The sequence below is a fragment of the Paramisgurnus dabryanus genome, chromosome 6, assembly GCF_030506205.2.
Source record: "Paramisgurnus dabryanus chromosome 6, PD_genome_1.1, whole genome shotgun sequence".
Taxonomy (NCBI): Eukaryota; Metazoa; Chordata; class Actinopteri; order Cypriniformes; family Cobitidae; genus Paramisgurnus; species Paramisgurnus dabryanus.
In genome coordinates, this window is record NC_133342.1 from 32,326,202 (window position 1) to 32,470,380 (window position 144,179).

The following is a 144,179-nucleotide window of genomic DNA, read 5'->3' on the forward strand; positions in this document are numbered from 1 at the left end:
TCTTATGCTAAGAGAATATCTGTACAAGAGAAATACAATTTAAAATCATACATAAACTTCATTTTTCTCCGAACCGCAGACATTTTTTTATCGCCTACGTGTTTAAAAAGTAAAACACATTGCTAACAAGAAATTGTAGAATATTCTTTCCTTTGCTGTCAGAAAAAAATATTTTACTTAATTGGAATAATGATAAATCTCCATCACTTAAAGGTTGGCATAAAATATGTTTTTCCCTGGAGCGTCATGTGCGCCACAGGCCTGTTTTATAAAGTGTTGACTCTATACTGTATCTGGACTATATGGAACCTCATCTTTGTCCTATATTACTACAAGGAATATTGCAATTGTCTAGACATTTAACTTTTCTGCCCTATTCATATACTGTTTCCCATCTTTTCATAATACATTATGTATGGGATAGTCATGTTTTATTTAATAATCTGAGCTATGTGTTGTTGTTTTGTCACTACTTGCCACAGTCAAACTTGTGCTAGATGTTAATTTGTGTTTCAGAGCATCGTTTTGATCTGTAATGATGCTTTATCATACTGTAAAACTTGACTTACAGCTTGTGCATTAAAATTTTAAAGCAACATACTCACATTTTATGGAGTATAAGGGGAAAGATTAAAGCCGTGCCCTAGGTGGGCTCCTAACAGAACTGGCCTGATAATTCACTGTATTGAAACGGACCTGATCACCAACTAAAAGTACATGAAAATATGAACCCTCGGGCCATGTAAATGCTTCGTTCTCTTTTCAGTGCTTTCGGTTTCTGTACGCGGCTTGCCTAGGGTGAATTTGATGTAAGCAGGCAGAGTACACCACCCCCTAAATCACTGAACGCCGTAAAATAATCACTCTTGACATCAGAATAAGAGGTTAGGCTGCTGCCTGTACGAGGACTCCCTAATGCAGCACACGCAAATGAGAAAGCAAGTTCAACTCTCTGGAACGGTTTCAACAGAAGCACTTCAGCTACAATACAGTAGATGCAAATGTTGTGGAGAAACAGCAGAAATCAATAAACGGTAAGGTGCATTCATCAGTAGCACTCCAGCATGAGTAAAAGTGGTTTCTAATAGAAGTGAGATGTTTCAAATTGTAGAGTTTGTTTTACTGCTTTGTGACAGGTCAGCAGAAGTGAGAAATGAAACAAAACAGCTAGTACATTTACATTTAAAAGCATCTGCCAAATGCATAAATTTATTATTCATGGATGTGGCAAATGCTTTTATGCAAAGCAACTTACAGTGCATTTAAGGGCACACATTTTCCCAGTTCAGGTGGTATTTAGGAATTAAACCTACGAACTTGTCGTTGTCAGCCATGTTTTACTTAAAAGGTTACAGGATCCTGTATACTTTTAAATATGCACACTGTGTTAATTTTTAGTATATGAGTGATGTTTTTAATACGGATTGATCATCATTTAGATAAAGTACTGAATATGATAACCTGTTAAGTATTTTACTGTGTACTTACTATTAGAGAAGCATATTGAATTTTTCAGGGTAAGTTTAGGGTTTGGAATAGGGTCAAGAGTGTATCTACATGCAGATACTTTAAATGTACATACACAATCTGTATACATTTTTTTTAATGTAAGTACATGTAAGTTAAAGACACTGTGTACTTTTATGTTACTTGTCTTTAGACATTTTATTCAGAAAAAAAGATAAGTGAGTATGGCTAAATTTTATGGTATATTTAGGCTGCATTTCAAGAAGTGAACCAGCCGTAAAATGCTTTCTCTTTAAATGAGTAATGTCAATGTGTCATTGTGTCAAAAAATGTCAAAAAATGTGCCAAGTGCACTCATTCAAACTAAAATGGAAATACATTCATATCGCACTATTCTGTGACACACATCATTTGTTGGCAAGAGATTGCTGGATGTTTCTAGGGCACGCTTCGACATGAGGATACAAAAAGCTTTTCCATCGGCTAGTAGAAAAAACTCTTAGTTAAAAGGCTTTTCTGAGTTGTCCGGCCAGAATGAATGGCTTTGGGCGAAATTTCTCTATCAGCCTTCTTGCAATGGGCATGCTCCTGCTTTTGTCCTTTTGTCAAGATGTCACAACATACGGTCGGAAACCACAGAAGTGCCCTTTAGGGCTAGAAAGCCAATAATAAGTACAGGCCTGAGGACTTTTACTGTGCATTACTGAGACATGTTCGGTCTTTTGCTTGAATGTGGTCCAAGCAAGACTGTTCAGTACATTTTGATCACAATGGTGTTGTTAGATGGAAAAGTCTAAAACTTAAAAAATGTTAAATTGTCAGCATGTTTTGACGAGTAGTGAGTTGGCACTGAGTAAAGAAAGACTAAAAAAATCATTGTGCTTTAAAAAATTGAAAAGACACTGACCTTCCTCTGATCTGATAAAAATCCAAAATAAAGCAGGGAATTTTTGCTTATGTTCTCAAAGGTAGAAATACACATGCAAACAATGATCCATGATCCATGTGCTGCTTATATTACAACATTGATAAAATAGGCAAATGTGTCTACTACTACTGTGAGGTTCAATGTTATGAGAGGCATTGGTAAATAAGTTAAAGATCACCATCCGATTCACAATTTTTCATTTCCTTTGGTGTGTAAGTGTGTTAGTACATATTAACGATATGCAAAACTAAAAATCTCATAGTAAACAATGACGCGAGTTATTGAGTTAACGTAAATGGGTCAGTTACAAAAACGGTTTGGCAAGATGAGAAATTAAAAAATATTTAAAAAAAACTTTACAAATCTTTTAAAAAGCTTATTTTAAAAGCACATGTCACAGGTAGGGGTGGACCCAGATGTAAATAAGGTCACGCCCCTTTCTCCACCTCGAGGAGATTCCCAAAGCCACCCCAATGACCAGACACACAAGGTAAGCATAAACTAAAATATACTTTATTTAATTACTTAAAAATATTAAATAGGGAAGGGGAAAGGGGAACTTAAAATAACGGCCCCTCTAGGCTCTCTTCACAGCTCGGTTTCTCAGGGTTCACGCTGGCTCTCTCTCTTTCTCTTTCCACAGATGACTGCTGGGACACAAGGCACAATGAATCGATTTTCCAATGGTTCTCTCACCTCTGCGCTGACTACAGCGTTGGGTAGGTATGGCTCTCTGCACAGTTCAGTATCTCAGTGCTCACGCTGGCTCTTTCTCCCTCTCTCTCCACAGATGACTGCTGGGACACAAGGCACAATGAATCGATTTTCCAATGGTTCTCTCACCTCTGCGCTGACTACAGCTTTGGGTAGGTATGGCTCTCTGCACAGTTCAGTATCTCAGTGCTCACGCTGGCTCTCTCTCTCTCTCTCTCCGCAGATGACTGCTGACTACCGCTTCGAGGTAGGTATGGCTCTCTGCACAGCTCTCACATCACACTCCTCTTCCCTGTTGATTTGGCAGTTTTAACAGGTCATATGTTATTTTAACAGGGTGGCGGACTTACGGTAACTGGCTGCGCGGTGCGTCAGCTAGACAGTGTTTTCCTATGTGACGCCGGGGGCCAAAACCCTCTCGGCGAGCTCGTTGGTCTACAGAGGGGCGAGGACGTCACGCCGGCACACCGGGTCGAGCGCTGCCCTTTCCTCGAGACCCGTTGGTCAATCGAAAACTGGACCGGGGCGCCCTTTCGTCGAGACCTCGGGGCGGCGGATCTCCTTCGCCTCCAACTCTGTGATGATAAAAGGGCACAGGTAAGGTAGCAGTATAGAGGCAATACTCACACACCGTCAATAGCACAGTTCTTCACCGCCACTCCTAAACTCAAGTCCGCCGAGCGTTTTGGCTGGGAAAATACTTCGAGACGCCACTCCGTGATTTTTAGACTGGAACACACTCACAGCATATTTATATACAGGTCTTACTCTAAACCGTTCTTCCTCTTCGTCGTCTCAAGAACGAGTGACTGGAGGCGGGGGTACGTCAGACAAGACACAGCAATCTCACTGCAATACACAGCATTTCACAGCACCACTCCAAGTGAAAATTTCTACATCCAAGACTCACCCACCACGCTCAGTGCACACAATAGACGCCCGTCTTCCTTCACCTCACTCTGGACGAAGAATATGGAGATGGTAACTTGGCCTAGTGTTTGTTTTCGTCACTGGAGCTGTTTCAGCACAAAGACCCTTTGGCTCACCCACCGCGCTGGTTCAGGGGTAGGGCCACCCACTCTCTTCCAAAAACACTCAAAGAGATATACAGGTCAAATATATGTACAACACATCCATAAAAAGACTCCGTTACTCACAGCTGCTGTACTTTCTTCGTCCCACGCTCTCCAAGATTTATCTCACACTGCTAGGACTCTAGATGCATAGACCAAGTGGTTTTCAGCCACCAACACCACTTTTCCACAATCGTATCCTCACAATGATGCGTCTTTCCTTCCTTCGTTTCTTTCATCCAAGGTCAGTATTCGTTTAATTCCTCTACCTATAAGGTCTTCGGTATCTTCATCAATGTAAGGCACCAACAGGAATAATAAGCGATTTCGGGGTGCTCCTTTCTAAAAGATCCACCGCTTGCCTTCCTTTCACCCTCTGTGACTCTGTCCTCTTTCCGCCCGCTTCAGCGGTCGCCGGATCAACAGAGCTTCGGGCTCTTCAAAAGGTGCGTGTCTTTGTCTGCCTTTGGCAAAGGAGCTTCCCCGTGTCACTCGCCTCTCCTGTCTGAGTCTCTCGTGTGCCTCCCCCTTAAACTGTGGTTTAACTGCCCTGAAATACTCTCCCGAGTGTTGTCATCGTCCAATCCCCCGGCGCTCCTCTTAATGACTCTCAGCTGTACGTAATTTGGCTGATTTCAGCGTTCGCGACGCTACCGGATGTCCGGTGTTTTCCCTTACCGGTCCGGGCGGAAACACCAAATCTGTCACAGGTAGGGGTGGACCCAGGTGTAAATAAGGTCACGCCCCTTTCTCCACCTCGAGGAGATTCCCAAAGCCACCCCAATGACCAGACACACAAGGTAAGCATAAATTAAAATATACTTTATTTAATTTACTTAAAAATAATAAATAGGGAAGGGAAACAGGGGAACTTAAAATAACGGCCACTCTAGGCTCTCCTCCTTCGGCTCAATATCTCAGCGTTCACGTTGGCTCTCTTTCTCTCCACAGACGGCTGCTGGAATACAGGGACACAGTGAATCGTTCTCAAGACGTTTGATCACCTCTGCGCTGATTACAGCTTCCAGGTAGGTATGGCTCTCTCCAAAGCTCCATATCTCAGTGTTCACGTTGGCTCTCTTTCTCTCCACAGATGGCTGCTAGGATACAGGGACACAGTGAATCGTTCTCAAGTCGTTTGCTCACCTCTGCGCTGATTACAGCTCCCAGGTAGGTATGGCTCTCTCCAAAGCTCAATATCTCAGTGTTCACGTTGGCTCTCTTTCTCTCCACAGATGGCTGCTAGGATACAGGGACACAGTGAATCGTTCTCAAGTCGTTTGCTCACCTCTGCGCTGATTACAGCTTCCAGGTAGGTATGGCTCTCTCCAAAGCTCAACATCTCAGTGTTCACGTTGGCTCTCTTTCTCTCCACAGTTCAGTATCTCCGTGTTCACGTTGGCTCTCTTCAATGCAGCGATTTAGCAATGATTTGTAATGGGACGCCGGGGGCCGAGACCCTCTCGGCGAACTCGTTGATGGACAGAGGGGCGAGGAAGCCACGCCGGCACACCGGGTCGAGCGCTGCCCTTTCCTCGAGACCCGTTGGTCAATCGAAAACTGGACCGGGGCGCCCTTTCGTCGAGACCTCGGGCCAGCGGATCTCTCCTGCCTCTACTCGGTGATGATGAAAGAACACAGGTAAGTTAACAATAATAGGTACAGTACTCACACACACTGCTACTCGCACAGTTCTTCGCCGCCACTCTGTAATTCTGTGGAACTGAAAGCACACTACAGCAGTATTATACAGGGTTTTCTAGCGCCGTTCTTTCCTCTTCACCGTCCCGGGAAATATCCTTTATTAAATTACTTAAAAATATTAAATAAGGAAGGGGAAAAGGGGAACTTAAAATAATGGCCACTCTAGGCTCTCCTCCACCACCACTGTATCTTCACACGGCCCATTCTCCTCATGTTCATTATCGTTTTCCTTTCTCTCCACAGGCGGCCACTAAGACACAAAGACACTGTTACTGAGACTTCGAGTATTTCTCACCGGCTCTGCTGTTTACAGCTTTCTGGGTAGGTATCACGTTCTCGGTCTGTTCTTCGATTATTCACTCTCGTTCTTCTCTCCCTCCACAGGTGGCCGCTAGGATACAGGGACACAGTGAATCGTTCTCAAGTCGTTTGCTCACCTCTGCGCTGATTACAGCTTCTAGGTAGGTATGACTCTCTCCCAAGCTCAATATCTCAGTGTTCACGTTGTACCAGAAGGTCAATTTTCTTCCTGCTTTACCCCTTCAGTATTGGTTAGAACAAAGTTCCTTTTTACCCATAGGATTTTCCTGTTTACTCCAGCAGGTCCACAATAGAGACTACAACGAGAGAGAGAGAGAGAGGGAAACACAGACAGCCACCACGTCCAACAATGAGCACAGCTCCGTTTCTCAGCACACACTACGCACTGTCAGCACAATGCTCTCTTCGGGGTGCTCCTTTTCTCCTCCCACGTATCGCCTTTCTTTCACCCCAGGCAGCTCCTGTCTTCTTTCCGCGCGCTCCAAGCGCAGCCCGGATCAACAGAGCCTGCGGGCTCTTCAAAAGGTACGTAGTTGCTTCTTTCTGCACTAAGCAGAGGAGCTTTCCCCGTGTCAATCCCCCTCTCGTGCCCGAACTCCCGAACTGTGTTTTAACTGTGCTTTAAATACTCCTTCATGTACTCCAGTTGTCCAATTGCCCGGCGATCTCTTTAACTAGGCACAGCTGTGCTCAATCGGCTGATTACAGCCTTCGCGAAGCTGCCGGATGTCCGGTGTTTCCGTTCTTCGGTCTGGGCGGAAACATCCGGGCGGAACCAAAGTTTGGGAAGTTTTGGTTCCGCCCGGAAGTTTCCCCACCGGGCCGCATATGAAGATGGACCTTGTTACTTCCTGGTTTCCAGGGCGACGCTGTTAGGGCTTCACGAGCCACAGGTGTAAAGAGTTAAGCGAGTGAAGTGTGATTGGAGGCTGTGTGAGAGGGAGATGAATAAGTAGCTCTGCAAGAACACAAAGCAGGAGACTCAGACACGAGAGGCGAGTGACACGGGGAAGCTCCTTTGCCAATGGCAGACAAAGACACGCACCTTTTGAAGAGCCCGAAGCTCTGTTGATCCGGCGACCGCTGAAGCGGGCGGAAAGAGGACAGAGTCACAGAGGGTGAAAGGAAGGCAAGTCGTGGATCTTTTAAAAAGGAGCACCCCGAAATCGCTGATGTTATCCACTGATGTGTTGGTGTGTATTGTAGTGCTGAGTTGAGCTCGCCTAATACGCTATATTCGGATTGTTGTATTGCTCTCTCTCCACGTGTGGATTATAGATCGATGGAAATGAGGACATCGAAGACCTTAAAGGTGAAGTACTAGCCGGACACTGACATTGTTTGAGAGAAACGGAAGGAGAGGAAAACTTACCACTGTGAGTATATATCTGTGGGAAAAGTGGTGTTTGTGGCTGGAAAGCGCCCTGTCTAGCTGCCTGAGTTACTGTTGGCATGAAGACAACCTAGGACGAAGAAAGATAGAGATCGTGAGTAACCAAAACCCTTGAAGTGAATGTCGATATACATATTGGATTGATTCATTGTTTGAGTGTTCTTAAGAGAGAGATCGAGTGGCCCTACCCCTGGACCAGCGTGGTGGGTGAGCCGAAGGTTTCCGTGGGAAAGTAGCTACAGCAACGACAGCAAACAAACGCTAGGCCATTTACCATCTCCCTATTTCTCGCCCAGAGCGACGTGGAAGAGGACGGGTGTCTATTGTGTGCACTGAGCGTGGTGGGGTGAGTCTTTGGAAATTTTCACTTGAAGTGGTGCTGTGTAATGCCGTGCATTGCAGTGTGAGTGCTGTGTCTTGTTTGACGAAATCCCGTTCCCAGTCACTCGTCCCGGGACGGTGAAGAGGAAAGAACGGCGCTAGAAAACCCTGTATAATACTGCTGTAGTGTGCTTTCAGTTCCACAGAATTACAGAGTGGCGGCGAAGAACTGTGCGAGTAGCAGTGTGTGTGAGTACTGTACCTATTATTGTTAACTTATCTGTGTTCTTTCATCATCACAGAGTAGAGGCAGGAGAGATCCGCTGGCCCGAGGTCTCGACGAAAGGGCGCCCCGGTCCAGTTTTCGATTGACCAACGGGTCTCGAGGAAAGGGCAGCGCTCGACCCGGTGTGCCGGCGTGGCTTCCTCGCCCCTCTGTCCATCAACGAGTTCGCCGAGAGGGTCTCGGCCCCCGGCGTCCCATTACAAAGCATTGCTAAATCGCTGCATTGAAGGGAGCCAACGTGAACACGGAGATACTGAACTGTGGAGAGAAAGAGAGTCATACCTACCTAGAAGCTGTAATCAGCGCAGAGGTGAGCAAACGACTTGAGAACGATTCACTGTGTCCCTGTATCCTAGCAGCCATCTGTGGAGAGAAAGAGAGCCAACGTGAACACTGAGATATTGAGCTTTGGAGAGAGCCATACCTACCTGGAAGCTGTAATCAGCGCAGAGGTGAGCAAACGACTTGAGAACGATTCACTGTGTCCCTGTATCCTAGCAGCCATCTGTGGAGAGAAAGAGAGCCAACGTGAACACTGAGATATTGAGCTTGGGAGAGAGCCATACCTACCTGGAAGCTGTAACCAGCGCAGAGGTGAGCAAACGACTTGAGAACGATTCACTGTGTCCCTGTATCCTAGCAGCCATCTGTGGAGAGAAAGAGAGCCAACGTGAACACTGAGATATGGAGCTTTGGAGAGAGCCATACCTACCTGGAAGCTGTAATCAGCGAAGAGGTGATCAAACGTCTTGAGAACGATTCACTGTGTCCCTGTATTCCAGCAGCCGTCTGTGGAGAGAAAGAGAGCCAACGTGAACGCTGAGATATTGAGCCGAAGGAGGAGAGCCTAGAGTGGCCGTTATTTTAAGTTCCCCTGTTTCCCTTCCCTATTTATTATTTTTAAGTAAATTAAATAAAGTATATTTTAGTTTATGCTTACCTTGTGTGTCTGGTCATTGGGGTGGCTTTGGGAATCTCCTCGAGGTGGAGAAAGGGGCGTGACCTTATTTACATCTGGGTCCACCCCTACCTGTGACAGATTTGGCGTAGTCGGCAGTCCACCTCGGGTTGAGACCAAGGTCCCCCAATGGCCTACCACGTTTTTAAATAAAATACCCTTTTAAATTTGTAGCAGTCCCCATATTGACCCGTTCTCGGGACGAGAACGGATTGGCGGGGGAGGATGTCACAAGGTGACGATCTTTTAAGGGCGGAACCAAAGTTTGGGAAGTTTTGGTTCCGCCCGGAAGTTTCCCCACCGGGCCGCATATGAAGATGGACCTTGTTACTTCCTGGTTTCCAGGGCGACGCTGTTAGGGCTTCACGAGCCACAGGTGTAAAGAGTTAAGCGAGTGAAGTGTGATTGGAGGCTGTGTGAGAGGGAGATGAATAAGTAGCTCTGCAAGAACACAAAGCAGGAGACTCAGACACGAGAGGCGAGTGACACGGGGAAGCTCCTTTGCCAATGGCAGACAAAGACACGCACCTTTTGAAGAGCCCGAAGCTCTGTTGATCCGGCGACCGCTGAAGCGGGCGGAAAGAGGACAGAGTCACAGAGGGTGAAAGGAAGGCAAGTCGTGGATCTTTTAAAAAGGAGCACCCCGAAATCGCGGATGTTATCCACTGATGTGTTGGTGTGTATTGTAGTGCTGAGTTGAGCTCGCCTAATACACTATATTCGGATTGTTGTATTGCTCTCTCTCCACGTGTGGATTATAGATCGATGGAAATGAGGACATCGAAGACCTTAAAGGTGAAGTACTAGCCGGACACTGACATTGTTTGAGAGAAACGGAAGGAGAGGAAAACTTACCACTGTGAGTATATATCTGTGGGAAAAGTGGTGTTTGTGGCTGGAAAGCGCCCTGTCTAGCTGCCTGAGTTACTGTTGGCATGAAGACAACCTAGGACGAAGAAAGATAGAGATCGTGAGTAACCAAAACCCTTGAAGTGAATGTCGATATACATATTGGATTGATTCATTGTTTGAGTGTTCTTAAGAGAGAGATCGAGTGGCCCTACCCCTGGACCAGCGTGGTGGGTGAGCCGAAGGTTTCCATGGGAAAGTAGCTACAGCAACGACAGCAAACAAACGCTAGGCCATTTACCATCTCCCTATTTCTCGCCCAGAGCGACGTGGAAGAGGACGGGTGTCTATTGTGTGCACTGAGCGTGGTGGGGTGAGTCTTTGGAAATTTTCACTTGAAGTGGTGTTGTGTAATGCCGTGTATTGCAGTGTGAGTGCTGTGTCTTGTTTGACGAAATCCCGTTCCCAGTCACTCGTCCCGGGACGGTGAAGAGGAAAGAACGGCGCTAGAAAACCCTGTATAATACTGCTGTAGTGTGCTTTCAGTTCCACAGAATTACAGAGTGGCGGCGAAGAACTGTGCGAGTAGCAGTGTGTGTGAGTACTGTACCTATTATTGTTAACTTATCTGTGTTCTTTCATCATCACAGAGTAGAGGCAGGAGAGATCCGCTGGCCCGAGGTCTCGACGAAAGGGCGCCCCGGTCCAGTTTTCGATTGACCAACGGGTCTCGAGGAAAGGGCAGCGCTCGACCCGGTGTGCCGGCGTGGCTTCCTCGCCCCTCTGTCCATCAACGAGTTCGCCGAGAGGGTCTCGGCCCCCGGCGTCCCATTACAAAGCATTGCTAAATCGCTGCATTGAAGGGAGCCAACGTGAACACGGAGATACTGAACTGTGGAGAGAAAGAGAGTCATACCTACCTAGAAGCTGTAATCAGCGCAGAGGTGAGCAAACGACTTGAGAACGATTCACTGTGTCCCTGTATCCTAGCAGCCATCTGTGGAGAGAAAGAGAGCCAACGTGAACACTGAGATATTGAGCTTTGGAGAGAGCCATACCTACCTGGAAGCTGTAATCAGCGCAGAGGTGAGCAAACGACTTGAGAACGATTCACTGTGTCCCTGTATCCTAGCAGCCATCTGTGGAGAGAAAGAGAGCCAACGTGAACACTGAGATATTGAGCTTGGGAGAGAGCCATACCTACCTGGAAGCTGTAACCAGCGCAGAGGTGAGCAAACGACTTGAGAACGATTCACTGTGTCCCTGTATCCTAGCAGCCATCTGTGGAGAGAAAGAGAGCCAACGTGAACACTGAGATATGGAGCTTTGGAGAGAGCCATACCTACCTGGAAGCTGTAATCAGCGAAGAGGTGATCAAACGTCTTGAGAACGATTCACTGTGTCCCTGTATTCCAGCAGCCGTCTGTGGAGAGAAAGAGAGCCAACGTGAACGCTGAGATATTGAGCCGAAGGAGGAGAGCCTAGAGTGGCCGTTATTTTAAGTTCCCCTGTTTCCCTTCCCTATTTATTATTTTTAAGTAAATTAAATAAAGTATATTTAGTTTATGCTTACCTTGTGTGTCTGGTCATTGGGGTGGCTTTGGGAATCTCCTCGAGGTGGAGAAAGGGGCGTGACCTTATTTACATCTGGGTCCACCCCTACCTGTGACACACACATCAGGTTTATTTCAATGCACATTATTTTATGCAATCTATCATCTAATTTTATGCAATAAAAAATATTTTTGCACCATTTTAAGTAAGGGATAATGTAGAGGCAGCCGGTAGTTATCGGGAAATAAGCCCCGACAGTGTGATCAGGACCCGACGCAAAGCGGAGGGTCTTGTATCACACTGAAGGGGCTTATTTCCCGATAACTACCGGCTGCCTCTACATTATCCCGCTTATTACACGGCTACTTGCCACATAAGAAAAAAAACGGACATGAATATGAATTTGAAACATTTTATTGGCATATTTGTTTTAAATTAACATTTTTATCCTTCCGCGAAACTTTGCACATATGCATAAAATGATCGTAATACCTTATTAAGATCCTCTGCTTCATACTTGTCTGTCTCAATTTTTTCTCTTTTAGCCGGTCTTTAAAAAGTTTTAATGCCCATTCTGTATTTTTTGTGTGTTGGCTTCGTAGCTGTCATGCTCTATTTTGTCAAGTTCAGTCTCAGTAGCTGTCTGTGTCTTGTCGTGGTTGTCCAGTGTTTATAATAATAATAATAGATTTTATTTATAAAGCACTTTTCATTCCAAGGAATCTCAAAGTGCTACAGTTAAAAATTATATACCACAATGCAAATAAAGGCCAACAATTAAGTGCAACAATTAAAATTAGAACCACAATACAAGTAATAGAATAATCAACTTAAAAAAGCCTTTCTAAAAAGATATGTCTTCAGATCTGCTTTAAAAGAGTCCAGGCTCTGTACTGTTCTCAGTGCAATGGGGAGGTTGTTCCATAGCCGAGGCGCAGCTGTGCAGAAAGCTCTGTCCCCCATGGTTCGGAGCCTAGTAGTCGGAGTTTGAAGAAATTGGCACCCAGATGATCTGAGGGTGCGAGTAGAGGGTTTCACAGTGATAAGCTCTTGCAGATATAGTGGTGCTTGTCCGGTGATGCACTGATGTGTGAGCAGAAGAATTTTGTAATCGATCCGGGATGAAACAGGAAGCCAGTGGAGTGAGTATAGGATAGGGGTTATATGTTCATATTTACGGACTCTCATAAGGACTCTGGCAGCGCTGTTTTGAATGTATTGCAGCTTTTGGATGTTCCTGCCAGAAATCCCTGTGAGAAGTCCATTGCAGTAGTCCAGCCTTGAGGAGATAAAGGCATGGACAAGTTTCTCTGCATCCGGAAGGGTTAAAAGGGGACGGAGTTTTGAAATGTTACGAAGGTGATGAGAAGAAGTCTTACAGATGTATTTTACGTGGTCAGTAAAGGTTAGTTGTGGATCAAACCTGACACCTAGGTTTGTAATCGTGGAGGAAAGGGTAATGATCTGGCCATCAAAAGTGAACTGGGAGATAGGTGAAGAGCGGATCTGGTGTGAAGTACCAACAAGTAGTGCCTCTGTTTTACTGGGATTTAGCTGGAGGAAGTTGCTGTTCATCCATGACTTTATCTCCTCAAGGCACGTGGTGAGTCTTGACAAGGCTATGGAGGGACTTGGGGCAGTTTTAATGTAAAGTTGCGTGTCGTCAGCGTAGCAATGAAAGGACATTCCATGTCTGCTGATGACACGACCGAGGGGAAGCATGTAGAGGATAAATAAGATGGGGCCAAGAACCGACCCCTGTGGAACACCACATGTGACAGGGAGCCGTCTGGACTTGCATCCTCCCAGAACAACACTTTCAGTCCTGTCAGAAAGATAAGACTGGAACCACCGTAATGCTGTGCCCGATAATCCTGCGGTGTCTTGGAGGCGGCCAAGGAGGATGTTGTGGTCTACGGTGTCAAAGGCCGCTGTTAGGTCGAGAAAAATAAGCAGTGATGGTGATCCTGAATCAGCTGCCATCAAAAGGTCATTTACCACCTGGAGTAAAGCTGTTTCAGTACTGTGGCCTGAGCGGAAGCCTGATTGAAATGTCTCAAAAAGGTTGTTGTGTTTGAGATAGTTATTGAGCTGGGAGGCGGCTACCTTCTCCAGAACCTTTGACAGGAAGGTGAGGTTGGAGATTGGCCTGTAATTTGCAAGGACCTCCGGGTCAGAGGTTGGTTTCTTTATTACTGGGCAAATGATAGCAGATTTAAGGGCAGATGGGACATGACCAGTAGAGATGCAGCGATACCGATACTGGTATCGGGTATCGGCCTCGATACCACATTTTCTAAAGTACTCGTACTCGTTAAAAGTCCCCCGATACCAGGGATCGATACCACGGTCTGAGAAATGTCTCTGTTTGAGCGGCGTGTAAGGGGTTAATGCCTCTTGTGTTGTCCAAAGAGGCAGAGTTTACAACAAACTGGAAAACTAGTCCCTTGTTTTTTTGTTAAATTATATGACTAAAGCTGTTACCTGTAAATTTAAATCATGTTTTTTATTAAGTACTCGGTATCGGTATCGGCAAGTACTGAAATGCAAGTACTCGTACTCGTACTCGTATTCCAAAAAAGTGGTATCGGCGCATCCCTAATGACCAGTTTTAAAGGAGAGATTCACAAGGTTGGTGATGATTGGGCTAACAGCAGGAATAATTGACTTGAGTAGAACAGTTGGGATGGGATCTAAGGAGCAGGTAGATGGCTTCATTTTTCTTATGGTTTCCTCAATGTTACTCTGCTGAACCTCAGCGAAGTCTGTGAGGGATGGTAATCTCATTGGCGAAGAGTTTAAAACCAGAGGAGACAAGAGAGATGGGCCAGAAACTGAACAGCGTATGTTATTAACTTTGGATCTAAAAAAGTCCATAAAGCTATTGCATCGCTCCTCTGTGGGGTCAATGGATGAGGATGTTTGAGGTTTCAGAAGATGGTTTATTGTGGAAAAAAGCTGCTTTGAGTTACCAGAGTTTGTATTTATAAGATTGGAGTAGAATTTAGAGCGTGCATCCTTCAAAGACTTAAAACAAATCTTTTGATGATCACGGAATGCAAGCTTGTGGACAGTTAAACTGGACTGTTTACAGCGGCGTTCTAGGATACGGCCCTCAGTTTTCATTTTCCGTAAATCCTGTGTGAACCAGGGAGCAGAATGTTTAAAGTTGACTTCACGTGTCCTGATAGGGGCATGGAGGTCAAAGACACTACTCAGTGCTGTATTGTAGTATGTTGTCAGTTCATCTACATTTGCAGAGGCTGGGCAGCTGATTTGTTGAAGGTCTTCAATGATAGAAGTAGGATCAATTTGTTTCCAGTTCCTGAATGATATTTGGCGTTTGGGTCTGTTTGTTGGCAGCATACAAGATAAGGCCATAGAGACCGACTTGTGGTCAGATACACCCAGGTCATCTATCTCCAGATTGTTTATAGGGGCGTCAGAAATGACCAGATCTAGGGTGTGGCCCTTGGTGTGTGTGGGACCCTTAACATGTTGCTGGAGACCAAGGCAGTCAAGCAAGCTCAGGAACTCTGTTGCTAAGTGACAGGAAGGGTTGTCAATATGGATGTTAAAATCACCAAGTATGACAATTCTGGTTGACATAGAGCAAAATGATGTGAGTAAGTCATGTATTTCATGAAGAAATGAGGCGTGTGGTTTGGGGGGGCGGTATATGAGAAGCACTGTCATGGAGTATGGAGGTTTACATTTAAAGGCTAAACATTCCATGGAAGTGAGGTCAGGTAATGACAAAGGAGATAGTTTTAGTTCCGCCCGATGGATAACGGCCAAACCACCCCCGCGTCCAGTACTGCGGGCTTTCTCCATGTAGGTATAGCCCTGGGGGCAGGCTTCATTGAGGATTGAGTAGTCCCCAATTTTGTGCCAAGTTTCAACTAAACACATGAAATCTAGTTTTTTATTCAAAATGTGATCATGGATGAGAAAGGATTTATTGTTAAGAGATTGTGAATTAAATAATTCCATAGTAGCAGGAGACATAGCTGAAGTCTCTGGAAGTCTCTGTAAACTTCGTAATACACTGTGATCCACTCTATGTTTTACATTTCTCCCAGCACTAGAGGCTCTCAGGGGGTGGGGGAGGGATAGAGGGCAACTACATATTCCAGATCCGACAGTGTACTGATGACGTCGCAAGGATGCGACACGTGCAGGTGAAGAGCAGATGGTGGGAATGTTGATGGTGTCACTCGAGGAATAAACAAACTTTCTCCGTGTACTTCTGTGGATATAACGTGATCGACGCAGAAGTCCATACTGTCTGATGGTTGTAATACAAGGTGGAGTAGTGATCTTATTGAGACTCAGCAGTTGAGAGGTGGAATATTTCAACATCATGCCGGACACTTGTGACATTAGCGCGTTGCTAAGCGCGGCCAATCCTCCGACAATTTCAGGCAGCCTAAGCACACCAGTCGGTAGAAACAGTAGTAACTTTATATTCCAAGGCGTTGGCTCACAAACAGCGGGACAGAGATGATTTGCAGGCACTGGAAGCGATGACAGCAAGACGGCAGCAGACCGCAAACGGTAGGCAAGTTGCTAGGCTTCTATCAGAGGTTTAAAAACTAGTCTAATAATCTTTTGAATTGAGATCAAAAGATAAAAGTGTACACTATGTAAAAAGTTCATTTAAAACTTTTAAAATTTTAAAATGATAAGATCCGTGACGGAGAAGCGGCGAACAAACAGCGCCAGCGTCCTCTCCACCTCTCCAAATACCACCAAGATGGCGCCAAACAGTAATCTTTATTGATCTTTATTGGCGCGGAGCGATTTTACTCGTACAAGTAGTACCGGCTATGCGTTATTACTTTGTAGCGGTTATTATTTGAAAAGAACGAACCTGCAAATGTCTCAACTAACCAATCAGAATCAAGCATTCCAGAGAGCCGAGTAATAAGGAAGGTTAAGACTGAATGGACCTGAAAATGTCAAAAGCCAAAGAATGAGAAATATTAAATATTTTATCCACATTCATGGCATATAAGCATAATCATAAAAATAATTTTAAATTATAATGGTATTATTTATTTCTGAATGTAAATTTTTATGCGTTTTTCTAATATCTGTCCTGAAATATGCGGGAAACAGCTCTGTTTTCTAAATAATCGTTGACATATGATGTAAAAATTTATGTAAAAAAATCATCTTACACTAAACTAGATGCTAATATTTTATTCCACATTTTTTATGAATATATTTTAGGGTGACAATACGTTCCATTCTTCCCGGACGCATCCCGTCCAGGATTTTGTATTCTTCTTCCGGAAGTCGTATTTGTTGACCGCATACATCATAGAGGATTATTATTATTATTACAGAAAAGCAACGTTACATTTTAAGGTAAGAATGAAACTACGATTGTATCTTATGTTTTTAACTGAATGGCGTATGATGTCAACAAAAGACGCACCGAAATCCTGGACGGGATGCGTCCGGGAAGAATGGCACGTATGGTCACCCTAATATATTTATATTTTCCTTTAAAAAAAGTTACATCAATTGACACAGACCAGTTACACCACATTGACATTTTTGCAATTATCCCCCAAATATTCTTTCAAAATAAATAAAACCAGAAATGTTAGACTTGGTCCTCAAAAAAGTGAATGTATGCAAGTAATCTGCACATTTATTTTAAAATTTGAACCCTTTTACATTTCATTGAACCATACGGACACAAAATAATTAATGTCACGTCATTGACCCAAATCTCTTTTCTTGGATTATACAACAAACACACGGATTGTAGGCAACCATTTACTTCCTGACCCTGTTGACGTGGGCATGATGGTCATTATCATAATTCCTCCCGCTTCTGAAATACAGCCTGTAAGTAGTCATTCGTATTTAAAGAATTTACTACTGACTAAACCATGACTCAAAGCAAGTTATGAGCAATGCAGAGTGGCGCTTGTTGTTTGTCGTTTCAACGATCACAAATGCAGACATGGTTTTAATATTTTAGTATTCTTACCTTACCAAACTGTTACGTCCTGCTCAAGCCGTGCTGGTAAAGTTGATCGATCAGCTTGGTCACCTGCATTTTCTGGATCTGATTCGCTTGTATTTATAAGGTAGTAAAGACGATATTAACTCCTGTCAGTATTGCATTGGGATCTTACAAATACGGTAAGGAGCGCCCCCAATCAAAATGTACAGGTTAGCTGGCCAATCAGAGGACACAGCACTTTAGAGAACAATGACCTTTGTACAAAATCAACGTGTTTTAGGGAGGCAGGGCAAAGAGGAGCAACAATAATGTACGGCATGTGGAAAATAATGTGTTTTTTTAACCATAAACCATGCGAACACATTGTATTACACCAAATACACAAAATAACGTTGTTTTAAGTAACGTAATAGGTGCTCTTTAAGACATTACAATACAATATAGACTGTTGTACAAACAACTACTGTCGCTTATGCATACAGAATGTAGTGGCCATGTTTAAATAAAAACATATATGTTAAAGAATAAGTTATATCATTTAGCCAAGCACTGTCAGATATAATAAATAATATCCTATTTTCAGCTTTTCAATTGGTCCAAAAGGTCCAAAAAGTCCATCCATCCATCAAAAACTTATTCATACAGTTATTAAATGTCTTCTGAGGTGAAGCTGTTGGTTTTTGTGAGGAAACATTTATACTTTATAAACTACGGCTGTGCTTGTGTTCACAAGAAGGTTTAGGTCAGGTGAAAGGCTGACCTCTGACCCAACGTTACAAAAACCCATCGCTTCACCTCAGAAGAAATTTAATAACCGTAAGAATTAGTTTTTGATGGATGGATGCGTTCTTTGGAGCTTTAATAATAATAATAATAATAATAATAATACATTTTATTTAAAGGCGCCTTTCATGGCACTCAAGGACACCTTACAAAATCAATTAAAAAAGACATTAAACAGTAAAACCAGTACGATAACAAACATTAAATCACCTAAACATCACATAAAAGCCTACATAAAAGCCTGCCTAAACAGATACGTTTTAAGACGAGATTTAAAAACTGTAATACTAGAACTGTTACGAACATCTACAGGAAGAGAATTCCATAGATGGGGGGCACCATAGCTAAAAGCTCGTGATCCCATAGAAGCTGTCCGAGTGCGTGGCAGAACAAGTGTAAGTTCAGAAGCAGATCTTAGAGAGCGAGAAGGAGTGTATATTTGAATTAGATCTTGGAGATATGAAGGAGCCAGATTGTTAAGTGCTTTGTAAGTTAAAAGTAAAATTTTAAAATTTACACGAAATTTAACAGGAAGCCAGTGCAACGTCTGTAATACAGGAGAAATATGTTCAAAAGTGGGAGTTTTAGTAATGACTCGAGCTGCAGCATTTTGGACTAACTGTAATTTGTGCAGAGATTTAGAGGGGAGCCCAAAAAACAAAGCATTACAGTAGTCAATTCGCGATGTTACAAGAGCATGCACTAACACGGCAGTACTCTTGGGAGATAAGACAGGACGTAGACGATTAATATTACGAATATAAAAGAAAGCAGAACGGGTAACTTTATTTATGTGAGATTCAAACGAGAGCGTTGTGTCAAGAATGACACCCAGACTTTTAACCTGATTCGATAGAGCGACAGAGTCGTTATCCACAATGATAGAGGAGATATTTGACTTGGTTGTTGTATTTTTTGAACCGACAAGAAGAATTTCTGTTTTACTGCTATTCAATTTTAGAAAATTACTTGTAAACCAATTTTTTAATTCACATAAGCACTCACCAAGAGCAGAAAAAGGAGACTTAGAAGAAGGTTTAGAAGACATGTAAAGTTGAGTGTCGTCGGCATAGCAGTGAAATTGAATGTCATATTTTCTAAAAATGCTACCAATTGGTAGAAGATAAATAATAAACAGAAGGGGTCCTAAAACCGATCCCTGGGGAACACCAGTGACAACATTAGTAGGCTTTGATTTAAACTGTTTAAGTTGTACAAATTGAATACGATCAGTGAGATAAGAATGAAACCAGTTTAAAGCTGAACCAGTGATTCCAATAGATTCCAGTCTGTGCAAAAGTATTGGATGTGAAATGGTGTCAAATGCTGCGCTAAGGTCAAGAAGGATAAGTATAGTTAAAAGACCAGCATCAGCAGCCAGTAATAAATCATTTGAAATCTTGACAAGTGCAGTTTCAACACTGTGAAGAGCACGAAACCCTGATTGAAACTGCTCATACAAGTTATTAGAAGACAAATGTTCCTGGAGCTGTAGAGCCACAACTTTTTCTAGAATTTTTGACATAAATGGTAAGTTGGAAATAGGTCGAAAGTTATCAAAATTCTTTGTGTCTGTCCCAGGTTTCTTAAGAATAGGTGTTATAACAGCAGTTTTAAGTGCTGCATGGACAGTACCAGAAAGAAGGGATGAATGAATAATATTAGTAATTAATGAGGATAAAGATGATAAACCATCTTTAACCAATTTAGTCGGTAGGGGGTCCAGTTGACATGTGACGGGTTTAGATTTTTGTACAATGGAACAGATTTCCTCAACTGTTGGGATTTTAAAAACAGAAAATGATGATACGGGGAATGGCACAAAGCTAGAATGAACTATGCTGCAATCAGGGTTTGGTGGAGCCAATTGCTGGTGGATGTGTTCAATTTTCTTACTAAAAAAGAGCATAAATGCTTCACACAAATCTGTAGAGTCTATGTGCCCAGCAGAAGAAACAGGTGGCTTTAAAATGGTATTAACAACAGAAAATAGAGTTTTTTGATTTCCTGAACCAGATCCAATTAAGCCTGCATAGTATTCAGATTTAGCTGTGGAAAGTGCAGACTTATAGACTTGCATGTGTTCAGCATACAACTCTTTATGAACTACAAGTCCAGTCTTAGAATACAACCGTTCTAGTCGACGACCCTTGACCTTTAGTTTAAAAATGAGAAAAGAGCCAGTATATTGTTTAGTATTAGAAGAAGAAAGTCATATACACCTATGAGGCATTGAGGGTGTGTAAACTATGGGTGAGATAAAATTTTGGGGCGAAAAATTCCTTTAGGTTTACTTCTGATGTGTTTCTTTCATGTACAGTAGAATTTAAGATGATTAATTTAGTTTATTTTACAAGTTTGAACATCCAATCAAAGTAAAAAAAAACTGGACTACTGCACAGTATCAGTATTTTAAGTCTGTTTTTAAAAGCACACAGAGTTTTGTTTTTATAAATGCCCCATTAGTCCTTCACCCCTCACTGCATGTAAACTATAAATTGATCTCACAGTGCGAGGGTTTAATGTTGGGTGTGGAGTCAGAAAGTACAATTTCAAGGTTCGATACGAATTGATGCTTACTGAGAAAGTCAATGCAAACATTCGTCCTCACTAAAAAACAAGTGATTATAGAAAGTTGGTAGGGAAGGTCCATGTATGGCATAGTGAAGAAAAGCTCTCCGGTCCCTCCTCTTTGTTTTTATAATGTAGCACAGCTCTGATACATTTTATTAGAATGACTCATGAGCTACGGCAGGGGCTGCTTCGTAACGCTCTGGACTATATTTGGATTCAGAGGCAGCCTGCTTTATTTTTCATTAGTGGGGTTGCTCATAAACCAAACACCCTTGTGTTTCTCAAGAACATTGTGTGCATTGGGATCATGTGTAATGTGAAGCAACTGAAGGGTCCAATCAGAGGATATAACGTCAAACAGTGAGATGATGGAGGAGAGAGACTGTTGGAGAGAGATAAAATGAGTCTGCCCTCCTATGTTTTTCATAACACCATAGTCTTGCAATATCTTCTGGATCTTTAAGACTGAGTATGTACTAAGGAATCTCTGAAGCCCAAGGTTGCGTCCATACCTGAAAAAAATTTAATCCACACCCAGATTTTCATGTCATGACACGGCCTTATGTAGATAATGTATTACAGCATACACTCATAAACTTCTCTTTGGCAGAAATGAACTTCATTTTGCTGCAATCCTAATATCAGACGTTAGCAAATACACTAGCACATACAAATAAATATATTGTTAAATAAACATTATGTTTTTATTACCTATATGAGCCATTTCTATCTACATGGAAAGTTACCTTTTGGCGCTGCCATGTTCTTTACGGGTCAAAAGAAATGAACCACACCTGAAATTACCTGAATCACTTTATACCTGAACCTGACATGCATAAATATTTTTTTAAAGACCCGACCCAAGACAAATCCGAGAAAATTAAACCCAAGTCCGACCCCAACCAGTAGCAATTTTTTGTAACCCGACTGGACTCTATGTAAGGGTTGAGTTTTAAGTGTTTAAGTCTTTTATTATGAAGTCCTGTGTTTCATGTTCATGTCTTTTATTTTTAAATGTTCATTGTCATGGTTGTGTCTTGCTTCCCCATTCCCTGATGTTTCATGTTCTGATTGGTTCCCTGTCTTTATAAAAGCCCTCTTGTATGCATTGTCTTTGTCAAGCTTTGTTTATATGTATGTGTGTTTGCTATGGGTTTTGTTATGCCATGCCATGTTTCATGCTTATTCCTGTTTTGTTAAATAAACTGCACTTGGGTCTACCTTCGTTTCCTCTCAGTGGATACACGGTTACACCCAAATGTAAACGGCACTGATGTGTTTGCAGTCTGCAGAGCCACACGCAGCAGTCAGAAAGAAAGAAACTCCTGTGGCCATGCAACCAATTCGCGAGCTGCTCCGTTTGTTTCACTTTGTTGTCTGACAACGACACCAAGGTAACTGCTAAAAAGTACATTTAAAATTGACTGAGATGTCTGTCTCAACAAAAATTATTCTACCGCCAGCCACACAATGCCGCAAGCGCTCTTGGAGAGGAGGGGTTCGAAAAAGACAGTGACACACACCCGAGAGAGTTCGGGTCTTCGGATCCGTTCGGCAAAAACACATTAGTTTTAAATAAGCTAAGACCCGATGTTGCTATTATTATACACGACCCATGTCAGAGGCACACATGAAACTTTTACACCCACACTCGATCGGGTCTCAGGTCAGACCTCGGGTTTTCGGAACTAAGGGATCCATAAAAACCTCTATTCTACAGTAGCCCTAAACGGACAAAGCACTATCTTGTTGTATATGCAAAATGTTAGCTAAATTCACGGAATAAAACACTGACACAATGATAACAGTAATATTCGCCAAACCTGTTAACATTGGGATTTGAAAATAAGGGAAATTTACCAGGCAAAAACCCCTGTTTTACGGTCTACACGACAACACCACAACCAGCATTTTTAAAATACTCACCCTGGCAGGGGTTTTCAAAAATGTTCGGTTTCAGTGACGTGATACTGTGTCTCCATGTGGACGAACGGCTGAACCGCGTAAAAAAAGTCACGGTTATAAAAATACCCGTGTCCGTGTGGACAAGGCCTCAGACGACAACTTTTTATCCTGTGTCGGTCGCCACAATGCTTCTCTTTGTACTTCTAAACGGAGGGATGAGCAGTTTCATTTCTCAACCTCACCACTAGATGTCGCTATAATTTACACACTGTACCTTTAAAAGGTTCTTCACAGTGATAGCAAAGAATTTTTTTTAGTTCCGTTCAGTCAAAGGTTCTTACATAAATCATTTCTTATATACCTTTTATAATCTAAAGTACCCCTTTTCACTACAAAGAACCTTTTATGAAAAAGATGTTAAAGGTTCTTTAAGGCGGCCATTCCCAAACTGTGGTCCGCGGACCACTAGTGGTCCGTGAGGTTACTGCAGGTGGTCCGTGTAAAGGCAAAATAAGAATATGTATCTTTTAAGAATATGTATATAAATAATATTGATATAAGAATATTGATATAAATTTTAAATTAAATTGTCAAGTTATTGTGTGATTACTAAAATAGGCCAGTGGCGCTCGGCGGTAACATTCAAGTTCAGTGCCGTACAAAATGGATTGCTGTATGAATATGTGACAGCCGTTTTGTGCAGTAAACTTTCTTTTAACAAACCTGTTGTACTGATGTGATGACCAGTTATAGTTTTAGTGCTAAGACTATTTAGATGTGCAGATTAATTCAGGACTTTGTGTAGACATTTTATAATGAGTATTATGAGGTGGTCGCGAAAATTCTTGATTAGAAATAGTGGTCCACACACAAAAAGTTTGAAAACCCCTGCTTTAAGGAACCATTCAGCCAATGGTTCTTCTAAAGCAACATGAAGCACCTCTATTTTTAAGAGTGTACAGGTTAAGATAAGAATTCATGCTTAAAAACTTTTTATTAGCTATTGTGATTGGTAAAACAATTTGTTGCATGCAGTGAGATATTTCTGTTTTACTTGAATGACTAAGAGAAGGTCACCCATCAACTAAGACAAAAATAAACTTTCACTTCAGTTTTTCTCAGTTTTTTCCATGCCTGATAGGTTACAACATACACCTGTACTTCAATAATTGTGTATTTAGCTTTATTGGTACTGATAAGAGGGAAAAAAACATTTTAGTTAAAGTCTGTAAAGGATGCAGTTTTTAAATATTTAAAATATTTGATAGGACTTAATTAACTTGAATACAATTAGATACACCACTGACAGAGATCCGGTTAAAGCTACTTTATGTACCAGTTTACAAAAGTGTTGAAACAAACTATTTTCAAATGATTGTAAAGTTTACCATGGGTTTTTTTCTTTTCTTTTTTAAACAAATACTATTCACTGGCCTGTTTTGGCACATTGGCATTGAGTAAGAGTTACATCATGCACAATAAATCACTTCAACTACAATAATTTGAATTGTTACTTAGACACATTGTTTACTTGCATTCATCACAAAGTTCATATTATTCATTTGGACAATCTAAAACATGTTGGGTTGTTTTAACCCATGTTTGGGTAAATTATGAACAAAATTTGAATTACCCTTGGGTTGTAAATAAACCTATCCTGGGTTGCAACCCAAATGCTGGTGTGTTTAAAACCAATGGTTGGCTAACAACAACCCAGCTTAGGTTTGTTAAAACCCAACATTTGGGTTTGTCCATATTTTACCCAACCATGGGTTAAACAACCCAACATTTTGTAAGGGTGTTGCGTTATAAATAAATCTATGCTGGGATGTTTCAATCCAACTGCTACAGTAAGGTGTTTTAACACTCAACATTTTTGAGTTTATAATTTTCAATCAATTTCTTAGACTAAAACATTTGAGACTATTCTTTCCACCCATTTCTTAATTCTTTCTATACATCTAGTGTTGCTAAAAGCAGCGTTTGTGGCCAATATGTAAACATGTCTCACTCTAGCCACGCCCACTTTCCTCCCATGACATCACAGCGAAGTTGAGTGTATAAAGTAACCACAAGAATGCAGCGTGTCGGGCAAAGAAGTTTGAGAGCAGACAGAGAGCTCTTTCTTAAAGTGTACGGCACAGTGAGATTGAGAAACTGTGACTCAACTCCTCCTCTTGCATGCTGAGATCAGGTACAGCAGTGGATATGAGCCGTATGTGCTGTATGGGACTGCACAGTTGAACTGAGGGCTGTGTGATGACTGGAGAGAGACGTCTGGACTGTCCCTGATCTGAGCCGGTAAGATTTACTGCTGCTGTGCTGAAAATGATGGATTACTGGCTGGATGAGCATCTGTTTGTCACATGTGGTGTGGTTGAGAACAGTTAACTCGATGCAGACCATCTGCCCCCTTAACTTATGCATTCATCCGTCGCTGTGACTGACATTCTGTGTGATAGAGAAGCTTGTGGACATGTTTGAGAAATATATATATATATAGGCTATATATATATATATATATATATATATATATATATATATATATATATATATATATATATATATATTTGTAATATATTGCACATGTTAAAGACAGTGGACTTACTGTACGTCATTACTGTACTTCAGTATCTTTTTTTATTACTTTGTACTTTGACTAACATTAGCAACTTTTATTCTCTAAGTTTGCAGTATGTACTACACTACATTTGGGAAGACAACAACTATTTCTTGTTGCATTTCTCACCATATACATATAGTACAGTACATAGGGCTTGACTATATACGCACATTTCTTCGCCTCTTGAGCTTACATGCACACAAGAGGAGGTAAGTGAGCAAGATTTCCATAGTCTTAAAAATGCCAAGCTCAGTGACTTTTAAAATTCACACTACCGAGTGTTAAGGGCAAATGTATCCCGAGAGAAAATGTATCCCATCATGCATTATGTTCACGAATCGTGTGCCCCAAATTTGCAAGTTATCGCTAAAAACTTTCAAGTGTAAGTTAAATTACCTGTATATATTATACACTGTAAAAGTGACATTGAAGCAGTGTTGCAGTAAATTACAGTAATTTAAATACACCATTGTGGTGATCAGTGTTTTCTTTAATTGCCACTTCACACTTGACTTGCATTACTTTAATTCTGTATCATCAAGCAGCAGTGTTATAGTATGAACACTTCTGTGTTGAGAAACAAAAAGATTGAACAGCTAAAGTCGTCCTTCGGCTTTATGTAATAAGATAAAGAAATTGGTGTATAAAGCAATATGATTTACAGTAGCACCCCTTTAAATAAAAATAATACAGTACATGGCTAGGAACTCGGTTAACCGTTTTTCTGTAAATTATTCAAATATAAATTATTCAAATACAATATACGGTGTATACTTCTAATACAGTAATTTACTGCAAAACAAATTACCAGTGTTGTGTTGTAAATTTACAGGAATACAGGAATACATAATAAACCGTAATTCTAAATACATGAAAAAACTGTTAATAAAAACACAAACGGTACTTTGCAGGTGAAGCTGCTGCCAATTCAAATTCATAAAAATCTACAGTGAAACGTTTTACAGTTTACAGTACATATAATTTGGTTGTAAAACATTTTGCAACTGCTTTTTATCACTTATTTAGAAACACCACGATTATGTCGTCTGTTACACAGGGAGTGAAGTGTAAAAAGTTTCATGCCCAAAATGAAGATTTCTTTGTTTGTTTATCTCATTATTTAAAAGCTGTTAAATGTGTCTCATCTGGTTCTATGTACCGTAAACACTTGTGGTCTTCACGACCACTGGAACACTTAGGCCAAAAAGGGGAAATATGTCATATACTATAAGATGTGTGGTTATATTAATAGTCATTTAACTGTATTTGGACGAGCCCACAGACTCCACACTGACTACTATGGTCTGGTTTTAATACGTCAATGAGTCCGCCATAATGGGGAGAGCAAGTCTATCCTATTAACACATACAGAACAGAGAAGCTGTGGTTTTTCTGGATAAAAGCACAATGACTTTTACATTAACTGATTTTAATGGTTATGAACCACAGTATGTGGATTACAAAAATGCTACTTAAATTACTGATAGTTAGTTAGAAAATAGTTACCTAGTTACAAGGAATTAAGAAAACTCACACTTGTTTTTAATGAGTGATTTGTCTTGGGTTTTTTTTATTTTGTTAAATGTTGTGGAGATGTCTCTGATGTAATTTTTGTATCTAAAATGTACATGTTCACAACACAGCTTCACTGTAAAAAAAATTCTGTAAAAATTACAGTATTATTGGGTATTACAGGCAACTAGCTGCCAGTAACTTACTGTAGATTTTACATTTATGGTATTTATTGGCAACAGTTTGTTCAAAGTTAAATTAACATTTTCAGTCGTTATCTTCTACAGTATTTACTGGCAACCAGCTGCATAATTACAGCACATTTTTACAGTGTTGTATATTTTAAAATACTTAAAAAAAATAGAAAACAAAGAAGTGATTCATCCTAGGGACTCAAAAATATTTTGAATTGCTAAGATACCATTTTTACCACATTGCAAAATGTTTGACCTCTGTAAGGGTAATGTTTTACAATATCCATAAAAGTTTTTCTTTTAATTTTCTTTGTTACTGCGTTTTTATTGCAGAAAGCCTACTGACTGTAAGTGTTTCACGCTTTGATTTGTGTGAATGAGATGTGTTCAGACTTGCAACACAAGAAAAGCCATTTGAAAAAAATAAGCACATTATGCAAATTAGACTGCGCTGTCAGATAAAAGATACACAAGTTGTCACCGAGATGGTACCTTTTAAAGAGCACCTTTTTTGTTGCTGAAAACAAGGTTAATTTCTGTATTTGGTATAATGCAATGTGTTTGCGTGGTTTATGGTTAAAAAACACATTATTTTCCACATACCGTACATTTTTGTAGCTCTAGCTTGCACTTCTTCCTGAAATGCACGGATTTGAAAAGCTCTGTGTCCCCGATTGGCCAGCTAATCTGTACACTGTGATTGGCCTGAATTCCTCTGACGTCAGCCAGAAACGTGACCCTCCTTAACATGTTTGAAAGATTAACAGAAGTGAACTTACAGGCTGAGTCCGAAGCGGGAGGAATTATGATAATGTCGGGCTTGTTTACATCGCCAATCCCAGGAAGTAAACTGTTGCCTACAATCCGTGTGTTTGTTGTAGTCCAAAAAAAGAGATTTACGTTGGAGACAACGCTTTATAGTTTACTTTGGGGTTTGTACCTTTGCATATCGTTAACATGTACTAATACACAATTACACACCAAAGGAAATGTAAAAACGTGAATCGAACAATAGGGGCTTTTTAAAAATGCCAAGCTTAGTGACCTTAACACACACAAAATCCAAACTATCTCCGAGCATTATTTGAGGGAAAGTGTATCCCATCATCCCATCTTGCCGCAATTACAGCTTTGGGCCAATCATACGTTTTGATAAAGATGATGTGTTTACCCCCGCACTGTTTATGGACGTTTTTCACACACATGCTGCTTCAAAGTTCAGCACAACTGAAGTTAACATCCACACTTCTTCCCCAAAGTTGTTTAAAACAGCTTACTATCTATTTGCCAAATTGCCGACGTCCTTAGCACACCCTTTATGAAGCCTAATGTGCAAACGTAGACGTCAATGTTGTTTGGTCACGAGCAACTTCGCGACCATCAGCGTTTACCACAGATGTGAAAGTAACAAAAAATACAGGCCGTGGATATGAAGTCATAACCCGCTATTGCTTATAAATACAACACTGAGTCACAGGTAACTTCCGCTTTCTCTCTGAGTTTACCGGTATTTTGATACTAATGTGTTAATGATGTCTTACTGGTAAAAAGACAGAACGTCACTGCGTGTGTACACAGCACATTTTTGTATTTACTGGTAAATTCATTTTGGTAAATTAATGGTAATTTACCGTATTACTGTGTGAAAGAGGCTATTGAAGCAGTGTTGCGATACATTACAGTAAATTTACAGTTTTAAAAAGTCCTAATATGTACAATTTAGGTACAGATATGTATCTTTAATGTACTGTTCCAATATGTACCGTTACATGATTAATACTGTACCGTATGCACCCTTTAGGTACCAAGGTGTAGTTTTTAAAAGTGTACCACCATATTAACAGCTTTTTTAACCGTGTTTTTTTTTTAATGTGAGGTGTAGATCAGAAGTCACAGTGGGATTTAATGTTGTTTATCAGAGACTTTACTGAAGGACTTTTTTGAAAATATGGGTTGGGTTTAACTAAGACTTCAATCTGACCATGCTGTATTCAAGGATGTTTAAGAGTCTAAACAATGGCAACATTGAGCTGTTCAGTTTAATACGCAGTTGCTTTCTTTGCAAATCTTTTGGGTGGTGAGAACTGCATCTTTGAGCCCACATTCAATATGAGCTAAATACATCACTGCTGTTAAAATCAGATGCTTTAAAGCACGAAGTACTGAAAATCGGTCACTTGTAATATGTAAAAGAGTCATTTTCACAGTAAGGTATCTAAATTGATCTTTATGTTTCTAGCTAAAGTGGCAATTTAACTGTCGAAGATGAGAACGCATCTGGCTAAACTGCTTCTTGGATGTTCTTGGGTATTCCTTAAATAGCCGTTGACCTTTTCGATTTTCGATGACAAAACTCATTCTGTTTACATTGCAGCCCTGTTTCTTGCACTCTATTTTTAAATATGAAAAATGTGACTGTTTGACATCACCAAAATAGGAAAGCGAAAGATACAAATCATTCATGAATATAAACTGGGCACCATAAATAAAGGCCATGCTGAGGTTTATACCTCCTCTTTAAAGCTCTTCTGCTTTTGTAAATATTTCCATAACAGGTCTGGCAGCAAGCACGTGTTTGAATAGCATGCATATGTTGAAGCTTTGTTTAATGCAGAGTTTCCAACAGATGGATGCAGTTTTGTTTTATTAAACTAAGCACTTTTGAGAGCTACCGTAGATTAAACTCGAGCTTTCTGAGCAATGTTTGCTTTCTTTCTCTCAGAAACACCAAGAAAGTTCCCCGGGCGCCCAGCTTGCATTAAAACAATGTTCTCTCTTGTATAGTGAAAGGGTCGTGATGGTTCAATGTGAAATTTGGGCTGTGTGCCTTAAAATTTGAATCATTGATGTTTGATACAACAGCAAAATGAGCTTCTTGGTAAACATGAGGAGAATTTAAGTGAATTTGGATTGAGTGTTAAAAACAGTATATTTGTGCAGAGGATGTTGAGTGACATTTTGTGCTTCATCCTGGCTTTGTGTGAAGTCTTCCTGTTTACCATTCCTCTATAGATCAAAAGAGGATTAAAGAGATAGTTAATCTGTCATGATTAAGTTTCACATAAATTTATTTGTTCTGCTGAACACAAAGGAAGATATTTTGTGCAATGTTTGAAAACCGTTTTAGACGAAACATTAACTTTCATCGTTTTTCCTAGTATGGAAGTCGATGTTGTTTAAAAAAAAAGTTTTTTCTGCTAAAGTCAAAAATAGAGAAGGGCACTGCAGCACTCTCACTTCCCCGCATCTGAGAGGAAATGAGAAGACGAAGTCTTTAAAACAATAACTGCATCTGTAAATGTGCACTCGTTCTCTGGTCAACCACTGAAACCTCTTCATTATGTTGTGTTGCCTTTACTATCTTAACTATTATAAGGGTTGTCAGGTCTAAATGAGAGATGGAAATTTTGACAAATATCCATCTAAAACAAAAGTTAAGGGTTATTGACACACACAGAGAGAGAGAGAGAGAGAGAGAGAGAGAGAGAGAGAGAGAGAGAGAGGCAATGATGTGCTATGTGATATCCTGTTGTGAAATTGTCTACAGGAAGTTAGGCAAACTCATTGCACACATGGACCATGCACAGCCAATGCGGAGGCTTCAAAACGTTTGTGCAACATTTCAAAGCATGTGAATATGCTACGTGACAAAATACTGATGTGTATCACACCTTCAGCTGTGTGAAAAGCAATGCGTTTGTACTGTATGCATGTTGTAATTCTCAATACTGTTAAAAGGGGATTTTTCTTCGCTTAGCTTTTAACATCTCCATTATTGCAATGTGTTGATGTCTGTGTGTTTCCTGTGTTTTGCAATATTGTTATTATGTTTGTTTACAAAGTTAATACTATTTCAAAATAGTAACTCAAAAAAGAGTTAAATGAACAATCTGAGCAACAGTAAAATGTAAACCAAATCTAAAGTCAGATCACTTCACACTACGCTGTAAAAAAAAAAGATTTTTATGTTTCTTTAACTTGACAAATTAAGTTAAACAACTTCAACTTGTTTTTATAAGTGACATCAACTTATCACAAGTCAAATCGTAAAATAGTAGGTTAAACTGACTTGAAAAATGTTCTCTGAGAAGGGAACAGGACACTGCATCTCTCTAACGGTGCATTCACACAGGACAAAAGCGTTAACACTTGACGGAAGGCTTGTCTGAAACGTGGACAACAGCCAATCACAGTGGCCGCAACACATGCTCCAGTCTTCCATTAACATAATTGGCTGGCTCTGCTTAGGTTATTTGCATAAGGCGATCTGATTGGGCATTGCTGCTTGAAAAGTTGAGAAATGTTCAACTCCTGCTGTGAGCAACAGCACTGACACGGCACCGACGGATCCACAATTTAGTTCGGCATTGCATGACGTCACCCATTAAAAGTGAATGGGAAGCGTTAAGGCTTGTGTGACTCGGGTGTGCCTCATAAGTCTTGAAAAGTAAAGCCTCTGGCTCTTAGTTGTTATCACGCTGATATATGTTCAAATCTTAATTTTTGTGATATGTTTCATTTTAGCTAGTAATTTTAATGCTATAGAAATGGGGCGTGTCGTTATGATTGGCGTGGTTAAATTGGGCGCGCAAGCATTTGGGCGGAAGTTTGGTACCGTGGCTCCGCCTCTGGCTCCACGGAAGATTCCTTCTGCGCATGCAGGCTCCAAACTGACGTTTTTACTAGGGCCGGGACTTTAACGCGTTAATTAAGATTAATTAGTTACACAAAAAATAACGCGTTAAACATTTTTAACGCATTTTAATCGCACTTATTTTTGCACCGCGGAACATTTCTCATTGGATGAGTTTCGGCGGACCGATTATACTGGGGCACCAACTAGCGTTCATGACTTCAGACAACAACAAACCACAGTGAACATGAACGAAGAAGCTGATGAGATCGCTTTGGTTGGCCCCGTGGATGGGAATTTTTTTTATAAAAAACAAACGGATGGAAGCGTCGATAAGAGCATGGTTGTGTGTAAGCTATGCAACAAGGAGTTCACATATCACCGCAGCACATCGAGCCCCAAGTATCATCTCAATGCAAAACATATAGCAGCTAGCGTGGACATTAGCCCGACTCCGAGTACAACGACTTGGTTGAACAAAAATAAACAATATTTTGTTGCTTAAGCTTATGTATTCAGTCATTATTCATGGTATACTAAAAATCCATGTGAAAAAATAACTTCTCAATGTTCTCTGGTCAAATATTTATGTGATTAATTTCGATTAATTAATTACAAAGCCTCTAATTAATTAGATTAATTTTTTTAATCGAGTGCCGGCCCTAGTTTTTACATAACATGGCGGCGACCATGGTCATTTTTGGCCTTAATTCATTACAATGGAGGGAGGCGACGTCGCAACGTCCATCTTTTTTTTACAGTCTATGGTGTGAATGTACCGTAAGCCTCACTACGGTGACGAATCACATGGTTGCCTCGAAAGGGAACCAAGTAGTTTTAACTTCATTCTGCATTTTTACAGTGTAGGCAATTAATCTTTTTCTGAATCTATTTTTATATATCAAGCTGATTTTACTTTGTTCTGTTTATTTTGACTTGGTCTTGAAATATCAGTAAGATTCAAAGTAGATGAAGGTACACATGAATTAAAGCCAGTTCATTCAACTTCACCCCCATCTTATTCTCTCTCTCTCTCTCTCTTTCTCCAGAAATGTCATCATTGCATTACATCTGTGACAGCCAAGGCAGAAGGGATTAAAATAGAGTTGGTTCTCCAGTGGGACTGATGCTCAAAAATCCACCCCGTATAAACACAATCTACAGTCTCTGCAGTCCTCACAGACACAAGATATCAATCATCACAAGTCTGTGATTTCGAAAAGAATCATCTCATAAACAATACTTTGTTCTTAAGTCCCAAATGCAAGTCTTTTTTCATATAAGTGCAATAGTTTGGGATTAAAGAAATAACAACATCAAGGGTTTAAAAATCATCCATCCATCATTGACTGAAACTGGCTTGTGAGATCTCTTTTGCTCAGGATGAAACTTGTTACCACATCAGAGCATTCACCAGCTCCAAACTGAACTGAAACACTTCGAAAGATATTAAAAGTGGATCAAGTGGCCAAATTCTCAACCAATGATTTAATCTGATCTTTACATTCAACCACATTAGATCTGATCTCTTTAAAAACCCAAGAGGGATCTGAAGGACTCTCGCTGAATCATGGCGGAGGCGATTCTGCAATTCTTCAACGACATCTGTAACCTTGTGGTAGCCAAACACAACCAGAGCATCCACAACACGATCTGCCTGGTCGTTCTTCTGAGTCTACCGCTGGTTATCATCTTCACATCGCTGCTGGTTTGTTGTCATTGTTGTTGCTGTGGTCGTGCTGATGGATGCCGGTGTTGTTGCAAAGGTGGAGCCACAGTCACAAACCCACAACCGGAAAAGAAGAAGAGAAAAAAAAATGGCGACCAAAATGGTGAAGACTTGTGGATCTCTGTCAAAACTGATCCTCTGAACCATGATAGATTAGCACTGACTACAGTGTAATACATGAAATGTTTTGTATTTATTGATTTTTACCGTATGGTACATGTACAGATAGGTACCGAGGGGTTTACTTAACCATGCCTGAATGTAAAAAGGAGAATTTTAAAGGGTAATACAAATAATATAGCTCCAAAGAGACTCAAGAAATGAGCTTTTCCAAAGGTACTGCTTTGCAACAAATGATATCCTGCAACTGTGAAGACAAGGGGCCAGATTTACTTAACATGACAGATTAGCATGAAAGTGCAATTTCAAATAAGCACTGAAGATCATTTTTTGTGTTTAATTTACTTACATATCTTTTGTAAATCCTGACAGTAGTTTTTTAGGCAAAACATAGGCGTTTGCGCTGGCACAAGCTGTTAGTAAATCTGGCCCATGATTGACAAAGCTGATTTGACACAGTATGATCTTACACTTTTATCACTTGACTCCCAAACACCGTAATTCATAATCCAGTGAAAACAATTATAGTGAGCTCAGATCTCAGAGTTGGAAACTTCATGATCACAGCGGTGTGTAATTGGGGTGATAAACAAACCTTGAGCTTTTTGCACCTTGCAGATGCTGTTTTATTTCCCAGCGCTGTAATTAGATGTTTATGTGAAACTTCAACACTTGATTACGGGTGTCATGAACTTGTGATTTAAAACTCATCATTTCTTTTTACTTTCAATTCAACTGTCTCACATTTCCATAGTGTTCATTGTATAACTGCCATTGGATATTCATTGTGTGATCAGTGTGGTTGGTTGCAACAAACTTGTCCTCTTTAGTTTTGTTTGCTTGTTTGTTTCGGGTACAGTGGGATCAAAGGAAAACATCACTTTTTGTTTGTCCAACGAAGCCTATCTATAAGTTTCTTGTGTGATCGTCCAACATGTGTGATAGCAAAGCTTTACAGTCCAATTCTGCATGTCAATAGTTTTGAGAAACAATTTGTATGAATATACTGAAGCAACATTTCTTTGTTTCTTTTTTTATGCTGCTTGACTTTTTCAGTGTCTGTTTCTTATCTTGAACATGCAAAATGAATAAACTTTATTTTTTATATATCATAGTCATTTTTTCTGCCTCGCTCAGTCAATTTTAAATCACAAGTTCCTTGTTGCCTAAATCATTGGATTATCCATCAAATAAAAGTTCATTAGCAAGGAATAATCTACAGTACTATAATAGGGTTTAAAGCGATACTCCAGTCATATATCAAAATTACAACATGATTTACTCACCTTCAAGCAATTTGAGATACATACAGTACTGTGCAAAAGTCTTAGGCCACCATGCCAGAATTAGATTTGTTGTTTTTGCAATGTTATAGTGATCATAATATGATCATCATACTGTATATAATTGTTTCTCAGTCTCTTTAATAGAATACATCCAGAAAATATAGGAAATTTGTGTATATAGTATTAAAAACTGTATTGTAAACTGATGTGTCAGGTTTTTAGGGTAAACTCCCCTTCCACTTGAGCAATAGCAGGAAACTGCAGGATCTTTTAACCTAAATAAAATTAAATCCTAATTTCTAATTTTAAAGAAATTACTCTTTTTACTTCATTCTGCTTAAAAACACTCAAGATGTGTTTAGTGCCAAGAGAGGTCACATTAAACACCAATATTGCCTAAAGAAGACATTTAGTCTTGATTTTTTTACATAATATGTAAAAAAAATAAGGACAAAATGTCTTCTTAAAATACAAAGAGAAAATACTTTTCTCTTTGTATTTTAATAAAATAGATGTAAAAATAAATATGGATTGACATTAAAATTTCTAAAACAACAAGTCTGGTGGTGTTGGCCTAAGACTTTTGCACAGTATGTAAATTATCTTTCAGACGAACACATTTGGAGTTATTTTAGTAAATGTCCTTGCTCTTCCAAAGTTTATAATGTTAGAAAACAGGGATCAGGGAAAAACTTATGCCTTTAAACCCCCAAAAAGTGCATCCATCCTTCACAGGTCATCCACACGTCTCCAATGGGTTAATAAAGATCTTCTTGCGGGTAATGTGATTAGGTAAGCAAAAATCCATATTTCAAACTTTATAAACTGTAATAACTATAGCTTCCGGTTACAACGTCATCTTGGACTCGTTCATTGCCGTGGTTACATTGCGCAGTGACTCTCGTGAATCACATGAGTACAAGATGGCATTGTTACCAGAAGCTAGTTATTATAGTTTATACAGTTTAAAATATGGATATGCAGAGTTTGGTTCCAAAACACAATAAATCCATTTTGACTCATTTTGGGGAAAAAATTTTCTATACCAAGAAAGTGACGAGATGAAAAACACTATTTTCTGTTACAAACTTTACATAGCATCTTTAGGTTATAAAAATCCATAATTTGTTTTTATAATGAATCTTTGAAAATCAGATGTTTTTCTCTTTGCAGTTTTTATTTTCAAAATGCTATAAATCTATTGAATCAATATATAAATGTGCATTCATCTTTGCCATGTTATATTCATTTAGTTGACTAGTGTTATGCACTGATAAAAAAAAACATTAATGGCATTAATCAAAACACTTACTTTGCCATATTAAGATCACTGCCATTGCAGTTGTCGTCCTTGGGACGTCGTCACTAAACTTTTTTGACTTCGACTAAAACAATGGAAAGTTTTTTATAAGATCCTCTGGTGTCAATATGTTAGCATGACAGAAGCTTGATGCTGTCGGGAGAACAAGCAACAGACAACACTTTTCCTTCATCCAAGTGCCTCTCGCGTAAATTATTCGATGTTGATGGCTTACGTTTCTTCCCCATCACAGAAAACCACCACAGGTTTATCAATGCCATCAAAGTATTATTTTGTTTTTGTTTGTTTGTTGATCACAAAGTACAAAGTAGATGAGGAAAACTAGGATTGTGTGTGTATTCAACACGCCGCCATTGCGTAGAATTGTGCACTGTGATTGGTTAAGCGGATTTATGGCATTCGGAAGAGAAGGACTGTCGTTATTGAATTTTGGGAGAAAAGGGAGAAAAGATGACAGAATAACACGGCAAATATCGGATTTTGCGTAAAATGAAGAATTGACTTTTTAATACTGACCTGCTACAATACTGATTTTGGCAGAAACTAAGTAAGGAATAATTGACGACGGGCCATTGAATTATACGAAAATAATGCAAAGGACCGAGTCAATTATTCCTCTTATACCACGGTCACCACAAACATTGCTCTGGTTGTTAGGTGTGTTAGGTGTGCGGTTATCAGAAATGAATGCATACCCACAGAACATTTCTCAGCCAATCAGAATACAGCATTCAACAGACCCGTGGTATTATTTAAAAAAAAAATAAAAAAAATGATGGAATGTTGTAAGAAACACAAAAATAGTTTGGTTCCAAAACGCGATAAACAGCAATCACCCAAAGACCTTTATTAATCCATTAGAGCTGTGTGGATTACTTCTGTGAAGGTTTGATGGACTTTTTTGGGCTTTAAAGTCAGAAGTTGTTTCCTGATCCCAGTTTTATAAGCTTGGAAAACCAAGGATATTTACTAAAATAAATCCTGAATGATGATGGACTTATATATCTCTGATTGCTTGAGGGTGAGTAAATCATGGTGTGATTTAGATTTTTGGCTGGAGTATCGCTTTAAGAGAGATGTAACTTATCTTTTGTATCTTTCTATATAAAAAAAAACAGAATGACTAATTGAAGTCTTTCTTCTCTTGACACACCCTATTGCTGCAAGTTTCCATCACCTAACAGCTCATAGTGTTAGTAGGCAGAGCAAAGGGGGTGTAAGGGAAAATCACGCTCAGCTGATGGTGAGAACACAACCACAGTCCTGCTCTCTCCACCCAAACAGACCTTGTTTTGTCTCATGCTCCAACTCACAGTAATGTAGCAGGGGAGGGAGATGAGGAAATATAACAAACCCCATTGAAAACAGTGATTTAGCCATGGATGAAAGAGAAAAGAGACTGAGCTGCAGGCTAAACACATTGCAGTTTTGCAGAAAGTGATGTCCTATATGTTTTTGATGTGGTTTTGACCTAGGCCTACTGTTTTTTTTTTTTTTTTAAACATAAAGATAAAAACAAAGGATTTTTCTGTTGGTCCCAAATGAGTGTAACTCTGTCTATATGCTCGTATGTCATAGATTATAAAACGTATATAGGCTGGATTTCACAGACAGTCCCATGATGTGTCAAATAATGATGATTGTTTTAATAAATATTGATAAGATTGTCAGATCAAATCAAATTTTGTCATCGTATTACATACAGTACTGTAAAATCATGCATAAGAAAAATTTCACAGTTAATATCAACATAAATATGAGTTTAAAGAAGTTCTGTTGTGTTTTGTTGCTATTTATTGTTTTGGGAGAAAATCAAATCAAAAGGATGTTTTACCCTTGAAGGAGCCTTTAGCTTCCCTACATCTAAACCCCACCAAAAACATCACTTCTTTGGCATACAGTTTGCCCACAGGATATGCCAGTTTGGCTTTCAAAAAGACTTCGAGCCAGATGTCTGGAGACTTATATGATTCAATGGAGTACTGCTCCTGCTGAGTCTGTTATATCGTCTGATGTCAGTTTCCTCTTCAAGAACAGTTATTTTCTCTGCGTGATTCAATCTTTCATTTCTGCTTAATCTGAGAGAGGGGTGCTGTTAAAAATATTGAGCAACCTTTCTACGTCACTAAATATAATGCGATACAAAGAAGTGTAATTTTTCATAATTTCCCATCGAGAGAGATTTCAGCGTAAGAGCCAATCATCGATTTTAATGCGAAGAATTCAACTCAAGAAATGTTTTATTTCTGTGAAAATACGTGACACTTAATTTTGTGTCAGAGTCAGCAATTATAGTACAACTACACAAGTACACATCCAGAAAGAAGACTTTAACATATATTAAAACGTTTTTCTATGCGTGACATTACAATCCATTAAGATTGACAGCTGATGGATTAAAAGTGTAAAAATATTGAATTTATGAGAATACAGTACAAAGTCTTTTGGGTGCAAAACATTGTGTAATACAATAAAAAAATAAGTTCTGTGAAGATCACTATACATATCATCTTCACTTACATGTGGGTTCAAAATACCACTGCATTGCATTGTTTTTTGTATTCTTTATATTTATATATATATACTAAATTAAAAATGTCAGACACAAGAAATAATTCCACAGCATTGAATCTACAAAGTGGCTTCCCTGAATGGACACCAATTCCAAACCATTTTGTTATTTGATTGTTGACTTGAGTAATATTGTTTTTTACAACCTGTTTTACTTAGTAAAGTAGAGTGATTGTTAATACACAGATACCCTCCTCTTCAGAGATCTCTTATTTCTGCTTCCTGCTCCCACGGGCCGGATCTTTATTTCGGAGAAGTCAAGAGACTGCAGGTGACCCTTCCATGGTTCCCAGTTTACTCCCTAAATAAAAAGAATAGTAAGAAATGTTATTTTGAAAGAACATTAACATTTTTTTTGTGTCATTTTCAAATAATGCCTGTCAACCTTGCATTTTATTATTATTGTTATGTGTTGTGTGGTTTTTTTATATGAACATAAAAAAATGCGTTGGTCTCGAGGACTCGGACTGAAATTACGAGTCCTTCTGCTCCCACTGTGGTCCGAGACTTGAGTCAAGACCGAGTCTTTGAAGGAACAAGTCTGAGACGAGTCAGAGAAAGCAGAAATCGGTCTTGAGACCGGACTTGGACCAGAGTACTACATCACTAGTGTTTAGTTAACCTCACAGTCTGTTATCTGATAAGAAGCTTTAGTGCAGAATGAAGTCATAAACAGCAATGATGCTTTTTTAATGCTAAACTCTTCTAAATGTTGAATTTTGTTAATGTTTTGGAGCACACTAGTTTATAGTTTTATACATATATAATTATATATTATTATTATAATTATTATATCCTTAAAAGTCCCACCCGAACTTCCTGTTTCATTTACGCCAATGCATCATATGTTTCACATTTCAAGGTACTTTTTAATATTTGGGAACTATAATAATTGGTCTTTTATTAAAAAAAGCACATTACAAATTTAAAGGGAAAATTGGGCCAAAAATAAAATTTCTGTCATCAGTTACTAACCCTCATGATTTTCTGAACCTGTAGGAGTTTATTGACAGCAAAAGAAGATATTTTGGAAAATTATGGTAATTACACAGTTGACGTCGATATATTTTTGGAAATATCTTCTTTTGTGTTCGATAGAATAAATAAACTCATACGGGTTTAAAACAACATGAGGGTGATTAATTGATAACAGAATTTTCATTTTTGGGCAAACTATCCCTTTAATCTACAGTAGCAATTGAAAGACTGAGGTAAAAGAGAGGAAATTTAAATTGGTCTGAATGCACCAAAGTGTTAGAAGTTGAACCCCTTTAGTGTTTAATCAGTGTGCCTTATTTTGATTGGTTGATCGGCATTTTTATTGGTTTGAACCACAAAACATGTTATGACCATTCCAGTGGACGCAGGGTCTGAAGGTGTTAAAAAGCACATTTTCAGTCCTTCATGCTTTTCCACACAAAAAGAAACACCTTTACAAATACCTGCTAACCTCACAGATAGACAGATTCTAATGGAAACAGGAATCTCCAGCCAACCTGAAAGTATTGTCTAAATTGAGAAACTTATGAGATCTGATAGATTCAGGGCACAGCTTTTCTTTTGAAATATTGGGTTATTCCTCTTGTGGTTTGGCTTCGGCTTCTCTTCAGAGTTGCAATTTAAGATCTCCCTCTGCTGGTCTTTCCCTCTCATTACATCAAATAAACTTCACCGCATGAGATATCACCGTATGCTTACCATGCTGTGTCTGTTGTCCCCAAATTTGCCGTTCAGGTTGGCTAGATGGCAGTTTTTATACCACCAGGCTCCTTGGTGAGTCAAAGCACAGTTTCCAAGTGCGATGTCATTGTCTGAATCAACCGTGGAGAAAAGTCCTCCTTGGTGATAAGTCATAGCATCACCTGTACAGAATAAGTCAATATCATCACTTAAACCTGCTTATAAAATAACCTTAAACAGAATAATCGCATCACATAATCAAACCCACCAGCATTTCCTCTGTATTTGCCAATGGTTAGCTTAAATTTTTGTTTGGACGATGCCACTTTGAAGTTATCGTAGACTGCATAAACCCGATCGGATCCATAGCCGACGTCGAAACGCGCCTCGTACTGCGTGGTAGTGTTGGTCAGCTCGTGAATCTTTTCCAGGCCTGGCCAACGAAGAAATCATGACAGCTCAAATGAAGATTTGTGAGAGTGTTAAATGTTTCAATAAGCACATGTTTCGACATACCGAGCCAGAATTCCTCTGTCAGTTCTCCGAAGCCTTTCATATACTCTCTCCAACGTCTCATGAATTCTAATTTGCCCGTGTTTCTTCTCTGAAACACCTGTGGTTCATAAAAGCAATACGCTTTTAGAGATAATACTCATGTATTGTACAAATATAAAAAAAAACATCAGGAAGAATGATTTATATTGGAAACACTCGTGAGAGAAACTCCATTACTCTTTTTATAGCCAATAACACATCATCCATTATATATGAAGTCAATGAAACACATTGCCAGGAAAAAATGATGGCACACTCACAATCCAGCCGCCACCATCGGTCGTCATGTCACAGTACACCTGCATGGTTTTACTACGGTTGTTATTAACGTAGATCGTATACACTCCACTCTCCAGGTTTCCATTCTTCATAATCTGAGTGCAGTCCATGGGGAACGGGTAGGACAGACCAACTATAAATGATGAAAGTTATGATAAACAGATTTATTTTAATAAAGCATAGCAAAAAACAAAATCAACTGCTTAATTTCTTGCTCCTTGTTTCGGTTTTACACAAAGGTTGTATTTGTTAACATTAGTAAATGCATTAGCTAGCATAAAATAACAATGAACAATACTTCTACAGTATTATTAATCCTAGTTCATGTTTATTTCAGCATTTACTAATACAATATCAATAGTAAAAGTCGTAACTGTTAGCATTAGCAGAAACTGTTAGCAGAAACTTGATGTCCGACCCAAGCATGTTCCGGTCTAACAGTTTCACGTGTGCCTCGGATATATTAGTGACATCTTGTCTCGGGTAATTTATGAATATGTGTACAGTGGTGGCTTGTGACTGCTCATCCAAGGGGCGCAAATTCAAAATATGTGTTCGGAGTGTCACATTTATGATAAAAGAGGAGCTCACGTTTACAAAATACACGTAATGCCGAGTTCAGACTGCGTGATTTTCAAACTAGTCGGGTCACCTGTGGTTTCACACTGCGTGATTATCTGGGGTAGCATTCAGTCGCTGCTGTTTCAGACTGCATGATGGATTGGCGACAGGTGTTTTCATACTGCATGACTTTACCGAAAGAAGAATCGCCGATAACTTTGTCGCGGTCCGCAAACTACGTCTCACAACAAGTGACGTGAAGGAAACAACGCGAGGTCACGAGTGCAAGACCGGAGCTCTCACGTGAGACTGGGATTATTATTAAAAATAGTAGCTCGCAAGAAGCTTACCAAACAAATTGCATGTGCGCTCATTTGCAGCAGAAAGAAGAAGAAATAAAGATTATGAAGGAGGAAATGTTTTGAGAGACTCCTCCTCGAACTTCCAGCTGCCCTGTATGTTGGTCTCTTATTGGCTGTAGGTCCTCGCCGATGTTATTGTCAGTCAAAACACATTTCACACGGCATGATTTTGAATCGCCGACCGGTCCAGATATTTCGCATGCCAAATATCTCACGGGTGTCGGCGACTCATCGGCGATTCTCTCAGAGCGCGTCTTTTATCATTCACACTGTGTGATTGTCACTCGCGTGCAGGAGCATCGATTTGCCTGTGATTTCGGACATTTGTCGGCGATTTCTCAAAACCTGTCGGCGAGTCAAAATCAGGGCTAAAATCGTGCAGTCTGAACTCGGCATAAGACACTCACTTAACACTAAACATAACGCATTAGATTATGCGAGTATCTGGCACTGCAAGCGTTTTTTTTTTCACAAACCCTTTAGACGCATCTGCAGCAGGCACTTATTTTGACAAGACACATGATGCACATAGGATCACTCGATGGGCAGAAGACATATTTTGAAATGACGAACCACACACATGACGAGCTACATGATTTTTGTTTAGCCAGACCTGTCAATCAATTTTGAATGCACATTTTAGCGGTAACCTTTGTGTTGTCATCAGACAACAAATGAAAATATATGGAGCAGCCGGCCAAATTGGTTGTGAGGTCGCCAGGGTTTCTTTCTATCTGACTGGTGCATGCGGAGTGCAGACTGCACACATGTCAGTACCGTTTACATTCGGGTCAAAAAAATTGCCACTGGGTTGGGTCGGACTCTGGTCTAATTTTCTTGAGTTTGTCTGGGGTCATGACTTTTTTTTAAATAATTATTTATGCACCTGAGGTTTGGGTAAAAAGTGATTTTCGGTCATTTCTTTGGACCCGCAAAGACCTCTACTGTACATCACCGTAAATAATATTTTTTTTAATTTTAAATTTAATTATCTTGGATTTTCAAGTCATTTTAACTGTATTGGCTAGTAAATGAGATGCTGTAATTTATAAAATTAAGTAACTAAAGCAAATTCAACTTTATTTAAAAAGTTACAACAACTGATTGCTTGTCAAGATGAGTTGTAAATCCTAGTTGATTAAACTTTTTTGCTTATTTTTTTTACAGTGATGAACTCACATAAACAATTGTATTTGCATTACATAACATTAACAAAGATTAATAAATGCCAAAAAAAACTATATTGTTAATTTTTAGTTTGTGTTAGCTAATGCATTTCTAATGTTAAAGGAATAGTCTACCCTTTTGCCATATTAAACTATGTTATTACCTCAACCTAGACGAATTAATACATACCTATCTTTTTTCAATGTGTGCACTGTACAGCGCGTTGTGAATGTGTTAGCATTTAGCCTAGCCCCATTCATTCCTATGGTACCAAAAAAAGTTTTATTTTGTGGCACCATACTTACTGGTATAACTCGTCATGCAACAGTCTTTAAATAGGGAAAACACAGGATTTTTTTGGTGGCTTCCCTGTTTGGTACCATAGGAATGAATGGGGCTAGGCTAAATGCTAACACATTCACGACGCGCTGTACAGTGCACGCATTGAAAAAGATAGATATGTATTAAGTTGAGGTAATAACATAGTTTAATATGGCAAAAGGGTAGACTATTCCTTTAACAAATACAATCTTATAGTAAAGGGTTACCGCTTTTTCTAATCAAAGTGCATACTTTGTTAAGTGCACTTTGCTTTATAACGGTGTGAAAAGTAACACAAGCATATGAGCATACGTTACCTGTGCTAAATACTGTCTCCACTATTTTGCTCCCCTTTGAGCCCCTATAGGCAATAATGGTAACGCTGTACTTTTTGCCCATTGCAAGGCCAGAGAGAGCAAACCTAGTATCCCCTGCGGTCAACTTTCTCTCCACAGTCTAAAACACAAGGAATAGAAGCAAAGCAAAATGTCAAATGTCCTTCACACACTAACCAATGTAAAAGCTGCTGAATCACTATCTAAATGTTTCAGTTTGCAACTGTATCTGTATGTCTGTAAAATCAGGTTAGGATCATCAAAGTTTGATTTCACTCAATGATTTCACGTTGATTTCAATCTTGCTCAGTCAGTATTAAATATATCAAGGTTATATTATGAGTTTAACTGGGTTTTCACAGACTAGGGTGACATTTGTGCATGCAAAGCGAACCTGTGTGGTGCCATCCTCAGCCCTGTATGTCAGTATGTAGCCGTCGATTCTGGCTTGGGGAGCGTTCCATGTTATAGTGGACGTCTCCGTCTTAACATCAATGGCTTTGAGGTCCTTGGGTGCATCGATCTCTGAGGATAAGTAAACAGTCAGTCAATGGAGGCTGACATTATGCGCGCGTCTGGAAATGACTCTGATCATGAGAATTCAGCTCGTTCTTAATGACTCTCGAAAATATTAATGGATGAAAAATACCCATCCCTCACACAACCACGGGGGTTAGCATTGCAATTAATGTAGATAAATGATGGATTCGTGCACGTTCGGCATGAATACAGTTATCACTAGAGCTCAGCAAAGACTTTTGTCATGCTCCATCCGACATTTGGAGTCAAAGGAGAAAGCGTCGGCACGAGGCCAATGCTGTCTGCTTGAATCAGATAACCTGTTTCGGCTTGGGTTGTGGCTTTTCTGCTGGATCGAGAGCCTTTCACAGCCCAGACGTAGACTGTGTAGACAACTCCCGGCTTCAGACCAGTGAACCCGTAAGAGGTGGTGTCAGCGCCGACTCGAACTTCCTGACTGGATCCATCTGCAGAGCTGTAGCTTAACATGTAGCCGTCGATGTCAGCCTGGACCTTTTTCCACATCACCAACGCTGAGTCCTCGGTCACCTCTTTGGTTAAGAGGTTGGTAGGAGCGTCTATTTCTAAAAAAAAGCCACATGTATGCCAGGATAAAACATTTTATTTGTGTGCATAATAGGTTGAACAGCATTTGTGAGAAAATCTGTAAAAGCGAGACGAAAGACTCATAAATTAATGATTAGGAGCATCAAATTTTGTTTCACATTGATTTCAATCTTTGACATGATCTTACTCAGTCAATATTAAACATATCAAGATTATATTTAGCGGGTTTTCACAGACTGGTTCACATATTTCTTTTAGTCAGTCTCAATTGTACACTGAGATTAAGAGTTTATCAGTGAAGTAGCAGATATATAAAAAAAAAAATTTGTGTAGAAGCAAAAGATTTCAATAGACTTTTGAACCTGTAGAGGGTGCTGTTGACTTCTACTGCAGTCAATCAATAAAACCATAGCTTTGCTTGTAACCATAGATGTCTTTTACTTCATTTGGTTAAGAGGTTAGTAGGAGTTTGTATTGGTTTAAAGGTACAGCGTGTCATTTCTGCAGCAACAGTGACACCAAAAGGAATTACAGTGTGGGTTTCAAAGAGTGCTGACTAGATGAAACTTTGGAGCTCTCCAGCCAGATGTGTTGAAAATTGGTTAATTTCTCAATGCTTTAAATGTATGGTAATGACACCTGCTAGTCAGTGCAAAATAGTGCAGGAAAAATTCATCTACATGGTTCACAAAGGCTTCAATCCTGCTCACAGGGACCCACTGTCCTGCAAAGGTTCGTTCCAATTCAAGACATCTGCCTGTAGTTTTAAGTGATCCTGAAGACCTTCATTATTTTCTCTGGGTCCTCAGGAGCAGGGTTGAAAATAACATATACATACAAACATGTAAAAGAAAATATTTGCAGTACATAAGTTAATTTTATATTGTTAATAATTTAGTTACAGGACAGCATTTTTGTTGTGCGAATGAAAATGATGGGTTTAGTGGGTGCTTGTGTAGTTTAAGATGGGAAACCTTAATTATTTTTTGTTTAAAAACACTAATCATTCCACTGTCCAGTATTTATTCAACTTATAAACAATGTGTCCAGCCAAAAGCAAACCCCTTCTGAAACAGCGCACTGAAACAACACCTTCACTTCACTAAAGCAATACAAGCCTCAATGGACGGCTGATGGGACGTATCTGACATTCTCAATATACGCTTCGAAGTCCAGGTACCAGGCGTAACATTACTCATTCCCAAACATTGTCTTCTTTTTTTTGGCCAAAGCTTTAAAAAAGTTTACAAGCCATTCAGATACAAAGATTTACGAAATCTATAATGAATCAAATTTTGTTTCAATATTTAAAAGTCTGAGTATATAAGACAACACATATTAGTTTGCATGAGCAGAACTAGGAGGATACAATACAGAAACCTCCTTGTGCTTCTGAAGAGCCCTTGTAGTGTGAGTTTATAGTTAACAGCCCATGCATGTAATAAGTAGACAACATCTGAATTCAGATCAGTCAACCTGCAATAGATGCTGTCAATTCCCACTTAAGCCTCCTGAGCGGGACCATCATTACACTGTCAAAAATAAAGTTACAAAGCTGTCACTGGGGCAGTACCCTTTAAAAAGGTCCTAATATGTACCATTTGGGTACAGATATGTATCTTTGAACTGCCAGTATGTACTTTTGAAGTACTAATATGCAATCTTTGTGTACAAAGGTGTACTTTTTTGAAAGGGTACTGTCCCAATGACAACTTTTGTACCTTTATTTCTGAGAGCGTACCATATTAATTCCTCCCTGCACTTTGCCAGCTTAGTAGAAGCATCTATGTCTAAAAAAACAAACATTTGTTTGAAAGGTAATACACAATGGTTCAGGATCAAAGCCGTGTAGAACAGAGCAGCTGAGGAAATGTAAAGAAATGCATCACTGAACTGCAGTATGAAGGAAGATAGTTTATCCTGTTTGATAATGAGTCCAGCATCTCACATTAATACAATTACATAGCTATTTATCCAGGCAAATCCTATTTATTTCCCATCACGGTTCGGCAGAATTTCCCTGTTGGATCAATAAAGTATTTTTATTTGATGTAGATTGCCTCTTTCAAAAAGCTGGGCCAAAATTAATGACTTTAATTAATATAAATTTGGAAATGCTTTGTGCTTATGAGAAGTGCAATTTTCTCGAATTAGTCTACAACTTGATGAATGCAGCCAGTCGAAACCGAAGGAGCACTGCAATTCATCACCACACCACACACTGGCCTATAGTGCAGAGAAATAACTTGTGTGTTTCAAAGTATTCCTAAAAATCTTAAAATAAAAATAAGATGTAGTCTTAAAATACAAGAATTTCTTGCAATCACTCATTTTAAATAATGTTTATATAATATTTATAACTTTTATGATAGCTTTAACAAATCTTGTTTCACATACCATGATGAATAGTTTGACTATACTGACAATTGAGAGATAAGATTGAGTTTAGATTAAAAAACTAGTTGTCTACCCAGATTACTTGACATTGCTGTATAAATGTCTGCTGTAGTATGCTGCTTTGTGTTGTAATAAGTTGGCTTTAATGTTTCGCTGAATTCTCACAATTTAATATTTTAAATAGGTTATCTCACAAAGCTGGCACACTGAAAAAAATGATTAATTGAATTTAATCAATTTGTTTAAGGTAAGTGGTTGCAATCAATTTATTTAAGCTACATTTAAACAAAAAAGATTAGTAAAGTAAAATAAAATATAAAACTTTTGTTTAAATGTGGCTTAAATAAATTGATTGCAACCACTTACCTTAAAAAAATTGATTAAATTCAATTAATCATTTTTTTCAGTGCAAGCAAACATGTTTTGAGATGAGTCATGGGTTTATAACGCTGATGGTGTTATATAACAACTTATTATACAACACTTTGGAATGCTTGATTCTGATTGGCCAGTGGAAATATTGTTATCACTACATAAAATGAAATTACATAGCCCCAATCCGAGTTATCTTGACAATTTTGAAGTTTAATACATTCATTTAAATTTAGTACAAATTTGCATAATTAATGTAAGAATTTATTTATTTGTTTTTTGAAAGCGTCTTAGCTTACAGCTGCTAATAAACAAGTCCCTTGTTTTTTTTTTTCGGCAAAAGTTTGCATTGCTAAAAAAATATGTCAAATTAATATTCTGTGTATATTTTCTCATGTGGCATATAGCCATAATAAGTGGGATAATGTACATCCAACCATCTGTTATTGCAAGTAAATCCCATCCACTTCAAGTCCTGATCACCTTGCCAAGACTCATCTGGTAATAACAATCAACTGGCTATATGTTACCCCTACTTAAATTTTGTGTTGGTGCAATACACAGCATGTCTGCGGCTTATTGACTTTATTTACAAACAGTGTAAAACACTACGTACCTAATTTTACATTATGAGTCTCATGACGCCACTAACCTGGACATGTTCTAATAAATACTCTCATGCATGGAAAAGATGATCTAAAGCAGTTTTAAACCTGAAGTGTTTCATCTTTCTACAATGAAATTTGGCATCTGCTATAAATCCTGCACTTTTAATGATCACCAATCAACATTCTTCATATATAATGATCTCAGATGCAAATGCCGCTAAATGTCATCTCAATCAAAAATATATAGCCTATCCCTTGTGAGTACATGGAGCTGATTACAACCCGAATGTGGGTTTTGTAACTATTTAACTCTTTCCCCGCCATTGATGAGCTATCTCATCAATTAAGAAAAAAACATTTGCATAAAGTTTCTGAAGAAATTTTATGTTAATCTGCAATACCACGATTACTGGCAGTTACCCAATTTATGAAAATACTTAAAGGGGCCATGGCACAAGACTTTTTTAAGATGTCAAATAAATCTTTGGTGTCCCCAGAGCACATATGTGAAGTTTTAGCTCAAAATACCATATAGATAATTTATTATAACATGTTCAAATTGACACTTTGTAGGTGTGTGCAAAAATTTGGCGTTTTGGGTGTGTCCTTTAAAATGCAAATGAGCTGATGAAGTGCAAACACTGATCACAATGATGGTGGTTTGTTGCAATTGAAACTCAATTGTGCTGTGAATTCTTTTTTTCTCCCTCTTTTTCTCTGCACTAAATGGCAGTGTGGTGATTGGATGGTGCAGATTAAGGGGGCAGTATTTTTCTAATAAGAGCTCCTTATGACATCATAAAGAGGGCCAAATTTCAACAACCTATTTTTGTATGTGCTTGTAGAGAATGGTTTACCAAAACTAAGTTATTGGGTTGATCTTTTTCATATTTTCTAGGTTGATAGAAGCACTGGGGACCCAATTATAGCACTTAAACATGGAAAAAGTCTCATTTTAATGCCATGGCCCCTTTAAGCCAAAACGTTATTTACTAATTTTAAACTCTGTGTATGTTTTGATCATCATTCTGAATCTGATCTCTAACAAAATTCCTTCACAAAAATGTAATTATTTCAGCTTTTTGCTAAAAAAAATATATTTTTTAAGACAAATATCCATATTTAAGAGTTTATAAGCAGAGAAAAAACATAGATAGGATAAAAAGTTTTTCCCCATTTTGTTTGCTTGTTTGGAAGTAGAGGATCTGTTCTTTCATTTGATATATTTGTATGTTTATATATTTTCCTGGAAGGCATTTTGTGAAACTTCTGTGAATATAACAAAAAATGCTTGCAGGCAACTTTTACAAAAATGGCTGGAAGGGATTGAGTTAAAACTGCTTGTCCAAAGAAGTGGATTTCTTTTAGAAGTGGAGGTTTTTGCCAAAAAAGCATGTATACACTTAGTGGGTTTTGCAGCAAAAGCAATTTGTTTAAATACCAATGAAATGACAAGTGACATTTGTGAAAATGAGGCATTTTAGTTCCCTTTCAGTTGGTCACTTCAACGTCACGTTGATGTCCGACACATTAGGAACTTGCTAGAGAGACTACTTCGAGTGTAACTAGAGATGCAATGAATATTGGCATGCAGTATCTACTGGCCACGTCCCACCGGGAGAGTATAAATAAGCGACAAGTGCGCTTGTGACCCGGATATAAGGGCTATGTTTCGCAGGATGATTGGTTTCTCGAGTTGGCAACTGTGTCCACCGCACCTCGCCCTGATGCCTTTCTTTTCGGTATGCATAGGGAGCTTTTGCTCCAGCAAAACCTTGCCGAAAACGCAAGAATAGACGGCCTGAGGCGGGAGGTGGTGACCACACAACTGTGGGCCGCTGGAGAATCTATTGTTCAGTTAAATCTGTTCCACTGCTGGCTAAAATTTTCTCACAGCAGTTTCCTTAGGTCAGCATATCTTTAGGTCAGAAGAGAGCATTGAGAGCGATGGGCGGTGCAGAGCTGAACCATTCTCATCCTCCTCTTTTGCCAGCAGACACAATTGGACTGGAGAACAACGGATTAAGACTTGTTTTTTTTTTTTTATCTGCTTACTAATTTGGGTTTATATGTAATCAAATATCTGTATACGAACAGACATTTTTGTGCACCTTAGTTGGAATATTTAGGTATGTCACTAGAAATGAAAATACAAAAAATAATCATGCATCATCTTTTTGGAAGTGGCATTCAAAATCCATTCGGCTCCGAGGGTACAGATTTTTCTGGAGGATACGCATGGGTAGATTCGATTATATATCCAAGTGCTTCTGTTTGGGTTATGTTTCCTCACTATGTCTGTCAGCTGGTTTTGCACTTACACCATCTGGTTTACTGTCTCAAGCAGTAGCCAGTGAACAAATATCTTTCTCTTTTTCTGTTTAACACCGATTTATTATTACAGGGCTGGCATTGAATAAAAAATCCCCAGCCAACATCATCACTCCAGTTTCAAGTCTAATCGAATTAAAATGCATTGATCAAACACGCAGCGACTTTGATATTGTTCCTTGCCATGCATACCTTTCTCAGTTGCTGTAGCTCAACTGGTGCATGGTGCCAAGGTAATGGCTTTCAATTCCAAGGAACATGCATACTGAAATGTGCACCATGAAAGAACTCAATGCTTGAATTGATTTATCTCTCAAATGCCTAAAAAGTAATGTTTACTGCAACAAATGCATGCATTAACCTTACACTCTTTACAGATTATACTATTTTAGAACAAAGTAATAATAATAATAAGTCAATGTAAAAAGTATAACGACCATTACACTATAAAAAGTGAAAGTTGGATGAACTAAACAAAATAATTAAATTAGTAACACATAAAAAAGACTTTAAAGCAACACTAAAGAGTTTTTGCTCTTTGCTCCCCCTACAGGTTGGAAGCGGAATTGTCCATTACCACTGCCGTAAATAATTTAGCCTACTGCAGCAAAGCTGGCTCTGATTGAATTGTAGGTCTGCCATAAAGCAAGTTTTTGTAGTTTTCACTCGAGCTACAGGACCACGACTCGACGTTGGAAACTTCTTTAGTGCGATTTTGGCAGATAGATGGCTGCAAAGCGAATTTGAAAGTGTCGTTCACCCTGTTTCGAGTGGATGAACGACTGAAACTTTTTTGGAAAGGTTATTTTCAGGTAAAAAAAACTATTTGGTGTTGCTTTAAGTGAAAGTTGATAAAGATTTATTTTTAAAGTGTTACCAATTTTTTAAGTAGATCTAACTTTTACTTTTACAGTGTATTAGACATTTAAATTATGAAATCATTCTAGCTTCAAATTAAAATGGAAAATGTTAGTATTGCATGTATTTTTTTTTCTCTCCCGTTATTGGTGTACTGTATAGCCAGTTAGTGGTGCAAATAAGGCAGAAAGAAAGAACGAAAGAAAGAAAGAAGGAAAATCGTTTTATAATTGGTAACAAATTTTAGCTGTTTGCTTTACAAAATGCAATAAGATAAATGTTAAGTATATAAAAATATATGCTTTGTTCTAATGATAAATGAAAGATTAATGCCACTTATCAACTCATTTAGGGTTTAGAGAGATGAAAGTATTGTGAGTGGGACCCGAGGGTCCAACATCTTAACCCAGAAGGAGAAGCACTTACCCGTCTCAGCCTCAGTCGTACTCTTCCTGCTTGAGCGATAGCCCTTATATGCCCAGAGGAAAACCGTATACACGACTCCAGGCTTCAGAGATGTCAGCTGGTGAGAGGTAGCATCCGCTCTCACTTTAATTTCATTGCTGGTGCCCTCAGCAGAAGAATAGGTCAGAATGTAGCCATCAATATCTGCACGAACGGCATACCATGTCACAGTTGCCGAATTCTCTGTCACTTCCTTGGTTGCCAGATTGGTTGGAGCATCAATGTCTATAGGGAAAAATGTGTCATTTAGTCAAACTTATTTTGTTTTAACCCCTCATTACAAAGTCACATTTAAAAAAAAAGCACCATAAAGGATTTACAAAAGATTTCAAGAGAAAAGCATTGATCGTCATTTGGTGGACAAATTTTGAGGTCTTGTAACCGCGTAAATGATTCGCACATGAAATTACTAACTTAAGATTTTTTGCCTTTACTTGAAGCTTCACAAGGCACATAGACTATGTTTTAACTTAAAAAAACATATGGATTTGCAATTATCAAGACTTGTAGATCCGAGGATATGTGCAGGGTCATATAAGCAGCGCAGTATGCATTTGTGAGCAGCGCTTATGTAATGCATCGGAGGAAGCGAGAGGAAAAGCAATCATCATTTCAGCTGTCGTCCTGTGACCACAGCGGGGTCAGCCGAAAGTCACCTTGCTGATTCATGACTGCTAGAATCCACAGCTCTTGTTTTATGCTTTCTGATTGCCAAGGTCGGCTTATCATTTTTGACCTGGGTTTGAGACGTGGACCTGAATAAGAAACAACAGCTTAGCAGACAACCGCCAGAACTCGGTTTAGAAACACTTGATTGCAAAATTGGCTTGTCAATATCTCATCCCACAAACAATCAATCATGGACCAAACGTGCCGAGCAACTTCTGTGTCTTATTGCTTATACACATGTTGTCAAAAAAGGATCCAGGCCAGATTCTCTCTATTCTTCTCTATGTGCGGTCAGATTCATAATACCAGGGATTGAATTTCTCTGGACATTCAAGGAAAGAAAGATGAAGGATGCTTTTAGTTTTGCAGACTCCAGACACAACTTTTGGCTTTATCTTTATTTTATCCATCATATAAAAAAGTAAATATGGCAAATTAACCGAGGGCCTTTGCGGTTAGCAATATCCACTGCTCAAGAGAAACAAACACACCTGAATGTGAGAGATGGTTGGTCATATTGCCTTCACACACCCAAGATATTAAATTCCTGGTGGTAAAATAGGCTTTATACAAAAGTAATAAACGAAAAATAAAGCCTATGGCCTTGTATTGGCAGAACTATAGTTGATTGTTATGAAGCTGATTATGAGGGACTTAATTGTTGCAGAGCGAAACTAGGATATCAAAGTCTTTTATTGAGCTATTATAGAGAGTCTTTAAAATCATTTAAATTTGTGCGTTTATTGTTCAGACAAACTTAGACTCAACAGTACTGCTCGAGTCTTGCAAAATGCACACAATAAAATCTATACATTTCAACTTGGCTGTTTTGTAGGGAGGTTTTATGCAGTTAAGCACAAGGAAGTTAATTACTATATTTAGATGAACCTAAATGGTAGCACTTAGATTTAGTTGTTTTGCACAGGCACGAAGTGTGGTACGTCCAAGAGGAAATACCGAAAAAACATTTCCTGTTCACATAGTTAGGGAAAACGAAGTCTGTGAGCAACTGGTGCTGTAATTTATAAGTTGCTGAGTAGAAGAAAAACGCTGTTTATTGAAGTCTCTCTAATGGCTGCTTTAACTTATAGCTGGATGAGGTTATACCTTTAAATTTAAAGAAAGAGCCGAGTGTTAAATTATCACTTACTCATGCTGAAACTGTCAGGGTTTATAGTTTGTCTATGCATTTGTACAGTACGTGTGTGTGTGTCTCTACAGATATTTAGTTGATTTTTAATGTGTCTCCTGAAATTGAGAACACAGAGTGTTTGTGACACCAAATGATGACATTGACTGTGCATAGCAAAACCTCTTTTCTGGGAAGAAATGAGATCTTAAGGGCAAATATCGTGTCAGGTGTCATTTTCATCTTGACAAGGGTCAAATAAACAAGCACTGCAGTCCAGGTTAAAGCTCATTTAAAGTTGCCTCGAGGCTCAAAAGGATCATTAAAGTGAAGTGATAATGGGTACCTGGTCAAACTAAGACATCTGTAGACAGCCTAAACACAGATACCAATGCATCATTGTGGCATGTGGTGGACAGGTGAAGTGCTCTTGCTGAATTTTTTTAGTACAATGTTAAACCTTTTTTTTTCCCACATTGAAAAAAATAAAGGCTGTATTTACTTAAAAATATAGTGCATCATTTTTGCATCCATTTTTTAAAGCAAGTATTATATTTTTTTTACAGTGCAGGTTTAGAAGGATTTAAATGCTGTTTGCTATGGGAGGATATTTATGATTTGTTAAGATTAATTGTTATTATGGCAAACCAGCGCATTAAAAATGACACTTTCAAACAGAATGAAAGATATTGAATATATAATATATAGATATTTAGTAGTGTTAATTTCGTCAGACGAGACGAGACGAAATATGTTCGTCAACGACCTTTTTTTCCATGACTAAGACGAAACGATGACGAGACTACACACATATTCAAAAACGCTGACTAAGACTAAATTAACATGCATTTTTGTTGACGAAAAAAGACTAAAATGGTTTGCATAAAATAAAAACTAAGATAAAATCTCTCTTCATATTCATCTTCAATCGTCTCTACTACATTTTATGCAATGAGGTCATATTTAAATGTGAATTCATTCATAAAAAGACTGCATACTCTTATTATGAAACTGCGCGTCTGTCATAACTCCAGACAAGCTCGCGCTGCTGAAATCTCCATGCTAAGTGTTCACAATATAACATCCATTAGCAGTTAGTCAACAAACGTATTACATATGAGAAATATTGATATTCCGTTCCGTTGTTTCCATTGGATTTTGTATCAAATAATCTTCATATGGTTTTTCAACAATTGCACGCACACGCAGCGCGATTCTACTATTGAAAAGGCATACGCGATCAGGTCAGTAAGAGTCTCGTGTGTAAAATGAGCCCACACACATTATGATTAATATTTCACAAACAGCTAAAAAGTTTAGTGTTATGCAGCATTGTGTTGATGTTTTTGTGTCGTATTCTCGTGTTGTCTTCAGTAACTTAGACGGCTTGTCTTTCTGATCCAAATTCGCTATTTACCAACATTGTTGATTTACCTTATATTATTTAAGTATTCTGAATGAACAGTATATTTTGAGGACAAAAGCTTATTATTAGTAACTGATCGCTGTCTGGGTGCTTTCCTATTGCCCATCACTGAATGAATGGTGACGCAATTTACATGCAATAGAGATACGTCACCGCCATTAACAAAGTTGCATTCAACAAAAATCATTCAACAAGTGTAACCAGTATTTGAGATGTGTGTAACCGTTTTTGACTAAACTGGTTATCAGAAATAATCTCAGAAATAATTTATTTTTAAAAAGACAAAAATGTTTTAACTAAAACTTGACTAAGATATATTAAGTCTTCTTTTGACTAAAATTAGACTAATATAACAAGACTTTTAGTTGACTAAAACTAGACTAAAATGACGAGACTTTTAGTCGACTAAAACTTGACTAAGATACCTTGAGTTGTCTTTTGACTAAAACTAGACTAAAATGATGAGACTTTTAGTCGACTAAAACTTGACTAACAAAAAAAGATATGCACAAGACTAAGACTAAGACTAAATTAAAAATAGGTGACAAAATTAACACTAATATGTAGGAGTATGGAATTAAAGATGTTAAATGCACTGCATGTTAGTTTGCTTATTTTTGCTCAAGAGAATAACCCATGAATCCACTCATCAGACTATCAGACTAGCTCAGGGGTTTTCAAACATCATGAAATCTCATGAACTTTGTGAGGGACCCCCTATCTAAAATATATATCAACTTATGTATAACGAATATAATTGGCTACACTTAAGCCCTTTTCACACAGACATTCCGGAAAATACACGGAAAATGCATCCTGGATTTTTCCGGGATCATTAGATTTTTTTGTTCATTCACACTGCCATGATTTGCCGGCATCTGCAAGGGCCCGGAAAGACACGTGACCTGTAAAGTCCTGCCCTATCTTCTATGCAGTGTCTGAAGTTTGCATATTAATTATTCTTTCTCTCTCCAGAAACCACTCACGCGTGCATTTTTGTTTATGATAAGACTATAAAGGAGCGCGTGACGCGCCATTCTATGCTGGTGAAAGATTTCAGCTTCAGAGTGGATATTTGACAAGCTCCCTGATCGCTGCTTTAATCCAATTTTCAGACATTTCTCATCGTGATTGTTAATATTCATTTAAAACCCTCGTTTTAGGAGCTGGACGACATTGTTGGGATGAAGCGTGGGCATTTTTGTTTATTACAAGCTCAAATTAACATTTGACGTGATATTCTTTTATTCTTGTTCACACAGAGGGTTTTCCGGGTATCTTACTAGGTCCTCTTTCCAGCAACGATCTCAGAAGATTTACGGGACGCGTTTGGAAGATACAAGATACAAATTAAATATGTGAACCATCCTGGCAAATTGAGTCACAATCAACAAATTTTCAAAAAAGAGTTTTTGGTATCGTTACACTTGTTTGAAGTTGATAGAGTCGGCAAAGTCAATTTTGAGAAAAAACAAGGTAAATATTTTTGAAGGTTCCAAAACAAAACACGTGAATGCAAATTTTAGTTTTTTTCTGCCACACATTTCTTTTTTTAAGGATGTCGATCAGAATTGCTTTTGTAAAGCCTTCTTCGAAAGCATAATTTATCAAACCATAATTCTAATGTATCTGTATTCTAATGCACCGAGAAACCGCTATTAAACATGAAATATTACAGCCCATTAATATAAGACTATCAAGTTCAAAGCTAAAACATGACATATGATGTTACATTATCTAAGGGCCAAAGCAGGTTGACATTGTAATAGGTGGAATTACAGGCTGATCCATCAGAATATTTTACAACATTTCCAAAAGGCACAGACAAATCACGTTTTATATGTTCATTTTGCACTAATGCGACATTTACAAGACACAAAAAGTATAACTAATTTGTTCCTAAAGTAGCCTATTGGACAGGTTTAGTATAGTAAAAAAGATCTTCCATTACCAGACATAGCAGACTATCAGCTCTGAAAACTTTAATGCTTTATATCTGCAGCTCTGACCACTACAAAGTACAGAAACGACTGCCCGATGGTTCTCCGTGAATATTTGTTGGTTTTGGACATTTTTGTAGGGGTAGAAATGTTAGAGCTGCCACGTTTTAGTGGCCTAAATAATTTGTAAAAAAAAAAAATACAATTGTTGTTTTTTCAGTCAAGGAAGCAATTTAATTGATTTACGGTGACAAGGAAAATATCTCTCCTATGCTGTGGGTTGTAAAGTTTTTAACTAGAATAGTACACTGAACCCTTTCATGAGAAATATTGCTTAAGAGTAAAGCATAAAGTGAAAGCATTTAAGCAGTTTTCCTCCATTAAAATGTTGTTGTGGTAATGATTTCTTTCTTGGTATCATCAACATCAAAACATAATCTGATTTCCTCATCTATTCTATCTTAACCTTCCAAATAGTATTGTTTTCATAAATTCAGATGTTTTCATTAATTTATTTAACTGTGTGTATAGATCCGGTTTCACCCAAACCGGGAACTAAATTCCCCATGATGACAGCTGAACCTCAAATCATCTATAATGTTACTAAATATCATCTCAATGAAAGATAAAAATGCAGAAACTTTCTGTCAGGGTTAGAAATACAGCAGAGCAGAGTAAATGGAAAATCCTTGTGTGTGTGTGCGCATGTGTACACTTTATTTTCCACAGCCTGGAAACAGAGGAATATTACTGACCTGTGACTCCTGTGGCATTGGATGGTTTGCCTTCCATTTCACCTTTGATTGCTTGCACTGATATCTGATATTCTGTTCCTGGGTTTAGACCTGAAAACGCACACATTTGTGTTTGTCCTAGCTGCACAGACGCTATAAAAGACCTGTAACAACAAACCGTGCACATAGATGATGGAGGCAGCGGACCGACCTACAATGGTGTGCATGGTCCTGGCCTCCTGGCTCATTGCCACTTTCTCCAGTCCCTCCTGGCCATCTGGGCTTGCATGGATCAGTTTGAAGTGGTCCACTCCGACTGCAGGGTTCTCCCAGTCCACCTGGATTGAGTCTTCAGTCTGACCCAACACTTGGATCCCATCAACACCAGAGACATCTGAAAAGACAACCGGAGTGGTGGAAAATAATTTACGATAACAATAGAAGTTAAATATTGCTGGGCCGTACAGCAGTGGTGTTGGAATGAAATACTAGTATGGGTCAACATGAAGGCATTTAACACCATTGCCACTGTAGAAATGCCTCGTGATCCAATTTGTAAACCCAGCATTAAAGTCATTATTTGAGATGTAATACAATCATTTTACATAATGTAAAAACAGTCTGTGAAAATATAACCGTGATATTTTTACTACTGACTGGGTCATGTTGAAAACAAAGCAATGTGAAATCAATAATTAAAATCAAACTTTGATGCTCCTAATCGCATATTAGATTATGAGAATTTAGCCAGGAAAAAAGCCCAATAAATCTCTTTGCTATCTCTTTAAAGGTGGGGTGCATGATTTTTGAACACTTTGGAAAAGGAAGTTGGGCCGATTACCAAAACACCCTTGTAGCCAATCAGCAGTAAGTGGCGTGTCTACTAACCGACATCGCTGCCTGGGTTGAGTATGTGTGGGGCGGGTCTATCAAAAGAAGGTCCAGATTCTATTGGGGTAGGAGCGTGTTTGTTTAGGTGATTTCAAAGTCAACATTGGCTTTCAGAGATCATGCACCCCGCCTTTAATTTAAGACATGTAAGAACAAATGAGATTTGAAATGATCAGGGGTGCGTTTCCCGAACAACGACGTAACTCGCTGCTGAACCACCATAGTATGAAGCATTGTTGGAAAAACAAACTAGCTTGTCACGACTGTTTCCCGAAAGAATTGTAACTTTGTCGCACATTCGTCGTTTGAACCATGTTGGTGTCACGTGGGAGGTAAAATACTAATTAATCTATGCAAATCGATTTAATGTCAGATTATTGCTGTAAATAACATATATTGCATCGGATGGCTGATTTTGTTATCGTGATTTAGTTATCTGTTGTTTATTTTCAAGATATGTAATTTATGCCCAAGTTCCCTCTTATTTCACTCCTCCCAGGGATTCCCCAGGGTCTTAAAGATGTATGACTGTGCACATGTGCAGCTTTCAAATGCAGCGCTTTAATTCTGTTTACAAACTTAAAGACGTAAAATAAAATGTGAATATATTTAGAATGATGGATATAGAATGTACAACATGTTTTTTGCGTATTTTGTTCAAAAGCATGATCAACGTAAGTCCACATATTATAATAACAAGGACCTATGCTTCAAACGACAGATAAAGAGCTGTCGTTCAAACCACACAAGTTTGCGATGCAGCTTGCGAATGTTCGTTTGAACTATGGTTTCGGAAAAAAACACCAAATCGTTGAACTTTGTCAGTAACGACGAAACTTACGACAGTAGTTGGCTAACGATGCTTTCGGGAAACGCACCCCAGTCTGTGCCCATATTAGAATTGTGCAATGATATGTGACATTTGGGTTTCAATTTCAGTAAACAACCCTACCTCAAGGCATTTTGCGGTATAGTCACAAAATATTTGATTTATTTATTCGTGTTCAGGGACACGATTTTTCTTTCTTTTTTTCGCATCGTTGAGAACGAATGTGTTTTTTGTCAAATTTCTATAAATTGTTTTTCGTGTCCCTAGCACGACTTTCTTTTTTGTGTCATTTTATGTATTTACAACTATTTTTATTTGAGATTGGGGTTAGAGTTGGGGTGTAGGTTAGGATGTCTGAAATGTAACAGAAAGTCGTTCTAACCCCAAGCGACAGTGGTAAAAAAAAAGGCGAAAACAATAAAAAAAGAAAGTCATGCTACAGACATGTAAAACTATTTATAGTAATTTGTGCAGAGTGACACAAAAAAGCAGGAATCGTGTCTATGAACACAAATAAATAAATCTCATATTTCTTAGACTTGAGATTGGAATGTCAGTAAAATAAGCTCAAAATATTAACTGTTTTTTTCTTACAAATGTATTGTTTTGCTTTAGAGGTCGCGTCATTCGGATTACTTTAATGATGGATTTGTGTGCTGGACATACCGAAAGATTGATTTTTCTATGAAACATATCTTTTTGTTTTGTAAATTATGAGAACATTTTATTTCCGGGTGAAGATTTATTTTAATTTGTATATTTATAACTGGTCATGTGGATTGTGGATTCAACATAGCATCTCACCCTTATGTATAAGACCACCAAACCATAAAACCAATGCTTATATAATGAATAGTTTAATATGGGATGAATAATAGATTAAGTTATCCGATTTTTGTAATGTATTATGAATAATTCTGAATGATTAATATTCCTGTCAAACAATCTTACATCATCATTCTGTTACACAGATGATCGATATAAGTTACAGCCACTGCAGGCCTTTTTCTTTTGTTGGTAAAATGCTTAAAGCCATTTAAGGTCTTTGAACTGTTGACTGACAGCGATAATACATCTCGATCATAACACCCAGATGATCATTCGTTCTGTGCCTGCATGACTGACCGGTTCAAAATGCTTTAATGCTCATCTCAATGCTCTGTTATCATTAATTTTCATTAAATGTGTTTGGTTTGTTCTCATCTTCTCATTGAACTCTGCACATATGGTCACATTATAATGGTGAATACATAATACCATTCATTTTTTTGCTTTAACACAGATAAACTTAATTTCTTGGTTTACAGTTAATTATTCACGTCACGTCACAAGTAAATATAAGTATACAATTATAAGTGATTCATAGTGCTTACCAGTCGTGGCCACTATCTGGTCGGATTCACTCTTAATGCCCCTGATGACAGCATGCACCTGCACTATATATGTGACTCCGGGCTTGAGGCCTGTGATTAAGTAGGAGTTTTCCGTGTTTTCCACCTGGACCTCTTTAATGGCTCCCTGGTCTCCTTTAGGATAATAGGAGAGGATGTAGTACTCAGCTCCTCTGACAGACTCCCACTCCACCAACAGAGACACATCTGTGACTTTGATCAGACGGAGACCTTTTGGACCTAGAACTGAAGAATGAAGTGAGTTTATCAACAATATGTTACATCACTGAATGTTTTTTGGACGCTTGAGGTGTTTTATATTGTAAAAAAAGAATTTTCAGTATGTATCCAAATGTTTTTCCTAAATGGTTGGTTGGGACATAAACCCATCCCATTTAGGGAGATTTATATAGTTTGAATTTTCTAGTAAATGTATCTTGTTTAAGAAGATTTATATATTATATAAGGATATTAGCTTACATTTCTACAGTTTATCTTCACTAATCTTAGCTGAAACCATGCAGCTTATCGTGCGGTTCATTGAGCATTTGAGGTAGACTATTTTAGGGGATTATGCGCTTTTACTTTGGTTAGTTTATAGTGGTGAGCCTCCATCAATAACAGCAGTATGTATTTTAAATGCTGCACATCGGAGGATGTAATAGAGGGATGAGGTTCCAATCCATGAAGCCCTAGAGGCAAAAAAAGCAGGCCAGGAGTTTCCACTAACACATTATGCAGCCTTAGTAAAACAGAGGAGATGGTGGACTTAAGTAAATATTGCATAAGAGGGAAATCCACTGGGAGAAACGGGTGCTGCCGACTCCGAGACCACAGGAAAGAATGAACAGCAGGTTTGGATTCTTTCACATGGTGAGGGACAGGAAGTCCAATGTTTTCCTTCAGTCTTTCCATCCAGTGGTAATAAATACACCCCGTTTCTTCTGTTATCTCCAGGAATTGCCAGTAGCAATTCCTCTCATAAATAATGCCCCATCAAGACCAATGATCTACATCCCCAAACTGGAAAGAAAATGCCGGAAATTTGTTTTCACGCTGTGTGATTGTAATTGATTTGCTTTGGTTATCCCTTATAATTACAACAGAGTTATGGTTGGATTTTGACAAGCATTTAATCAATTGGTGCTTCTTTAAGAGAAATAATAATAAATTAAATTGTCTTCAAATTACTATAAATTAACATTTCATTTGGTTGGCCCACACTTTAGAATGAATTATATCAGAGAAGGCAAATATATCATCGAAGTTGCACCACTAGGCAGCCATGTTTACATACCTCTGGGCAGATATTTCAGTCATGCAGGACTAAACTCCTATCTACTTCAATAAGGAAAGACAAAAATCTCTAAAATTAAGCTAAATTCACAATTATACAACATGTTTTTGATTAACAATTAAACTAGACATCAACTGTACCACAACTTTTGGTTAGATCAGATGGGTTTTTTCGAAATCGTTTTAGCTACTGCGCATGTGCACAGGTTGTCAAGATCCTCACCCCAGAATCATTAGTCTTTATCGATTAATGATTGGATGTTTTAACTAGGAGGCAGGACTTCCAGTTAAAAAAAGTGTCTACATTGGACGTCCATATTGAGCATGGCATTTTACACCAGTTATACAGTCCTTCCAGAAAAACATGGAGTTTGTTTGTGATTGTTGCGGGCAAAAATCCTTGATCTTGCAGCACGTTTTCTTAAAAAATGCGATGAAATTGCGTGAACTTGCAAAAAGCTTTTGCAGCTTTTCATTGATGTTATTACGCCACTTCCTGACATTCCCATGACAACAGGGGTCATGGCAGCGCATATGTTAAGTAAACACAACATTTTTCAACTTTCTGCTAATATATATATATATATGACTTTTTGCTACGAAAATGCGGGGATTATGAAATCATGCAAGCCCCGCATATTTTGCAAGCAGAAATCTGCAATTTATGCATCTAAATTGGAAAACGCTGTTGTGCGATAGACTGTACTAACAGATTTAACAAAGAATTTGGAGCTATCGTTTTACAGACTGCCAAAAAAACACGAAAAGAGAAGTTAATGGATTGTCCATGCCAACGTCCACTGACCACAGGTGGGTTGACAAGTTGCTAGGGTCACTATCAAGTCCAACTAAATTACATTATACTGACACTTTCGTGGCCGCCACTCACAGCCAGCCATTTTGCTAAATGTTTTGCCACAACAGGGCAAGCTCCGGCGTGGTCACGTGGAAAAGTGACGTCAATGCATACCCTCTATTACACTAATTTTGTGTCTTGTAATTTCAAAATAAAAGTATTAAAGGTGGGACAGGAATTGACAGGATTAAAATGCATCAAAATGCATTATTAATGTTACTAAATAATATTACTAATATTATAATAGACCCTTGTCTAATCTGTTATAAATAAAGTTTATTCATGTCTGGCTCTGTATGCAGTGTCTAACACTGTGGGAGCAGCATTGTGTGCATGGTAGTTGAACTTAAAACCATTTTACTGTCACTGTTGCACAGGTGGACGTTCGGCATTACATATTTAAAACAATAATTCAAAAGTCAAAACGTAAGCCATTTTTGCGAAAAGAATGAGCTGTGATATTAATGAGTGCTAGTAAGAGTAATTTCTAAAATGTCACGGGCCAACAGGTGGGCCCAAGGTGTTATTACATATTTATTATTTTCTATAAATCTTCAAAAATCTTGACAACTATGTATCATTGGAAAGCTTTAAGAATGTAATTCAAAACCTTTTGCAGTAAAAGTAATGTAGTGACAGTAGTTTTTTGACAAGAGTATGCAGCAAACCGTTGACACCTATAGTATGGAGGACCACAAGAGACACGCAAAATGTAATACTTCAATATTTAATAACTACCTGGACAATAAAAATAGCAATTAATAGATTTGTTTAAAAATTCATTAATTAATCTATGTATAACAAAGTTACAAAAAAAATCCTTATGTAACATTTCATTAGGCAATAAAAAGTGAGATTATAAAAATTATGTAGAAATGAAATATTAATCCATAAATAAATAGTGCAAAGTAATATAACAATTTACAAAAAACAACATACAACACTCAATAAGTTCATCATTTTAAATTGCATTTATAAATTCTTAATTAAATAATGGAATTTCAATATGTTTTTCAAAAAGTGATTTAAAAAGAAAAATAAATAACTGGATTTATAAATTGAACTACAAATACAGGTTTAAATTAGACCATTTTAGCCTCTCTATTTAGCTTTTCCGTGACTCTTTGGGTCCTTGCAAATGGTCAAATGAGAAATGCAAATTAGATATGGCCAGGTGGATGTAACAAGCTCGCTGATTGGCTCTGATTGTACGTCATGCGCAGATTTATAGATCTCGGATGAGGACCCAAAGAGTCACGGAAAAGCTAAATAGAGAGGCTAAAACGAAAAGCAAATCGAATAGCGAAAAGAATAAGGAGAACCATTGGGAAAATGAAAACAGAAATGTTAAACGGAAATACCCTTTTAAATACCCAATTTAAACCTGTATTTGTAGTTCAATTTATAAATCCAGTTATTTATTTCTCTTTTTAAAGCAGACATATCATGCTTTTAAATCTGTCCTTTTTACATATAAATCATCTATTTGTGGTCTATATAAAGCTAAACTGCAATGCTTGGGTCTGAATTCCTCATTATTATAGCCCCACAGGCCCCCTTTCTACCCCTTTTCTGATGTGCATCTGAGAGCAACTCGTTTTGGTGCTGTCTTTTTAACCCTTGTGTGGTGTTCGGGTCTGTGGGACCCGTTTTGAATGTTTACTGAAAGAAAAATTATGCAATTAATTGTTCTTTCAACCTCAAATTCATTGGCCTTGGCTCATTTTCTATGAAGAACATAAAATTAAACAACTTTATAATTAATGTACACTGTACACCCCCCCTACACATTTATATTACATATGTGGTGTTCGGGTCCACTGGACCCGGGGTTAATAAAAGTGTAAAAATTGAATGTGCTATGTAACTTCACTCTGTTTTTCTCCTACCTGGGACTCATGTGAGTGCATGAGTGTGTTTGTATACATGTCTGTACATATGTGATGGATGCATGTCAGAGTTTTCTCCTTCTGCTTTTGCTGTAATGCCGCAAGGATACAACATGTTATATGCCGTGCATGAACATTTGTCTGTACCTACTGTCCCAAACACTTTACCTTCTGTCTAACAGGAACCATTCTACATTTTACCATTATAAAAAATCCATAGTTTTATTGTAGTAAAAGAGTAGTAATCATGGTTATTTGGTATATTGATTACCATTTGTAAAACCATGGGTTTACCACAAAACCTATGGTGTGTGTACCTGCTATTTATCACGTTGTGGGGACCAAATGTCCCACAAAGATGTGTGTGTGAGAGAGAGAGAGAGAGAGAGAGAGAGAGAGAGAGAGAGAGAGAGAGAGAGAGAATAATAGAGAAAGTAAAATATTATCCATGTATTTTCATCATTCTAAGTTGTGGCCAATAGCAACACATTGTACTTCAATGTGTGTGGACCAGATGGACACAGTATATGTGTATAAAATGCAAGAAATGCATATACAACACAGCTACACATTAAAAATTTGCTTCTTATGTGTTGTGTTGGCTGGCATGAACAGGTTATGTGTTTAGTGTGGATGATGTCTTATGATACGGCATCTGTTCAGTTTGAGGCCTGTGCTGTGTAGACTGACACAAATGTGTACAATTTCAAAAAGTTCAAATAATTAAACATCAACAGTGATGAAAAACTTTGTTTCATTTATACTTATTTAAGATAAATATGATTTCCCCCCCAATATCTGGATCAGAATAGAATTTTCTTCTTTTATTCCATATTACCACAAAAACGAATGGCACTTTAGTTTATAAATAGTCCTCTACCAGTGGTAAATGACCAATATTAACCATAAATTCTGTCTATATTACTTGCAATAAGGCTAAAGTTAACATCTGTAAACAATATTACATAAATTTGTATGAATGCATTGGTTTAAAATACTAATAATGCTCTGGGTCCACCAGACCCACAAACATCGTCTAAGTAACAAAAATACGAACACCACACAAGGGTTAAATGCACGTCATACCCTGTCCCCTCTCCAGGTTGCAGAGGTGACACTCGGTTAAACTCCACCCCGTTCGGCCATTTTTGTAGTTTTATAGCAGAGATATGATTATCTAGCGGCACAGAAACTTTTTATTTACTCGTTATTCACAAAATGTCGACAACGGAAGACTTGTCTATCCAGCCTTACATGTTCGCGCCAGAGTCGGAAATGGAGCGAGATGAAAATGAAGACGACGAACCTGCAGAACAACGTCTTCATATGGAGGTATCGCAATGGTGTGTTAATGCCGGCTGTCTTAATTCAGAATATTAACAATTATATAGTTGACTATCATTCTTAGTTAATTGTAAGTTGTTGTAATATGCTATAACTTAATCCCAGGGTTGATGACCACATGCGACATCCGCAGGCTGCAGCCTTCGGATTGAGAAACAGCACTGCTAAACCATGACAACCGTGTACTTTACTGTTTTTAAAGTTATTTACAGCTTACCGAAGTGCTCTGCTCGTCGTCTCCAAAGATAGAAGTAATTGACCCCTCAATCAGACGAAGTCTATCGGCAAATCCTACTTTATACTGGTGGAGGTTGATGAAATAGTTATTCTTAAAGTGCTTCGCGCACTAAAAAACGACATTTCCGTGAAAAATAAAACTCAACCAGGCACAGGTTCAACAACCGAACATTTTGATTTACTCTCTCGTAACTTCTGCATCCTTGAGCTTGGACTACAATATGGCGAAAATGGCGGATTGCTCGTAGTGTTGGGCTGGGAGTCGATGTCCTTATTTGGCAGTTCCGCTGCAAATACTGTGACGTAATTGTTCAAAAAATGTAATAGATAATAGAAAAATCAGAACAGGTTGGAAAATATGACCAAAACAGAATATAAAGATATCAACAAAGCACCTGAAGAGACTAATTTCAACTTTTATGTACTTCTAAACACTACAAATATACAACAAAATGCATTTAAGAGCTAAGAAAGTGGATTTAGCATGATATGTCTCCTTTAAATCGCTTTTTGAAATAAATTTTGAAATTTCATTATTTATTCAAGAATTTGTAAATGCAATTTAAAATGATGAACTTATTGAGTGTTTTATGTTGTTTTTTTAAATTGTTATATTTATTTGAACTATTTACTAATGGATTAATATTTCATTTCTACATTATTTTTATAATCTCACTTTTTATTGCCTAATAAAATGTTACATAGTGATTTTTTTTAACTTTGCCTATTTATTTATAGATTAATTAATGAATTTTTAAACAAATCTATTAATTTCTATTTTTATTGTCCATGTAGTAATTAAATATTGAAGTTCTCTTACATTTTGCATGACTCTTATGGTCCTCCATACAATGGTCTTTGTTGTAAAACCACTTGAAGTGTGACAGAAACCTATTTTTTGTGATTTTAACTTTGAATCAAAACTAGTTGACACTTGTGGCTTAATTTTGGGCGTAAAACAATTTCAATTTAATGTTAAAATGCATATTTGTTTAAAATACATTTTAACTACTAAATTTAATGCTACTATAACTATTTTGAATATTCACAAATTCAACTCCAAAAACTTTAGTGTCTTCTTTGAAAAGAGGCCAACAACATTTTGCTTCTAGACCAAAAATGCAAGAGTTATATTAATGTGAAGGTGCACTTCACCATTTTACCTCCACACAAGGAGAGGTTGACAGTACTTAATGTTTGACTTTGTATGCAGTGTCTAACACTGTGGGAGCAGCTTTTTGGGCATAGTAGTTGAACTTAATCCTCTACATCTGCTGTGAGCTGGCATTAAAAAAATCCAGACTCAATGTGGTTAGAACAAAGTTGGCATGCTGACCTTTTGATGATCAACCACATTTACGATGATGAATGTCCTATGCAAACACATCATGTTGTTTTCTCTCTCAATCTGTTTGGAATTTTTTATAATTTTCCAGTCAATGCTGCTTTTCATTTATTAATTTATAATGTTATTTTGTCCCGGAGATACTTTAGTAGTCCCTTGAAAGAAGTACTTCTGCTTATCCTTCCTAACCAATTAGTTTAAAGGTCCCGTTCTTCCTGTGTTTTTGAAGCTTTGATCTGTTTATAGTGCGCAATATAACATCTGTTCATGTTTCAAAAAAATGCATTATTTTTCACACAATTTACTTCTCTTTATAGCGCTGTTTTCACTGTCCTCAAAACAGGCTGATGTCTTCCTTGTTTTATGAAATCCCTCCTTCAGAAATACGTATTGAGTTCTGATTGTGTAGTTTGCTTAGTGTGTTGTGATTCGACAGCAGCTAAGCTTGCCGTTTGAGCTTATCTGACGACTGACGCATTCCTGTGGGCGGAGTTTAGTCAAAAACTTTTATATTGACGTCATTTAATCTGTAAGTAGAAGACTGTAGTCCAAACCGGCCGTTCACTGTAGGCTTTAAAAGGGGACTTCTGTTAAAGAAAATATATCGCCTGCAGTGAAGTTTGAGCTTTATCATCTTGTAGGTTTTATTTATGCTCTAACAGCAACATTACACACCAACTAAAGTTTGAGAAATGGGATCAGGAAAAATTGGACCTTTAACACATTACTTATACTCGTATTTACTGGGTTTTTATACCGTATGCATGAGCTATGGCCAAAATGGGTCTGTATTAAATAACATGTTTTGGATACTGTTTTGGAAACGTACTGGAGCATCAAAACTCTCTTAAATGTCTCTATATTACAGCCCAATATTTGTAAGTGCTTCTGGTGACCATGGTAAACCTACATATAAAGCAACATCCTAAAATCCCCAAAAGATTTTACAATCTAAGTCAGCCTTTCCCATTAAACACAGATGAATGTGATTTACTAGTCATTGCATTTCCCTATAGCTTTATATAAGGAAAATCTTTCAGCAAGGGGACAGACAGCTGAAACCCTCAAGGAAGTCAATTTGTGTCAAGATCATGAGGTTGAAACAGCTAAATTGATCTGTTTGGCTAGTTTGCAATGTTTGCCTCTACCTCCCCACTATTATCATTCTTGGACTCAATTACACTGTGCCCTAAATCCCCAAAGAGCTTATTTCAGAAGTGTTAACATAGATAATGTGGCTCTGGACAGGGCTAATATGTTTTGAAACTCTGATCATCTACCCGTGCATTCCAACACTGAAGCGTTCCACGTCTTTCTGAAGGTCTGGCCGGGTGGAACAGAAACCGTTTGATTAAAAAAAACAATTCCCTTGTGCTAATGAGGCCTATCTGTTACCGTTTTCTTCAGCAGGAGACTAAAAAACAAGAGAGTTAATGTAGATAAATGAACTACCGTAAAATGTGCAATTAGCTGTTATATAAGTGTTTATAGGAGAACAGTAAATTTACTTCGTAATGTTGAAACTCCAACTAGAACGGATGCCTCTTATTTTCTTTAAAAAAAAAAAAGTTTCTGGACACTCAAAAATGTATGAATAATCACACCAAGTGACTTTTGCAACCAGATGCTAAACTCTTTAGTCATTTTATAATATTTATCCAACTGGAGTCAAGGTGATTTTTAATGGTGGTATGATGTAATTTTCCCCTCATGAGCACACAAGTCCACGCAGACAAACCACATACGTTTATCTGATGATGTAAAACCTAACAAACTGCTTTATATTAATTGCTTGTTTAAACTATGTCGTGCCGTATTTATTTAAATTAAATAAAGGCTCTTTAAGGAGCCATTTAGCCAGTTCTTCTATGCCATCGTGAAGCACCTTTATTTTTTTCACAAGTTTCTCCGTAAACCTTTTGAACTGAAAATAAACGTACCCATGGAGCAGTCGTCTCCAAAAAATCCCTCATCGCAGATGCACTGGCCGTCCACGCAGCGTCCGTTTCCTACGCAGTTATTCAGACAGCTAGCAACACTGCAATCATCTCCGGAGAATCCACTGAAGCACACGCATTTGCCATCCACACAGTGGCCTTTATCGCTGCAGTCTCCAGGGCACGTGAGCAGGCTGCAGTCATGGCCGGTGTAGCCTTCGTGGCAGACGCAGCGTCCGTCCACACAGCGGCCGTTATCGTTGCATTCATCTGGACAGGATGAGATGGAGCAGTCTGGACCTTCCCAACCTGGATAACATTTACAGCTGCACAAATCGGGCTCGTAGGTGCCATGACCACTGCAGCTGGTGTCCACACCTGGCACAAGAAAACAGACTTTGTTAATCTGAGATGCTTTTTAATTCATGCAGAATGACCCTGTATTACAGATGTATGTACAGTATTTGAAGATAAGGCTCAGGTGGTTTGAAGCACAAGTACAATGAAGGTAATAGTGATAGCAACCCATTCCAGGGTATGCATCCAATGCATAATGCTCGATTTCAAAACCTAGTTTGCTTTCTCACTGTCTAGTGCCTAAATACTGTACTGTATCTAAAAATGAATGGAAATACTTGAAATACTTCACAGGCGATTACCAAGAAATTAAGTGAGTGGGGCTGGCAACCTAGGGACAGCAACCTTAAACCCGGTGGCATGACAACACCGGCCCTTGTGTCCAAAAAATCAGACCAGCCCACCCGGAATTCTCCTGGTCCTCCCTATGGCCAATCCGGGCCTGGTATCTTTATTGATACCTTGGCCTCTTCTTTTTGTCCTTTATCTTTGATGAATTGTTTTAACTGAGCATTCTGGGATTGCCTTCTTTACTGGTTTAATCAGGTATATTTGGTCCGCTGTGCAATGCTGACTATCTAGAGATTCGCCTTACATCCCAAATCACCTTCCACACTACATAGTATGCAAAAATCAGTTTGCGAAATAAGTAGTATGTCCAAACACTCAGCTGAGTCTGCTGCTTCTGCTGAGATTTCTTAGTATATGCACTGGATGGACACTATTTAATCCCATAAGGCTACAGCAGCTGAGAAGTAGCCAAATTTAAACAGTGAAGAATTTAAAAATTGTGGAGAACAGTTAGCGGGGCATCTCTTTTTAGGGTTAGGGGTCAATAGACGTATAGGTCGCATGACAATAAAACTTGGCAAATATAGTATGCACAGAATGTATTCCTGCTGCACCCACACATACCACTGTGTATAGAGCAGACAGATTTAGCGTTTGCTAAGTAGGTACTTTATTTAGTTCAGTACGGACTGTCTGCAAGACTGGTTTCTTTAAGTTATGCGAGTGACCTCTAGGTTAATACTAATACCCGAGCCTCCTTTGCAGCAGCCCTGAGCGCACTGGGTCTTCAGATAGGCGACCTCCTCTTCCAGGCCATTCACGCGATACAACAGAGATTTGAAGTCCTCTGAGTCTGCACACCCACAACTGCTTGACTTCAGGCGTATGTTGTGTTTGAAGACGATGTCATTCTCCCCATTTACTGTAAATGACTGTCCTTCTGAAGCTTGGTCCTGAGACAGCTGGCCCTCCTGGGAACCCTGCTTACAACCAGAGTCAATCCTGTAGACATGGCTGAACGTGACTCCTTTCTCTGCCCCGACCTCATCCTCAGAGAATGCGAGGCGGGACAGCATGAAGAGCATCCCCAAAAGGAAGAGACATCTCTTTGGCCGGTTAAATCTGATGATCATGGTTCCTGAAAGAAAGCAAAACACGTTGGCGGGTAATTGAACGTTTATGTTATGTTAATTGTGCGGTAAACTTTTAAGGAATATTTTTTGGGTCTCGAAATATCAAATTTTCCTCATGGTTTGCGGTTTCACCTTCCAGTAAGTAGCTCGATTTGCATGCTGCCCACATGATAAAATCACTGTGCAAGACATCACATTATGTTTAATGGAGCAAAATTTGTTTTACAAGGACAGTATTATAGATGTCTCATTCTACTGTAGGAACTACGTAGGCAGGACGGGTGCTTGCCAGACACATTCCACTCAACCCATTAATTGCACAGCCATGGCCACAAGGGCTCCTGGGAGCGCAGGACCCTTCTAACTACATGATGTAATCCCTCAGTGATGTCATTTAAACCTTTTTAATGCATCTCTATGTAAATATAGCATTATAAAAGAAAAGCGAACTGGGGTTTGTGGGTTTTAAGATGTAAATGTGCATAAAAAGTATCCAGTGTACATATTTGAATATATTTTATTAATTGTAAGTGTCTCAGCATGTGTGGTCTTGAAAAGTTAAATATGGAAATAATGAAATCACTGATCATGTAGGTCATTCAAAAGATGTCAAAGATGAATATAGAGGGTAAATGCATAGGGGAGAGCGGAGTAAGTTGTCACACTGTTCATATCTTCAACACTAGGGGCATCTCAAAAATCAAGCCACTTTATGTGACGAAGACTTCTTTAGTCAACTTCGTGTTCACATGTGGTCAAGTTCGCTCTAATTAACTTACCCCACTCTCCCCAACTATATTTTATAACACTGTAAAAAGTGAAAAGTTTGATCAACTTTTAAAAAATACTTCGATTGGTAACACCTAAAATAAAATAATTTTTCTTTTCAACTTATATGTTTAATTAAAAAATTATTGAAATATACCAATTAAAAAAAAAATTTAAGTTGATCCAACTTTTTATAGTATAATGTGAGAGCATAGTGTATATTAAATATAATAAATTAAATGGCTTTTCTTTGAAACACACTTACATATACACATAAATGTATATAACAGCATAGCTTTGACCATATAAGGCCAATAATTTTAAATTTTTTGCCATTATAATCATGTTTAGGCAATATGTGACCCAATCTTTGAAAACCCAGCAAGTCTGTTTTTTTTATTAAAGTTATTGTGCATAACATAAAGGACATTCTATGAAAATATAACCTTGAAATCTTGAATATTGACTGAGTACGGTCATGTCAAAGATTGAAATCAATGTGAAATCAAACTTTGATGCTCCAAATCTTATTAGATTATGAAACTGGATTTCACAGACAGGGTCACATGCAGTAAAATAAACTCTTAAATGTAAATAAAACACAAAACTTAAAGTATAACTTTAAGCATAGGCAAAAAAAATGCCTAAATTCATGCAAAACAAACAAAAGATATAAGCTTCTAGCCATTATGCAATGGTAAGGAGAAAGTCCCTGTGAGCCTACAGGACCTAAGTGACATTCATCTACTTTGCTTTTACTGACATTGCAGAACCAGTGAAAACAACACGTTGAAGTCCCCAGGCTGCTTTATGTCTTACGTTTTCTTAATTCTGGTAATAATTCACTTTAATAATCCGATACTGACAAAACAAAACAAAACAAATGACCTTACATTTCAGCACATGATTAAGTAACAGTGTCGGGGAAATCTTAATTTGTTTTACTTTTCACTCGTTCACGCCATATACTTGCACACGCGGCCAACTTAAACATAAACAGGAAACAACACGCATCAAAAAGCCCAGAAGCAGATGTGAAATGGCAGAAATGAAAGAAAGAGCACTCCCTAAGGACCAAGATAGAAATGTGCACAGAAGCACAGGAAGATTTGGAATTCATGCCACATTTGAATCAAGTAAATCCCTAAATCTTTTTTAATCCCTTTGCGGGGACTTGGAGAATTGTTTCATAGCATTACACTATAACTGCAAGACTAAATCTGAGAGATTAGATGCGTTTCCAGTACCCTTCAATTTGGGTAAATTGAAATAACGAGTTGAAAATGTGCCCAATAGAAACATGTCAATTTCACAAAAACTCCTAAAGGGCAGTCGCGGCCTAATGTGTAAATAGTCAGGCTTACGGTCAGCAGGTTGCGACTGAGGTTCCCTTGAGCAAGGCACCTGTCCCCTTTTGATGTGTTTGTTTGTTCAGACTTGTAGTGTGTGTTTAAACTCACTAAATGGGTTCATTAAATGCAGAGGTCACATTCCAAGTATGGGCTACCATGCATTGGTCATTTCATAACGCATATATCGCAAAAAAGTTGTTATACTCGGGTGTTTTCTCGTATTTATGAGTCACCTGATAATTCTTTTGGAGCGGTATAAATATGTAAAAAAAAATGTCGTTGTCCATAGTAACTTTGTGTATAAAAAGTTGGTCCTTTGCTCAATGTTTCTTTCAGCCAATAAGGAAACTACAGATCAGATTATACAACACTTTACAAAGAAACCCCAGTAATGGTGAAAAATCTTGAAGTTAAATGTTAGTTATTTGTTGTGTGGTAATGTAACAAGCTCAGCAGTGATGGAAAAACAACAGTGGCTTAAAGAAAGCCAGCAAAACAGTAATCCAGTACCCACATCAATTATTCATGCTGCAATGCATTCTGCGACTTCATAACCCTTAACAATTCAGCAACATTGCTGTTTTTATATAAAATTATTGTTTGTTTGTCTCAATGGACACTGATATATCAACTGAGCTAAAACTCAGGACACTGAAGACCAGTCCACAAGTTCTGGGCAGTAGTTTCAGATGAGCTCACTGGCTCTCTCATGATAATTTGATTGGATGTGGTGAGGTCTGTGACCGTCCTGCTGTATCCCACATCACAGGCCCAGACGCCACACACATACTGGAGCAGCAGGGTCTCATTTATTGCCTTCTGTCAGTGGCCTTTATTTCGTGTGTGCCGCTTTCCCTTTTATTTATCTTGGAGAGCATTTGCGAAAGATCTGCCAGTTCTCTCTCTCCATCCCTACTGAGTGGAGGTTTAGGTCTGCATGTGCATGCATAAACAAAGAGATGCTAGGACTCTGTTACAGATATTGAAGAGTTGAAGATGCTTATTGCTCAGCTCCTGCATGTAGGCAGCCAATGCATCAACTTAAAATTTTAAATATTTCATAATTTATATTTAAAGACAGCAATTCTTACATTTTCCAATGTGAATATCACAACATCATAACATTGAGCTTTGATCGAAAATGAAATTTACACACAATTCTATTAACCCTTATGTGTTGTTGTGGATGTTTTCATCCACTAGAGGTTTTTAACTCTTAATTTGGCCACAACTCTGTTTCAGCAAAATGAATGATTTTTTGAGACATATCTTATATTTACATATATTTTAAGAAAATGCTTTGAATTTCTTTTTAAACTCAATGATATACCGTGGGCAAATTTACTAACCTACCCACACACACACACACACGCACACGCACACACACACACACACACACACACACACACACACACACACACACACACACACACACACACACACACACACACACACACACACACACACACACACACACACACACAAACACACACATTCTGGTTTCCATGTTTTGTGGGGACATTCCATAGACGTAATGCATCATTTTGTTTGATTTATAAGCTTGTTTCCTCATGGGGACATCAAAATGTCCCCACAAGGTCACAAAAATACTGGTATTCCTATCTTTGTGGGGACAATTGGTCCCCACAATGTGACAATTACCAGGTATACACCAGTGGGGAACCTTCAGGGCCTTCTACGCCTTCAGAGAAGGCCTAAAAAAATTAATAAAAATATTTTTATTATAATAATACAAATAAATAATATTCAATAAAAATATGTTTTTACATTTTTAAATTTCTATTTAATTCAATTTAATACAATACATGTAATATATTTTCTCTCATCTATGTTCTAACGTTAAGTTTACTGTCAGGTTCATGTCATGAAAACATCTAATCCAATCAGAATCGTCTGTCTCTATTAAGGCCCGGTTATCTGGCTCATTCATTGGTTAGGACTTCGTGAATCCCAGGGAAGGCCAAGCTATGTGTTTTGGTGTGGAGAGTGACGGGCAAATCGACCAATCACGTTTTGATTTCAAGTGGGAGGGCAAAAAACAATACATTGTAAGCCTTCATGAAGTCCTAATCATGCAACAAACTGGATGCGAGCTGCCGTAAAACACCAAAGACGAAGATCATAGACCGTTAATATTAATACAGTCTAATGGCCCGAATCTCTGCGGTGAGAGTGGTTGAGGTAAATGGCGGAAAACGTGATTGACGTTGTAGCTATTTTGATAGGGCTGAGGTAAAAACGAAATTACTTAAGCGCGTACACGTGAAGAGCACAGCCGGGAGAAGCGCGTGCAGAGGAGCCTGTGCATATGACGCGAACACGAGATAAATAATGGGTTTAATTATACTTTTACTTCCTGACAGTTTCACTTGTTACGTGAGGATAGTAATGACTGACAGACGACGCCGAATTACATACAATATAATTTCCTAACTAAATCTGAGAGAATGCGAAAACATTCAAATATTTTTTACCTCGCTATACCCGATGGGCAGGGCGGAGACACATTTTGGTAGCCCGACAAGAATTCGTAATAGCCCCGGGACCTCGGGGCTCGGGCTAGAGATTTTGCGAGCCCTGGATATCTTATGACAACAGTTATAAGCCACAAGGAGGTGCACTGAGAACGCAGGGTGCTATATTTCCCCTTATGAAAAAGATTAATAAGGTATCCTACAGCTAAATATATATTTCCAAAAAATAAAAAACAAATTAAAGAACATAATTTAAGATGGTTAAATGCAAATTTACAGAGCCCCTGTCATTACAGAGCAGCAGAATCTGTATTTGTGTTTATCAGTTAGATTAAATTAATTTTAAACTTTAAAACTGCATTTAAAGGCAGACAATGCCCATTCTGTAATTCAACTTTGCGTGATCAGAATTTTTACACATTCACTGTATGATTTAACGAAATACGAATAGCCTAGTATTATGGATGGAGAGGCATTTGCACTTCATTGCATATTTTGAAGGCCCAGCTGAAGTACCCACGGTTCGCCACTGGTATACACACACACACACACACACACTAATATGCTTTTATTATGGAGTTATACTCCATATAATGCAACGTACAAGCCAGAAATTAAGCTTTGTTTTTGCACAGGGCTACTAAAGAGTTAATTGTGCCACATGGTGATTAACAGTAAAAATGACAAATTTGACCTCTTTGCAAAAGGAAAAAACACCAACATTCAAAAATGCATGATAAAAAGGTTTCATCGCTCTGCAATCAAAAAATGTGGTTATAATGGAAGTCAATGGGGCAAAAGCAGCCACAAACAATAAATGAGGGAGAAAAAAATTAAAATTGATGCTACACAAAAACAAAAAATGCTTCAAAGCCAATGTTTTTACCAATCTTTGACATGCCCAAGATTGTGAAAAAGGTTTTAAAAAATCCAGTTTACAATCACTTTTTATATTGAAAATTTGTCTTTTTGTGTGTGTTTTTCCCCAAATCAGTGACACCACTTATGAACTTGGCAATTAAATAGTTAAAATCATGAAATTTTTGTAAAGATTTGGTAGTTTTGATCAGTACTGAGGTTGATTAACATGGGGAAAAAATGAAAAAATATTAATCTGATACATTTTTATAGCCGTTGAATTTAGTGGATGTTTTCATCCAAAGGGTAGTAAATTGAACGATGCACAGGGGTTAAAAATTGGGACTAATACGGAATCTTGTTTAAGGGATTTCTATACTTTATTTGGTGTACTTTTTTCAGGAATTCTAAGGTTAAGGGATTTCTAAACTTTTTTTAAATAAAGGTGGTACTTGATACCACAGAAGAACCTTTTTTGGCTTGAATGGTTCCATAAAAAAACTTTAACAACCACAGCTGTGAAAGCTTTTTGTTTCACAAAAGTTAACAAAGAAATGGTTCTTTAAGGAAACTTTGACTAAAAGGTTCTTTGTGGATTCAAAAAGGATTACTTTGAACCTTTTGCACCATCTTTGTTTGTAAGAGAGTCTAGGCTTTTTTGGAAAAAATTTATAAAAATTATTTTTGCAGTGAAGCGCATCCAGGTATCCGGTATTCCCAAAATAATGCAAAATCCAGAATGGACTGTGATGTTTAAAAACATATTTTCCCCATGACCATATCAATTAGTCATGCCTAATGAAATCACTGCAACAGGAAATAGTAGAAAAGATGTTTAACAGAGCCTCCGGTTCAGCACAGAGAAGAAGAACAGCTAACTGGCCGATGGCTGTATTCAACTTAACAGTAACTCATGGACTTTAACTCATTCATGGCATTCGGGAACTATAAGACCTTCAAGCAATAAGACATACACAAACAGACCACATAAATCATAATCTGGGGGGACTAAATTGAGTGATGGGCAGGAAAACAGAAAGCCAGTGCCTTCTCCTCTCCTGAGACACATTAACCCAAAGACAAAGATGGTCTGTTCCTCTGCATTTAAAGCCTAGCCCCAGTTGCACCATTAGGAAGTGGACTCAAGGTTTACCAGTGCAGAAAGCGAAAGAGGTGGTGGAGTGCAAACCACGAAGCCTTTACTTTTCAACTATCAATTCATTTTAAGATTAGGCACAACCTCACTTAATATCCGTAGTAAAGAGGCTCTCTTAGGGACCCAAACCACAAAATCCTTGATAAGGTTACGGCAGCCAAAAAAAACTGACTGTGTTAGTCTTGTGTAATGCGCAGACAGAGTATAATAAACCTGCCCTTTACAACAGGCTGCAAGCAACATCTGCTGTTCATCTGATCTGGAGTGCTGATAATACCTGCAGCCAGAACAGTAGCATCTCCTCTGAAGGATGAAGCCTGTCTCTCAACGGCGTTCAAATTGGTTAAACGCCGTGCATATGTCTCAGAAATAAGTTAAAGTGACGGGGAAATGAAAAAGACGGAGAGATTGAGAAAGATGATAAAAAGGTTGAGTTGACAGCCATATTTGATCTGCTAGCAGATACTGCAGAAACCTTTCAAATGGTGATAGAGAAATGTACAATGCAGAAAGGAAAGAATCGGAATAAAATTTTATATAGATAAAGAACTTATTCAAAACAGTATAATATAGAAAATATAGAGATTATCATATTGAAAACACAGCTATAGTCATTTTTTAGTGTGATTTCCACATAAAATGATCCTAATAACATTCTGGGAAAATATAACTTATATTTAATATTGACTGAGAAAGATCGTGACAAAGATTCAAATCAATGTGAAATCAGTGATTTAAATCAAAATTTGATCAGATTGAGACTTTAACCTGGATTTCACAGATAGGTCACATCTTTTTATCATTTGTAATCAAAATATACTTATAACAATTTTGATAATAACTAAACAATGTAGATATGTTAGACAGTTTTTACTATAAAAAGTGAAATCATTCAGCTGTAAAGGCTCTGCTTTATGACCCTTAATAATTACTTTCTTAGGCATAACATAATGAAGTCAGATTGGTTTGATCCCATTTAATATTATTGACTTTTACCAAACGTTTTCATTTAGATGATATCACATTAAATTAATTTTTTGCTTGCCCCAACAATTATTTTACATTGTACATTAAAGTCAAAATCAGCACAGCAATTAATTTTACTTTTATTTTACAAATAACATGTCAAAGCACATTCTGAATCACTGCAACTAGTCAATCATTATCAAATAATTAATTTAATTTTAATTTCCATGCTCAGATAACAATGAAACTACAGCTGTCTTACCTCTGAGTTTTCTCTTCACAGTATCCCTGCTCTGCTTACCGAGCGCTTATTTTTGCAAGCACCTGTTTACAAGCTCGGACTGAGCGTTCAGGGCCCTTCTGACCAGCACTGTCCCGAGTCCTCCAGTCCTCTCTCCCTTCAAACACTTTAAATCTTCTCACTTCAGCCCTGAGCCAATGGCCAGCCTGGGTGTGGCTACCTCTAAAACTCAACCCTACACAACCAATCCAAGGGAGATAATTAAAGACTTTCTCTGTTTTACATTGTCTCAAGTTTATCTCATTAAACAACACTTTAACAAGAGTTGTACAGCATCCCGTGCCTATCACAGGTATCTTGATAAACGTTACACGGATTTTCCTACAGAAGTTGAGCACATAAATCTGTTTTCCAGCAAATGTGATACGTTTATATGACAAATAAAGCCAAAGTCAACACAGTCCTTAGCTTGATGTTATTAACCAAACTACAATGTTACAGTGGCAATATTTTTACTTTCCATTCGATTGGAAAAACTGTAACAATGTTATGAAAGGAAATTGAATCATAATCTAAATGATATCATTTAGCGCCTATAAGAAGAGCAACTTTATAAATGGGCTATTAATTTCTATCATAGTCTCTTGTTGTCTTGCAGTGAAGGTTTTGTGACAAGGTTTTAGAAAATCGCCTCAACCTTTTTTTAAATTACAGAAACAAAATGTATTTTTGTATTACGGAAAAATTCTGTAATTTATTGTGCACGTTATTTTATGGTATTTGTCCTGGCACCCCAGCTGCCGGAATTTTACCGTTTTTTTACAGATTTTTTTAGTGTTTGATTAACTCTTTGCCCGCCATTGACAATTATATCGTCAATTATGAGAAAACGCTTCTTTGCCAATGACAAGTATTTCCAACTTTCCGCAATACCGCTATTATCCGCAACGTATTCCACCCGAAAGAAACGCCTCACATAAAAGAGTAAGAACTTTGTGTATGTTTTGATGATTGCACTGAATCTGATCTCTATCAAAAGTCTTTCACAAAAAGAGCTTTTTTGCTCAAAATTTTGTGTTTTTGAAGAAATCTACCAATATTTGAGAGGTGATTACAAGAGAACTAATGAAGGTAGGATGAAACGGGTTTTTTGTTTGTTTGAAAACAGAGGGTCTGTTCTTTCATTTGATATACTGTATTGTTTGTTTATATATTTAAAGAAGAACTTTTTTCTGGAAGGCATTAAACTTTTGTGAAAATCATAAAAAATGCTGGCGCTGGCAACTTAAAAAAAAAAACGCTGGCGGTGAAAGAGTTAAAAATTTATGTGCACAAAATGTATGTGTAAATGATTATAATTTAGCTTAATTTTAATAGAAACAACAGTAGTACACTGTAAAAAGATATAAAATCAACAAATATTTTTATGTTACTTTAACTTAACAAATTAAGCTAAACAATTTCTTGTTTTTAAGTCAATTTTAAAAATAAGTTGTGGTAATATTTTTTTAAATAAAAACAAAATTTTCAGCATTTTGTGAAGAAGCATCTGTATAGTGCCTGTATTGCTCAGTGGTAGAGCATTGCGTGGGATCAAACCCAGGGAACACACATACAGTACAGTACTGATAAAAATGAGTAATGCACTGTAAGTCGCTTTGGATAAAAGCCTTTGCCAAGTGCATGAATGTAAATGAAAATGAAAGCAAAGCACAATTATCAGAAGTCATCACTAAATGTGTGTGGCTATAATTATCTGTTGATCTCTAAGTGTTGTGTTACACAGAGGTGAAATAGTTGTGCTGAAATTGGAGAGCAGGCCAGGTGTAATGGTTTAAAAAAGAGGCTGGGGTCCAACTTTATACATTATGTGGCCATATTTTCTCCCTTGGTCAGATAGGGACAACAGTGGCTTCCTGTTGGAACGCTTTCAGGGGATGCCGTCATCGCAAAAGCACAATTACAGGTTTAAAAAAACCTTCCCACGAGTCAGTAACTTAGACATACTCAATGTTTCATTTGTTAAGGGCCAAAAGTAGAACTTGCGCACTATAAAAACGTTTGGCACACCTGATTGTCTCCATAAATATTTGGATACTTTTGCATGTGGTTGGAATATGTAAGGAACAGGGAGAAACTGTTCTGTACTCAAAAAAAATGTCAAGATCTACACTATTCCTTGTGAAATAAAAACACTTTAAGGGTTTGAATTACATGCTGTTTGGCATTTGAATGATTTACAGGCCACCACTATAATTTTGCAACAATACCATAAACATCTAGATAAAATATGATTTAGCATTAGTAAGTAAGCATATTAGCTCAGATGCAGGGGTTTAAGCAAAATGTAGTGCTCCAGGGTAACAACGTTTGAAGTGCCCCCCACCCCCAAATATTTTAAAGGTCTAGTCAGGGCTCCAGACTTATTTTTTTACTAGAAGCACTTTAGCCCCTGACTGAAAATGGGCAAGCAGCAAATTTGGGGATCCAACTTAAATCTTAAAACTTAAATTTATCAGCCAGCAATGCAATATTCACATTTTCCTCCAAAATAACTGTATTACTGAACAAATACTTTGATAACAAATAGACTTAACTGTGTTTATATAAAATAATCACATAACCTATAGGCACAAGATACCCCAAAATAATTTACAACAAAAGATAGCCTACAACTTATCAGCAAAACATAGATGTCTTTTAAATTAGCCATTGAGATTCCCTATGCTGATTTTAGGTCAGCAGCTACAATAAGTTATATCCAGTGTTATCCAGTTTGCATATTTTAATGAGATGAGTGGCATGGCTATAGCCTATAAGCACATACTGTTATCCACGTTTCTTCAATCCAGTGTTCCTGACCTGATGTCTAAGAGCTTTTTGGTTTTTGGTGTTAAGTTCTCCCGCTCTATATCTTTTCTCTGCAATGTCTTGTGGTTCTGAGTGATGTGTTCTGTTCGACTTGACCCCTTGCGTAGACCCATCGGTAGACTAACTGACCGCATGCTGACATAAAAAGATTGACGCTTCATAAAATAAGAGGTAAAACCCCAGTCGCACATTCCATAAACGTCGCCAATGCCTAAATCTGCAACTCCACAGTGGTGGGCTCACAATCTCATCTTTCAACATGAAATAACAACTTTTTGCAGGTCACACGTGCCAGTACTTGTAAAAATGCTTGCGCTGTCTCAAATACTGGTCGCAAAATGTTACCATTTGGTCACAGTCTGGAGCCCTTGGTGCCCCCATAATGGACCCAATCCCGTCTATGCATAATCCGGCCCTGGGTTCAAATCAGACTAGTATATAATTCTAAATGTATATTTAATTATTACACCTTAACCCTAAACCAAATATCTACAAACTGATACGAGGGTATCAGTAAATTCTTAGGCATTAACTATGTTTCCGCCCGCACAATGCGTCTCATGCAATATCCAATCCTCGTCGCATGGTTGTAGTATGTTTTCACTAAATACGACAACAAATACTTCAAGTCCGACCACCAGAAGCTTTTGATATATTGAGCTTTCAACCCGGAGGTGTTTTAGGTTCACAGCAACTGTTTAAAAATTTGTGTCACATTCAACCGGAAAAGTAGGTGGAACAAAATATATATCTTTTATCTTGGTACTGAAACATGGTAATCTAAATCTATGGAGGAGATTGTATTTAAATAAATTGCGGAAATTTGAATATTACATTTCTGGTAATAGACTACAGTGAACGTCCTGCCAGAACGTCCACTGCAGGCATCGTTCTAAAAACCATGGTTACCAGGGGTCCGATGCCCATTCCAACTAAAGTCTGATGCCCATTCCGACTAAAACAGTAAATATTCATGATTTAATTCTACCTTTTGTTAAAATTTCATGCAAATATTTGATAAAATTGGAAAGTTACAACAAAAACATGTGAATAAGCAGCATTTTCGGTCACACACCTTCCATAGACATCCATATATAACTTTTTCCTCTGATTTCAAATATTAAAAATATCACAACTTTCTCAATCCTCAACGAATTTTTAAAATCCAGGTATCTTTGTAACTGGGAATGTCTGCTCATGTGAAAAATGAATGGGCGACGTCAAGCGTTGGCGAACTGAATTGTGGATCCGTCGGCGCCGCGTCACTGCCAATGCTCACGGCAGAAGTTGAACATTTCTCAACTTTCAAGCGGCAACGCGAGCGTCAGCCAATCAGATTGCCTTATGCAAATAACCTAGGCAGAGCCAGCCAATTACGTTTATGGAAGACCAGAGCTTTTGTTGCGGCCACAGTGATTGGCTGTTGGCCACGCTTCAGACAAGCCTTCCGTTAAGCGTTAACGCTTACGCCCCGTGTGAATGTACCGTAAGTAGCCTATAGACAGTTTCAGCAGTAACAACATAAACAAACGGCTTTTGTGGAACACTGGTATAACTTCCGGTAAACTCTGCAAAGACTCAATATCAACAGAGTCCTTTTAGAGTAGTTTATTTCTGATAACAAGCATAATAATCAGCAAGCAGATTACCTTAGTTCAAATCATATTTGTTCCAGAGTTCAGTTTAGACAGTAGTCAGACCATTAAACAAACAGAGACCGAAAGTTAAGTACGCGCAACTGCGACAACGCACGTGCGTCCGATGAAACCATCTATGTTACTAAAGAAAAACTTTTTTTACACCCTATTTTATACAAAATAATTCAAAAGTGAAAGTTGGATCAACTTAAATTTTCTCCTAAAGTGAAACTAAAGTGAAATTTTGTTAGGTGTTACCAACTGAAGTAATTTTATACGTTGATCAAACTTTTCACTTTTTAAAGTGTAGACACTTCATATCTATCATATAATTAGGTTAATGGTAATGTTTTGTATTTTTAAATGATTATTTGAATGTTTCCTACAAGTGTATTTTAAACATTTATGCGTGGTCATCTTTCTTCCCCACTTTACAGAAGCCAAAATAACTGTATAAATGTATAATTTACAATGATTTGTTTAAAGTAGAAGGATCTGACCACTGCATGTTTTACATTTTCCCCAGGTTGTAAATCATAATCTTTGAAAGATACGCATGTTCGAGGTGCAAACCAGTTTCTCTCTATTGAATTATAACCAGGGTGCGATTTGCTGGGGGGGATGCGTGGGATTTCCCCCTTTCTGGTCAATGTATCCCTGCCTCTGCTTAATTATTTTTATCCCCGGTGGGGATAAATTTATCCCCCCCTCAAAGTGATCAGTGCTACTACACTAGTGGCGAGACGGATCACAAAACTTATCACGGATCCGTGGTTTGAATAAAGTCAATTTTGTTTTAAAATGCGCTGCTTTGGCTGGCTCTGATACAGCTGCCGCGCAGCCTCTCTGTATTGCTCAATGTCCCGCCCACGGCGCTACCTGATTGGTTACAGACCCGGTTACACCTCACGAGTAAAAGCCTATCAACACATGCGAGATGGTTATGGAGCTGTGTGTCGAAACGATGGAAGGCAGCATGACCGCATATTAATAAAGCGAGAATAAACATCACAATCTGATAATCTGTTTATGATGACAAGCAGAGTAAGTGTCCCAGTCACACCACTGAGAATGGCAGAAGTGACACATGATAAATGCAGATGAGGCGTTTAGCGAGGCGCGGGCGCGTCCAGTTTGCGCAAATGAGGCTAATTGACATAATGCATCTGTCTTTTCTATCATTTCACTGTAGCTCAGCATTGCGGTGTAAAGTTAATGTTATTACTTTAAAAGCAGCAGTAAAGCTGTTTCTACTGTTATGGTTTAACTTTGCAATCAATACATTGTTCATATATGTTTAAGTTGACACTACGTTGTGCCATACAGTTTTGCCATTCAAGATTTAATTCTTGCGTGTTTTTTCGTTGTGCATGACCACAGTTCATATGTGTGGGGAAAGATAAACTATTAGTGTAAAAATATTGCGTTAGGCTGCTTCATGAGTTAAGAATTTTTTTACAATTCCTGCAAATGCAGTGATGAAGTTAATGTTCTCATGATTTATTTTTATGAATTAAAATGTTTTGAAATGTGCTGTGAACAGACGCATTATGTCAAGAATGATAAAAAATCGTCAATAAGCTCATAATTTGCGCTAAAATAGTCTAAATGTTTAGTTTAAAACCATTTTAAAAAGCTGGTTATTTTGATGTTTCTGCGCAAGTTCAGCAGACAGTGAGGTTCGGGTTTGTTCCGATCAGAGCTCGTGAGCGGAGAGCGCATTTCTGAATATTAGAAATATTTTAATTAGAAATATATATAAAAAAAATATATTATAATGGATTTTTGTTAGGTCGGACAATGATTACCAAATTTCTCTCTCATATTGCTCTTCATAACCACTGAAAACAGTCAAAAAAGTAAAAACTAGTGGTGGGTTCAAAATAACTCATGACGAAATATGGTGAGTACCCACCGTCGCCGAAATCGACGCCTCTGAAAACATCCCCCCCTCTGTTTTTTTCACAAATCGCACCCTGATTATAACTCACCTTTTCAAGATGAAACTTTTAAATGAAATGAGGTTGTCACCCATCATTCATTTTACAGAAGAGGATTTGTGTGATCTGAATAATGTGTTTGGCCGCCAACGTTGTGTACAAAAATGCAGTAGAAATGTGGCATAGCGCAGACTTATGGGTTTCACGATCCTTTTTATGAGTTGAAGGCACAGCGAGAGTCTGTGGGGAAGCTGGGACATATTTCAATAAGAGCCATGTGAGAGGTGAAGATCAGAGAGGTGATAGCGTTGTTGGAGGTTTGTGACAGTCGGTTAGCTATAACTTGCAACGAAATCCTTAACTTACATAGAAGTAAAACTTTACTGCGCTGCGATTGCTTAAAGACAGCATGGGAGTGAAGAGACCCGAGGCCATGCAACCATGCACGCTGGGAGTAAATCTATGTTGGAAAATTAAATCTCTTAACTTAAACATATTTTGTCGGAATGCTTCTGGGTTTTATTAGGTTTTTTTGAAGGTCATTTGACTTTGAAATCAAAGCCATAAGGTCTCAGGCTTTGCAAATTAACCTTCTGCAAGTTACATACGTGTGAGACTCCAGTTACGGGTTACGGTATCTATTCATCTATCTGTCTGTCTCCATACAGGAGTCATAATAAACCTCATAATCTTTCCAGATCAACTGTTGGCAGCAGGTCTCCAGGAAAGTCCAGAGGAACTAAACAATTCTTGTGCATTTAACCGAGACGTAGTTAGCCTTAACGATGGGGGAAAATATTACCCTATTAATATTAATGCCGTTTCCTATAAAGTTAACCGATGGTGCTAATCGCACAAACAGACTTAAGTAAGACTGCTGTTGTAACTCAGAGCAAGAATACGCATGACAATAAAAAACTGCAGCGTGTTTGTGACCTTTAAGTTCAACACAAAAGGGATTCTTCACATTCACAGCATCTCAGTGAATCAGACCTCTACGGTGCTGCTAATGGTTGTTAAAAAACATGACGGGACTCTCAGGGAAAATGTGCCACTGGGTTTCGTTAACGGAGCTTCAAGAACGCCATTCTTTTCATTGTTTTTAGTTTTTTGCTCCATCAAGGCTCATGGCTTTTGACAGCTTTCATCACAGATAAATTCAGATGAAGTTACTTGTAAGCATTCATATGTTAAAACAAATAAAAAAGTCAAAACTTATTGGTGCTCCTGTATAGATGAATGATTGCGGTAAAAGGTCCAAAGGTTATGGGTTTGAACCCAGGAAAAACATATAGTATACTGATTAAAATCTATACTGTAAGTTGCTTTGGATAAAAGCGCATGCCAAATGCATAGATGTAAATATAGGTTAGGCCAGCTTAGACAAATTTGCAACCAGAAAAAAATAGTTCACTAAAAATCAAACATAATTTTCTGTACTATAAAGCTAAAAGTATAGTCCCATTTTTATGCAAACGCGAAAGTCTAACTTTCAATGCGCGTGATGTCAATTCCGTCATCAAACTGCTTGATTTTTACTTTGTATGCGTATGTCATGCATGCTCTTACAGAAGAATGTAGTATGTAGCCCAGAAGATGCATTGCACATCTGTGTACACGTAAGAGGCAAATAAACTATATTTGCTTTGCAAGACATGAAAAACTATATAGACTATACTGCATGCTTTAGATTTATGAGACCAAACAGAGTCAATAAATACATTGTTTACTAAATCCACCAAAAAGCCTACTTTTCCCAGAAAGCAATGCTTGTCTTTTCTCACCTGTTTCTCATTGGCCACTGTTCTCTCTTCATGCGCTCACATACTGGATGTTTGACTTGAAGCATGCTGTTTCAGCCCGCATGGGTCTAAGATTGGAAAATACATTCTTTCTTTATAGGTATATAAAGGTCAAATCTTTGAGAAAAGTGTACCATATGGCACTTGAAGCTGCCAGGTATATTACATACCCAATAGCCAATGTGTAACTTATAGAGTCTGACAGTTTTGAAAAGTTATTCTTGGCTGAGAGCACCCAAATTCATACAGTTTCTAACACACTTCTTTGTGTGGATTTATGCAGATTTGGACATTTCCTGTATTTATATAGCCAGTCCTGTAACTGTTTTGCATACAAACAATAATAATCTTCCAAGTTGAGATTGATCCAACTGTGTCGGCTCGTGACTGCTCATACGAGGGGCGCTAATTCAAAATAAGTGTTCGGGGTGTCATGTGTGTGGTTCCCTTTTCCAAAATATGTGTTCTGTGTGAGAGATCCTGTGTGCATCACGTGTTTTGTCAAAATAAGTGCCTGCTGCAAACGCGTCAAAACCGTTTATGATAAAAGAGTTCACAAAATAGAGACAGAGCGCAACCCGTCATAACCTGAAAACCACGCCCACCGAGGGGAAAAGAATCCGTCTCCATTGACTTTGTATTGCGAGAGGCCGCCTCCTTGTCATCTCGGGCTTATAACAAAAAAAACAGAATAATGCCTAAAAGCTGCTGTGTGACAGGATGTACAGCTAAGCCAAAAAACCCAGAAATACGTTTTTATAAGCTGTCGACCCCCCAAAAAAACGAGCGTTTAAAACATAGACTGTAAAAAAAGATGGACGACGCCCGTTCGCTCTCTTCCATTGGTGAAAAGTGAAGCCGCCAGTGTCCCGATACGGCACTGACTTCTTGAGTCTTGAGTCTGCACAGTAGCGATTTCGGGACCAGTCCTGCGCAGTAGTGACCCGCCCTCAGTCTCGCAAAATGTGCATCTCACAGCTGTCAATCATGACGTGACACCACCGTTTTTATAGCATTAAATTACTAACTAAAAACAAACTTATTTTAAAAACATACACTTGAATTTACATCAGCGTAACTACAGTAATGACAGAAATCAGCTTCGGACAAAAGATAATTGAAGCAAATAAGTAAATAAATTGTTTAGTTGGTCTCAAGTCGCATTGAATAACATGGGGAAGGCGGGGTTTATGACCCATACTGGGACCAGTCACTGGGGGGCGATCGAGACGTTTTGGCTTCACTTTTCAGGGCTTGTGCGGCACGCTTGCTTTAAAAACACAAAAGTGGAAAAAGGTAACTTTTCATAGTACTACTATTAGTAGAACTGCACCCACTAGAGGGAAACGTAGTCGGCGATCCACTTTTGTGTCTTTAAATGCTCGTTTTTTGGGGTCGACAGCTTATAAAAACGTATTTCTTTTTTTGTAGCTTGTTAGCTGTACACCTCACACAGCCGCTTTCAGGCATTATTCTGTTTTTTGTTATAAGCCCGAAATGACAAGGAGGTGGCCTCTCACAATACAAAGTCAATGGAGTCGGATGGATTTTTTTTTTTTCAAATTAGCATAACCGCGTTCTGTCTTTATACACGCAAGACACTCCCTTAACAGTAAACTCTGATTACGCATGAGATTATGCGAGTGTCTGGCAAAAGCGAGCGTCTTTTTTATCATAAACCCTTCAGACGCGTTTGCAGCAGGCACTTATTTTGACAAGACACGTGATGCACACACGATCTCTCAAAGCGCAGAACACATATTTTGAAAAAAGGAACCACATACATGACGGACTACATACATGTTGTGACGAATTTCGCATCGAGTGCCCTCGAAAAAAAGAAGTCACCGGCCACCACTGCAACTGACGTACTTTGCTATCAGCTTTTGCTTGCCACACCCTCCATTGAAGCCAACCAAACATGTACATAAAATGATTTAAACATACACATGGGTGATTATATAATTGCAGGTACATTTGGTGTCATTAGCTAAGTTTCCATCCATTCGCAAAAAAGACTAGTTGGGTTTAGGGTAAGGGTGGGGTAAGAAGCTCCAAAATACCTTTAAAACCATAAATGTTTATAAAAACTATTTCTACATTAACAAATGCAGAAAAATAAAATGTGTATGTTTTAAAACATTCAAACATAACCACAGGTTGTATAAGCTACGGGCCACTAGAGGGCACTTATCCCTTACACGTACCTTGACGTCGTAATATGGTTCTTGCACAAACACACTATTAGGTCATTATTTTGAAGGATAGTCTCAATCGCACATATCAATATTTATCCAAACCATTATGATAAATTGTTAGTTTTAATCTTAAAGAGGTATATATTGTCAATGCTATGAAATGAGACCTAGCAAACATAAGGACATTTATGTATCAGCAGGTCCTCTCTGGACATTGTATAACATCTCAGCATAGCACGTGTTTCTCACTTAACATTAAAGGAAAAAATGAAAAATCTGTCATCACCCACATCTAAGGCAGACATGAATGGCCACTGCTGTCAAGTTTGATTTCAAAGATTATTTCTCAAAAAATGACTTAAGTTTCCATTAGGTTTCTCATTCAAGTTATTGTACGTGTCCAGAAGATTTGAAATATAGCACCAAGTCATATGGATTACATTTATGCTGCTTTTGTGGACCTTTTTCAATGGAATTTGACAGCCACTAGTCCCCATTCACTTTCATTGGATGCAGAAAAGCAGAAAGTGGATTTGGTCCATTTTAAGACCTGCAAGCTTGCACAAAAGTAAATTATAGCTACGATTGGTAGTTTACAAGATATTGTGTAAATGTTTCCAGAAAGGGATAACAATATCTAATCAAATAAAAAAACTAAAGCACTTTAGCAGTCTAAATTAGATATCCCCATCCTCCCACTCAGGTGGGTGCAGAAATATTATACTTCAGCTGACCAGAATTCAACATCCAAATAATGCAATGTACAGCTGAAAATAATAGATGGTGTCATCGGAAAATAAAGCAATCTATCATCTAATGGCAGCTTTCTCCAGAATTATTATTAAAAGTTGATGAATGGTGAGACGAAAACACCAACGCATGCTGACATTCGCCTCGATGTTATGTCCACCTGCATTATCGGACTCAATAGAAGAAGCTTTTCAGCTTTTACAGACTTGCTGCTTCAGAATATTTGTTCCCGCTCCGCTGAATGGAAAAGGGCAGAGGTTGCCCCAGAACGCACTTCCTGTTAACCCTGGTGGTCCGACTCTAAATGATTTCACAGATGGCGCTGCAAAAACGTCTGAAGAGACTTAATGTCCCTGTTATTGTTTTATTTTTCGTTTTGTAAGTCATCGTAAACGTCCTTGCGCTACGTTTGATGGGATTAACAGTTATGTTTGGAAAGCGGGATTGCGATGGTTGGCCGTGAGAGCTTTACTACCTCTGATGTCTCCATTTTTGATCTAATGTGAACAACAGAGATGAAACATTAATCAAATACCAGTCACGCTTATGCGTGGAGATTAGAGGGCAAACTTTCAATAAAACTGACACCGCCAGGAGTCATTCAGGGAGCTGTTGTTTACTCAAATAAAAGATCAACAGGACGTCAGGACAGATGTTCTCTTTTTCTACCGATGGCTTTTGGCATCTGTTGAACAGGAAAAGCCGATCGAAACATTCGCTGACCCAAGGAGAGACAGAGTAACAGGAACATCCGACAGAATACAGACTGTATAGCCTGTGGTGGTGGGGTTCATTGGTCCTCAGCTATTTGACTGACACGGTCCTGAGGGATCAATGCAACACATTCCAAAACTCATGAAGACCTTGACGTAGTCATAAAAGGACTTCACAGCAGGGTGGCTGCCTGTGAAGATAACAGGCTAAAAGCAAATGTGATATATGCAATGTAGAGTAATAAAATGTTAAAACAGAATTCAACAAAATTTGGCTGAAATCCAACAAGTCAAGTAGGAGGCAATAAATCGAAAAAATACATGATTAGTGGTGCTGTTTACTAACAACAACTTTGAGAACCAAGAATAAATAAGAACAGTTAAATACGTACAGTTAAATCAAAATGACAGAGGTAAACATAGTAAATACAGTAAGTCTTCAATAAGTAGATTATAAAATTATGGTGATGGTTAATTTGTTTCTTGGCTTTTCAATTAATTAATGCTTTAATACACATACACATACACACACACACACACACACACACACACACACACACACATGCACCCATCACCCTGTTAAAATGAACGAGGGGTGGTATTATCCCTTTCTGACATCACAAGAGGAGCCAAATTTCAATGACCTATTTTTTACCAAAATTAAGTGACGGTGTTGATCTTTTTCAGATTTTCTAGATTAATAAAAGAAATGCAAACCCAATTATATCACTTAAACATGTTAAAGTCAGATATTTATGATATGTCCCCTTTAAAGGTGCAGTGTGTAATTTTAGAAAGATCTCTTGACAGAAATGCAAAATAATATACAAAACTATATTATCAGGTGTGTATAAAGACCTTTTTATAATGAACCATTTTGTTTTTATTACCTTATAATGAGACGTTTTTATCTACATACAAGAGGGTCCCCTTACGTGGAAGTCGCTATTTTGTGCCGCCATGTTTCTTCAGAAGCCCTACATAGCTTCTCTAATGCCACTTTTCCATTGCATAGTACCCCATGGTTTCAGCTTACTTTTGGGAGCTTTTCCATTGGGTGCAGTACGTAGTACCTGCTACTTTTTTTCGTACCACCTCGGTTGGGGTTCCAAGCAACCGGAGCTGATACCAAACGTGACCCGAAAACACTGTAGATCACTGATTGGTCTGAGAAAATCGTCACTAAGCGTCAACACTATAATGTAAAAGATTAGTTTAACCTAGTGCTAGCTTGCGCTGTTTCGAGCAAACATGTTGTCATCTGTGCTCTGCTCTAAGTTCCCAAACTCCCTTTTAGCGATGAAAAACATCCACAGGTTGAGAATCAAGGACACCATAACAGTTTTTTCCAGACTTGCTTTTGTGGCGGAACATTCGCGACGAGCACGTCAGCATTATATGCTTAAATGCAACTTCAATGAGGCTCAGCGGAGTGCGTCAACTACTGACGCCACGGTTGTTTAAACCGAAACTTTCATGTGAGATAGAGGTAACGTTAGTGATAAACGCGATGTGCAAACATCTATTTGTGGTGGCCAATTTTAATTTTGTGGCGGACTGAGAAATAAATAAATGTATGGGAATGTATAAGGACGCTCTCAGCAGTAGGCAGCGCAAATGTAACGACACGCCTATAATCACTCCCACTGTGACATGATACCAAACTCGATGGAAAAGCTAACCACGCCAAAGTGAGGTGAGCTGACCCGACCCAAACTAAACTAAACAGCGGGGTACTATGCAATGGAAAAGCGCCATATGTGTTTCAAAAGTGAGGGGTGAGCAGTGGACTGAGCCGTTGGTTGCAATTCGCAACCTCACCACTAGATGCCGCTAAAATTTACACACTGCACCTTTAACTATACAATCAGGTTGATTTAAAGGTTCAGTGTGGGTTTTAGAGACATTTAGTGGTGAGATGGCGAATTGCAACCAACAGCTCAGTCCACAGCTCACCCCTCAATTTTGAAACGCATACACTCTCAGAAATAAAAGTACAGAAGTTGTCACTGGGACAGTACCCTTTCAAAAAGGTACCCCTTCGTACCCAACGAGTGCATATTAGTACTTCTAATCAAAGGTACATATTGGCAGTTTAAAGATACATGTTTGTACCTACTTGGTACATATTAGGACCTTTTTTAAAGGGTACTGCCCCAGTGACGGCTGTGTGCCTTTATTTTTGACAGTGTGTAGAAGCTACGGTAGCCACTACAGGGCAAACATGTCGTCGTCTGAGACAACGTAGTGATGAAACATGCTCTATAGAGCAGTTTGTCTGTTTACGGCTACTGTAGAAACATGACAGCGACTTCCATGTAAGGTGACCCGAGGTGTATGTTGATAAAAATGGCTCATTATAAGGTAATAAAAACGATACAGTTCATTATGAAGGTGTTTATAAAGTATATTGCATTTCTGTCAAGAGATCTAAAAGTCCTACATTATACCTTTAAATATAAATGTGTAAGGGAGTAAATTATTGGACACACAGCATTAATTTGAAATATTTAAGTATCATTTGTAAAAAAAAAAATGCAAACCTTCTTTGCCAAGACATGAAGTTCTGTCAAGATGAACATGGGGTCTTTATAAATCTTTTCTCATATAGGCCTATGTTATTAATCATTATATAATATTTATTTATAAGTATTAAACTGGACCTGTCAAGATGACTCACGGTACCCGGATGAGTCTGCGTTATTAGTTTCAGGCATTTCTGACCAATCAAAATCAAGCATTCCAGAGCACTGTGTAATGAATGGAATTAAATAATTATGGCTGTGAATAACATAGTGTGAAAGTTGATGATTGCAATGCTAAACCATGGAAACTGAACAATCATGAGGTTGTGTATGCAAATCACTTGTTACAACATATGGAAAAGAGTTCAGAGCAGCTCCACACGTGTGGAACATCTGAATCTCAAGTGTTGAAGGGAAATTTGTGGGAATTTACGAAAGAGAAATGGCTTAGAGAAACACTCTAATTCAATTTCGGCAGAATAATTCATCTGGCTTTCACAATGTTTCAAATTCTGCCTTTCAAGGCCTGATTTAGTGACGTTAGAATGAATGACCCACCCAAGTAGCTCATGCAAATCTAATAGGAACACAGTTTGATCCTAAATGATTTAAACCCTGGTTGCTGATACTGAACTGAAATAAGTCATTTATTTAAAGTTGATCATTTTTGATCACACAATCTTTTGCAAATGTTGATAAAGTACAAAGTGACCTGTTTGTTAATTGTTAGTTAATGTATTAATTACCAGGAATAGAACTGTGGTGAACATTATTCATTCTTGTAATGTCATGTTAATGATGCCTCTTCATTAATTTGTAATAAGTACATTTTACTTCACTTACACACAGCAAAATCATTTTATGTATAAAAATGTACACTGCTGGTTTACAGTATATATGAGTCTCTCCCTGTGCACAGAACACCGATGAGCGTTCTTTTATCAGTTATAGAAGATCTTGAAATTTTACCACTGACCAATAAGACACAAGTCCTCCAGAGATCTGTGTAATAATGCATAATTACAGTAGACATATTTAGCTTATTTACATTTACATTTAAGCATTTAGCAGACACTTTTATCCAAAGCGACTTAGGAGACGATAAAGCCATTTGTCATAGGAAGGCAATAATACAAAAAGTGCTTATACCAAGTTACAAGGTTTCACTCTTTTCAGAAACAATACCTGTTGAGAGAAAAAGAGAGTCTTAGTGGGTTTTTTTTTTAATAAAGATAGAAATGCAGTCAATATTTATATATCAAGTATTTTTTTGAATGTTGCAAGAGATGTGGCTGACTGGATTGCAACAGGAAGATCATTCCACCAGCAGGGAGAAATTAAGGAAAATGAGCGGGAACGTGCTAAACATAAGGGTCTGGATGGGGTGTAGGTAGGAATGTATGAAGGTGTAAAAGTATGCCGGTGCTGACCCAGTAAATGTTCTGTAAGGGAGAGAGGTAGTGACATCAATCAGTTGCCAATAGGCTTTATGCCCAGCTGCACTGTTTCATGTCTTCCATTATTGGACAAACTGATTAATCCAGGTGTGCCTGACCTCAGTAGTCACAAACAAACTGATTAATCCAGGTGTGCCTGACCTCAGTAGTCACAACAACAACAAAAATCAGACACACCTGGATTAATCAGTTTGTCCAATAATGGCAGACAGGAAACAAGGAGCTGGCTGAAGTTCAGGAAGTAGTGCAGCTGGACATAAAGCCTATTGAGAGAGATGAAGAACGGTGTTACATTTCAAACCTTTTGGGCTCCTGGAAGATTGAGATATATCCAGCTGCAGCCCCACAGTGCCCCACATTTCAGGCCATACAATCCAGGCCACCCATCTCAGGCTGGAAGTGATGTTCAACTAACCGTTTTTGTGGCGTTCTTTGTTTTCATGTAGTTAACTATGCAACATCATTGTAGGGTTTAAAAGTTTAATGTCAAACTTTATTTTTTAGAATTCAGATAAATCTTAACTAAGTGGAACTTTTATATGAACAAACATTTCAACACAAAAAACACAGGTAAAGTTTAATTTGAATGTATTATTAAAAGACAATAGGTTTAATGTTTAAAAATAAAATGTGACAGATGTTCACACAATCGGTACAAGTGGCTACTATAAAATCTTCACCTAATATATATATAGTGATTGTTCATGGCATAATAACAGAAAAATCTCAAGCAACTTAGCCTACCGTGTCTGTAATGTTTTAATAATTTCACGCATTCCAGCGTGTCTCATAAAAGGTCTGCTGCAGGCTCGCACATTACTGCCTGAGACGGAAGGCCTGAATCATGTGAATCGTGGGTGCTGCGGGGCTGCAGTTGGATACTATTAGGAAGATGAGACAAACTGTTGCATTCTGAACCAATGGAGTGGTTTAATAGACCATTGGAAGGCCAGGAGAGCTTGCAGTTCATGTTTCACAAAATTTTGTGAAGTACTTTGTGTTATAAACTAAATGTTCAATTCTATTGGCTTAAGGCATGTTTGGACTCTTAATCTGTCATGTGTTATAAGAATGTGTATATACTTAAGACACATATACTGTACATGTAGGCCTTCTGTGTCTAGACTCCTGACTGTTTCCTACTGAAATTTACACAGTGGATCTTCACTGTAAAGTTGTGTAATTTGACATATGTTAGTATTTTTCTGAGAACATCTCCTGGTATCTACTGATTGCTTGGGAAATTTTACAGGAATTTACTAGCACAGTTTTTATGAATGCCTCTAACCAATATCATGCAGAGAAAAGCACATAAGTGGATTGTTTGGTTGCTATTTTTGTTGTTGTCTGCCCTTTACATTGTTTTATGATTTGAATAAAGGGGATTTGTCTTGTAGTAATGATAGATGAGTAGCCTACAACAGATGACAATGCAGATGTCATGTAATGAAAGGGCAACAGTAAATTAAAAAGCAACAGAACGCAATTGGTAGAGTTCGATTGTGCCACATGCATAAACACAAGAAGCTGCTATTTAGCTGTGAAAAAAAATATTTTTTAAATGTGTGCCTCTTCTTATTAAGTCTCTCTATCTTTGAAAATATCTGCTGTTTAAATGCCTTATTTCCATCACGTACAGTATACAGTCAAACCCCTAGGTGGCAGTAATGATCTGCTGAACTCAATTCTCACCCTGCAGACGAGCGTCAAGGTTAATCGCGTGTCAACATGGCTGCGTGCAGGATCTTCAGCACGGGCATGGGCTTTCTGCAGTCATCATTGCCGTTTTGTAGACAGGTAAAAGCTCACTTTCACTGATTCTGTCACGATTTATATAGTGGTGTATTAGTATTTTGTCATTGCAGTGTTTTTATATCTGTGTGTGTGTGTGTGTGTTGATAGTGATCCCGTTAGGCTCTGTGTTGCACCAAGAGGAACAAGTGACATTTAATGTTCACGTCTAGTGAAAAGAAGTCTTACTGTTACAGAGATCTGTTTACGTGTTTGTAGACTAAAGTTATTGTTAGCTCACTGACAAAATATTGCATTCTCCCTTATTTGTTTGGGATAAAAGCGTCTGCTAAATGAATAAACGTAAACGACGTAGACTTTTGTCTTTTCAATGTTTTTGTCATAAGGTGAGTACCGATTTATATTAAGGCAAATGACGGGAACATTAGTGAGTCTAAACGCTCATTTATGCATTTGGCAAATGCTTTTATCCAAAGTGAATTACATTACATTCAAGCTATACAATTTATTAGTGCGCTGCTGCTGACACAGTGCTCTAGTTACTGAGCTGCAGACATTAGTTAAAGCATTAATCGTGTTGTTACTGCTCTTTACAGATTTTAAAGTTGTCATTTTTGTTGTTTTCAGGCCTACAGAAGTTCATTGGGAATAGTGGAGCAGTTCAGAGGTTATTATGTTGACTGGAGGATGTTAAGGGATGTGAAAAGGAGACAAATGGCATTTGAGTATGCAGATACAAGACTGCGTATTAATGCCATTAGAAAAAATACTATTTTGCCAAAAGAATTGCAGGTATGTTTGTAAATCTGTATTCTGTAGACTCAATTTTTTGTTACTTAACCCATGCTTTTATATATCTTTTATAAAACCAAACCAAAAGATAATTCACACAAACATTTGGACTAAATATTTTTTACTCCTATCTAGACCTATAATGTAATTTTGACCTAAATGCATATTCTGTCTCTTTTACAAAACCTTTTATTCTGCTTAACGATTAATCACATCTAATTGTTTGCAGAATAAAACTTTTTGTTTACATCAAATATATGTGTCTATTGTGTTTATTATGTATATATAAATACACACACATGCATGTATAAATTAAAGGAAAAAAAAAAATATATATATATATATATATATAAAATAGTATTCATACTTGTCTATATAATTTTATATTATATACATGTAAATATTTCTTATATGCACACACATATACGCATGTGTGTGTTTATAATATATTAAAAAAATATTATACACACACACCCACACACACATATTACCTAAACAAAGACTTTTATTCTGCAAACGATTAGTTGCGATTTATTTATCTATGGATATGGATTTTTTATTATTTGTATATGATCCTTTATTTCATATTTTGAGTTTAAGAGTCAATGTGAACTATTATTGTGTGTACACTGTAAATATAAAAAAAAATATACAGATTGTTTCCTTTTTCTATTTTTAATAGAGAAAATTTGGAACAGCTAATAGGGCGTACACACCAAACGCAAACTCGACGATTTGCAGGAGTAGATTACATACAAAGTCAATGCAAAAACCGCAACTAGTGAACTTGTGCGGGGTAATGCGAATGATACGAATTGGGCCGGCGCAATTGCTGCAAAACACACTATTCACCTCAAACGCGAAAATATATGAATAATTCACTAAATATATTAATGATTAATTTGCATGACACAAAGATAAATCCCATGAGTAATCTAGAACGAGGAACGCAATGCTTTGCATTTGGTGTGAACGCAGCTTAAGATTGTTCACTTAACTTTTCTTTTAAGAATTGCATGTTATAAACCCACAGTAGTATACTGTACACACAGTAGTTGTCCATTATCATCATATTTACTTAATGTTGTTAAAGTAATTGCTGAATTTCCATCTGCCATTGTAATCTAAACAGTACATCTTTTGAAGACTTGTATGCTTTAGGACTAATACTTTATTACTTGTACTACTGAAACCTATAAAAACACATTAAATATTTTCTATATATTAAATTACACTTTTTCCATGTTTAAGTGCTATAATTGACTCACCAGTGCTTCTATCAACCTAGAAAATGTGTAAAAATCAACCCAGTAACTTTTAGTTTTAGTTTTGGTAATCCACGGCACTGCCATTTTGTGCAGCGATCAGCTCATTTGCATATAAAAGGACACACCCAAAAACGGCACATTTTTGCTCACACCTACAAAGTGTCAATTTTAACATGCTATAATAAATGATCTGTATGATATTTTGAGCTGAAACTTCACACATGTACTCTGGGGACACCAAAGATTTATTTTACATCTTAAAAGTCTTGTGAAATGTCCTCTTTAAAAAATCCCAACTTGTAATACTCATTTTAACCTATTGAGTTCATTATGTTTTGTGTGGACCATGAAGAAATGAGTTTTTTGTCTTGTGTTATCTGATATGAATAATTTTAATTTCAATTTTTTTATAGGAAATAGCTGATAAAGAAATCGCTGCACTGCCTCGAGACAGTTGTCCAGTGCGCATTCGCAACAGGTGTGTGATGACATCACGTCCACGTGGAGTTAAACGCAGGTGGCGTCTTAGCCGAATTGTTTTTCGCCATTTAGCAGACCACAACCAGATGTCTGGGATACAGCGATCAATGTGGTAACACAATAACAACCCACTGGTTATATAATGGACATTACACCCTCAGAATAAACTGGACCTAGTTCTATCTTTTGAAAACAATACATTGTGATGTATAGTATTGACTTTAACACCACAACCAACAAACATCTTGTCACTTTTTTCGAACTAGATAAATTCTGCTTTTTGTATTCATATGGTTTGTTTAATGTGTTATAACATGAAGCATACAATAAATTATTATGTTGATGCAACTTTTGTGTTTCATGACTTTATTTGCTGTAGTTTAAGACTGGATTGATAGAAAAGTTCCTAAAACAAAAAATAAGTACATTTTTAAGATAAATTATAACTTTGTAAAGTGCAATTCTTGAGAATTACTTAAGTTGTCAAATATTTAAGTTGACAATACATTTACCACATCTGCACATTACGCACATCACATCAAATTACACACATTTAAAACATTTGACACAATAAAAATAAATCTCTGAGTAGATCTCAATCAAAAATAAAATAACAAGTAACCTCTACCAGAATCTCTCTTAATTAATGTTAAATATTGAAATATTTAGGTAATATTTCTTCAATGATATTTTAAAACCATGATAAGTATTTTGTTGTTTGATAGTATTTGGGAGAGAATTCCATTCACACATAGCTCTGTACCTAACTGAACTGTGAATTGATTTGGTTTTCACTATAGGCAAAATAAAATTACCTTCTATTGCATGCCTTTTTGGATAATGATGTGTATCAGTAGTACCGAATGATAATTTTGCATATAAGGTAGCAGGTGTTTTATTTGTTATAACTTTATATAAAAAAAACCATTAGTGAATACACAAATCTGTTTTTAACTTTAAACCATGAAAGGCTGTCATGCATTTTATTAACATTTGATCTAAACCCACAAGAAAGAGACACACGTTCTGCTTTATTCTGAATCACTTGTCATTTTTTTATATTAGTTGTTGAAGTACTAGACCAAACCACAGAGCAATAATCAAGGTGTGAAAAAACAAGCATTATACTCGTTTAATGGTCTGTGGTATAAAATATTTTGCACACCTTTTAATAACAGAAAAAGTGTTTCCCATTTTAATTAACAATTTCTGAACATGCATGCATATCCCAACATAATTTAATATCTCTCATTACTCCCAAAAGTTTAGCCTCTTTCTTCTCTTTGCTCTAGAGGTTTTTGGTCTATACTGAGTTTATGTTTTGGTTTAAGAATCAATTTGTTACTTCTAATCCAGTCCACCACTGACTGTTACTCTCTTTGTAATTTTGTATTTAAATTCCCAATATCAGTTCCTGCTAAATATATAGTAGAATCATCAGAAAACATTGATATGCTTGCTTTATCTAAAACAGATGGAAGATCATTGGTAAAGATTGTGTAAAGGAGCAGCCCAAGACAACTTCCTTGAGGTACGCCATGTTCTACAACCCATACTTTTGAAAAACTTCCAAAATAAACTAATTGTCTTCTGTCTGTCAAATAACTTTCCATCCATACCAATGCAGTTTGTGAAAAACCACGATATTCCATTTTTTTAACAGTAAGTCGTGGTCAGTCATATCAAATGCTGCAGTGAAATCAAGCATTTCAACACCTATTATTTTCCTCTCTTCTGTATCATTGAACCAGTGGTCCTTGAGTCAGAGCAGTGGCTGTCAAGTATTTTTCTCTATATGCATGCTGAGAATTTGTAATTAAATCATTATTTAAAAAGTAAGACTGAATCTATTCTGTTCATGAACTATTTTCTCCAGTATTTTACCAAGAATTGATAATAAACTTATTGGTTTACTATTTTATCCAGAGAAAGAAATTTTTTTAGGTATTGGTACAACTTTACATATTTTCCAAGATTGCAAACATATATTCTCCTTAAAACATATTAATTATATGATCAATAATAGGAGCAATGATTGTAATTATTGGTTTAAGCAATTTATATTCAAGATAGTCAACCCAAGGTGGTTTATCTTAACAATTCATCAAAAACAATTCAGCTTTAGAATCACTAACTTTCTTAAATATAAAGCTCCATGTTTTATTTCAGCATTTATTTTTTTTTGTAATAGGCCTCTAAATGTACAATATTTGACAGTCAGATTTGACTTTAGATGTAATTGAAACTCGTTAAGCTTGATCTCTTTCCTTTATAAGATCTTTTAATTCTTGATCCAACCACGGGGTGTTGACATTTCTAACAGTACATTTTTTATTGGTGCATGATTTTCTACAATTGTCATAAAAATTTGGTCAAAAAGCTGAAATGCTTAAAATCTCTGGATCCTTTTGTAGAATTACCTCTGACCAATTTGCAGTTCTAACATCATTTTCATCTTGTAATTAATTGACCTTTTCATTATTACTTTTGGACCCAATTTAGGAACTTTTCTTTTCCTTACAATTGCAATAAGATTATGGTCACTACAACCAATTTGCACAGATAGGCCATTTGAGCAAAGTTCTAATCTATTTATAAACATGTGATCAATACTGGAAGCTTATTTAGTGTTAACCCTTATAAGCTCCTAGGGGTCAATATGACCCAGTCAAATTTTCCTTAGTTAAAAAAAATGAATGGTTCTCTACGGCCCTCTGCTGGTCAAAGCAATTTCTTTCTTAAACTGTAATCATTTAGGTTTATCCGTAACCAGCAGATGGCAGAGTTCAACACCTAGATCAATATCCAGAAACAAAATTTTGATCATCATTTAAGTGATTTTTTTTGTCATAAAAATGTTGGGGAATTGTGTGGTTGATGGGTACAGAAGTACATATCTCACAAAACACAGCATTAATGTATAGAGGAAAAGTAAACAAAACGTGATACATATTTGTATAATTAAAAGTAATAATTTTATTAAATATATGCAATAAATTCAAAGACCCTTAGTGTAAAGTTGAAACTAGGGAGTTGTGAGGGTTAAATTACTTGTATGATCTGACAACTGTAACACGGTCCGTTATCACAATTTCTGTTTGTTATTATCATTCATTTAATTTTCAAGTGTTTTTTTTTTTTTTTTTTTTATTTTATTTTTAAGCTTTTAGAAAAAAAATTAAATGTTTTTTAAACACAAAATATTTGTTCTTTTTTATTTATTTATTTATTTGTTAAAAAACTCAAATTTCCTAAGTATCATATAGACGGCGTTAACTTAGCCACACATGCATTCCTACTTGTGAACATAGTTTTGTAAATGTTAAATGCTCTCTCGTTTGTTTTGGATGAGATAAAAAAGTCTGCTAAATGAGTCAAAGAAAATGTAATCAGAGAATACTGAAATACTTTTATTTTAACACTTGACTTTTATTTTGAAATGACGACCCGGAAATCAAGAATCTTTCTAGAAACGACGCTTCATGCAGTTCAGAGGGACGCGTAGTGTCAGTAGAGTTCACGTTCTTTAAATCAGTAAATACTTTATAAACAGTTTTCATACGATTTCTTTCGGATAAAGGCAGTGATGGATATCAATGAAGTGGTAAAATGCACTGTTTTTATGCTTCTTTCATGGTTAAGACCTTAAGTGCTTTGCAATGTCTCTGTTTTCATTGTAAGTTACTGCAGATCTCAAATGTTGTCATAAATAGCTTATCAGTTTGAATTTAAGTCTTCTTTCACGAGTCTGCTGATCAAGATCATGTTTTTATTTTGTAAAATAAAAATTCCTAAATTCCTCCTCTTACATAACTGTCAATGATGCTGGCTGGAAGATATCACTTGTGCTGTCTTGACGTTGGATCTTAACTTTTGTGTCTGTAGATCAGCGGTCTTGAGAGTGATGCTAAAGAGATCACGAGTTTGCTGGAGAAATGTGAACGACAGCGTGTGAAGGACGTGTTAATACAAGAGCAGAAGAAGATCGAGAAAGAGCTCACACACAAGAGACAAATAAAAGAGCAACAAGCCAAAAAAGACTCTGGAGAGACTAGAGATACAGCACTTAAGGGATACACCGTGAAAATTAATAACTACGGTGTGTGTTCATATCTGTAGACACTCATCTTTGATCTAAATGTAATGGTTCTTAAACTGGGGGGTGTGAAATTGTGCCAGGGGGACCCCAGTATTGGGACATTTTATAAAATGCATTAAAATATGCTCAAATCTGTGCTAATTTTAAGTTTTAGAATGTTTTATGTCATTGATTTCTTTGGCGGGGGGCACAAAGGGATGCACGCCGAAAAAGTTTGAGATGTGCATTAACTCTCCTATTAAGAGCCCGTTTAAATGTCATTGTTTTTCTTATTTAGGGTGGGACCAATCTGAAAAATTTGTCAAAATCTACATCACACTAAAAGGGGTACATACAATTCCAGCTGAAAATGTTGAGACCAGTTTCACAGAGAGGTACGTTGAATGAATTATAGCATTTTTGTCAATCATGGAAACATACAGTTCTGTGTCAACATCTGTATAATTATTTCTCAATCTCTTTATTAGAATACAACCTAAAAATACTGAAAATTTTATGTAGTAGTAAAAACACATTCAAGTTTAAGTGTGAAGTATTTAGTGTGACCTTTCCTTACACCTGAGCAATAGCAAGAACCTGCAGGCTCTATTAAACTTAATTCAATGAAATCCTTATTCTAAATCTATTGCAGTGATTTAAGGACTTTTAAAGAGTTCGAGATGTGTTTAGAGCCAAGAGAAGTCAGACTCAATACTGATGTTTGCCAGAAGAAGCCATTTTGTTCTGAAAATTGTGGAATTTTTACATTTTGTATACATATCTTTTGTTTGTATCGAGTAAAAACGAAATATGGATGGTCATTAAACCATCTATTCTAAAACATCAAAGGTGGTGGCAGCCTACAGTACTGTTATAATTGTTGTACTAGTTTGCTTTTTGCCTATGATTTCTGAAAAGTAAGTTGTGATTTATACTATGCCTTGCCTAGACCAAACCTCTCTGTCAATGTCAAGTTACACCTAATCTAAATTCTTATAGATTAAGCATATCTAACGCTCTACAATGTATATGGTATTCTCAATGCTAAAGTACACATTGCTCTTTTGTTTTTCCAGAGGTTTCATTGTTCTTGTCAAAGATCTGGATGGAAAGAACCATCAAATGACAGTCAACAACCTTTTATATCCCATCGTTGTAACAGAGAGCAGTAAAAAGGTTAGTCATCTCCTATATTATTGTTGTTTTATAATGTATTCGAATATTGATTGTTTTTTATGCATTTGGTAGATGAATAAAAACACTGTTGTGAATGGGTTTTGTTTACAGATTAAAACAGACATGGTTCTTATCATGTGCAAGAAGAAGTCAACAAAGAAATGGGACTGTCTGACACAAGTAGAAAAACAATCTAAAGAGAAAGAGTAAGTTAAGTAAGGGATAATGTAGAGGCAGCCGGTAGTTATTGGGAAATAAGCCCCGACAGTGTGATCAGGACCCGACGCGAAGCGGAGGGTCTTGTATCACACTGAAGGGGCTTATTTCCCAATAACTACCGGCTGCCTCTACATTATCCCGCTTATTACACGGCTACTTGCCACATAAGAAAAAAAACTGAACATGAATATGAATTTGAAACATTTTATTTGTATATTTGTTTTAAATTAACATTTTTATCCTTCCGCGAAACTTTGCACAGATGCATAAAATGATCGTAATACCTTATTAAGATGCTCTGCTTCATACTTGTCTGTCTCCATTTTTTTCTCTTTAACCAGTCTTTGAGAAGTTTTAATGCCCATTCTGTATTTTTTTGTGTGTTGGCTTCGTAGCTGTCATGCTCTATTTTGTCAAGTTCAGTCTCCGTAAGCTCTCCGTGTCTTGTCGTAGTTGTCGAGTGTTTGTCACAAGATGGCGCCAAACAGACAGTAATCTTTATTGATCTTTAGTGGCGCGGAGCGATTTTACTCGTGCAAGTAGTCCGGCTATGCGTTATTATTTTGGAGCGGTTATTATTTGAAAAGAACGAACCTGCAAATGTCTCAACTGACCAATCAGAATCAAGCATTCCAGAGAGCCGTGTAATAATAATTAATAATTGAACACAGGCCTAGTCTCTACTATGTCTTTATTTATTTTTTTAAAGTGTATAAAAGCTAGATTATAAGTTTACTTTTACAGAATTACTTGTACAAAGAAATTATATTTTTATATGTATATTAATATCTGGTACTAATTATGCACTACAAAACGGCAGAATGTATAAATTGTAAGATACATAAACAATTCTAGTATAATTTGTTGATTAAGACTTTTTTCATGCAAACTTGTCATGTTTATCTCAACATGTCAATAATGTAGTAGTTGTGTATGAGCACAAGCAGCTCAATAGTTTCTGTAGCTCACCTAAAGCATTACATTTGTAATGCAAAGGTCATGCATTTGATCCCAGAGAACACACATACAAAATATTCAATGCACTGTAAGTCGCCAAACGTCTGAATAAATGCATAAATGTAAAAGTAATATAATGATATCATGTGTACAATAACTGTAAAATGCATTGCCATCTGTAATGCTCCAGCTATCTTTCGACATTGTTTGCCAATAGAAATTTTGTATAATGTCAAAGTCTGAAAAGGTAATTGCATGGTGACTTGTCTTGCAGCAAACCTAATATGGATGAGAATGCTGATCCAAGTGCGGGGCTGATGAATGTGCTAAAGAAGATCTACACCGATGGAGATGATGAGATGAAGCGTACTATCAACAAGGCCTGGGTTGAGTCTCAGGAGAAGAAGGCTAAAGGAGATGAGTTTGACTTCTCGGCTTGAGTCGGCTCCCTCATATGCTTTAACAACGAGCACCTCAGCTCGACTGCAATGTACATGTTATTCCAATATTTTGAAGATTATTTTATGTATTTTTTTTTTACAATGTTTTGTTAATGAATGATATGATCAAATGTTTCCATTCCTGTAGTTGTTTAGACAGCTGACATAATTTGATGTTGTTACATTTGTAATAGAGTCAACAAATGTTCGGTTCATTTTCAATCTGTTGCAATATTGCACCTGCAAGGACTGTATGCCTTCACAATGTAAAATTAAAATAAATGAAAAAACGGAAAATTAATTTATCATCGCTGATTTTCATTGTGCCTATGCCTAATGACCCATAATTATATGAAATATTGCTGTTATATGAAATTAAGATGCATGAAAGATGAATTAAGTTATTAGATAGGAAACACTGCATCTAAAAACTCTGTAAAGCATATTGGACATTGAGGAAACTAGTGTTGGTTACATTCATTTTGATCATTTAAAACCTAAGATTAAATAATACTATTATAAAATATAATCTATATTTTAAAGATTGGCGTTTTATAAACTACCATAATAAAACAGACGCCTTTCTTTGTTGTTTGCTATCCGCCAGAGGGCGCATGAAACCGCGAGTTTATCTGTTCATCTTTCATTCAGACATGACGTCATTTTTCTTTATCCTTGCGATGTAAATACATTGTATGAGACCTTATGTTTATTTGTTTATTTATTTATTCTAAGTTTTTGCTTTTTATTTTTTTTCAATGATTGCCTTTCTATCCTTCTTTATACTTATTGTATCTATGTCATCCAAGATTGTTTGATACTGTATCAGTATTTTTGTGTTCTAATTGCATAAAAAAAATAATAATAAAAAAAATACATTGTGTGAGTAAAACAACAACAACAACAAAAAAACACAGTGTGTGTAATTTAATTTACATGTATTATCATGCTTTTCGTCTTCACACAAATTAGTATATTACTCTTCATGCCATTGTTACTGTATCATATTTGAGATGTGACATGTTTGTTTTATCCTGCAATAAAAAAAATGTAAGAGATTTTTTTTATGAGATTGAAAGTGTTTTATATGTCTGATAAACATCTGGATACTACTGTATGATGTAATACAGTATAAAACAAAACGCTCGCGCTGTGTCATGTCATCAGTGTGTCGTCTTTTTGCGCAGTATGAAGTGTGTTGTTGGCATAAAACATGAATCAACTCTTACGCAGTTTGTGCTTTGTATGACCCATAATAGATGGTGCAAAGCTGACTTGACGATGCTTACCAAGTATTCACATTTAAATCATTTCATAGGCTAGTATCTCCCTGTAAATGGATAATAGAAAATAAATACTGTAAATAAAGACACCATCATCATTCAATCACCGCTGACGCGATTATAAACCTCTGGATGACTTGCATTGAGGTTTTCATTCATTTTTCCAAGGCACTTCCATGCGAGTCTCTATGATCTTTGATTGCATCTCCACCAACCAACCACGTTCTTTTTTTTCTTCCGGCCCCGCCCTCCAGCCCGCCTGTGTCCGTGACGTCACGGACCGTTTATATACTGCGAGCATGCAGTTTCTGGGCATGTTTGACTCACAGGACTGGAGAATTTCGCCCGGCAGGTTTTAGGACTCATACAAAGGAGTTTCCAGGGCGAAGGGTCTCTTTTAATGAATGGATACTGATTGTTTTACCACAGCGCAGCGTTTTTCCTGTAAAATGATGAATCCGGATTTGTTCAAGCCGTCCCCGGACCGTCCTCAGGCGGCTCAACCAGCCGCCAAACCGAACCGGAGTAAAACCGAACACGTTAAGCCGGAGCTCGCGCAGGTGGTGGTGGACGCGAAAACCGGGAGATCGTACACTAAAGGAAAGCTTTTGGGAAAGGTATTTACACGTTCAATTGTGCTGACAAACACGTGTTTGTTTAACATGTTTGTTAATAAAGTGCTCGTTTTCATCACGTTCGTTGATATGCACAAACGTGGACGTTGCGCGGTGTGTCGGTCTCGTGCTTGTCTCGTGTGGGTTCGGATGCGCCTGAACCACTGGACCATTAACTCGCCCAGCCCGTGTGTTCTCGAACCTACCTGCTTGATGCGGATTCTGTTTTTTTATTTTATTTTATTTTTATTGCCAATAGCACACCTTTGCATTCAGAATCAAATGCACGTGGATGTATTTCATAAGATTTGTTTTTAAATATTAATTTTTTTTTTTGACACGAAAAGGTTAATGGATGAATTAAATGAATGGCAGGGATGCTGCAGTGCTCATGATCAAACCAGCCAATGAACAGACTGTTCACCATGATCAACCATGCAAAGCGATGCTCTTGTGTGTTTTCTTTATATGTTAAGTCTCGTATAAATGCCAGTGTTTAAATTGCTGCATCATTGTGTTGTAAGGAGGGGTTGCTCGAGTGGGATATCAAATACGTCATTCCTTTGTATATGTGCTGGAACACATTGGCCCTGTGTAAAAAAATGTGCCTGTCTAGACAGGGTTTTATGTTTTCAAACATAGACATCACCTGTAATCTTCCAGAATTATTGGCTTTAAGACGCATCAATTGTCGAAGCATCTGCAGCATCACCTTAAGACATAACTGCAGCATTTTGGCACGTTCTCATGGCTTCGTGCTTGCTTTTTTTTAGGGTGGGTTTGCACGCTGTTATGAAATGACGGACCTTGCCAGCAACAAGATGTATGCAGTCAAGGTTATCCCACAAAGCAGAGTTTCAAAGCCACACCAGAGAGAAAAGGTAACTACATAATGGCTCCTCACAGAAATGCGCACACAGATTTATGTGTCTATTAATGACCTAAATAATAATTATCTATTGCATTCGTCCAACAGATCATTAATGAAATCGAGCTTCACAAGAGCCTCCATCACAAGCACGTAGTGAAGTTTTCTCATCATTTTGAGGACCAAGACAACATTTATATCTTCCTTGAACTTTGCAGCAGAAAGGTAAGTTGCTTTCACACATTTCGTATACTGCATAATGAAAGTGACATTAAATCTAATGGCACGTTTTATATTTATTTACAGTCTTTGGCGCACATCTGGAAAGCCAGACATACGTTGACAGACCCCGAAGTGCGTTACTACCTCAAACAGATTATATCCGCTCTGAAATACCTCCACAACAAAGGCATCCTCCACAGAGACCTCAAACTAGGTATTTTTCGCACTTTTGATGCATAAACATTAAGTTTGTGTATGATTAATGCAAATGCTGACATTACGATACTTCATTTTTTTTTAGGTAACTTTTTCGTAAATGAAAATATGGATTTGAGATTAGGAGACTTTGGGCTGGCAGCGAAGTTGGAAACTGTTGAGCAGAGAAAAAAGTGAGTGTAGCTACTTTCATTGTAAATAACATTAAATAGATGTTCAATGATCTAACATAATATATATGTATATTTTTAAACAGGACCATCTGTGGGACTCCAAACTACTTGGCACCAGAGGTCTTAAACAGACAAGGCCATGGGACGGAGTCAGATGTTTGGTCACTAGGTTGCGTAATGTAAGTTTTATCGAAATGCATTCCTAATCTTATCACCTATTTAACAATAAATAAATATATTTAATTTACAAAGCTTATATTGAAGAACAAAGTGTGTGGTATTATCTCTAATAAGCTTTTTACTATTTAGGTACACGCTGCTTTGTGGAAATCCGCCTTTTGAAACCTTAGACTTGAAAGAGACCTACAAATGTATTAAAGAAGTGAAATACACCCTTCCTCAGTCTCTCACTCCAGCTGCACAAAAGCTGATCTCTGCTGTCCTACAGAAAAACCCAAGTGATCGACTCACTCTGGATCAGATACTGGCACACGAGTATTTCACAAAGGTTGGTGCGCTCACTTGGATGAGTCATCTTGTGTGTTTCTATTGCAGTCATATTGATCTTATTAACCATTTTTTTTCTTCACCAAAAATCTAGGGCTACACTCCAGAAAAACTCCCTCCGAGTAGCTGCGTGATGGCACCTGAACTGAACCCGCCCAGTCCTGCCAAGAAATTCTTCACCAAGATGGCGAAGAGCCTCTTCGGCAAGAAGAAATCTAAAGGTTTGTACCTGCTTTAATATGCTCTCTTGATATTTAATCTGTTTTTGGAAGAATTTGACTATAATGGTGTGAAATGTGATTGCAGTGGTTGAGAAGACCCCATGTGAGGAGAAAGATGACATCTCAAAACTGGTGTCGGGCATGGTCAAGCACTCCATCGGTCGACAGATGAGCTACAAGACTATGGGTGTGAATGAGGTATTGATGTTTTCACTTTTGTAGAAAGTCATATCTGTTGCTCATTGAGCTTTGTTTTAAATCAAACTTTCTTATATTCAGGCCACATCCCCAACGGTTCAACTTGCAAGCTCCGGTCCTCAGGACACCCCAGCCGAGGAGGAGTCTAGGAAATCTGCATCCCGTTCCTTTAAAGGCACCGTCGCTAGCAGCACTGATGGTAGGTGACCTTAATTTAAGTTAGTTTGCATAGACCTACAGCAAATAGATTTGTGTGAACATCTTCCAATGTTATTGTACTTAAAGTAAATCCTTGACTTTTCCCTTAGCTTCCGATGATATCCCAACCCCTGCTGCCGTCGCCGAGTCTGCCATGAAAGTTCTCAACAACTGCTTGTCTTCCATGCCGACAGGTTTGTTCCCACACTGAGTTCGCACTAAAGTGCAAGAGTTTGCTTTGACTGTTGTGCATGCTCAAATATTTTCCTTTCCCCCTCCAGCTTCAAGAAACCCACCGTGTCTTTCTAAACCCAAGCCTTTCGTCTGGGTAACCAAGTGGGTGGACTACTCCAACAAATACGGCTTCGGTTACCAGCTCTCAAATCACAACGTTGGCGTCCTCTTCAATGAAGGCACTCACCTGAGCTTGTGTGACCAACGCAGGTACGAAAACGAGGTCTTTTCCTTTTTTCCGTCCCCCTCATGGCTCCAGTTTGGCATTTGTCTGAAGGTTTTTGGAGTGTATGTGGGTCAATGAAAGCTCAGAGTCTCAAAACAAATCTTTAAATAGGCCATGTTTCGACATATTTGTGTTAAGTAGCTTTAGTATGTGTGAGCGTGTAATACTTAACCGGCTGCTTTTTTATTTAACAGAACTGTACGTTACTGTTTGACAAACAACAAACACTTTACCTTCCCGGCTGAGGCGTTGCCAGAGAAGCTCCAGAGTCAAAAACACATAGTGGATTTGATGGCTAACTACATGGAGCAGAACTTGATGGAGGTGGGTCCAGAATCTTAAATGCACCTTCAGTGAGGTCTAGGTTTATATTGCAAAGTTTTTTTCGATACTAAATTAGTCTCATGTCTCTAGGGTGGAGACATCAACTGTGATGACCAACCACCTCCAAGCTCATCTCCATTATTGCTGCAGTGGATTAAGACTGATCACGCCTTAGTCATGCTCTTTGACAACCGAACCCTACAGGTAAGCCAGTGACGCTAACGTTTTTCGTTAGGATGATTGAAACCCATTTTGAATACCTCCATTCATGCTTTGTTCTCAAACAGGTGAACTTTTACACGGATCACACGAAGGTCATCTTAAGCAAGAACTCGGACTCGTCATACCTGCTGACGTTTATTAGCAAGGATCGCACCTCTTATTCTTATCCTCTGAGCGTGCTGTCCGAATGGGGCTGCTCCTCTGAGCTTCGTCAGCGGCTTCATTACGTGGTACAGCTTCTTCAGCACTACACCAACGCGTAACGGACCTTACAAACCCGTGGAAGCGCCGTTCCACTTTGTATTCGATTTGCTGCTTAATGCTTCATTTTCAGAAGCAAAGAAAGACTAATGAAACGAAATTAGGGGGAAAAGCTTCCACATTGCCACGAAGATCTCCTGTCCTTGGCCCTCAGCTGGCCTCTTTGAACTATGGTGCACTATTTTGATTTCTATTTCTTTGATTTCGCAACTGAGCCCACACCGACCGTATCACACTACCAGATTGACTCACAGTGTGCACGACCAAAATCCGAGCCTGTTATTTTTAGTTTTTAGCTGGACTGAAGTGCAGATGGCATAAAACTCACCGGGTTCTTAAGCGACTGGCTTTGCTCAAGTGTCCGAACACTTGCAAGACGGTCTTGGCTTTTATGCTCGATCACTTGGCTTTTTTAAGAAGACATTTTATTTCACCAAGTAGCACACGGAGCTACGAACACCAAATGGTTATTCTTTTAAAAGGTTTTAAAGATGGCAGAGGTGAATGGCTGAGGTCGGCTATCGGACGAACTGCAGTTCATGGAGGAGTGACTAAAGTGCCTTTCCGATGGATTCCTCTGTGCAATAACGGACCCTTCTGGATCTCGAGCTGAAGTCACGAAGGGAACGAGAAATCTGTTCGAATTCGGTTTTCCGAGTGAATTGGACGGGAGTGTGGGAAGAAAAAACACTACAAATACACACCCGATATAAGCTTTTTGCTCTTAAAAAAGTAATTATATCCTTAATGTCTGTACTTGAGGAAAAAGACTATGTATTCAGTGTGCCTCCAGCTTTGTTTACTTTACAAGCTCCATCATAAGTAACCATAATGTCCTCGAAACTGTGACCTGGCTGTAAGTGTTAAATAAGTGTTCAAAATACCAACATTGTGAAAGCCATTACCCTCTCAGACAAATCCTTACTAGTATTATCTAATTAATTGTGGCACGTGTTCTATTTATTTTTTTATTTATAGTTTTTTATTTATTGATGTAACATAATTGTACGGTGTCAACACTGGGAAATGTTCAGTATGATCACTTTTTATGTATTGGGAGAGTGGGAGGAATAAAGTTTATTCAAAATATAATAGTGCTTTGTTTGCCTCTTGATTTTAGGATTGATTTGTTCACATCAGTGGTCTCCAACATGGCCAAAGAACATTCCATTAATAGTCTCAATTGTAATATTTATGGGGTTCCCACAAGTCCTTGAAATCCTTGAAAGTTTGTGAATTTGGGGAAAAAATTCAAGGCCCCAAGTTTTTGAAAATATAGATACAGGTCATTGAAAGTGCTTGAATCAATTTTATGCAAGAAGTTGTCTGGAAAAAATCCATATTATTCCCTGGGTATTGTAGGATATCACAAAAATTCTAGACTTTAAGCAAACCGTTCGCTTTAAATGTTTATATCTTCTGTATGCGACTGTTGATTCACACCAAAATGCTTTTTTGCATAGTTGTGTTTGACACATCAAAACGTCTCTGGTTACGTATGTAACGGTTGTTCCCGGAGAAGGGAACGAGACGCTGCGTCTCCCTTTCCATACTTTCTGCATTCCTGTAACGCCGTCTTTGGCAATATTTCAGATAGCGATATACTTCCTGGCTCCCGCGTCACCCTGTCTTTGTTAAGCCTACCTATTGGTTGAATTTGATATACACATTCAGACGCACTTACCCCTGGAGGCGTCCCCAAAGTGTCACCGCAGCGCGAGTTCCCTCGAAAGGGAACACAATGTAACCTTGCTCTCACTTGAAATGTGTCCCCCAACATTAGTCCTTGAATTTGAGGTTATTGGACCTGGAAATTCCTTGAAAGGTCCTTGAATTTGAAGTTTACTCTGGTGTGGGAACACTGTATTTATTGCATATTTTTTTATATTCGCTTGGCTTCTTTTATGCATGTTAACATTTTAAACACTGATAAAACATATCAACAAGTAAAATAAAATCGAATCCAGTAAAAAAACAACTTTTGAGTAGGTAAATATAAAAAGTAGCCCTCCAGATTGATTTATCCTTTGTGGTAGCCCTTGCTCACAAAAAGGTTGAAGACCCCTGGTTTACATATTTAAAGATGCATTGAATTACATTTAAAAATCAACATGTCGAATAAAGGTTGATTTGTGGTAGCTTTTATTCAAAATACACACCGTGTACTATAGCCACAGCGAACAGTGACTGGTTTTGAAAAACTGCAGATGTGTAGTTGTCAGTGTCTGAATTGAGCAAACTGCGGCTGGCCACCCCCAGGCCTTGCTCACCGCTCTGCCCGACCACCACCTGACAAACAAGTTTGTAGCGTGGCGGGTTGACGTCCTTCAGCTTACTGAGCAACAGATCTGTTAACATCTGACACAGCTGGCCACAACTGTCAGGATTGTAACGCACACCGTCCAAAAAACTCTCCAAAGTGGCTTTTGTTATCTGATGGGTCCTGCTGGAGCTAAAGCGGCTGCCCTCGTCCGGACCCATCCTGTAGGTGTTCTCCACGTGGACCTCCTGGATGGGTTGGGGGACGTACAAACCAGAGAAACTTAATCTTCCTCCTTGCTGCCAGCCCGCCAATGAAAACCTCTTGCCCATGTGAGAATGGCTAACGGTGGGACTCAGGAAAGATGAGTCGGATGAAAGGCCTGTCATGGTTCTGAGGAGCATCGGCCTGTGGTGTGGTTGATCTTTGGAGCTGCGGTGTGTGGACATAGAGCCCAGACGTCGTCTCGGGGGTGCGGGAGGGCCTGATTCGGTTGTGAGGGAATGATTGAACTGGGCTAAAGTCTCCTGAGATAGTGGCAGAGGTTTATTGGCCATGATGAAGAAATCTGTGTGGAAATGAAACATTTCTAAATGGGTGTAAAACACAAGCTATTAAACAAAGAAAACATATGTTTATATATTTTTCCATTTGTTTAATATTCAGTGTATACACCGTTACAAACAGACAGTACCCAAAAAGGTCCTAATATGTTTCATAAGGTAAAGATTGTATACATTTGGTACCAATATATATACTTCTGAGGTACTAATATGAACTATGTGGGTATAAAGATGTACTTTATGAAGCGGGGTACATAATCTGACCTTTTCTTTTTTTTTAAAGTGAAGGACATTTTTACCAAGTTCAGCAGTAACCTTATCAGAGTACCAACACATTTTTGCCATTGCACAACAGTAAAATCTATAATCTGATTTAGTTACATATTTATTTGTGGTCATGGGGATGCAAGTAACACTTTCCTTAGAATGGTGTATTTACTGAAAAAGATTACAGGACGATTAAATGTGTGAAATGTGAGTTCAATGATTTAGTTAATGCTAATTCATTCAGGTGTGAGACTAAGGGCTCTCCCCAATAACATTAACTGAGATGTTAACTGTTGATATTCAATGATATTCAGTGTGAATTAAATCATGTCTGAAGTCGGTTAAGGGTCACAAAAGTACTGCTGAAAATGTGGCCCTTGTAAAGCTTAACAGTCATGTGTGTGTGTGTCTGTGTTTTATTCTGGTTAGGTCATTAAAACCTCATGCTAAAGAATGGTAAAAGTGACTTAGTAAGACTGAGTCACAAATGCAAGTAAAACATTGTTATCTTAAGTGTGTCTAAGCAACATGAGTAACCCAGACAGCTTGTATATTGCACAGGGCATATATGACACAAGCTAAACTTTAAGTTTAGTGAAAACGAAATAAATGATGCATATTTTGACAAGAAATGTCATTGTGTTTGTGAAGTATACCACAACAATTATTATATTAAGAGAAATATGCTAAATTATATGGGTAAAGAAGAGATCAAAGTCTTAAATTTAAAACGAAACTGCAGTGTTGACAATATGTCAAGCAGCTGCGAGTTTAGAAATTAATTTCTCAACGTGGACAAAAGCATTATGTTATTTATGAATGTAAACATAAATGCATCATCAATTAAAATATTAATTCATTTCTTTTGCTGAGGTTTTTCTCTTCCCAGCAAATAATGGTTTACTGGACCACTGGTCTCCAACCTTTTTACTTTTTTGATATAGTCTACTTATAATTTTTTTGTTTTACTTGTTGATTTAATTTTATTTGATTAAAATAATTATTTATTTGTTTATAATTTTTGTTTATTTATTTGTTTAAAATGTTAACATACATAAAACAGCAAGCTAATATAAAATATATAATAAATAAATATTTAAATTGACGCTATTCAGAATGTGCTTTGGCGGGGCAATTCACAGACTACTGTATGTGCAGGCAACCTGATACCTGCGGGCAACATGTAAATTTAAAAAAATGATTCATTCAATTTGCTAAATTTTTTAAGCTTAAATAAATTGATTGCGACCACTTACCTTAAAAAAATTTTTAGTAAATTGAATGAATCATTTTTTTTCAGTGCGAAGACCACTGCTATATACTCTGGCTTTATAAGTAGCCCACTTCTAGCCAAACTAAACTTGAATTTGGTTACATGTCATTTGTCCCCCCCCCAAAAAAAAAAAAAAAAAAATACTAGCAAGGTGTATGATATCCAACATGTAAGCGAAGTCAACAGTGTTTTCATGTATTTATTTTTGGATAGAAGTCTATTACATTTTTAATAACAGCCCAAATTTTACATTGTTTTACATCTTTACACTAGCCTACGTCTGGGCTGTGTTTGGATGGCTATTAGATGCTTTTTAAATGCAAAATTGCTGGCTAGATAGAATATTAATTTTAATCTGAAATAATTTATTTACCAGTCCTAAAAGTCACAGAAAGTTAATAGTAATAAATGAAAACCATCCCTTAAGAAAATTAAGTATGGTTTTATTGCGGTAAAAGTGTAGTAACCATGTATTGATTATTATCAGCAAGTCTATGGTTTTACTAAACTAACCATGGTTTAACTATATGGTTTTTGAAAACCATAGTTGAAAAAAACATGGTTATTTTGTGGTTACCATGGTTTTACTACAATAACCATGTTTTTTTAAACCATGGTTAATTTTCATAAGGGGTTGCTTTGGGCACGTGGTTCAATCCCTTTCTCCTGAAAATGACCCAAAGATCTTTAAAAGTATGAGGTGAGGTATAAAACATTTCTTTATGGGAAGTTCCCACCTGTCTGTACAGTAAGTTCTTGTTCTTGTTGAGACTTCAGTGTGAGTCAATGTTGTTTTACACCTCAGATTTACCTCTCCGCTTCTCCGCAGCACTGTTGAGAGATAACAATCTATATACCAAAACATATATACCACAGTACACCACTACCTACTCATGTACGAGAGTTAAAGCTAGTGATGCAAGTACATAAAAACCCATGAAAGTAAAAATGAATCTGAGCAAAATGCTGTTGTACACTTTCAGTCAGATGAAATGATTGTGCTCACTGAGCACATCTTTCTGGTCAGCAATGACAAATATAGCAAGAATGAACAGGCTACGGTTGTTGAGTCAGAGATTCAGTCCAGGGCAGGTAACAACATCTGCTCCATAGTTTTATCATCATCGCCTAATATCTACACATCGCTTAAAATATTTGTTTGCCTTATGGTGTCATGAATTTACCAAATTTACTTACGTGCTTGAAGTGCTTTAAAATATAAATCTCATTGTATTCCGGTGATGGAAGCTGTTCGTAACTGATGTTGTGACTGAAGTGGACCACACTTAATGTTGCAAGTGTATTTGTAGGTAAAGCGGGTCCTGTAAATTATTGTCAGAAGGGTTTTTACGGGCAGGCACTCCAAACAAACGCCCTGCAAGCCAGGCAGTCATTCGCACAGAGCATTGGGGGAGCTGGCTGAATGCCACAAACTTGCTTGGTAGTCATGGAAAGCTTTTCAATAAAACCTTCCACTGCAGTCTGATACACTTAAGAACATACATGGCTGGTGTCCAGAAGTCACCAAAAATAACATTTGTTTGACCGTAGCATATTTGAATGAACAAATACGAATTGACTTGTTGCCCCATTGATGAATAATAATTTTCTTGGTTTAGGCATAAATCTAAGAAATTATGCTTTGAAAAAACAAAACAAACCTAATTCAATATAGATTTTCTGAAAACAACTCTTGGTATCTTTTTTTTACTAAGAAGATAAAAATACTGATTAAGGGTTTACTTGAAAACAATGTACTAAAACATACGTGTTTTTCCTTTGTGTTTTTGAAGTTTCGCATACAGAAGACAACAATGGCGTTGATCCAGGGTCACATCTTACTTGGTGAAATCAAGTTCACCATGTTTATACGCATTCATTACGACAGTACTACCAATACCAATTACGACAGTACAGTTTATATGTACCCTAAGCATTGCAATCCAATGTTACGTGTACATGCATCGAACAAAACGTTTTGCCAGATACTCCACATACAGGATTGCCAGATATGTGTAACAAACCCATCCCAACTGACATAAAGAAACACATAAAGGTGTTTAAATTAAAGTTTGAGCCATCTATCTGACTACAAACAGATGATTTGGTTGTAGGTAAACGTAGCCACTGAACCATCCCATTCACACGAATCTGAGAAAATGGCTAGAAATGCTGCATGCCAGGCCTGTAGTCGGCGATGTCACATGATGTCTAAACACATAATACGCAAATAGAGTGCTGTGGGAATCATAGATATAGCCATCTTGTAACAAGCAAGCTTTCTGTCGGGCTCGGTACCTGATCTGCACCAACACAAATACTCTTATCTCGCTGAAATCTTGACGGATTTAAAAATGGTTTGATGTTAATGTGGCTATAATTCTGGATGCTTGAACATGTTTCATGAACATTATTCATAAGTATACAGTATCATAAGTACATATCAGATATTTATAACAATCCAAACAGTTTGAAAATCGGTAGAAAATTGAGCAAGTTATTTAAAAAGTACATGCACCATTGAAACACAATGTTGTCACTGACTGTGACAAGATGGCCTCTAGGTGCAGACGAGACATCTAGCCTTTATAATGGCCCTGTTTCAAAAGGCGCACTTCGGACTTGTGGTCCTCCTCAGAGTCCACACTTGATGACATCATGTAGTGCAGACTTTAGGGAACCTTGATGCGAGTCCATGTGGGTGCACCGGAGTCGTATTTTGGGAAACAGACTCGAGTGTCAAACCGGAAATAGGTAGAGAAGTTGCCCGTCAGTTTAAACTCCTCTCTTCCGTCATCTGATTGGTCTGATTGCTCTTTCACAAGGCCTTCTGGGTTGGTAAAGTGCGCAAAGCTTGCTGCAGTGCGGGTTTCGCTGAAGACCACATCAAGGGGGCAAAGGAGGCGCTGATGAGCGTAAAAATGACAGATGGGACACCCTACGGACTCGTGGACTAAGAGAGCACGCACAATTTAAGGCCACAAGACCGAAAGTCCACATGAAGTGCGCCATTTGGGACAGGACCTATGTAGCCTAGATCTATGGCGGGGATGATGTGTTTTTGTAGGCAAAACCTGGAATCCTGTTAGCATTTTAGCTTTTCCAGTTCCATATGTCCCAAAGTCAATGGGTTTTTTGAATAGGGTTTTGGTTAAATGCCTTAAATAAGATATTTGGTTAACATAAGCCCAATATATTTTTATGTTTTATTCTACAACATAAAACCGCGCTCTCATTATGTTTTAAAATGTGGAGGTTGCTAACAAGTTCTCTTGGGACTACAGACTTTGTCGGGGCCTTTAAACATCATCATCCATGAATGCAACATGGGCACAATTTCCAACAAAGATTCCTCCACAAAGTATTTCATTATTAAGGAACATTTTTTAGTTCACTTGTAGCCTAAGGTTAGCTTTTAATTTCTAGTAAACGCATTAAGACTACAAAATTTATAAACATTATGCTTATCTATGAAGACTATAATGTTGAACAAAAAACTTGTACGTGTGATAAACGGGGCTTGTTGGTGAGGAAAGCAGTCGGGTTGATCTACAAAATACATCGTCCCTGTGGCACTCTCTGATGCATCTCCATTTTCGTAGTATACAAAACGTTCACTTTAAATGTTGTTTTTTAAAAGTTTGCGATTTCAGGCCCCCAAAACGCTGTTGTTGTGTAAATAAACAGCAAAAACCCATAAAAGTTTGTTTTTAGATGAAAATGTTGTTATGTAAACGCCACCTAAATTAATATTTTTTTTTCTAGTGACACAGATTTGTAGAGCCATACACTTGTTTGGTAAATGTTTTGTTTTTATTTTAAAGAGCACATATTGTCCGATTCATGATTTTACATTTCCTTTGGTGAGTATTAGTACATGTTATCGATATGGAAAAGGTACAAACCCCAAAGTAAAAGATGATGCAAGTTATCGTCTCCAGCGTAAATCTCTTTTCTTGGACTACAAAAAACACACAGATTGTAGGCAACAGTTTACTTTCCGGGATTGGTGATGTAGACACGACCGACATTATCATAATGCCTCCCGCTTTGGACTCACAGCCTGTATGTTAACTCCTGTTAGCATTGCATTGTAAGCGAATCTTTCAAACATGGTAAGGAGCATCACATTTCCGGTTGACCTCAGAGGTATTCAGGACAATCACAATGTACAGATTAACTGGTCAATAACTTTGGATACCAAATCAGTCCGTTTGAGGAAAGCAGTATATCTGGAGCTAAAAAAAAAATTATTGATTGTGGAAAATAATGTATTTTTTACACCATAAACCATGCGGACACATTGTATTACACCAAATAACGTTGTTTTTTAGCAATGAAATAGGTGCTCTTTAATAGCGTGTTTTGTTCCATTTATATGAAATCATCCCGTGGAGCTACATCAAGGGACTGTGTCAGCCTAATCTCTTGTATTTGATAGAGAAAAGGTGCTGATCTGTGGTTGTCAGTGGGTGGTATCAGGCAGAGACATCTGTTTCCACTGAATCTAAAGGAAAGGAGGGCAACGCTCACACTCATACAAATGAATCACTAAATCAATCTTAACATCAGGGGGCTGCTTGAGAAATAACAACTCAATCCCATTTCTATTTCAATCCTTAAAGAGGAGCTTTGATAACATCCATAAAAAGTGATTGTTGTTCATAAACATTGCATAAACAATGGTTTTACTACAGTAACCATGGTGTAACTATGGTTTTTGAAAACCACAGTTGTCAAAACCATGGTTATTTTGTGGTAACCATGATTTTACTACAGTAACTATGTTTTCTTTTTGGTTTTAACTGTAGTAAAACTATGGTTAATTTTCGTAATACATGCCAACACCAAACACATTGACCTAATCTTCCTATTAATCATGTACGGCTGTTGAACTCAATGAAACTGCTCGACAAGTTACAACAAGTCTGGACATGTCTGCGAATGTATCAATAAACTAACCGTGCTGTCAAGCAATGCACACAAACAGTGGAGACAGTTTTTAAGTCAGGACCCTTGGGAGGGAAAAACATGAAGTACACTTCCACAATTGGGAGTTTATTTTCCCATTATGTTAGAAAGTTGTAATGCAGAACAAAAATAAATAAACGAAAAATGGTCAGGATGAACTAGTTTAGCGTGTGAGTTTGTTGCGTGAGAAAAATCTAGCATGCAGTAATACAACAATATGATTTTTATTATCAGGCTTGTGTACTAAGAGGGCCTGAGGGCTCTAATATTGCCAAATTTAACCGCATGATGTTTAATGATGTCAAGAAACTGAAAGATTTAAAGGAGCAAAAATCTGCACTTAGTCTGGATCTGGGAGATAACAAAGAGTTATAATCTTATAATCTTATACTGGTTTTATTAAAATAGTTAAAACAAAGTGAAATTACAATGAAAATAGGTTTTGTCTTTAAAAGTTTTTGAAACTGTGCAACTTTGTATTGCACTTCTCTTAATATTGCCTCCCTATACAGTAAGAATAATCGCTTTATTTCTCATTGTTGTTCGTGACTTTGGATAAAAACATATGCAAAGCATCTGACAAGTGCCTAAATGTAAATCTAAATGTAAATGACCTTTTTTTACTATTCAACGACACATACTGTAATCAATTATAGTAGAAATAAGGAAGTCCATGTTAGTTGCAAGGTATTGAGAGTTTATACCCACGTACAATTTTAAACATTTATTTAATATTATGGTATGCATTGTCAACATTTACAATAACTAATCAGATTTGGTTGTCTGCTCAGATTTGTTTGCAAAGGGAATTTATTGGATCATTAAGGCCCCGTACACACTGCAGCTATATTTGGTTGACACTTTATATTGGCTATGTTTACATGCACAAAATTGTGTCAATCCGACTGAATTTAATTCGATTGATGGCATCCGGTTGAGAAAATACTAAGATTCCAAGCGTACTTTTCTCCTGTCGATCGGATCACAAATTTGACTACACACCTCTTTCAATACGATCGAAATGATTTGCATCCGTCTGACCTCAATGGATTAAGGTGTTTACATGAAGGCTTTTCAAATGATTAAGCCATCCAACGATTTCAAACATATTATTTGGTTGCATGTAAATGTAGTTATTGTAATGCTTAATCCTGTTCTGTTTTGTAAATTACAGGAGTGACAACCACACTCTGCTACCGAATTGAAAGGTAAGTGACAACTTCATTTACAGAAATTTATTGCAGTGTTTACAGAACCGAACTGAACAACTAGTTGTTGTTGATGTATTTAAATGTGCGTGAGGGATCAAGATGTTCGAAAGTTTACTTATTTGTGTTGCCAGATATTGTGTGGAAAAACGGAACAAAAACAAGCCCATCATAAACCCACAATAAGTCCAAAAAAAAAAAAAAACAAGAACAAACTATCGCAACTTGCATCTTTCCACTTTAATAACTACAAAAACTTGATCGCTTTATCAGCCAAGACCAAAAAATGTGTGGACATGGCAACATTGCAACACACAACATTTCTTTAGACGTTGGTTTAGTTAAAATGGCATATCATAACAAGTCTTTTGTCGCTGTATTACTTTGGTCAAAACAGCAAATGCTAACACGCTAGACAGTGACTGTTGCTATAGTTACCTCTGTGTCATTTGCGGGAGTGAGTCTTGTTCCGTACCATCATTTAGGGAATTCAATCCTGCATTTAAATGTGGGGGTCACTACAGTTTGTATAAGGGGTCTAAAAGACACAAAGATGAATTTACGTTCTGACTGATTTTCATATCAAAGTATTATCTTTGCATTATTGAATTAAATGATAAATTATGGGTTATTTTGAACCAAGTGTTCAGACTGATCTCACATGTACAGTCATGTTATAGTCACAAAATATTGAATTAATTAATTAATGTCCATAATTCAGCTTTTTCGTGCATTGAGCACAAATGTCTCTTTCGTGTCACTTGCATGAATTTCTATAAATAGTTTTTCGTGTCCGTTGCACAACTTTCTTTTTCGCGTCATTTTATGTATTGTTTTCTCATAGTTTTTTCCTATTTTCTTACCATTGTCCCTTGGGGTTGGGGTTAGAATCACTTTCTGTTACATTTTTTGACATCCTAACCCCAACTCTAACCCCAACTCCACACGAGAATAGTTTTAAATGTGGAAGGAAAACATGCAGAAACCAATACATAAAAGTAACCCCAACCCCATATCTAACACCAACCCTAAGTGACAATGATTTAAAAATAGAAAAAAGTTCTAGATAAAGACATTTGTGCTCAAGGCACAAAAAAAGCTAAATTTTTGCCACAGACACAAATAAATGAATCAATTATTTTGTGACTATAACCAGTGTTGTGAAAAGTTACTTTTAAAAGTAATGCATTACAATGTTAAGTTACTCCCCAAAAAAGTAACTAATTGCATTACTTTTGTTACTTTTCATGGAAAGTAATGCTAACGTTACTTTTAAGTTACTTTTGCATTACTTTTTCTTACTTGGCTGAGGCTTGATCTCTTTCAGGCCTTGCAGGTGTTTTTATGATTGCAAAAAATGCCAAGCTCTGGCTTTCCATCTCTGTTTCTCACTCACTATTTTATTTTTAAATTGAATTAATTAAACTGAAAAGTAACTCGCATTAATTAAAAAAAAAGTAACTCAAATATTAATGTGTACATTTATAAAGTAATGCGTTACTTGTTACTTCAGAAAAGTAATATTATTACGTAATGCACGTTAGTTGTAATGCGCTAAGGTCTCGTTATAGTCGTGCGTAGGTCCTACGGCGTAGCCGCGACGGCATAGGTTCCGCGTCGGTTTTCATTTATACTTTTGCGTTGTCGTCCGCGTCGACGTGCAAACACACGCGCAGACCGCTGGTAGGCAGTAACCACGCGTGTAACCACAGTAGCAGCGCAAACGTCAAAGAAGAAGAAGCTTATCAAGTTAACCCACAAACGAAGAAGAAACAGCAACTTGTTGTGTATAATTTAAGAAGACCAGCAATGATGGAAGTAAATAAACAGCGACATATGTTTCAGTTTGAGTTAAATCACTCCTCAACTTGGCTCATCTTTGTTTCCACCTTCACAAATGGAAATACCTATGACGCAGTTTTTTTTACCTGACTGGAGGGGTTCTGGTGGACCAATCACAGCGCTTGCAGTCCGCGTAGATCTGACGCACTGTTAAAATTTTTGCGAGGTGCGCGTCAGGCTACGGATAGCTATGGCGTAGAACCTACACACGACTATAAATCGGGCTTTACCCCCAACACTGACTATAACACGACTTTCCATGAGATCGTGTTGCAGTGTTGGGTAAAAACAGATAAATCCAACACTTTGGGTTGTAATTTGACCTATGCTGGGTTGTTTTAACATGTTGTTGGGTCAAATATAAACATGTTTTGTGTTAATTTAACTCAACGGCTGGGTTGGTCCCTTTTTGTCCCACGCAGGGTTGAAAATAACCAGGAATTTTTAGAGTTGGAGTATTTATTTATTTTGCCAAATTCCATTTCTGAATCACAATTAACTGTTTCCTGAATAACATGAACAATGTAATATGTGGGATTTCCTATGGTGGAGAAATGCTAAAAGCTTTTATATAAATATATACACAGTATGGCCAAAATCTGAGCATCTTCTTCTAATAATTGGGGTTTGGGTGTTTCCCCTGCACAGGTACATAAAATCATAAAGGAAAAAAGCATGACGCTGTACATCATCTTACAATGCTTTTTCAGCTAAAAATACAAAAACTGGCTAACTGTCAATTTAATATGAAACAAAAAAAAACATTTTCCACCTTTAAAATTGCAATTTGTCTCATAAGTATCCCACGACTCTCATATTATGACACTGAGGTGGTTTAATGTTTTGAGTAAGCCAGTGTGAGTAAACAGTTAACCGTAAAAACCTGTGTGCATTTCTCATCCAGATTGAGTAAACCGGTATCACCCCCTTTACCTGCCAGTATTTTCAGAGGCAGACTGCTCTTGAAACCATGTGGAAACCACAACAAAATGGAGTCAGACAGGAGTTTCATTTCCTTTTAACAGTTTCCTCCATTTCCTCTCTACCCTGCCCCCTCTTTGATTTCAACTGGTGGATCGTGTCGAGAGTCACTGCTGAGTAACACAAACTGTGACACTGTTAGACAGGTCATATCACTTCTAACCTAGTGTAAATAAACAAAGAGACCTTCATACAAACACAGCTTATGAGGAAGAGCCATAGCACTAACATTCAGAGAGTGCCATCTGTTAAAGCCATATTCAGACAGGACAAGAGGGAATTTGTGCTTGAAAAACACTTTTTGTTTGGGATTTTTTATATGCTGGGGTGCCAGACTTTCTGTCAGTAATTCAAAAAGCACCTATGGTCCGATTCACGATTTTAAATTTCCTTTGGTGTGTAGGTGTGTATTAGTACATGTTAATGATATGCAAAAGGTACAAACCCCAAAGTAAACGATGATGCAATTTATCGTCTCCAACATAAATCTCATTTCTTGGACTACAACAAACACATGGATTGTAGGCAACAGTTTACTTCCTGGGATTGGTGATGTAGACAAGACCGACATTATCATAATTCCTCCCGCTTGGACTCACAGCGAATCTTTCAAACATGGTAAGGAGCGTCAAATTTCCAGCTGCCGTCAGAGGTATTCAGGCCAATCACAACGTACAGATTGGCTGGCCAATCAGGGACACAGCGCTTTTCAAATTTGTGCGTTTCAGGAAGAAAGTGAAATCTGGAGCTACAAAATGTACAGCATGTGCAATAATGTATTTTTTGAACCATAAACCACGCAAACACATTGTATTATAACAAATACAAAAATTTACGTTTTTTAGCAATGCACTTTATGTTTCAAGTAAAGAAAACATACAATTGTCTGTTTTGTCTTACCCAAAACCCATAACTTAATGAGATAATCAGTGTTGGGGGTAACGCATTACAAGTAACATGCATTACGTAATAATATTACTTTTCTGAAGTAACAAGTAAAGTAACGCATTACTTTATAAATGTACACATTAATATTTGAGTTACTTTTTTAAAAAAAAGTAATGCGAGTTACTTTTCAGTTTAATTAATTCATTTTAAAAATAAAATAATGTACTGAATTAAACTGAATATATTTACGTAGAATTACGCACTCTGTGCACCTGAGCGGGAACCGTTTGAGTCAGAAACGTAGATGGAAAGCCAGAGCTTGACATTTTTTGCAATCATAAAAAACACCTGCAAGGCCTGAAAGAGACCAAAACATTGGTGAAATATCTGTTCAAACCTTAATCATAGGGACAAACACCATTCAATAACAAATCATCAAACAACTCAAAATACAACAGATAACTACGACGAAAAATAAATCCAGCAAGCACTAAAACATCAATTCTGTTTATTAATACTCTAAACAGTAGTTAGTAAAGCCCTGAGTATAGTCTGTAACGTAAGTATAGTTTATTTGACTTGTACGTGTACACAGATGTTCAACACATGCGCATTGCGAAAAAACGCAATGCATCTCCTGGGCTACATACTACATTCTTCGGCAGGCGCATGCATGTATGCAGGGTTCAGTACACAACGCAATTTTTCTCATCAGATGAGTGCATGCGTACTGTACGTACATTGACAGATTTTTTTTTTTTTTAAACAATACTTCGGCCTTAACATGTTGAGGATTAATCTCATTCAGTACACACGGAGTAAATAATTTACTTTTCCTCTTCAATTTCTTTTGTTTTTTTTAATAGTCCTTTATTAACATAATAAAAATGGCTTTTGTCCAGGTGAAAAGTGTTACCAAATGTTATCACTGTCCCTTTCAGCTTGCATTTCACTTTAGTTGCATTCTTTCAGATAAAAGACTGACTATACACTAAGAGGAAGTGGTGAAGCGTAGTGAAAGAGTAATTGCTGCTGTTTAGCAGACTTGGTTACTGCTTTTAATTATTAACTTCCTCAGTCCCACATGGCAACAGTCAGAGGACCGAACAAGGTTGCTGGCTTGTTCAGTGTTTCCTGACAAAACAGAGATTGTGAGTGGTGGGTGATGGGAGACTGTTGTGGGTTTCCTCTGGACACCAGCGCAGACCCAGGGCAGGGCCAGATAAGCAGATCTTTGTGTGGAGAACCTTGCTAAAGCATTTTAAAGGAAACCCCCTTCGAATTCTCCTCTGTCTATACACCAGAATAATAAGGGCGGATTTGTTTGTGAAAGGGGTCTGTCACTAAACCAGAAACATTTAGAGCATAATGAACGGATTCATGCAGGTTTTTTGGTGTTGTATAAAGGTTTTCAGTCTGGTTATTCTTTATCGCACGTGATGAAAGTCACGCTGGATAGCCAAATCAATGTAAGACTTGTTGTCTTTTCAGTTCCTGAGGCAATGCGCTTACCTACTAGACTAGACAGATTTGTGTCGTTTATAAATGCAATGCTTTGCTTGTGTCAGCAACAGGCCCTTTCTGTGAGAACATTAACTAATAGGATCAATACGCCCGGCGGGACGTTTCTATGCCAGCTCAGAGTCTGGACACCTCTTATTACTTGTTGTTTGTTATTGCCAAAATTGTCTCCAAAACATCAGATGCACTGTCTGACATCATTTGACAACATCAGATGTTTGCCCACCTGTTATTAAGGGTGGATGCATTCATTTGCACCTGTTGATTATTTTCATGCATTGAGTAAATACACCCTCAGGGGTAAAACAGATAGTGTGTCATTTCAAAGAACCCCTATAAATGATTAATGTACCGTATGATAAACACACTGCAGTGATACACAACTGCATGTCACATCTGGTGTTTATTTTCACTCTTTTCTTTTCCTTTTATTGTATACGCTGTATACTCACCATGACTTAGTTTGGTTTTCCTACAGAGAGGGAACTGAAATTACCGCTGAGGTAATTCACCATTATTATTCACATGTAATGTGAGTCATGTGACACATGACTGGTCTTTCCTTAAACTGAATATTATTAATAATCTAAATAATTTTACCACTTTGACTTCAACTACGTGCACATTCATTCACCATCTGGACTGGAAATGTATCATTGTGACGCAGATGGAAACGCAAGAGGTGTATATTAAAAATCTCCCATGGAGAACATTCAGGAGTAGGAATAACAAAGGTTGTTTGATCCATACAAACAAATCGGCAGCCAAATATAAATGAAAGGGGGCAAGCATGGCTTTGACTATATCTGGTAAAGTAAAACAGTGTCTAGGTTTTTTTTTTCTCGTCTCTCTTTCAACATTCCCTTTACAGACCCAAATATTATGGCAGACCAGTAAGACATTCCAAAGTAGCAGATATGGGGGAATTCCCACAACATTCCCTGCTGATTAATATGGCTGCCTGGATCCCAGATGAGTGCACCTCACATCATCACAGAAGCCAAAGCAAAAGCCTTGAAGTCTAAGTATAAAACCATAGTTAGATTTATGAATCTCTTTACATGTGTAGACAAAGATATTTACCTTTGACTTTGTACTTTCCCCCGAAAGAGTGCAAAGTTTTTGTTCGACATACTTATTCACTTATCAGGGAAACTTTGATATTTTAGTGATTAGTGATGCAATCACTCCCAAATATTTCTGCTGTCAGCACTGATGTTTGCAAACTTAACGTCATTCCAGTTATTTTTGAATAAGGAGGAAAAGGTTGAATGGATAGTTCACCCAAAAATGAAAATGGTCATCATTTACTCGTCATTGTGTTGTTTGAGTGATATTTCCTTTCAGAAAATGAATCTCTGTCACTAACTTTTTGAGTAAAATCATTTTTAGACAGACTGATGGGTCAACCCTGTATCACAAAATTATGTACCTATAGTCACGTAAATTTGTGAGTCTTACGCATGACACCGAATTTTTTTCCGCCATGTTCACGCATTTCAGTTTACGTGTCATTTGTTACTCAACTGTTTTGTCCTATTTTCAAACCATTGACAATTCAGTTTAGGTTAGATTTGGTGTTTGCGTTATGATGTCACTTCATTGTTTTTTTTTAAATGATTTTTTAAACTATTGTCGTCTGGCATTAGGGTTAGAGTTGGGTATATGTAAGGATGTCATTTTATGTAAATCTAACCCTAAACCGAGAGTGACACGTAAACAGAAATGCGTGACATGTTCACACAAAAAGGCGGAAAACCGTGTCAATGTCACACTTGCGACTCGGCTCTCCTGACTTGCCAATTGGTTGATGTCCTCAGGGCAACATTATGTTGACCCTGGGACAACATTTCAATCAACCAATCAGATTTCAGAAATAAGTTTACAGTTTGTTTTAAGTTTAAGCTTAAAACCAGGATTAGCTGTTTCTAGGGGGCTGTTTACAGTTGGTATTAAGATGCGTTTTCATCGATCGGATCACAAGTGGACGAGAGAGACACATTACGTTTACACCTGGTATTTAAATCCGTCTCTTTTGTCCACTTTCGACCGCATCTGTCCTGAATACTGTGAAGGGGTGGTCTGTCGACACTGTGGGCGAGTCTCTCTGCTGTCATTCAAACCCGAGCGGGAGTAATTATGAGTTTATATGGACGCAAACTAATATTATGTTGGAGTCCACTGCTTGTTTAGCAAGTAAACATGCTGCACAGAGTTTTGTACGTGTGTATGTAAGAGCTTTCTTTGAATTTTCAGCGCAATTGATGAAATAGGATCGGGCAACTTTCACACGCTTTCAAAACGAAACTACGGAGATCCTCCGCTTTAGTTTTATCAATGAAAGGCTAAAAATAGCGCTGTTCACCGTATGTTCACGCCAGAAGTAAAAAAAAAAAGACGTAAAACTTGTGTTTAACACCTCGGATTAGATAAATGGGCGGAAAGAAGGCGGTCGCGTGTGGCTGTTTGAACACATTCAACCACATATGCGTTCCGCAACTCCAAAGCGATCCGATCGAAAGTGGTTTCGACTACCTCTGGATGTGATTGAAAGTGGTCGAAAGTGGACGAGCTCAAAACATTTTGAACACCGTTTACACCTGGCATTAACGTCGTCCACTTGTGATCCGATCGACGAAAACGCATGTTAATGCCAAGTGTAAACAGCCTCTAAACCATTGTTTTTCACTTATCATGTCCCTCTGATTTTAGGGTTTGGTTATGGTTAGGGTTGGGCTTTGGGGTAGGTTTACGTTTTATTTAGAAAAATGTTGTCCTTGGGTCAAGACAATATGTTGCCCTGAGGACATCAACCACTTGGCAAAATCAGTTTGAGCCTTAAGACTTACAAATTTACCTGACTGTAGGTACGTAATTTCGTGATACTGGGTTGGATGGGTATAAGACAGACATAAGGTTACTAAACTATAACTGCATTTTCGAGCGAATTTGTCCTTTAAATGGGACATACTATGAAAATCTTTTCCATGTTTAAGTGCTATAATTGTTTCCCCAGTGCTTTTATGAACCTAGGATATGTGAAAAAGATCATCCCAGTAACTTAGTTTTGGTAAACCATCTTCCACAAGCATGTGAAAATAGGTCATTGAAATTTGGCTCCCCTTGTGATGTCAGAAGGGGAAAATACCGCCCCTTAATCTGCACTATCCAACCACGACACTGCCATTTAGTGCAGAGATCAACTCATTTGCATATAAAAGGACACACTCAAAACGACACATTTTTGTTCACACCTACAAAGCGACAATTTCAACATGTTATAATAAATTATCTGTATGGTATTTTGAGCTAAAACTTCACATGTGTACTCTGGAGACACCAAACATTTATTTGACATCTTAAAAAAGTCTTGTGAAATGTCCCTTTAAGTTACAAACATCGGTCCCTAGTTGTCATTGGAGCAGTACGCCTTTAATAAGTACCTTTGCACATAAAGAGTACATGTTAATACCTCAGAGGTACCAAATGTATACATATGTATACCTAAATGGTACAATTTAGGACTTTTTTAAAGGGTGACAGATCTCACGAGAATTTGTACATATTTTATTAGTTGGCTAATTCGTATGAATGCGTACGAAGTTAATCATGCAAAAACGTGCGATTATCATAAGAAAAAAAAAACAATAACAAAACCCCACCCCTAATCCCAACGCCACAGGGATCAAGCCAAATCGTACAAAAATTAACACATGTAGTCGTATAAATTATACAAATTAGCCACTTCGTAAAATATGTACGAATTGCCATGAGATAGCGTTGGATTGGGACCATTTTATGACATTTGTTTCTGACAGTGCATATGTACTGATTGAACAAACAGACTTGTGTTCTTGTTGATCCATGTTGCTGTGTCAGGCAGATCTGGATATCGAAATGTTTCATAGCATCAAAAAACCAAGTTGTTTACACTTTTTAGAGAAATCAACAAAGAGATTACTTGCATAGGCTGTAACAGCAATAAAAAATAATAAGTAAGCCATTTGAACTTCTAGGTGCTTTCAGAACACAAACAAATATGACCTAATTTTCAGTTTCAAAACTAGTCTGTCCCAAACCCAGAGTACTCCTCCGCCTTAACTGGGATAGATATATGAGGTGATGGAGTGGAGGAGGAATGCTGCAACTGTAACGGGACAGAGGTGACTGACGGCCACATGTAGAGACCTCTTTATGCTGATTGGTCGGATTACATGACCATGCTCCTCCTGAACCTAGTTAAATAAACTTCATGTAAACCATTATCTGACAAAAAACACACAAGGTTTACTAAAGGTGGTAAGATCCGGTGACTGAGCAAGAGTAAGAAAATAAAAGTGTAAAAATGAAAGTAAGACTCTGAGGTGTTTCCCAAAATCAAACGAGCTTCACGTCCTCATGCTGTATTATGACGGTTAGCTCGGTTTATTCTATCATAAGACACGCTGTTAGGAAAATGAGCTATAGAGAGTCAGGCAGCAGTGTTCTTTCACAGAAATCTGTGGGTGTTTCACTTGATTTGTTGACGGGGTATTTCAGAGGTGCCATTTAGACCGGTGGGTGGTGACGGTTTTGACGACAGTGTAATCGAGGGAGACGAGAAGGCCTTTGTGCATCACACACCTCACACTGGAGCTGAAACAGAAAGAGAACGGAGGAGGTGAGACTGTGGGTGGAGGACGAGTGCTTTACTCAGTCAGAGGAAATCCCAACAGAGACCTTTCCTAAAAATAACAACAAATAATAATAAAGAGAAAAACAAATGTGTATGTGTATTGCTAATGTCTAAAGAAGAAAGAAAGAAATGAACAATATAAATATACAAAATGTAATGTGCATACAGTTTTGAAGAAATGCGTAGACCATAAATTTTTATTTTTTACACTATTTAAAGGTATAAAAGAAATGTTTTAAGAACCTTTGACTCTGAATGGTTCTTTGGAAAACCAAAAATGGTTCATCTTTGGCATCGCTGTGAAGAACCTTTTGTAAAACAGTTATTTTCAACCTATATTAAAATTCTCCTATATTCAAATTGACCAAGTTGTCTTAAAGAGATAGTTCAACCCAAAATGAAAATCACATCATGATTTACTCAACACCAACCCTCAAGTAATCCACAAGGCTCCAGCGGCTAATAAAGGGTTTCTGAAGCGGAGCAATGTGATTTTGTAAGAAAAATAAGTCCAGGGTCGGAGTGGGAGTCATTTTCAGCCTTGGAGTTTCTTGCCTATCTGTGCGTTCACACCAGGTGCGGTAGAGGCGGCAAAAACGCGCTATCCGCGCGTAGTTGGACGTTTCAACATTTTGAGTTTATTCGCTTCATTCGTGCGTGAAAGCCGCACGTGAACTTCTAGTCATTCAAGACATTCACGCGGAAATTTGCGTCATGGGAGGGGCTTCTACATCTCCGCTTGCTCCCTGTAATCACGTCACTACTAGAGCAAGCTCCTGATTGGTTGTGTCAAAAAAATAAAAATAATAATGGATTTTTTACTTGAGAAAACATCATATTCATATGAAACGTAGGTTTTCCAATAAACTAAAGATGAGTATTGCATCAAATACGATTTTGTTACTCTTTCAATAGACGATAATGACTATGATAATGATTAATTGTTACATCTATAACTTAGATTTTAAAGAATTAAGATTTGTAGATCCTTTTCCTTTTAGAGGCATGCTCGCACCATTTTAAATGTAAACGTGCGGCCAGCGAACTCAAATAGATTAATCTGAAACAAAACTTGTATTCACAGCGAGTGGGACTGGTAGCAAAGGCAGACAGCTTTGAAATGCAGAAGAAAGCGCCTTGTCCCACCTTTACATGTTAATGGAGCCTAATGCAAGAATTATTTTTAAATTTCTTCCAATAAGTTGTCGGGACACAATCAACTTGGGCATAAAGTGGTGGGGACATCTCCCACCCACAAATTACTTGAGTGGGGCTGTTGTGAGTGCTACAGGGACACCAACCTTCAACTCAATGGCATGACAACACCGACCCTCGCGGTAAAAAAAACATACCGCCCAGGAGCATATCGATGCAATTTGGTGCTCCCGATTAGCCAATCCAGGTCTGACTACGTCCTACATAATACGCTGGAAGACCACTTTCTCGATAACGTGCGTAGGCCGGAAACTAGTTATTATAGTTTATAAAGTTTTAAGTAAAGATATTTTTCGTACAAATTGCAAAAGGCCTTTATCAACCCCCCCTTAAGCTAGCTGTGTGAATTACTTCTGTCAAGGATGGATGCTCTTATTTTGGCTAAAAAAACATGAGCACCATTTACTACCATTATAGGGCTTGGAAGAGGAGCTTTAGGAAGAAAGAAAGAAAAAGAAAAAAGAAAGAAAGAAAGAAAGAAAGGTCTCTGGCAGATGTGAAGTGTGGAATGCAAGATGCTTGTCTTATGTTCAGGCGGGACTGCCCCGTGCCTGTCTCTCTAAAAACTCCCCTGTTCCTCAGAATCATAAAGCAGACATCTCTTAACTTCTCTAAGTGTGCTTCTTATTTGTCTTGAGTATAGAGAAAGAGGGAGTAGAATCAAAGCAACAAATAAGAACACGAAATCTGTTGGGAAATTTATTGTACTTTCTGCCACCACAGGCTGCACATGAATAAAGTGTGTTCATAATGAGATGTTATCTGTCATAGCCGAGCAGTATAACGTTTTACAAGCTAATGAGTTTGTTGTTGTTGGCTGACAAAACCAGCTGATAGCAAATTTATGGTTTTCCATCAATGCATCACAGGGTAATTCATGCCTTACACATTATCCGTGCATGTGGGCATTTGAATGTGTTTGTATGTGAATCTGTAAGCTATGAAGCTATAGGTAATTTTATCACATATCAAATCTTATCTCGATTTACATCACAGTATGCCCACATATTAAAGATCCGCCTTTAAACTAATACTGAAACAACAGTACAACCCTTCAGTCCCACACAGTGGAAATGTCCATCCAAAAATCCAATACTGTGGGAGGTTACTGTACCATGACACGACATTTGGGTTAGTATATGTGTTTTTAGATCTTATCAGTAAGCAGAAAGTTTATACTATACATATTAAATATATATTGACATAATCATGAACAGATTTAATCATACAACATTGTGAAGTAAGAAGATGATTTATCATACACTCTAAAAATGCTGGGTTGTTTCAACCCATGGTTGGGTAAAATATTGACAAACCCAACTTTTGGTTTTAATTAGTCCAGAAAATGTCCATATTTGACCCAACCATTGGTTGAAACATCCCAGCATAGGGTTAATTGAAACCCAAGGGTTGGGTTTGTCTACATTTTACTCAACCATAAGTTAAAACAGCCCAGCATTTTTCAAGCTCTCTAAAAAGTGAAATGTTGAGTTAAATTAACCTAAAAAAATTATATCTAATTCTACAATGGGTTTAAACAACCCAACATCTTAGGTTGAAACAACCCAGCGTAGGATAAATTACAACTTAGCTAGTTGAGTTTGTGCCTTTTTGGCTTGAAAATAACCCAGCATTTTAGAGTGGGTGTAATAAAGTCCCAACTGTACTCTATAACAATAAATGTCAGAGATATAATAATACTCATAAATCTGTTATCTGTAAGACAAATCATGGAAGGTGAAAATTGGAAGCCATTTCTCACAAAAGCCAAACTAAAAACTCTAAAAAATGCTGGGTTATATTCAACCCAGCGTTTGGTCAAAAAGAGACAATCCCACCCATTGGTTTGTAATTTAACCTATGCTGGGTTGTTTCAACCCAAAATGCTGTGTTGTTTTAATCCATTGTAGGGTAAAATATAAAAATTTTCTGGGTTAATTTAACCCAGCAGCTGGGTTCGTCTCTTTTTGACCCAATGCTGGATTGAAAAAACAGTGTATTGTTTGTCTCTTCTCAAACTTGATGCCTTGTTGTCTTTATCTACATAGGCAGCATGCTTTACATCCCAACTCAAATGTGACCTTTTACATAACTGAAAAGCATTCTTGAAAGGTTTTTAGGAGAACAGCTATGGTGCCTTAAATTACTGACTGAATTCTAAGTTTTTTTCAACCCAGCATTGGGTCAATTGAACTCAATTTTTTTTTATATTTGGCCCAACAAGGGGTTAAAACAACCAAGCATTTTAGGCTGACACAACCCAACCTAACGGCTGGGCTGCATCCCTTTTGACTCAAAGCATTTTTTAGAGGGTAGATAGGGAACTCACAAAAAGTTTTGTAACAAATCTAGCATGTGTGTCTGTGCCTACGCAGAAACGGCAGAAGTTAAAGTTGCCTGCAGTAGGTGGCAGGTGCTCGGTATGTCCGGAGCATTGATTCCATGTGGGTGACCTTTTCAAGCAGATTATCACAGCAAGGGAACACTGTGAGGCGTGCGACCAAAACACATTACACCACAGATCTCTGACTCCTAGATAGGGCTAAGGGTCGAATAAACAACAAGGAACCTGAGTTATTTAGGTTATTTTCTCTGATGTTGTGCGGCTTCAGAGGATTAACTATGAAGTGCCTTAGGGGCAGGCCGGCAGATAAAATTAGTTTTTATAGAAGTGACAAGTGAAACTACCTAATCGTTCTGTTGTAAAAATATAAAAACTGGCAGCGTGCTGTGTTTTATGAGAGGAAAGATACAACTGGAATGTAGCTTATCTGTGCTATTATTTTCTGTTTGAATCATACGTCTAGGCTCTCGATGTTGATAATGGCTGCCCATGAATCTTACTATCCATTGTTGCTTAAATCTGTAAAAAGACAACTTGCATCTTTTTATACATAAATCAGTGTTCTTCACAGAATAGGACGGTGTGCTATATATCAGAGACAAGAGTATATCTGTTGTGATATGGGAGCAGGATCCAAGGTTTTATTCATTTAGGGACTGCATGGGCGCTTTGCTGACGGAAGAGATTCAACCGGGCCTAAAGCTTCCTCATGAGGATCATCACAGACACAATACCACTGCTGTCTGAAACAAGATTCATTAAGGTTTGTTAGGAAGACACACTGTTCCTCCTTAGGATTGGACATAAACCAACATTGGATTATATAGATCCAGTGTATGACTGATTGGATTTGGTCATGTGCTGAAGGGAAGATCACATGGCTAACTCAGACTTACACAGAAGTTTATGTCTGTTGTAGTGTTTATACATAAACCACAACTTCTAGTTAAACTATCACAAGCTAAAAATGACAGGGAAGTCCCGATAGATTCTTCATGTGTAGGGATGATTTAAATGAATCTGGATTAGATTGAATCTGTCCGAGTGTGTGTACATGTAATACTGCAGTGCATTACACTTCATTTTCTCTCACTTGCTCTAAATGGTGACGAATCTCCTAAAAATATTAATTTGAAAGATTCAAAATATTTAAAACTTGACTCTTCTGTAGTTACATTGTGTACTAAGCGACAGAAAATTAAAAGTTGTGATTTTCTAGGCAGATACTGTATGCTAGGAACTATACTCTTATTCTGGCGTAATTTTCAAGGACTTTTTTGATGTGACATGGCTGGAGCAGGCGTAGTGATATTACGCACTGTCCGAAAATTGTCCCCTTGGTAACTTTCAATGGCAGGGGACTATTTTTGGGCAGTGCATAATATTACTACGCCTGCTGCAGCCATGTAACATCGACAAAATAAGAGTATAGTCCTAACCATATCTGCCTAGAAAATCACAACTTTAAATTTTCCGGCGGTCTTAGTACACAATGTAACTACAGAAGAGTCAAGTATTAATTAGGAAAAATATCGAAACTCTCTTGCGAGATTTTTTTGCGAGATGCTAATGGTCTAATCAGATTGAATGGATTATGCTAAGCTATGCTAAAAGTGGTACCACCAGACCCGGAGATCAGCTGAATGGATTCCAAAATGGTAAAAATCAAATGTTTAACTCTACGGGAGCTGGAAAATTAGCATATTTTTTTTAAAAGTTGAATGTCCCTTTAAAGGCGCTATATAAAATGTATTAGTTATTCATATTTTAGTTAAGACTGTATACATTATAGTACACTTTTTAACACAGTAAGGGTATTGGTTTAGTCCACCCGTGTGTCAGGCTAAAGAAGTGCTGATATGGTTTACTTGAGGTTATGTTTTGGTTCCAATGTTACATTTTGATCTGGTCCAATTTAGGGCCAGTTATGGGTAACTAACTTGGCTGGACTTGGGCCAGTTATGGAATCCAGACCTGGCCAACACTTAGTGCGTCATTCATTGCAGTATGTAGGCCAAGCAAAAGCTGGTTGTGTGGGCCGGAACTGGGCCAGAGAAAAATTGCTATGTGGGATTAGCTCAGTATTTTTGATACGATTTGAACTAAGGTCATTTTTATTTTGCTTGTTAACAGAAATAAACTACTCTAAAAGGACTATTGATTCTTTGCGTTGTTACTGCTGAAACATCTATAGTCTGTTTTTACGTGTACGCTAATGCACAGTCGAACGCACAGCGTTGCAAAGCATAGTTTATTTGACTCACACGTGTATGCATTACGTTTGGCCTACATACTACATTGTCCTGTATGCGACCTACGTGTACAAAACCTACGCGGTTACAAAAATCTGTCAGAGCGCGTACAGAGCACACGTACTACAGATGGTTACAGCAGTTACAAACGTAACTTACGGTAAACTCCGCAAAGAAGTTTATTTTTGATAACAAGCTATATAAACAACACATAAATTACCTAAGTTCAAATCATAGCTAAAGCGTATCAAAAACTACACTTAGCTAACGTTACTGTGTAAAATGTGTACTAAATAATGTATACAATCTTAACTAGAGATGGGAGGCTGCCAAACCTCCCATCAAAAAGCGGTAATCCATGATCCCCGTCTCCCCTCGTCTTTAGCAAACCAAAACATTTGTTACTTTAAGGTATTTGTTCAAGAGTACGAAATTTGCGTCACACGCACTTTACGATGACCCGTTGCGTATGTGTAAAACTATACTTATTAATATTATACTTCTAGCTTTATTCATATTAATTCGTACATAGTGAATTTCTCCCACTTTGCGCTCTGAGTTTACTTTTGTGTTTGTTTCCCAAAGCAGCATAGAGAAGATGTCTGCTTTCATGTCACAACTCACTAGTATTGATTAATAAGTAAACAGTGAGCTGAGACTAACCGACGGGCTTTCCAGCAAAACAGACACATAGAGAAACAGAAATCAAGTAAAAGAGAGAAAGTGAAATTCTCATCATTGTGTTTCCAGTCACATATAATCTCCTCAGGCAGCTACCTCACCTCCTCTCTCTCTCTATTTCTCTCTCACCACCTCACATCTGTTTCTTTAAGGTGATGTTGCTTGTAATGGTGATGTTGTGATCTACTTTCCCGAATCCATCGGATTGCATCCAGGGAAAATCCCACGTGTTGGATTACTCAGGCACCAGGTGCATAAGTGGTATTTATAGATAGGCTGCAGTTGCCAAAGTGGATTTGAGGGGTTGTTTTGTACTTACTGTAAACACGGGTTCAAGTAAAGAAATGGCATTACACACTGTATACTTTAACATATACAGATGGTTTGATGTACAACTTGGTTTGTTTGTTTTGTACAGTCTGCTTTCACTCAAAAATGTTAAAGATTGTTTAAAATTGTTTGCAGTGTTTACAGGCAATGGCTATTAAAAGAAAAAGTGGTTGTGAAAGCAAAGTTGGGAGTCTATTTATATTATTTGGCATCACATTGATGAACAATCTACGTACGTAGTTAAGCAGGATCTATGTATATAACTGTGACTGTTGCCATGGTAAACTTTATCATCCATGATATGATGAGTCATCCGGAAGCAAATCCATATTTATACCCTGTCACCCTGATGGTGGTCATACCCCACCCCCTTGCCCAACCCCTCTCTCCTCTCTTTCTGTTTGATTTTCTGAACCGGATGGAAGCTCGTAGCCACAAAGAATAACACAGACTTTGAGTCATGTGGTCTTTTACTTCCTTTGGTGTGTTTAGGAAATTTACTTTGTAGTGTTGCATAACAATGCATCAATTGTTACATTTTTTTATCAATGCCTTGCATAATATCTGAAGTTGTATTAATCAATAATTGAACATTTTTAATTTTTTTAAGATTCTTGGTTTAATCTTTATTATTTCATATATATTGGGGCCTGGTTTTACAAGGCTTAGCTAAAGCTAGTACTAGGCCTTAGTTAAATTATAAAATTATTATTAAATTATTAGTTAACATCCTATAAGATGTTTAAGCATGTTTTTTTATAAATGGGCCTTAGAAAAAGACGTTAATGGTGTGTATCTTGAGACAAATCAATGGGACTGGCATTATTTTATGATCTGTACGTGCAAGTTATTTTAAGTTGTGTTTGAGCCTAGGACTAGCATTAAGCTGTTAACCCGGCGGTATATGTATAGTCAAATAGATAAAATATTTTTAAACATAATAAATTATATTAAAATTGATAATCAAAACTGAATATTATTAAGGATTTGAATACCAAATATTTCACATAAATTTACATAAATCCAAACTTATTTGACTTACTTATACAATCTGCGTTTACACTCCATTAAATCTCCTAAGCAACAATTGAACAATAAAACTTTTTTTCTGGGATCTCTCCGCATAACCTTACATTACATAATGCATCTTAAAAGTAAACACAAGTGGTGTTTTTGAGCAATGATGGTAATGCAGTTTTAGTGACAGACACACAGAGTGATTTCCCATGCTGTTTAAGAGAGGAATGTAAACATTGGGGCGAGAACGCTGTCACCATGGGTGTCTGAGAGTGTTTTTCTAAGCCCCGTCTCTTCACGCTTTACAGCATGTAGGTGTGGGATGTTGCACACTTAATAGCACCTCTCAAGTGAAATAGCACACCAAGCGAGCTCCTCAGACAAGCAGCTGACACTTCTGTAAACATTTCTCCCACTTATAGACCACCATAAATGCCTGTTTCTCTTTCTCTGTGTGTGTGGATCAGCAGGAGGGAGAGGTTTATAATCTTATTAACTGGCTTTAATCTACATTCCACATGGAAACGGCTCCTCGACTCGACATCAAAGTAATAATGTGCGGTCATGAAATCAAGATGTGTTGTATTGGCTATATAGTACAAAGGTACTTGTGATGAACATCTCACTCATCATTAGTTACTGAAGAAGTTGATAGATGTACAGTGAGATGTAAGAAAGACAGTTAATGTGACCACAAGAGATAGACTTTTTTAATATATAATTTTATTTACAGGAATAGCAGATCGGAAAGAAAATATGCAAAGGCACTGACTCCATATCAGGAAGTTGAACACGACTGCCTTGTTTTCTAGTCTTTGGTCATGTTTCAGACGCACAATGAGCTCACTGAATCTAATGCATGTCTATATATGAGTCTACCAGCGTCACACAAACGCCAACCCATGCAATGCCCGGTCCCTCACCAGGCCACCTTGACGACAACACACAGCTGATTCATTATCTTGGATTACTGTATATTGGTGGCTCTGTTTTGCTATTGGGTGATCTGAATATAAAGACTATTCCCAAATGGAGAAATACCAAAAACAAGATCATTTAAATACAACAATAGCTATGTATCTATCCAACTATTTTTATACGCATTTTGGTTTATCGCATTAAAAAACTATGATATAAACTATAAATTAAAAAATACTATGATGGAAACATGTTTAAAAAATAAAAAAATCCAGATAATTTACTTACCACCATGTCATCCAAAATGTTGATGTCTTTCTTTATTCAGTCGAGAAGAAATTATGTTTTTTGAGAAAAACATTCCAGGATTTTTCTCATTTAATGGACTTTAATGGACCCCAACAATTAACAGTTTTAATGCAGTTTAAAATTGCAGTTTCAAAGGACTCTAAACGATCTCAAACAAGGCATAAGGGTCTTATCTAGCGAAACGATTGTCATTTTTGGCAAGAAAAATAAAAATATGCACTTTTAAACCACAACTTCTCGTCTTCCTCTGGTCGTGTGATGTCATCACGTCAAGAGGTCATCAAATGACGTATCGAAAACTACACCCCAGTGTTTACGAGTGTGGAGAAAGAGGACCGTTTCGACTTTGTTGTATGTCGAATGATACTAATTAATGTCTTTGTGTCAGTTTATTGTTTAAAATGGTCCGCAAATGTGCGATTCATATATGTAACATGTGACCTTTCCACGTCATTACGCAATTACGTGAGGTCGCGCTGGCATATCACAGGACCGGAGGAAGACGAGAATTTGTGGTTTAAAAGTGCATATTTTTTATTTATTAAAAAAAAAATGACAATCGTTTCGCTAGATAAGACCCTTATGCCTGTTGGGATCATTTAGAGTCCTTTGAAACTGCAATTTTAAACTACATTTTAAGTTTTGGGGTCCATTAAAGTCCATTAAAATGAGAAAAATCCTGGAATGAAATAATTTCTTCTCGACTGAACAAAGAAAGACATCAACATTTTGGATGACATAGTGGTAAGTAAATTATCTGGGGTTTTTTTGTAAGATAATTGACTAATCCTTTAAGTATAATATTTAACTATGACTTTGCTCTCAAAATATCTTACATCTTTTTGTTTCTATTTGTCTTGTAAGATAAAGTTTGGGAAATCATCTTAATACATACATGAGGCATAACTGAGAACTCTATTAAGTGTTGTAACTCTATTAAGCAACATAAATAATAAACACACTCAGTGTCATTAGGTTTGACTACACATTTACTTATACAGTACATGACTGCATTACATCATTACATTACATTTCATGTTTGATGCTACTATTCAAACAAAATAAAAAAAAGTTTCCACCGCCCCCAACCCATCCAAAATAAACCTAATCTAATAATCACTGTCTGCGCCACGAGTGGGCCCTGGGGGGCGTGGCTCGGCAACTTAAGTCACTGTGCCCCCTTACTTTTCAAAATAATAATGAGATTGACAAATAAAAAATGTGTGGTGCAAATTAATTAGGTTATACAATGAATACTGATTAAAATTAAGAGTATAATTAATAAAAAAAAAATTATTGAAGCTATTCACATTGTTTTGTCTGCACTGAAAGTTGCACTGGCCTCTATCGGCATGTGTGGTGAGGGATTTATTTGCGATTACAATCCTGCCGGCTTTTTATTAGCCTGCTATCTCTATGGTTAGTTGCTATACGAGTAAATATACAGACATAAAATTCTGATTTGATATCTTTTATTAGCTCATTCTATGAGGGAAACCCATTTCCTAATGGTAGTAAGCCAAGACGTGTTAAAGCAAGTTCAAAGTCAAATGAAAAACATTCAGTTTAATCATTAAAAAAATTAAATCTCATATATGTTATTTATTATGCATATTTATACTGTATTCATTTGTTGGTATTAAACTGTGCCTGTTAAGATGACTCGCAGTTCTGGGGTGAGGCTGTGTTAGTTTCAGGCGATTGTTATCTCGAAAAAAAAAAAACCTTGGAATGTTGCAACTAGCCAATCAGTACCAAGCATTTTAGAGTGCCATGAAACAATAATAATAAACTATTAATAATAAAATAATCAGGAGAACGAGGTATGACCCCCCCCCCCAGTGAAACATGAAGGCCCCCTTATTCTGTATTCTCTGGCACCAACCCTGCTAATAATTACAATGCACCTCAATATTTATACAACTATTAATGAATCAGTACAGTTAAGACTTTAACCACCCAATGTTCAAATCTATGCTATAACAAAATCTGTAATATTACACTGTCAAATGCTGTAAGTAAGCTGAAATAGTAAAAAAGCTACAGTACACGTTATGTTTGGGTTTGGATCGAAATTCTACATCTCTACTTTCCTGAAATCAGACTCCAGACACAGTGAGTTTTAATCAGATT

General features: G+C 37.7%; 6 protein-coding genes across 7 annotated transcripts; 4 read left to right on the forward strand and 2 right to left on the reverse strand.

Annotated features, from left to right (window-relative positions):
• The first annotated feature begins 847 nt into the window (after positions 1 to 847).
• LOC135767035 (uncharacterized protein KIAA0040 homolog) lies at positions 848 to 34,731 on the forward strand. 2 transcript variants are annotated; one of them, XM_065276616.2, is made up of 2 exons: positions 848 to 1,034; positions 32,825 to 34,731. In XM_065276616.2, the coding sequence occupies exon 2, from the start codon at positions 33,346 to 33,348 to the stop codon at positions 33,676 to 33,678; it is 333 nt and encodes a 110-aa protein (XP_065132688.1). In that variant the 5' UTR covers positions 848 to 1,034; positions 32,825 to 33,345; the 3' UTR covers positions 33,679 to 34,731. The 2 variants fall into 2 exon arrangements, with proteins under 2 accessions (XP_065132688.1, XP_065132687.1); XM_065276615.1 differs by lacking the exon at positions 848 to 1,034 and adding an exon at positions 24,883 to 25,114.
• Positions 34,732 to 38,453: 3,722 nt separating this feature from the next.
• Positions 38,454 to 79,861, reverse strand: tnn (tenascin N). Its single transcript, XM_065276617.1, has 15 exons — positions 79,731 to 79,861; positions 71,489 to 71,878; positions 70,096 to 70,470; positions 61,171 to 61,434; positions 58,289 to 58,471; positions 58,099 to 58,188; positions 52,141 to 52,404; positions 44,902 to 45,165; positions 44,457 to 44,587; positions 44,045 to 44,183; positions 41,298 to 41,449; positions 40,999 to 41,095; positions 40,751 to 40,915; positions 40,501 to 40,664; positions 38,454 to 39,103 (listed from the first exon to the last, which is right to left on the reverse strand). The coding sequence occupies exons 2-15, from the start codon at positions 71,871 to 71,873 to the stop codon at positions 38,978 to 38,980; spliced, it is 2,799 nt and encodes a 932-aa protein (XP_065132689.1). The 5' UTR covers positions 71,874 to 71,878; positions 79,731 to 79,861; the 3' UTR covers positions 38,454 to 38,977.
• Positions 79,862 to 97,265: 17,404 nt separating this feature from the next.
• mrps14 (mitochondrial ribosomal protein S14) lies at positions 97,266 to 100,242 on the forward strand. The gene is made up of 3 exons (XM_065275528.1): positions 97,266 to 97,399; positions 97,982 to 98,146; positions 99,828 to 100,242. The coding sequence occupies exons 1-3, from the start codon at positions 97,331 to 97,333 to the stop codon at positions 100,008 to 100,010; spliced, it is 417 nt and encodes a 138-aa protein (XP_065131600.1). The 5' UTR covers positions 97,266 to 97,330; the 3' UTR covers positions 100,011 to 100,242.
• Positions 100,243 to 103,348: 3,106 nt separating this feature from the next.
• Positions 103,349 to 107,065, forward strand: cacybp (calcyclin binding protein). The gene is made up of 6 exons (XM_065276618.2): positions 103,349 to 103,498; positions 103,780 to 103,993; positions 104,271 to 104,367; positions 105,049 to 105,148; positions 105,260 to 105,354; positions 106,599 to 107,065. The coding sequence occupies exons 1-6, from the start codon at positions 103,481 to 103,483 to the stop codon at positions 106,762 to 106,764; spliced, it is 690 nt and encodes a 229-aa protein (XP_065132690.1). The 5' UTR covers positions 103,349 to 103,480; the 3' UTR covers positions 106,765 to 107,065.
• Positions 107,066 to 108,357: 1,292 nt separating this feature from the next.
• plk3 (polo-like kinase 3 (Drosophila)) lies at positions 108,358 to 113,623 on the forward strand. The gene is made up of 15 exons (XM_065276619.2): positions 108,358 to 108,664; positions 109,435 to 109,542; positions 109,638 to 109,754; positions 109,836 to 109,965; positions 110,053 to 110,140; positions 110,224 to 110,319; positions 110,450 to 110,648; positions 110,742 to 110,868; positions 110,954 to 111,066; positions 111,148 to 111,265; positions 111,375 to 111,458; positions 111,546 to 111,708; positions 111,919 to 112,048; positions 112,139 to 112,252; positions 112,336 to 113,623. The coding sequence occupies exons 1-15, from the start codon at positions 108,452 to 108,454 to the stop codon at positions 112,531 to 112,533; spliced, it is 1,998 nt and encodes a 665-aa protein (XP_065132691.1). The 5' UTR covers positions 108,358 to 108,451; the 3' UTR covers positions 112,534 to 113,623.
• A 1,033-nt stretch (positions 113,624 to 114,656) lies between these two features.
• Positions 114,657 to 118,210, reverse strand: LOC135767039 (dynein light chain Tctex-type protein 2B). The gene is made up of 3 exons (XM_065276620.2): positions 118,092 to 118,210; positions 117,632 to 117,725; positions 114,657 to 115,359 (listed from the first exon to the last, which is right to left on the reverse strand). Exon 3 carries the CDS (start codon positions 115,346 to 115,348, stop codon positions 114,674 to 114,676), a length of 675 nt encoding a protein of 224 aa, XP_065132692.1. The 5' UTR covers positions 115,349 to 115,359; positions 117,632 to 117,725; positions 118,092 to 118,210; the 3' UTR covers positions 114,657 to 114,673.
• Between the last annotated feature and the right edge of the window lie 25,969 nt (positions 118,211 to 144,179).

Bases quoted from the DNA above. Each gene is read 5' to 3' on its own strand.
- LOC135767039 (XM_065276620.2), bottom strand. From the start codon at position 115,348: ATGGCCAATAAACCTCTGCCACTATCTCAGGAGACTTTAGCCCAGTTC.
- mrps14 (XM_065275528.1), top strand. From the start codon at position 97,331: ATGGCTGCGTGCAGGATCTTCAGCACGGGCATGGGCTTTCTGCAGTCA. The intron at 97,400-97,981 runs GTAAAAGCTCAC...TGTTGTTTTCAG, and splicing joins CATTGCCGTTTTGTAGACAG to GCCTACAGAAGTTCATTGGG. The intron at 98,147-99,827 runs GTATGTTTGTAA...ATTTTTTTATAG, and splicing joins TTTTGCCAAAAGAATTGCAG to GAAATAGCTGATAAAGAAAT.
- plk3 (XM_065276619.2), top strand. From the start codon at position 108,452: ATGGATACTGATTGTTTTACCACAGCGCAGCGTTTTTCCTGTAAAATG. The intron at 111,459-111,545 runs GTTTGTTCCCAC...TTCCCCCTCCAG, and splicing joins CTTGTCTTCCATGCCGACAG to CTTCAAGAAACCCACCGTGT. The intron at 112,253-112,335 runs GTAAGCCAGTGA...GTTCTCAAACAG, and splicing joins TTGACAACCGAACCCTACAG to GTGAACTTTTACACGGATCA.
- LOC135767035 (XM_065276616.2), top strand. From the start codon at position 33,346: ATGGCGGAGGCGATTCTGCAATTCTTCAACGACATCTGTAACCTTGTG.
- tnn (XM_065276617.1), bottom strand. From the start codon at position 71,873: ATGATCATCAGATTTAACCGGCCAAAGAGATGTCTCTTCCTTTTGGGG. The intron at 70,471-71,488 runs GTATTAGTATTA...TTCTTGTGCCAG, and splicing joins CTGCTGCAAAGGAGGCTCGG to GTGTGGACACCAGCTGCAGT. The intron at 52,405-58,098 runs GTCAGTAATATT...TTTTCCCTATAG, and splicing joins CAATGCCACAGGAGTCACAG to ACATTGATGCTCCAACCAAT.
- cacybp (XM_065276618.2), top strand. The intron at 103,994-104,270 runs GTGTGTGTTCAT...TTTCTTATTTAG, and splicing joins CGTGAAAATTAATAACTACG to GGTGGGACCAATCTGAAAAA. The intron at 105,149-105,259 runs GTTAGTCATCTC...TTTTGTTTACAG, and splicing joins TAACAGAGAGCAGTAAAAAG to ATTAAAACAGACATGGTTCT.